Source organism: Podarcis raffonei, chromosome 10 (assembly GCF_027172205.1).
Source record: "Podarcis raffonei isolate rPodRaf1 chromosome 10, rPodRaf1.pri, whole genome shotgun sequence".
Lineage (NCBI taxonomy): Eukaryota > Metazoa > Chordata > Lepidosauria > Squamata > Lacertidae > Podarcis > Podarcis raffonei.
The window spans coordinates 48,652,768-48,796,454 of record NC_070611.1 but is presented as its reverse complement, the minus strand read 5'-3'; the positions used below and the strand labels follow the sequence as shown (position 1 = coordinate 48,796,454).

At 45.3% G+C, this 143,687-nt stretch overlaps 4 protein-coding genes and 1 non-coding gene across 5 annotated transcripts; 1 reads left to right on the top strand and 4 right to left on the bottom strand.

Annotated features, from left to right (window-relative positions):
• Positions 1 to 12,233: 12,233 nt before the first annotated feature.
• Positions 12,234 to 19,330, bottom strand: C1QTNF6 (C1q and TNF related 6). The gene is made up of 3 exons (XM_053405866.1): positions 19,092 to 19,330; positions 15,716 to 15,965; positions 12,234 to 14,338 (listed from the first exon to the last, which is right to left on the bottom strand). The coding sequence occupies exons 2-3, from the start codon at positions 15,957 to 15,959 to the stop codon at positions 13,791 to 13,793; spliced, it is 792 nt and encodes a 263-aa protein (XP_053261841.1). The 5' UTR covers positions 15,960 to 15,965; positions 19,092 to 19,330; the 3' UTR covers positions 12,234 to 13,790.
• Positions 19,331 to 42,313: 22,983 nt separating this feature from the next.
• SSTR3 (somatostatin receptor 3) lies at positions 42,314 to 51,530 on the bottom strand. The gene is made up of 3 exons (XM_053405597.1): positions 50,820 to 51,530; positions 50,650 to 50,714; positions 42,314 to 43,828 (listed from the first exon to the last, which is right to left on the bottom strand). The coding sequence occupies exon 3, from the start codon at positions 43,780 to 43,782 to the stop codon at positions 42,553 to 42,555; it is 1,230 nt and encodes a 409-aa protein (XP_053261572.1). The 5' UTR covers positions 43,783 to 43,828; positions 50,650 to 50,714; positions 50,820 to 51,530; the 3' UTR covers positions 42,314 to 42,552.
• A 394-nt stretch (positions 51,531 to 51,924) lies between these two features.
• TRNAI-GAU (transfer RNA isoleucine (anticodon GAU)) lies at positions 51,925 to 51,998 on the bottom strand. The gene has a single exon. It is a non-coding gene; the product is annotated as a tRNA-Ile (tRNA).
• An 8,334-nt stretch (positions 51,999 to 60,332) lies between these two features.
• Positions 60,333 to 78,875, bottom strand: RAC2 (Rac family small GTPase 2). Its single transcript, XM_053405600.1, has 7 exons — positions 78,676 to 78,875; positions 74,567 to 74,638; positions 73,133 to 73,250; positions 70,752 to 70,814; positions 67,824 to 67,983; positions 64,146 to 64,278; positions 60,333 to 61,424 (listed from the first exon to the last, which is right to left on the bottom strand). The coding sequence occupies exons 1-6, from the start codon at positions 78,708 to 78,710 to the stop codon at positions 64,148 to 64,150; spliced, it is 579 nt and encodes a 192-aa protein (XP_053261575.1). The 5' UTR covers positions 78,711 to 78,875; the 3' UTR covers positions 60,333 to 61,424; positions 64,146 to 64,147.
• Positions 78,876 to 83,966: 5,091 nt separating this feature from the next.
• CYTH4 (cytohesin 4) lies at positions 83,967 to 122,101 on the top strand. Its single transcript, XM_053405598.1, has 13 exons — positions 83,967 to 84,049; positions 96,839 to 96,921; positions 98,726 to 98,790; positions 101,152 to 101,218; positions 104,659 to 104,777; positions 105,211 to 105,291; positions 106,927 to 107,039; positions 108,299 to 108,447; positions 113,272 to 113,383; positions 114,781 to 114,857; positions 115,465 to 115,536; positions 120,457 to 120,611; positions 121,991 to 122,101. The coding sequence occupies exons 1-13, from the start codon at positions 84,031 to 84,033 to the stop codon at positions 122,061 to 122,063; spliced, it is 1,185 nt and encodes a 394-aa protein (XP_053261573.1). The 5' UTR covers positions 83,967 to 84,030; the 3' UTR covers positions 122,064 to 122,101.
• Positions 122,102 to 143,687: the final 21,586 nt, after the last annotated feature.

Sequence of the window (143,687 nt, the reverse complement as noted above, 5' to 3'; positions counted from 1 at the left end):
TGCCTATATAAGGGGTAGGCATGGCTGCTCTGGAGCTTAGAGCTGCTACCAGATTTCGCCTAAAGTGAAAATCGAGGCAAGCCAGGAGGTTCCCGCTTGAGCAAAATGTCCAAGAAATGTCATACACCTCCATTCCCTTCAAGGCACAATGCAGGCAACAAGTTGCTTGAGCAGAATATCTGAGAAATTTTGAGGGATGCTAGAGGTTTCATTAAGATGTGTGACATTTCTGAAAGGTTCTGGGGTTTTCTGTCATTTTCACACACATGAGCTTTTCTCACATGCTTCAAGGGCCAACAAGAAATAAGTTGGTCTGGACTGCAAAGATTTCATATCCTCTTTCCATTCTGCTAGGCTATTTTTTCCTCCCGGCTCACAGATGTACTATTGAATTATGTTAGCTGAGCCTGGGGTTGCTGGCCGTTCCAGATTGGGGGGGGGAGGGGGTGAGGCAGGCCTCCCATTGCTCTTTTCCAGACTGATAATTCATTAAAGAGTTTGCAAAGTTTCCCCTAACTAGCACTAAGGTTTGGAAGCAGGGAGGGGGGAGGGCAGTACCCAGAAGGCAAAACAAACGAACAAATGGAATAGCAGCCAGCTGGCAATCCTAAATCAGCCACATCACACAGCTGGCCTGGAAACATAACACCACATGTAAAGTGTGTGTGTGTCTTTGAGAATCAGGAGAACAGAGGAGGAAGGAATTCCTAACTGTGCCTGTTAAGAAGTTGCTGAACAGACAAGGCAGATTTTCTTCTGCCTCCCAGTTCTGATCCCCCAGTTCTCATTGTGCTGTGCCTGCTCTCCTTTCAAGATACAGACCTGAGCCGCCTTCTCCCTGGCCTCAGTCACTGCCTTTGAACCCACCCCTTTGCAGCTGGGATTTTGAAGTTCTGTTTTCAGTGACTCTTTGTTTTGTTTTGGTTTTTTGGCTTTGGAGTTCCTGCCCCTCCCTTCCAAGTTCCTCTCAGGGTTTTCTTTACATCTCCACTTCTCTTTCTTTCTTTCCTTTTAACACGTGGCAGTGGAGAGAGAGAGAGACATCCACAGTTTCTCTCCAGCTGTTCTGCTCCGGGGCTGAGTGTGGCATCCTGTCACCATTCTTCCAGCTGCAAAGACAACTGGCTTGCCTGGTGTTTTCCCCATTTGCCACTTTAAACCTGTGTGCAAACCGCAAATAACCATAAAAGCGACAACAGGAATCCAGTTGAAAGGGCAGCTCCTGGAACAGAACCCTTTCAAGTTTTAAACGGTGCCAGAGTTGCTCTAAAAAGGTTAGGCTGGGCCAGGCAGTCCCTTCTGAGGTGTATCCTCTGTTTACACCAGCTGCACAAGCTAGGAACAGATAACAGAGAATGAAGGATACAATTTAAAAATATATACTATCACTTCCAGGGCTTTTTTCCAGTGGGAAGGTGGGTGCCATTGTTTTAATGTTTGATGCTTTATTATTTTTTATATATTCTGCAAGCCGCCCAGAGTGGCTGGGGAAATGCAGCCAGATGGGTGGGGTATACATAATAAAATATTATTATTATTATTATTATTATTATTATTATTATTATTATTATTGAACAAGGGAGGTGTCAATGGTGAGTTCCAGCTCCTCTAAACCACCAAGCCTCTTGGGCTTGCAGATTGGAAGGTTGGCAGTTCAAATACCCATGATAAAGTGAGCTCCCATTTCTTTGTCCCAGCTCTCGCTAACCTAGCAGTTCGAAAGCATGCCAGTTCAAGTAGATAAATAGGTACCGCTGCAGTGGGAAGGGAAATGGCATTTCCGTGTACTCTGGATTCTGTCACAGTTTAGTCACACTGGCCACATGACCTGGAAAGCTGTCTGCGGACAAACGCCAGCTCCCTCGGCCTCAAGGTGAGATGAGCACCACAACCTCATAGTCGCCTTTGACTGGACTTAACCATCCAGGGGTCCTTTACCTTTACCAGCTCCTCTTTTTCTAGAAAAATAGCACTGATCACTTCAAAAGTAGGCAGGACTAGGATCCTACTTGCCACAATTGCCAACTATGGGGGAAACAGCAGGTAAAAAAGTAAAATGTGGGTAAAAAGACCAAGGAATATTTGCATGAGATGTGCAGATGGAAATGTGGTGAGGAAGTGCTGGTGAAGCCTCAGTAGGCTGCACATGATGATAAGATCCAAATGGTCAAGAGACCACAGTTATATCTTTATGCAAATAAGGTGTGATCAAGTGTTTCTCAAAGGTTTCAAAGAAGGAAAGGTTTCTACAAGTGGAATGCAGAACGATACACCATAAAAGGGCATGAGAAGCAAAACATAGCTGTCAAAATTCCTGGAGTGACAGCATAGTTCTCAAAATGTGGTGATGCAACATCTTAGATTCACTCCCCTAATAATCTTCTCATCTGTATCCTGATAATGTCTGAACAGGAATGATAAGATGTTTTGGATCACAACTCCTGAGAGTATCAAGTTTGGGAAGGTTGATGTACATAGTCTTTTTTTGTGTGTGCGTGTTTTTTCCCCTGCATCCTCTCTAGCTAGATACATTTTGCAGAGTTCAACGAAAGCAACAAAAACCTGTTTGACTGGAACTGAGAGTGGGATAGGGCTGCCATCTTGCACCCAGACAGTAGAAACCTCTGATTCACTGGGAGGGAAGGTAGCCCTGATGTCTCCTACCTGCACTTGTCACTCTGCTATCCCTGCAGTGGCAAGACAGTTTCCTAAGGGTGCCTCCTGGTAGACGCGGAAGGGAGAATTCATAGAGTTGTGAAGATTGACCCACTTCTAAATGCTATAGTCAACGAGCTCCTTCGAGGAAGGATGGGATAAAATGCAGCAAATAAATGGAAACAGCTGCATGTTTCCATCTCCGCCAAGCTAAGCAGTTGGCTCCTTACCTCTCTCGCCCTGACCTAGCCACTGTGATCCACGCGACGGTCACCTCCAGACTAGATTATTGTAACTCGCTCTACGTGGAGCTGCCCTTGAGACTGACCCAGAAACTCCAGCGGGTGCAGAATGCTGCAGCAAGACTCCTTATGGGGTCTTTGTTGCGAGATCACATTCACCCGGTGCTATACCAGCTGCACTGGCTCCCGGTGGAGTACAGGATCAGGTTTAAGGTGCTGGTTTTAACCTTTAAAGCCCTATACGGCCTAGGACCCTCATACCTACGGGACCGCCTCTCCTGGTATGTCCCGCAGAGAAACTTACGGTCTTCAAATAAAAACATCTTGAAGGTCCCAGGCCACAGAGAGGTTAGGCTGGCCTCAACTAGAGCCAGGGCTTTTTCGGCTGTGGCTCCGATCTGTGGAACACTCTGTCACAAGAGACTAGGGCCCTGCGGGACTTGACATCTTTCCGCAGGGCCTGCAAGACAGAGCTGTACCACCAGGCCTTTGGCCAGGGCACAGCCTGACCCCCTCCCTCGGCAATCTTCGCGGAGCTCTGGCCCAATGGTTGCCAGTGGCTTGATTTGAATTAATTTTATAATGAATGATTTTAGAGTGTTGTGTTGTGTTGTACTTTTGTACTGTTTTATTGTTGTTAGCCGCCCTGAGCCCGGCTTCGGCTGGGGAGGGCGGGATATAAATAAAATTTATTATTATTATTATTATTATTATTATTATTATTATTATTAATCTTTCAAGCCCAGCTTCCCTATCACCCTCATGCATGAAAAATATTCACCTGCTGAATTTCTCCCTATTCTGCAACTAGGGTAACTCAAGGGCACTTGTAGCTGCTTAAGTTCCCTCTTTTATACATCTGCTAAAGACTGAAAAAGGAGGAACACTGTCAGAGACCAGGCTGAGGAGTACTGCTCTGATGAGGAATGGTGGGAGCCTCCCCCCCCCTGCGCTCCTAACCAGGATCCTGAAGCTGCCCAGGAGCAGTGGAGATTCGGAACAGTGGTTTGCAGAGGGGCATAGTTCTGAAGACAAAAGCTGGGAAGAACTGAGGGGTGAGCAGCAAAGTGAAGAAGAGCTGGAAGAGAGAGAGCTAACAGACTCTTTCTCATTGGAGAGTGTCCAGCCTATCAGTCCGAGGTCACATAGAGCAGATAAGGTGGCTACACAAAAAGCAGGGTGGTTGCAAGATCAGGTTGCAAGACGGAAGTGACTAGGTGGGAAGTGGGTAGAATCCTTAATTGGGAACACCTTTATTCCGAGAATGGATCTTTGATTATTAAAGACTCTTTAAATGGTAAGGGACTCACTTCGCCTTGTCCTGCTTATCTACTGCCAAAGGGTGGAGAGGGGAGAAAGCTAAGTCACTGGAGCCTGACAGACACTATTCTAATTGGTTAGATGCTAAGTACCGTATTTTTTCGTGTATAAGACTAGGTTTTTTCCTAAAAAATAATGTCAAAAATTAAGGGGTGTCTTATACACAGATACATCTCCCCCCATTTTCTTAAATCTGAGTCCCCCAAAATTGGGGGCGTCTTATACATGGGGGTGTCTTAAAATGGAAAAATACGGTAAGTGTACTACAACATTGATTTGACATGTCAACAAAGGAGGAGGAACCAAAACAAGTTGACTTCACCTGCAGTGACCCCCTCAGCCACTCCAGTAGGTCCAGTAAGGGACCTTCTGCATTAGGTGAGGTGAAGCTATTTGCTTTGGGTGGAAGATCCTACCCTCACCCCTCCCCACTGTTGGGCTGCTTCATTCTGTCTAAAGGTAGAACTGCCTCCTGGGGAATTGGGGTGGGGTGGGGATTTAAAAGAATGTGTCTTGGTGTCCAGCTTGTGAACTGGCAATCCTGCAGCCAGGTGGGCATTGCCTGCTGTCTCTTCCGGTCCCTCACACATATTCTCTGTGGCCTTCCCTCCCCCCTTCTCCGCAACTTCCGACCTCTGCCGCTCTTTTCACGGTCAAACAATGTCGACCTCTTTTAAGAACCAAACCATGGAAGCAGAACAAATTATGCAAAGCAAATAGATGCAAATGTCCTTAATCTGTGCAATTTATTCTTAGCACAGAATGTGGATTACTTCGGTGTGGCGTAAGTCCCAGCCTTAGAATTAATAAGGAAGTGATTTACGTGTGATTTGCTGAAGCCAGAAGAAGGGATTCCATTCTCCAGGAGCACTACCAGAAAGCCCTGCTAGAAAGCAATATTGGAAACAGAGGGAAATCTCAATGCAAGAAATATGGGGCCCACAAAATATATGCAAACCAGGAATGCACAGGCCAGGCATGTTTAAATTAGCATACTTTCTTTGTATTCCCTTGTGGTTTTTCTGTAATTTGAATGGCATGATTTTGTACGTGAAAGCCATTGTTGCGAAATGGTTAGAGTGTCGGACTAGGACCTGGGAGATTTGAATCCCCACTCAGCCATGAAGCTCACTAGGTGACCTTGGGCCAGCCACTGCCTCTCAAAGCCTAATCTGCCTCGCAGGGTTGTTGTGATGATGAAATGGGAAGGAGGAGAATCATGGACACCTTGAGATCCTTCGGAAGATAAAGGTGGGGTATAGAATAAAGTAAGTTTCTGTTATGACAGCCTATAGGCAAATGTGGGGTGGGAGGAAGAAAAGGATATGAGTTCTTCTAATGGGGAATGGGGGTGCTTTCTAACCCCTATAGGGCATTTCAAGATGTCCTGGCAATCTCCTCTTGCTCCCTGTCCAGGACATGCCTTCTGCCATTTGGTTCTGTGTGCACTGATGATGGAAAGGCTGCCAACTTTTCTTCCAACAGAGTTCCTGTGACTTTAGCAGCTGCCTGGCAAGGTAAATGCAGGGCTTTTCTTGCCGAAGTGATGGGGAAAGCTTCACCGCTTAAATTGTTTGGTTTTGTAACTGTTAAAAGGTCCAGAAGTCTTGCTCAGACTTGCATATAAGTCTACAAAAATTGCTAGTCTGCAATAAGCAGATAAATGAATGAATGAATAAATAAATAAATGGTAGCCTAGTGAGAGTGCTGTGACCCTCCTCTGCCAGCCCACTCGTTCATCAACATGCAATTCCTTGTCGCTTATGGTGACCAGGTAGTGCTTCAATGTAAGTCTGGCCTTGTTGGAATATGAAAAGCTGGCAGAGCAAAGGGGAGAAGTTTTGAGGTTTTGGAAGGCACAGCAGCACTGCCCTCTGCAAAAGCATGCTGCTGGTCACATTAAACACTGCTTTCCTACGCAGCCCAGAGCCCCAGCTAACACCTGTCTTGGGCTCACCTGTGAGAAAACATCAGCTCTGCTCTAGTTCTTTGAGCAGTGCTGGATTGCTGGGTCCAGCATTCATTAAAATTTCTCACAATGCCCCAGAGCAGTGGTTTTCAACCAGTTTGCCCTGGCACCCTGGGGTGCCTTGAATGATGGTCAGGGGTGCTGTGGGCAACACTGACCTCTGTCCCTCCTTTCTACCCTCTGTTCCTCTGACGCCCTCTTGCATCTCTGCCTCCCAAAGGCTTGAACAGCCTTTGGTGCCTCTGGGGCTGGTCAGGGGGTGCTTCCCAGGTCCCTGAGGGGCAGTGTGAGGAGACACCTCTCTTTGGGGCAGGAGGGGGCAGCTCAGAGACCAGGGCAGAAGCTGAAGCTGCCCAGAGGACTCCCAAGGAGAGGGGGAGAAGAGAGGAGGCTGAGGGAACACTCCACAAAGGAGGGTGTTTGAAAAGGGATGAGGGGCTGCCGGCTCTGCAGGCAAGGGGTGACAGAACTGGGCTCCTGAGACCCACAGGGGTGTCACAGAAAGAATGTGGTCAAGGGAGCCGTGGACCCAAAGAGGTTGAAAACCTCTGCCCCAGAGTGATGCCTTAATGCAAGTGGTGGCTAGACCCAGTTGTTTGGTGCAGCTCAGAGCACTGCTGCCACTGTTGCCTGATAAGCACCCCCAGGATTCACTTTGCCCAGAACCTGCTCAAACCTGGAACTGGCTGACCTAGCCAACATATATAAGGCACCAAACACTTCTGTACCAAGAAGAAAGCACTTTCCTTCTAGAAAGTCTATTTCTGTTTGTATAGATTTTTATCAGATTTACAGCTTGTAAGAAAGAGGAAACCACACATTGGGGTCAGTATTCGGAAGGCCAAATGAAACACGATACCATCAGCCAGGTTTTGTTAAACAAAGTGTATGTGTGTTTTCAACATCAAAAAGGGGCTCAAAAATGAGGGGAGTGCAACTTTCCCCTCTCTTAACCTCCTTTACCCCAGGCATTTCTCCCCCAGTCAATTGCAGAGTTGGGTTAGGTGGGGAAAAGGCAATGCAGGTGACTGTTCACAGGGAGGTTAGGGCCGGCGAAAGAGGTTTCTTCTCAGTTCAAGTTAGGTCCACTAATTGAGATGAAGGACAAAATGATGCCCTCTCTTCTCCTTCCATGTATGAAAACAAACTGGGCTGTTGAAGCGTCCTTCAATATGAGCAGTAGGACAGGACTTCGTTCAACACTGGCAGTAGACACAGAGCATAAACGTGTAAGAGCCCCTGCTGGATCAGGCCAAAGGCCCATCTAGTCCAGCATCCTGTTCTCACAGAGGCCAACCAGCTCCCTTTGGGAAACCAACAAGCAGGACATGCGGTCAACAGCAGTACACTCTGCCCTTGTGATTTCCAGCAACTTGCGTTCAGAGGCAATCTGAGGCCAGCAGCAGAAGCAGAACCTAGCCACCATGGCTGGTAGCCAACGATGGTCTTAACTTTCATGACATTTAAAGCCATACAAGTTGGCAGCCACTACTGTCTCTCATGGAAGTGAATCCCATAGTTTAACAAGGCACAGTGCAAAGAAGAACTTTATTTTGTCTGTCCTGAATATTCCAACGCTCAGTTTTGTTGATGTTCCTGAGCTCCAGTGTTATGAGGGAGAAAAAAATTATCTCTGCCTGCTTTCTCCTCACATACAATTTTATACATCTCTACCATGTCCCCCTCTTGAGGGTTACTTAAGAATATAAGAAAAGCCCTGCTGAGTTAAATCAAAGACCCATTTAGTCCAACATCCTGTTCTCACAGTGATCAAGCCACATGCATGGGAAGCCACATGCATGGAAAATCCGCAAGCAGGACCTGAGTGCAGCAGCCCACTGCTTCCTTGTATCCCCAGAAACTGGTATTGAGAGGGGGAAATATTTATACACAGAGAAAATGGCATGTCAGAGAGGAGGTGAAGCTGGAAGTCTTAAGCCTGACAAGAGTTTTCCACATGAAGGGATTTTATTATTATTTTTGATAGGGAGTCCCTATATCTAAAAGTAGTACAGTCTAGAAACAGGTTTACAGTCTCCTCTGTTTACATGAGCTGGGTCTGAGGGAATATAGGATATTTCGGTTGTCCTTCCACTGTCTGTCACATTATTTTGGAGATATTTAAAAACACTCAGCACCCCTGAAAAGAAATTCAGAAAGACCTTTGTGTGTTATCCTTGATCCCTCGAGCAAAACCAATTCAATCTGACTTGTTTTATTTCTGCAGCTTGTCCAAGCCCTTCACCCACAGCCATGAATGAGATGCCTCAAACCTTCCCTTTCCCACACGCCCTTGAATCAAACCCCACAGCTCTTCCCATGTAATCATTTTCAAAGCTTGTAAAAGTCAATCTGGAGATGTTGTGCGTGTGTTTTTTCTCTACTTCCAGTTCCTGAAACAAAATGGACATACAAAAAAATTCCAGAAGGAAATACTGCTGTTCCTAGCCAATTAGAGAAAGGTTCCTGTTCTTCCACGAGACTCTTATTTCCAGCTTCATAAGTGCTAGTTATAGGGCCAAAGTGTCAATCAAGTGGCTTTGCACTCCTCTTTTCCAGTACTTCTCTAGTGACCCCTGCAGGTTGAGTTTTGTGAAGGTCATTACTTCCAATTTACATTCAGAGAAGGAGAGCGAGAGATGGAGCAGTATTAGTGACTCCTGACCTGATGTCACACAGCAGGGACCAGGGCAATAGTCTTAAGTTCAGAGGCAAACCATTCGCACTAAAACAAAGACTCAAATTCTGTGTTATGGAAACCCAAATTCTAGAGTTTAACCACACAAGGCACGCAGTTCTGCATGCATGCATTATATCTCTCTAAAGTGAGTTTGCCTCCCCTCTTTCTGCAAGGAAGAACATTCTGGTCTAACAGCCAGTTGTCCCAGGACTGGAGAACCAAAGGGAGGCATCCTCTGGCCTCTCCCACCAGGCAGGGCAGCAAGGGCCACTGGGAAACTGCACCTTCTGCTTCTGAGGCACAACATCAGGGCAAGGGGAAAACCAGCCTGGCCTCACCTATCACCCAGTTGTTGTTGTGTTGCTGTTGTGATATGATTGTTAGGTGTGCTCTGGATCCTGGAAGGATGCAGTTAACCACTAAAACCAGATATTTATCAGGTGACTAGCACCAGAGATACTGAAGTCTAGAAGCTAAATGTTTTGCCTTCTGCCTTATTACTGATAAGAATCAAAATGTGCTGTGGTGAAGGTGGCAGTTATAGAGTATTTAGCCGTGTGGCAATTGTTGTGGCTGTGTGACGTGAGATGTTATCCTTTCTAAGCCGAGACCATGTGGAGTTGGAAGCTATGCCAAACATCTGATTAGTTTCTGGGATTCAAGAAGAGCCCTGCTGGATCAGGCCCATGGTCCATCGAGTCCAGCATCCTGCTCTCAAAATGGCCAACCAGATGCCTGTGGGAAACCCGCAAGCAGGATTCGAACACAAGACCACTCTCTCCTCCTGCCGTTCCCAGCAACTGGCATTCAGAAGCATTGCTGCCTTCAAGTATGCAGACAACGCATAGCCATCATGGATTCATCTTTCAAAGCCACCTTGGTTGGTGGTCCATCACGTCTCCTGCAGGAGCAAGTTCCATATTTTAAGATTGTGCTGCATTAAGAAGTACTGTCTGAATCTTCCAACCTTCTGCTTCATTGGTTGTTCAAGAGTTCTAGGGCTAGGAGGGAGAAAAACTTGCCTTGTTCCACATTCTCCATGCCATAAATAATTTGATAAAACTTCTATCATGTCATCTCTTATCTGCCCTTTCTCCAAAGTAAACAGTCCCAGACATTCTGAAACATACAGCTGCCTATGCATGGTTACCCAGAAGATAATCCCAGTGAGCTCAGTGGGGCTACTCCTAAGTTAGCTTTCATGTTATGTACTGTGATCCTGCACTTCCTCCAAGGAGCAGCTTTCTAGCCGCACAACAACTGTAAGGCAAGTAAGACTGAAAGGCAATATATTGCCAAAAGTCAACTGTTGAGCTCATGTTCCTGTTGAGCAACAGAGCCTGAGGTTTCCCATGTTCATAAGAACACAGGAAGCAGAGTCAGAGCATTGCTCCATGTACTCAGGGCTGTCAGCTCACAAGGGTTTCAGGTAAGGGCCATTCCCTGCCCCACCTGGAGATGTCGAGGCTTGAACCCGGGACATCCTGTGTAGGAAGCAGATACTCTACTTCTGAGCTACAGCTTCCCCCCAGTTCCAGTCTTCCAGCCATACCTCTATACCGGGTCTCCCCTCTTTTTAGAAATACCTCTCTTTTGCAAAGAAACAAAATGTTCAATTCTTAAGCAGCTAAAATCTTGACAGATCCTGCAGAGCAGAAGTAGAAAGGACGTAACGTGGCTCTTGCACAACACAGTGTCATAGCTGCTTCACAGAGAAACAGGGTGGGAATGAAAGGAGAAAAACCATATCAAAGTGCAATAAAGAAGTTTTAATATTTAGGAAAATATATACACACACAAGAAATCTGGTTGGGGGATTTGGGTTCTCTATAAAGCACCATAAATTCCACAGTCCACTATGTCTGCAATATATCTCTCATTAAGCACCAATTAATCTCCAGGATCCTGGTTTAGCACCAAAGGAGCTTCTTTAAAAGTCAGAAGCCTCTTTTTTTGCACCAAAAAGCAAGCAGTAAACACCGACACACCACACACTTTGCCTTATTGACTTTAAACGCAGAACTTCTCGGTAGGAACATTTGAGAGCTCTGCTGACATTGGAATGGAGGCAGAGGCTCGAGGAATTCAGAGTTCAGGTCTGGAAGCGATTCAGTGCTAGAAATTCCTGCTGTTCCCTAGAGAGACACAGGGACGCCACGCGTTGCAAATATACAACAGCTGGTTTCTCCGTTTATGCCTTGCAGAGAGGAGGAATTTGGTTCCTTGTCCAATCAGTCCCGGACTTCCCCATCTGAAGAAAGCCCCCTTTCCTGACTCTTTCTCATAACCTTGCTCTGCAGGGCTCTCCATGGGGGTCAAAGCAAAAATGTTTGCCCCCACATAGTCCTTTGCCCCCAGAGAAACCTGTCAACTTGGAAGGAGAGCTCTGCTTTCCTATCTGCTGTCTCTGCACACTTGGCCACATGGCAGTGGGAGAGGCAGTGAGTATGCTTGGTGGGCTTGTGCAGATTCACAGCTTGTGCATAAAAACTATCAGCTAAACATTGTGCGCAGCCATGTGCCAACTACATAGCCCTTTAGAAACTTCAGAGTGCTTTACTCAAAGTACCTCTGCAATTAGGGCTGGGCAATATATCAATACATTGTTCAAAACTGGATTGAAACCGATATTGTGATATCGGTTTCATAATTTTTGACCTGGCTGTGAATCATGATGTATCACGAATCATGATGTGTTTGTGTGTGCTATGTGAAATTTACAATGTAGGAAAAACTGTGAAGCCAGCCAATGCCTCTAGATAGTTCCAACTTTATTTCAGACATCATGTTTAGCTGGTGATATATCATGATGTTGAAAACCAGATATTGCCCAGCCCTATCTGCAGTCCTGGCAAAATCCCTGTAAGGCTGATCAGCAACACTATCCCTATATAACAGGAGGAGCAGGATTCTGGATGAGTGAAAGTAGCTTGCCTGTGGGTGGAAAAGGGTTGTTGCTTTTGCTACCTTCTAAACTGGCTGCAGCTTGCTGGATATGCATAAGACAAGGAACCGTGGGGGGGCTACCACATACCGTGCCCACATGGTAGTACAAGGTGAATAGAGAAATCATCTGCTACTCCGTCTTCTGATGAAGAACATTAAAGCTGCCTTCTCTTGAGTCAGACTGTTAGTCCATCTAGTCCAGGACTGGCTAGTCCAGGACAGCAGCTTCCCAAGTATTCAGACAAGGTGTCTCCAGCTCTGCTACTTAAGATACTTCTACTACTGAGCTATGGTCTCTTTCCTATGATGGACAGCTACGCATTTCCTGCTCTATCCCAGACTACTTCCTGATGAATTGTCTGCAGGAATAGGAGCTAGTCATTGCTGTGCCACTGCCTGCCATATGACTTTCATTTTTTAAAAAGCAACCCAGGATTAATGTGCTATATATTATTAATAGTGAATTCATTATCTTTGTTTGGATCATGGTGTATAGCAAAGAGCAACCTCAATACTCAAAAAAGTGATAGCTGCAGAGAGCTGGGGGGTGGGACCGGGACCCAAGGTTTGCACAGGTATGCATTTTTTAAAGGAAAAAATCCTAAGGACTGGGCATGCTCAATGGGCACAGAATACTGACTAACTGATGGAAGGGGGGGTGGAAAAGCAGGAAATAAGGGCATGGAATGGAGTATCTTCAAGGTGGGTAGGACTGGCTAATTGGAATATTGAACAGAAGCACTCTACAGTGTAGTAGAGGCAACGGCGCTTTAAAGCATGCATGATTGTGCACATGCGCATCACTGCAAGCTGGAAATGGCTGGAAAAGGGGGTGGGGATATAATGGGGTGGAGTGGGCTCTACCAATGTCGGGGGGGGGGAGTCATGAAAGCAACCCCTACGCAAAATGATCATTGCCTGTACATCGGTGCAGGTCTCACTTATGAGAACTAGAAAAAATGTTCCCTCTAAAAGCCTTCTTTCCTTTGATGTTTGCCCCAGCCTGAGCTGACTTATTTTTCAACACCTAAGGCACCATGAAAGTTAAACCAGTCTAGGCCCATATTCCCCGTATGTGCAAATGTCCTTGCATGGCAATGGCAAACAGAAGTTTACAAAAAATGTAGTTGCACCATTCCTTTCTTTACACTTCCCTGTCTCTTTTGCACACCTATTTTAAACCATGACTGTTCAGCTGACAAGCTCTAAAATCACAGGCTACGATCCAGTTCACAGTAATGTAAGCCCCATTGATCTCATGCACAATTTGTGGGCTGGATTCTGACCTTTGTGTGCACAGCCTACTGAAGAGATCTAAATTTCAGCCTACAAAACCTGTTCAGAGTCAAGCATGGCATGCACACAATGGGTGGATTCAGAGTCGAGCTATGGCAATTGCTTCATCAGAGAAAGCATTTCTGCTTGCCAGGCAGAATTGCCTCCCCTCTCTGCATGAGCTACATTGGGGGTTCTCCTGACCCTCCCAACCAGATTTTGGAGAAGAGGGAGGAAGGTCCCATTGCACCAGGGGAACTCATTGTGCAAAAATAGTGGCTGCCGGGGTGTGTTTAGCTTGGAATTTATATGAAGATGTCACTCACTTGAGACTTCTCAATTCATCTGTGTCCTTCATGTACAACAGGAGCACTTAGGGCATTCCAGTAAGGAAGACCACTTTCCAAGTCCATGCACCAATATTCCCATGAGGGAAATGTCTGGGGTAGCAGGTGTGAAGATTTCAGATAACCTAGAAAGCCCAGCTCTAACCTCACGATCTTGTCTGAAAACAAGCAGGCTTATGAATTGGTCAGCAAAACATTCCCCTTCTTCCATCTTGATTCTCTAGTGAAATGGTCTTCTCGAATGGCCCTGCATTCTTTGGATGCTTCCAGTCCTTCTGTGTATGATTTGCAGCAGCTTACAGGCAGTGTTACAGTAATGCTTAGGAGGGCAGCGGAGGTGCTGGAGAGGCAAGCAGCTACTCAAGGCTGGGCTTGATCAGGTAGCCGCTGAAGGTGATGTAGATGTCCACGTTGTCACTGTAGATGGCGTTGTCGCGCTCTCGCTTGTAGAGGCGCACCCAGACCTCATCGTTCTCCCGCAGCTCCAGCATCAGGCTTTGGCTCTGCATGATGCTGCGGTCGCTGGGCTGGGCGTAGAGGATGACCTCCTCCTGGTCATTCCGCATGACATGCATGTAGGTCTCCTTGAAGTTCCAGGTGTGGACGTTCAGGCTGAAGAAGTACAGGCCAGCCACGTAGCAGTAGAACTTGCCCTTGAACATGTCAAAGTGGCTGTAGAGGTTCACGAAGACCGTGTCGAAGATCAAGGCCTGGTAGCCTTCACTGCTGTGGAGCGCCTTCTTGCGGCCGACCGAGAAAGCCGCGTACTGGTGCTTGCAAGGATCTCCGGGGGTACCCATCTGCCCCTTGCTGCCCTTCGGGCCCGGGGCTCCCCGTTCACCCGGGGGCCCCTCTTTGCCCCATTTCCCAGGAATCCCAGGTTCTCCTTGATCTCCTTTATCTCCTGTTGGGGGGGGGAGAGAGAAAGAGAAAGCAAAGGCTTAGGGCACCCATGGTTTGGTGGGTGGGCTTGGAACCCTCCCTTACAATGTGTTTCCATGCATTTTTCAGCATCTTTGGCAGTCATCGTGATAAAAGGATGACACAGCTGCCAGCGAAGGAGGTGGGCTGTGGGGAAAGATCTGTGATGGAAGGCGGGGCAAAAGCAGCAGCCATGTCCCACATGCAAGGACAGCTGGCGAAGGAGAGTCTTTGGAAGCCCTCAGAGATAGGAGGCTGCAGCCAAGTAAAACATATGCTACCACTAGGCAGACTTTCCTCAATTAGTTGCAGGCTGGCAACCTCTGTCTGCTTTGCATTTGGCCTGAAGAGGATAACTTTTGGTCTTGGGCCTGAACTGATTTCAGGCTTTTCTAACCAAATGGAGCCATTCCTTGGACTTTTATGGTTCTACTACAGACAGTTGAGCAACTTACCCAGCATTGAGGAATGTTACTTGTGGGCAACTTTAGTTACAAACAAGCTTGTACTGGGCTTAGACACACACACACACACACACACACACACACACACACACACACTTATACACAATCATATTGTACATATTCAGGGGAATGTGAATTGAGTGGTTAATATGTGTAACGACTGACCGTTGTGCACATTCATCGGGTCACATGGAGAATGTTCACATAGGGTCAGATTCATTTGAGTTGCTGCACTTAGGAAAGCCAGGGCAGTGAATCCCACTAGCTCCTCCCACCAACATTTCCTCCCTCCATACCCTCCCCAGTTCTGCTTTGGATGGTCAGGAGACCCTGAACACTGTGCACACCCTGAACACTGTGCAGGGGTGGAGGAGATTGTTTTATCTGGCAATCTGAAAAGCTTGGGCTGATGGAACATGGCCTTAGTGTGGCATTGAATTCTACCCATAATCCTTTCATGAAGAGGAAATTGTGCACTTTTCATGGTCAATATGCCTAATTGCCAACAGACGTTGGGAAATGTGCATATCTTGATTGAATTTTGTACATTCTCTGGCCAGCATGCATAATCCCCAACAAGCCTCATTGATTGACTGGGAAATGCGTACATTTTCCTCTTCTTGGAAGAATTATGTGCTCTCCATGAGGCCTGGTAAATGTGCACAATGGCCAGTTGCTTTGTACATTAAACCACTCAAATTACATTTCTATATATGTTATATACACACAAGCGTATATATAGTAACAACACTTCACATGGAAGTTTACAAAGTAACAAGCAAAATTCAATTACATCCGCCGGCCCATTGGGAAGCTTAAAATATGATTTTAGGCACTGAGGTGATGCTGAGAGGAAAGAATGAAGGGAAAGGAGGAGTAGCTGAATGTGCACTTACCCTTCAGAATGGTAATGTTGATATATGGACGCACCTCTGGAATAATATATGGCAAGGAGTGGGGACTGTTTCTGCCGGGAATGGCCTCAGAGGAGCCAGGTGCATCCAAGGAATCACAGCAACGTTTGCAAGTGCTCGAGGTGATGGTGACTTCTTGGGGACCAGACGCATCAGCGGGAGCCCCAAATACAAATAGTGGAAGTACAAGGAAGACCAAAGGTACTTGCATTTGGATGGTTTCCATAGTGACCTGGCAGAGAAGAGAAGGAAACACAAAGGGAACTGAAATCGAGAGGATGTGAAAGGGCAGGGTGTTTCTGGGCCTCGATTCTCTGTGGCTAAAAACACCTCAGAAGCAAGGAGAAGGTAGGGCAAGCAAGCAGAAAGAAAGAAGAGCGAGAGCGAATCCTCTTCAGAGAGGTGCTATATTAGTCCTTTCAGATCTCAAAAACATGGCTGACTGCCTCTAGTCATGAAGGAACATTCTTGATATTTTGGGGGGTTTGAGGAGCTGGGTTGGATAAACTCTTACAGCAGGGGGCTGGTCCACTGTACCTCAGACCTTGTGGGTGGCTGGACTATATTTTGAAAAAAGAAATGATGCAAGAGCACCATGAGCCCCCACGGCTGCTTACCTGTGTCTTGCGAGCGGCAGGGGCTGGCGGCGGCGGGACAATGAGTGGTGCACGAAAGGGCTCCGGAGAGGGCCTGCTTAAAATGATGGCTGCTCAAGTGCTGCTGCTGCTGGCACCAACAAAGCCCAGCTTCCTTCCTTCTCTAGGCAGGATGGGGAGAAGCCAGGAGGAGGGAGGAGGCGCAAGTGCCACTGCTGCCGCCGTTGCCCTGTGAGGGAGAGGGAGGGAGAGGGAAAGAACGTGCATGCTGGCGATCCACGCAGAGGTTCCCGGACTGTCCGTAGGCCAGATCCAAAAGGCAATTGGGCCTGATCCGGCCCACGGGCCTTAGTTTGCCTATCCATTTCTTACAGTGTAGGGGTGGTATTCAACAAAGTTTTTACTCAGAGTAGACTAATTTAAAAGTCTGTTAATTTCAGTCTACTCTAAGTAAAGACTTAGTTGAGTACCACCCCACCACTGTAAGAGTTTATACAACTCAACCTCTCAACCCCCCTTAAAATACCAAATGTGTTATTCTCTTATCATTAGAGGCTGCCAGTCATGTTTTTGAAACCTGAAAGCATTGATATAGCACCTCTGTGAAGACGATTCTCTCTCTTCTTTCTAGGTATTTCCTGTTTGCACAGATGGTAAATTACTTTACAGCAAGTGACACGGTTGTTCCTTCTGCACTCAGAGATGATGAATAGCTCCTGTGGGCCATAATCTTCTGCATACGTCCTCAATGGACCTTTTCTTTTGAGTGGACCTGCACAGGATCACTCCATTGGTTGCACAGAACATGTGGTAGAGGTGAAACATCTCCAGGAACGTCAAAGAAACAACTGAAAACCAGTAATTCCTTCACTGGCCAACGGAAACCTTGATAAGGGCAAGAGGCTATGTATGGGCCAAACAGGATGTGATGTGGAAGATCTGTGACTGGATTTCGCAGAGTCCTTTATCTTCAGTTAAAAGCACCCATGGGAGTGGGATTCGGATCGGGGTTGCAGCAATGGAGGAGAAGGAGATTAACTTTCCCTGTTGTGCAGTCTCTCTGATTTACAGCTGCCAGCAGGCATTGTTATTAACCACAGGGACCTGTGTTGTTCCTGTATCTCCCTTTCACTTTTTTGTTTGTTTGCATCTTTATTTAAGATGGGGAAATGGTGTGGATTGTGGGTGTGAAGGGTAGTCCCTCTTCGCCACCCTGCAATCCAGATTCCCCCTCCTCCAGTAGTTGCTTTTAACCAAACAAGAAGACATAAAGAGATCTTATCAACAGACCTTCCACATTACATTTAGTCTTGCTCCTATAATTTATCATGTTACCTTTAGAAAGGTACCATAAGCGGGAAAACAATAATACGTGCTAATGTACACCTTCCTTATATAATAACTTCCTTACGTTACCCCTTTTCACCACCATTCTTAAGCCCCCTGCCATGATTACAGACATCACAGTAATTACAAGGGGATATTTCCCTCCAGGATGACTTAACTGAGATAAGTGTTATTTATAGTGATCTTGAAAGATCCCTCCCATTCAGGGAGCATTTTGGATGAACACAGCTCATCCGGTCGGGAAGGCAGAGTTTAGATTGTTAACTGATCTTTCTTCCTTGCCAGAAAGTTTCCTGTTCTAAAAATGAACTCTCTGTAGTATTAGAAATGTTAAAAGTCTGGTGTGTATGTCTGTGTTTAAATCTTATGAACAGAGTAGCATAGGAAGCTGACTTATACCAAGTCAGATCCATCTGTCAATCTAGCTCAGTTCTGTCTACACGGACTGGCAGCAGCTATCCAGGGTTTCAGGCAGGGGGCATTCCCAGGCCTGCCTGGAGATGCTTGAGAGGACTGAACCTGGGACCTTCTGCATGCAACAAAGGTGCTCTCTCCCTGAGATGCTGTACCAATGAGCCCTTTCCCCTATCCATTTTTAGGCGGGGCAGTTTGTCTGCAGCGCCCACCCTATCCGAACATCTGAAAGGATGCTTTAATTTTAGTCTGCACATGTGTGCAATTGAGAACTCCAGATAATAGCCTGCCTCGGTTTTGTGATCTGCAAAATGGGAAGGAAAGCTGGAGCAAAACAAACAAACAAAAACCCAGAACAAAAACCAAACAACCTGATTCAAAGGGAAGTTTTGTTGCTTGACAGGGCATTTGCACATTATTTTTTTAAATTAAAAAAATACTATTTCTGCTAGGGATGGGGAAGGAGAGAAGAGCTCCTTTCCGCTCTAGCAAGCCGCGCCTGTGAAGACCTACCTCGCGTGCGTTTCGGAAAACTGTCTAAAAGGCAGCTGACTTCTGCCCTCTGGTGAAGCAGCACCCCTTGCATTTGAAAGAAAGAAAGAAAGAAAGAAAGAAAGAAAGAAAGAAAGAAAGAAAGAAAGAAGAAGAAGAAGAAGAAGAAGAAGAAGAAGAAGAACCCCTTGTTCTTTTGATTCTCCACCCCTTTGTAAGTTTGCAGAGCGGCTGTGGAAGCAGGAATATGCAAGCCTTGCAGAAGAGGCGGAGGGGCTGGCACGGCTGGAGCGCGAGGGGAAGGCAAAAGCTGCTGCTGCCGAGGCATGTGCGTTTGATTAGGGGAGCCCGGGCTGGAGTTTTGCAAGCTAAGCATACACGCGCGCGCGCGCACGAAGGTGACACGGAGGAGGGAACGGGGGGCTGCAAAGGGGCGGAAGGCCGAGGAGTTTTTCTCTGCCTGGATCCATCCCCCGGGACACCTAGCCCGTGACCACCAGCAGGCTCACCCTGGAAGAGTGGCGCGTCGTCGCCGCCGCCTTCTTTCAAAATCCCTGAAAGTTTCCGCTCCTCTGCCTTGCCGGTCAGTCCCCTCTGCACACTGGCTCCCCTCTGCTAGCCAAGCCAGCCCGGAGTCCCATGTCTTTAATAGCTTGTTGTTGGCAGAGGAAACTCAAACCGCCGGCACAGCCCGCCTGCGAGGCTCCCGTCCCGTCCCCTTTCTCCCCTCCGCGTTTGGGCTCTACGGCTCCAGCGGGTGTTAGGTTTCTGCCGCGTTAACTCTTTCCTCTGCAAAAAAAGAGCAGTTCCTGCCTCCTTCCTGGCTCCGTGCCTGCTCATCCCGGCCCCTTTGCTGGGCCCGGTGAGAGCCAGAGAAAGGGTGGAGGGAGGCATGTCTACTTGGGAGTAAGCGCAGGAGGACTTGGCCCCCAGCCCAGGGAAGGGAGTGAAGGGATTGCAGCCTGTCCTCTGTTGAACAACAGAAATGGATGCTGACCCTCGTGCCAGAACCGAGGTGAATTCAGTCTCTGTGAAATCTTAGCATCACCCGCCCAAAAGGAGATGCCTCACTCCAAAAGATTTGCACAACACTTTCTGCTTCTAATTGTTAGATATAGATGTGGCTTTAGAAACAGCTCATCAAAGTGGGGAAGGTGAACTAGGTGGATGGTGTGGCAGCTCATATTCCTGTCCAGATTCCACATTATTGTTGTGGATTTGGCAGTTAGCTTAGCTGGTGTGTTGTTGATAATGCCAGGGTCATGGGTTCAGTCCTCACATGGGCATTGCAGGGGGTTGGACTAAATGGCCCTTGGGGTCCCTTCTAATTCTACAATTTTATGGTTCTAGGGTTTGTTCTGGATGATATCTGTGGGTACCATCTAGGCCTGTGATCCAATGTATGTAAGGTTAGGATCCATAAGAGGAAGCCTGCTGAACCATTCAAACCAGCTCCTTTGTTAAAATCATGGCCTTAGCCACTCACCTAAGTACCCATCAGCATCTTATAGAGTAAGCTCTGTTACCATAGTGACAAATGAGTGGGCCTTTCCCCACCTCACTTGGCCCCACCTCACAGGCCTCTTCATCCTGACCAAAGTGGACCAGTGGTCTGACTCAATAAAAGACAGCTTCTAACCTGTGCAGAGGAGGGTGACCAAGATTATCATGGGGTCTGGAAACCAAGCCTTATGAGGAACCGTTGAAGGAGCTGGGTATGTTTAGCCTAGGAAAGAGGAGACTGAGAGGAGATATGATAGTCATCTTCAAATATCTAAATGTGGAGGATGGGGCCAGCTTGTTTTCTTCTGCTTCAGAAGATAGGATTCAATGGATTCAAGTTACCAGAAAGGAGATTCCAACTAAACCTCAGGAAGAACTTTCTGACAATATGAGCTATTTAACAGTGGAACGGTCTCCTTTTGGGAGTTGGTGGACTCTCCTTCCTTTGTGGTTTTAAAGCAGAGGTTGGGTGGCCATCTGTCAGGGATGCTTTAGTTGAGATTCCTGCATTGCAGGGGGTTGGACTAGATGGCCCTTGGAGGACCTTCCAACTTTATAATTTTATGATTCCTCCAGGAATTTCCCTCATGCCTTTTTAAAGCCATCTAGATTTATGGCCAACACAATATCTTGTAGCAGTGAATTCCATAGTTCAACTACGCACTATGTTTTGACTGCTCTTATCTTCTACCTTCAGGTAGGCAGCCATGTTGGTCTGATGCAGTAGAAATATATATATATATATATATCCAGTAGCACCTTAGAGACCAACTATATCCTGTTGGAGATCAAGATTGAGCACCTTTTAATGTTGGATGTGTACAGTTAAAGTAATCTGGGGTGCAAGCTGGTAATAGTTCTCACAGTTTTGCTATCATATTTGGTAGACTGGCTGGGCTAATTCATAATAAGTATCGGGAAAGGCTAGGCAATATGTTTGTCATTGCTCAAGTATTAATGGCTCAAAATGGAAGGAAACAAGAATTTCCACCAGTAGAGGACTGGAAATAAAATATATGGCACAGGCTAGAGTGATGTTGTATAAGATAATGTATTATATTTAAAAATGTGGGAAGCATGTGTGACAATAAAAGACTCTCTGGATTGTTGGCAGAAATTTATTCAGTGCTGAAATCAAACAACAAATTACAACAATGTTGGGAAAGAAGTCTTGGAAATGATTTAAGTTACTATGACAATAAGCCAATCTATTAGTAACAGCAGTAGTATTGAAATAGCCAACAGATAATGCAATTTAAATAAAAATGTGTGTATGTATATATCCAGCTGATATATTCAAAAAGATAATACTCTCTTTTTAAAGAATAAATGAGAATAATTTCTATCAACGCTGCAGTCCCACTGAAAACTGCGCAAACGGCATTCATTGGGGGAGGTCTGTAGTTCAGTGGTGCAGCATCTATGCATAGAGAAGGTCCCATGTTCAATCCCTGATACCTCCAGGTAAGGCTGGAAAGAAATTCTGGGGAGCCACTGCCAGTCCATACTGAGCTAGAGGCACCAATGGTCTGATTCAGTATAAGGCAGCTTCTGATCTCTTTTCCTGTGTTGTTCATGGCGCAGGCTCTGCTTTTGGCTGTCACCAACTTGTCTTCTTTGATAACAGAGAGACCAACACCTATGGATGCAAGTCTCCCTGGATGCTCCCTACAGTATGGTGCCAGTCATCTTCTTTGCACAACCTATTTAAGAGCTGCAGAGCATTCCCACCGACAGCCTTCCGGGTAGAGGCAGCCGCTGCTTCTGTGCAATACTTTAAAGGGCCCAAGTGCATGGTAACATTTAATGTATGCTCTCTTAAGTGCTAAATTGGACTTGATTTTCCTGGCTTTGCACCCTCCCATTCTGGCAACAAGCAAAGAGAATCGCATTCTGGCCAGTTGGAAATCCCAACCGGAGGCTTTCTTGGCTTCTCCTCCCAAAAACTGTGTGAGAGGGTTTGGTGGGTCCGTTCCTGGCTGAGGCATATAAGGGAATCAATTTTTGCTTGCTTCCCACCAAAGGCAGAACAGCAGCATCAGCAGGTTTACTGTATCTCTCGAGTTATTTGAGGAAAAGCTGGAGGATGCCTAACATGAGGCTCTGGAGCGGACAAATTGTTTCCATTTGTTTAGATTAGGGAGTTGGAGATGGCTGTAGCCAAATCTGGGTTGCTTCTCACAGCTTGGCAGGAAAGCAAAGAGCACAGAGGAGCAAACGGAAAGTCTGGAGAAGGAAATGTGGAGGGGAGGGGAGGGGAGAACGGAAGGTACTGGGATGTTGTTGCCTTTGAATTCTATCATAAAAAGCCATTTCTGAAAATGGAGTGGGCTTTATTTGCATCCCTGGAGCAAGTGTGGTCCTCCCCAGCCAATGGTGGCTGAGATATGAAGCTGTGAACAAACCATGATGTTCCAAGTAGTCATCCCAGCTCTGCTTCTGGTCTTCCTGTGTCCTTCGCTAGGTCATTCCATCTCTTGTGATGCTTTGATTGCTCCTTAAGGAATTCCCCAATGCGTCTGGAGGAGGAGGGCTGGCGGTATCATTCCTCTTATTGTGTTCCCCATTTCCTCTGCTTGTCCCTGGCTTTCTCTCTCTGTCTCTCCACCTCCCTCCCTCTCTCTCACACTTTGCCATTTCCAAGAGAATTCCTGCTAAATGCATACAGCCATATTCCGTCTTCTGCAATTAGGCTTTCAACGTTAGGGTAAAACTGACCCTTGAATCATCTTCTTGTCTAGGGGAGCTGCACCTCTTGGCAGTGCTGTTAAAACAATGTCTCCTGCATCCCCTCCCCAAAGCATTCTCCGTCAACTGATGAGGGAGAAATTGCACTCAGAAATAACCAAAGGGGCATCCCCATGGGTGGTCTGGGGTTTGTTGTTGTTGCTGCTGCCCTTTCCTTACTTTCAAAGTGACCAAGGGGTGTTTGTGAATGTCCCTCCTTTCACCCTACAAAGCATTTCCCCAGCGGTCTGTACTCTGCAGCCTCCCAAGGTGCCCATGTTTCAACCAAAGCCCAGGGGAAGACATTGTTAGGTAACTCCTACCATAGGGCTTTTTCAGATCAGGAAGCACAGGTAGCTGGGGAGCCTGCAGAGAGGCTGGAGAAATGTTTACTGGGAAAGTGAAATACACACAAAACCCTGGGCTGAAGTTTTAAAGAAATTATTTAGTGCCCTCAGAGGGATGCAGAAAAATGGAAGCTTCTTTCATACAGGGAAGAAAACCAAGGAGAAACTGGAGGATAGATTTTGGCAGAGCACTAGCTTTTGGTTTCAGAAGTGGGCACCCAGTTTGCTTATGACATTACTCATATGTGCTGAGCTTCTAAACTTGGGTGTGTGTGGGGAAAATCAATGGAATCTTGCTATATACATAAAAAGGGAATGCTGTTGTCATTCAGTCCCCTTTGGAGGATCAGAATCCTGGATTTGCAGGGGAGGGGAGCCAAAGAGAAGGCAGATTGCACAAGAGCCGAGGCTATGGTATGGAAGTGAGAAGGGAGGCACACAGAGTGAGGAGGCGGCATGGATATGCGGGTGAAAATGGGTGCAAAGTGGGACTGCAGAAGAGAGAGCGGCTTCAGAAATGAGGTTGGGAAGGTGAAAATTGAGCTTAGGAAGTGGAAGCTCCAGGGGTTTAATGTGGGGGGGATGGTAGGGGGCTGGCAAGCAGGGTTGCAGGCTTTGGTAGCCATGTAAAGGTATAAGCAAGCGGAATGATAAGATCACATTTCAAGAATCTAGTGCTTGCACCCGGGGAGGGGGTGTCACTTTGGTGCACAAATGCAGCGGTTTGACTTCACCCCTTGAGGTGCACTCTATTGTCTCTGGAGACAGATGGATGCAAACAACAACACTGAATGCATCTTTACATTGAATATGCATGGTTGTTTTTTTAATTGTACAAAAAAACAGCTGCTGTGGGTGATGACAACAATTACTGAGATCAAAAGCAGGTTTGGTGAGGAGGAATTTAACTTTTCTGCTGCTGCTGCACTTCTGAGGAAAACCCTTCCTCTGAAAGTGCTCTTTTCATTTGGAGGAAATTTCCCACTTAGATCCCCTCAGCGGATGCTATTTGTATCCTCAAAGGCTTTTGTGATAATTGTGAAGACGTGTCTCAGATCATGTCTAGATCTTAAATGTGAGCACCATATCTTAACAGGGTGTTATCACCACCGAGCTGAATGGCAGATCGCTAATCAAATTTTCCAACTCGTTTCTGAAAGTGCAAAAATAAATGAAATGGCACAGGCTAAACAAAGAAAATAGTAAGATCACCCTGACATAGTCTAACACTCGTGCATGCTTCTTGCAGGGACTTAGCTGATTGCTCTGAAGGTAGGGGAAATGTGGTAAGCTAGCCATGAAACTACCATATGTATGGGCTATGCATTAAATCCAGAGAACCAGAGGCCAGTTCTGATTCACAGTAATAAAAAAGGGGGGGCAGGAAGCTCAATGTATCCCTTTCCCCAGCATCTGGATGTACTCTCAATTAAAGAAGGAAAATACAATACGAGGGAGGATGCTTCCTCTCGGAATAGACAAAAATCCCAGGGAACTTTATGCATAATGAGAAGGGCACTGCAGAACATTTCATAATGGATGGAACAGTCATCCGCCGATAATCTGTGGAGGCCTGTTCAATCCATTATGAAGTTTTTGATAATTCAGTATTAGGCATGTCAAACAGGAATCAAAGAAAGCAAAGCAGAGAAAGGAAGATGAAAGTAAGCACAGAAAGTTGCTTTTAAAAAAGAAGTTGGATAACACTCCACTAAAACAAAACATAGATAGAGAGAAAACTTACCTCTGGCTAAGAGACCAATCTCAGAAACCACTGTCCAGTTCCTAGATTTCTTCTTCTTCTTCTTCTTCTTCTTCTTCTTCTTCTTCTTCTTCTTCATGATGATGATGATGATGATGATGATGTTCTATTTATTAAATTTCTATACTGCCCTTCATCCAAGGATTACCGGATGGTTTACAATATAAAAACACAAAAATACAAAGCATAGTAAAAAAAAAAGCAACAACACAGTATTATTATTATTATTTATTAATTTCTGACAGCATGTCTTTACCACAAAAGGCTTGACCATGGGCAGGGATGTTGAAGAATTCTAATGAAAATTGCCATGGGAACAGAAAATGCTAAAGTTTTTTTTATTTGTTCCATGAAATACGATTCGAATACGATTGGTATTTGCTGCTGCTGTTTATTTCAGTCTGCAAACAATATTTAATTGATTGTTTTCCCCTTCCACATTTACATTATGTTTCCTTTGCATTGAAATGAATAGGGGTAGAAAAAGACATATACATAATTTTATTTGTATGCCGCCTTTCCACAGTTCAAACCATGCTCAAGGCAGCTTACAAACACGAAAAAAGTACATAACTACAACATAACAAAAGTAGTCATTAACAAGAAATAAAACACTAAATAAATACACAACCAACTGGACAATTTCCGCATAAATCACAATCAGATCTAAAATAAAGATTCAAAAAACAACTGCAACAAATCTCCCTAAACAATACCAAAGTGCAAGAGTCTGTTCAGCAGCCTTAGCTTTTGTAGCTGGAGTCAGTGAAGGCTGTGTCCCCACACCCGCCCCCCAGCCAGGTGGGAAAAAGACCTGCAGGGCAGGGAGCAGGTCTTCCAGAACTCACAGATAATTAAGTAGGTCTTCCAGAACTCACAGATAATTAAGTAGGTCAGTTGTGTAATTCTACTTCATTAGACAGCGAGATGAATAACATTTTTGGTGGAAGAGGAACTGCAGCAGAACAGACGTAGTGCTGCATGCAACAAAGCCATGGGCAACAATTGCTTCTTTTTTTAAAAAAAAGTGTGTGTATAGGGACATATAAAAACCCTGTGACCACCTTCCAAATTTAAGTAAGGTAAGCAGGATCTCTTGAAAATTTCAGCAAATTTTCTCCCTGCCCATCATTTTTGAGAAGGGCTTAATTTCACCCCCACCCACCTAGCAAGTGGTTGGAAAATATTTTTTTCTAGAATTCACAAGTAGTAGAGAGAAAGTATGTAAAACCTGTTATGATAATCCAAAATAATTACTTTGCTGGCTTTAGATTTGGTTAAACATGCCCAAGGTTTCACTCTGCAGCTTAAGATAAGCTTTACAAGGGGTTGGTTTCCAGAGTAAAAGGTTTACAATTTATAACCACAGTAAATTTTTGTTAAACGGGCAAAATATTATTCTTTACAAGATAAGCTTTATGAGAGGTTGGATGCCAGAATTCCGATTTAAAGCATGCATATCTTCTCAAAGTTTGAGATGTCACTGACCCCAGCTTCAGTGCTGGCTCCTTCTTTGCAGAGCAAGAAGACTGGGGCAGAGAGATCAAGGGGGAAAGCGGGATGGGTGGAGTTGTAAGTAAATGCCAATTGTGAGACTAGAATGTGTTTACTTCTTGTGGGGCAGAAACATAAAAAAGGCATCTTAACAATTGCAGATTTCATGCTTTTTGTTGAATGAGTGCATTTTTAAACACTTTAAATCTTTTCTTAAACCAAACAGGGTTCTTAAAATCAAAGATAAGTGTATGCCGTTCTTTTCTCAGCCTGAACTCAGTACCAGCACCTGTCCATTAAACTTTAATTAGTTTAATGTTAAGTAAAAGTCCAGTGCGCTTCCAACGCCATAAATCTTATCTCAGCAGAGAATTTCGTGCAGCGGTTGAAGAAGGCAGGAGAGTCAGTACCTTTCAATGAAGAATCCTGGAGCAAGCACTTTGGAACTTAGGAAAAAAACTTTATTTACAAAAGAAAAACCCTGGCGATAAAGCACACATGCTTTTATCTCCGGCATAAAGAAAACTTTACTCTAAACTTAACTCATATCAGCAAACACGCCCATGGCCACAAACTGAGTCTGGGAGTCAGGTCAAGGGGAAAAACACACGGGTGAACTGACTATTTATACAAACTACCGTATTTTTCGCACTATAGGACGCACTTTTCCCCCTCCAAAAATGAAGGGGAAATGTGTGTGCGTCCTATGGTGCGAATGCAGGCTTTCACTGAAGCCTGGAGAGCGAGAGGGGTCGGTGCGCACCGACCCCTCTCGCTCTCCAGGCTTCAGGAGAGCCCCACCTCCAGCCCCACAAGCTCGGGGGACAGCGGGAGAGGCGCAGCGCGCCATCCCGCTGTCTCCCGACATGGTTTGGAGGCTGGCGGAGGGCTTCCTCCTCCCCCAGCCCCGCAAGCTCCCAGAGCGATGCGAAAGCTGCGTGCAGCTTCGGCATGGCTCTGGGTCCCGTTCTGGGGGAGGGGGAAGCTCGGGCTTCCCCCGCCCCAGCCCCGCGCCTGGGGGGGGGGGAATAAATTTTTTCCCCTTTATTCCCCCCCCCCAAATCTCAGTGCGTCCTATGGACCGGTGCGTCCTATCGTGCGAAAAATACGGTAACTCACATTCCTGTATGCTTAATGACTTCCAGCTGCTCAGTGATTAGAGCGACTTGTTACCTCTTAACCCTTTAGTACCTACAGCACCTCTCAGGTGGGTGCCACTGTGGGCCTGTGCTCCTCTTGGCCACTTCTTGCCTTTTAGTACTTCTGAGAAGCCCCAAATGAGCATTCCAAGTCAAAATGGAAGCTGGTCAGCGTGTGCAAGTGTACACTTTTTTAAGATCTATGACTCCACCTAGCTCCTAGCTGCTCCTAGGACGTCAGGGTTACTGTGAAATGTCCTATACAGGTTTATCAAGAGAACAAGTCCTGTTTGGCTTTGCTAGCTTCAGAGTTGCAAGCAAAGAACCAAGTACTTGCAGATAAAGTTACATAGTGCAAGGACTCATTCAGGTGTCCTACATGCCAGGAAATGAGATTCCTGCAGATCTGTTGTCTAAAGTTAACAGGGAACGTTGACACTAGCTGCTTCTATAACTCCACCTAGCTACTAGCTGCTCCTCGCCACCATTGGTAAAGCTATGGAGTGGGGTGCTGGATGGGTGTTTTGAGGTAGTGATGGTTGGATAAATTGAAACTGAATCCTGGAAATACACAGGTGTTCAGGGCCGTCTTTACCTGGGGGTGCAAGGGGTGCGGGGCACCCGGGTGCTGAATTCTGGGGGGAACCAGGTGCCCGCCACTGAAGCCGCCTAAGCTCTTAACTATCTACCTGTTATGAAATAATAAATAATTTTGATCAAGCTAGAAAAACAAAATACATATATACCTAGGTATTACCGAATGTATACCTATTGTTTCACTAAAGGACTTTCGACTTTGTGCGCTCATTTACCAAAGACGCGCTGTGCCAGTGGTGGCACTTGTCATTCACAACGGCGGCGTTTGTCAGACTCAACGATGGCGCTTGTCATTCTCAACGGTGCCGTGCATGCAAAAATAACTCTTACATCAAAACATTATGTTAAGAATTGTATTGAGCTGCTATTCTGCAGTGGAGTAAGCAGTGTGGGAATGTTCAGGGATGCAGGAGAGGATATATTGTTTGATTATAGCCTTTCCAACTTGTGTAAACAAGTTCACAATTTAGCAGAGTAACATCCCCCCTTTTAAACTTGCAGTGGATGTGTTTGCTCAGGCTTGCTAAAGCCTCTATAATAACTGTCCTGGTATTTCCCCCTTATTCCCTTACAAAAGATAAGACATGACACAGTCTTCTATAAAAGTATAAAAATAGTTTACTCACATTCTGTTCACAATCAGACCCCAGAAGCTTAGAAAAGTAACATACACCTAGAAACTATCCCATAAAGAGACAGTCCCTCTGTCCTCTCTTGGAGAGCATCTTTGGCTAAGCAGATGTTGCTTCTTCTATGCATGTAGTCAAAGAGAGAGAGATGGCTGCCCTGCCCTGTGCTTTTGTTGTTACCTGCACAGGTGAGGCCACACCCACCTCTAGTCACATGCAGAGGAAGTCTGTCCCAGCCCAGAAGGAAATAGGAAGTTTACCTGCTGGCTGGACAAACATTCTTCCCCGTGTTCACTCTAGGAATGTTTTACATGACTGCTCTTGTGTTTCACATCCCACAAGCGGCACCTTTGACACTACTGATGTTTCTCCTAAGTAGGTGCCTAAACAATACTTACTGTATAAGTTTAAGTGTGGTGGTGTTGTATACTTAAGTATAAGTGTATTGTAAATAAATGAGCAAATAAAAAAGTTTGTTTCTCTCCCCCTTCTTTCGTAAATAAGAGATAAGGTGTAAGTGTGGTGTGTGACATAAGCATAAAAAAGTTAATTTGGGGGCTAAACTAAATTTGGGGGTGCTGGGTGGATCTTTGCACCCCAGTGGCGCATATGCTAAAGACGGCCCTGCAGGTGTTATATGTTCCAAGGTATTGAGTCCAGGAGGTGGTGTTGCAGAGCTGTCAGGCATGGAATGCCCAGAGTGAGGACTTAACTCTTTATTTTCAAAACTACACATACAAGTTAGGAAAAGGCTGGTCTATCAGTTCTATATCTCTCAGCTACTCCTAGGTGTGCACCCGATGAGGCAGTTGCAGCAGCAGAGAGGCCTCACTCCAACCTCAGCTCATGTATCTGCCCTATCCAAGCTGTGTGCAAGCAGGTGAAGATTCCACCTCCCACTTCAGTCCTCTCCTGTTCCTGGGAGACAGTGGAGCAGGAAAGGTGGGGACAGGAGCAGGAAGTGTGGAAGCGCTTGACTCTCCACCAACCTGACCTATCTCCCCCCACCTCCTGCAACTCTTCCTCTCTCTCCAGCCCTGCAGTTTCTCCTGCCTCTGACTCTCATCTACTGGCTGTTACAGGCTCCCCCCAAATCTCTGCTCCCTTCTTCCAAGTCAGTCTCCAACCCCTCTTCTCCCAGTGCCCACTCATCAGAATCCAGCCACACTCCTCAGTGTCCAGCCAGTCCCTGGCCGGTGGGAAGACAGCTTATTCTGGGTAGAATTACACTTCAGTGGAAGGAGTAGGTTCATAGCTTGGAGGTATTCCTGGAACCAAAATTGTCACTTGAGGCCCAGGTGGTGTTGGTGGTTTGAGTGCCTATTCCCAGCCCTAGCTAGCTTACTAGCTATGGTCCCTTTGGGACAGAGATGACTTGGGCACAATGCAACATGCTCTGCTAGCTTCCAGATTTGATTATTGCGATGCGCTGTATGTGGGGTTGCCCTGGAAGACACACCAGAAACTTCAACTGGTTCAAAATGCAGCAGTCGGATTACTGGCTGGGCTTGCCTTTACCATTTCCTGAGTGGTTTAACAGTCAATCCCCTTTCCCAAGGAACTCTGGGAATTGTTCTGTGAGGGGAGTAGGGGCCTCTTAACGACTCTCAGCACACTTAACAAACGATAGGTCCCAGGATTCTTTGGGAGAGGTTGTGACCTTTTAAAGTGGTATAATAGTGCTTTAAATCTATAGTGTGGATGTGGCCCTTGACTGGCATTGCTCTGAAGTGTATGTTTGGGGCACAATATGGAAGTCCTCCTTTCCTCCCCAACAAGCTTTGCCTACGAAGCCAAGTTGTTTATTTCTCAAAGTGACTGAGGTGGAAATAATTCTTCCTGATAGCAGGCACCTCCCACCCTAGTCAAGAAACATTATTTTAACCATTTTATACAACAGGCTGACTTAATTTTCGTCTCCGAGATGAGGCATTTCTTCTGTGGAGCAGCTACTTAAATGGGTGACCCTGACACGGTGCCATTGTGAATCTGCCTTAAAGGCTTTCACTGTGATGACTTGCTCACTTGCCAGACTGGAGCCTGGCTACTTTCCTCCACTCTGCTGCTCAGCTGTTTGGAAGTCTCAAGATGGATTGTCTGATGCAAAGTACAATTATTCCCAGTTTGTACACCAGGTTTTAAATTTCGGATTCCCATATTTTGACCCTGGGACAATGCACCTTTCTGGGTTGGGTGTCTGAGGTATTCCACTAGTGAAACCTAAGAGTAGGAGTTGTTTGACAGTGGAACAGAAGAGAGGTGGAGGACTCTTCTTCCTCACCACATTCTTTACAACTTCTGTCATAGCTTCCTGACTGGTGGAATGGGGCACATCCCATATATTAGATGTGCATCTCCATTTGAAAAATTATACCAGCGCCACTATCCTGACTTTCCCCAAAGGATTCTGGGAATTGTAGTTTGGCGAGGTCACTGAGAATTCTCAGCTAATAATCTGTAGCCCCTCACAGAACTACAGTTCCCTGAAGAGAGGGGATGACTGTTAAACCGGTTTTAAGTCTGTAAGTGTAGACATACCAAATGAACCAGGAGCTCTTTACTATCTAAAAACTTAATTATCTTTGCTGATAATTAAGCCTTCCCCCTCAAATATTATTTGATATGGGTTCTGGACTTGGAAGGGAGGGCTTTAGTCTGAATTGCTGAAGGGGAATGTTTGTTGGTGTTTGGATTATGGACCTCTGTGAGTGAATAGCTCCTCCTACAGGAGAGCTGGGGAATCGCATGGAGAGAGAGAGAGAGAGATGTGAGCTGTGCAGGGGATAGACGGACTATCAATTTCCTCATTCTATAGCCTTACACTGTTAGCTCAGGACATGAACTCCAAAGCAGTTCACCGACGCAATCCCCACACTTGGTACCAGCTTTTGACCTGGAAGGGGAACCCTCTTGACTTCTAGTTCTGCATTGTTGGCTTGAACATGCACACAGCCCAGTGATCAAGATCTGTGGCATGCTGGGATCCACTGGCGGGATGCAGGTGTGATCTACTACAGCAGCCATATTGAAGTGGGGAATTCACCTATGTTGGGGGGACTTCATTGGGACGTCCAGCAAAGCTGAATGTCGGAAGGGTCAGGACAGGCACTTCTTCACACAGTGCATTGGCAAACTATGAAATTTGCCCCCACAAGTGGCATACCCTCCAACATTCCTCAGACGGAAATAGGGACATTTCTCGTCCCACCACAGAGCATTTCCTATCAAAAGGAAGGACACAGCACACACACCCTCCACCGTCCTGAGAAAACCCCTTAATCCTGATTTTATTTTATTTTATTCTTTGGTAGATTTACAAAAAAGAACTCTCCAGAAAAGAAAAGCACACTCCAATAAATAAATTTTAGAAAGGGGCAAGATTAGACACGAACACACAAAGCATAAAAAAGACTTATTGAGCTCTGCTCTGCTCTCCCTTTCATCCTGTCCAGGGTGGCCCTGCCCTGTGCCTGCCCCTCAGATCCAGTGAATCATGTAGGGCTGGGCCTCAGTGGCGGCAGCCTCTCCCTCACCTCTCCCATTCTGTAGCAGCTGCTCTGAGCTGCCCAAGGGAGAAGGCTGGCCATGGCGTCCATGGATAGAAAATGGAGTGCTCCCTCACAGCCACTACTACCATTGCCACTACTCGGGACAAGTGATTGCTCATCCACCTCCCCACTCAGGTCCTGAATCCCACAGGGAACAGGTTGGTCATGAGTCTGATCCAGCGGGGCTCTTCTTACATTCATTCTTATGTTTGAAACTCCCCCTGTCCCACCCAACGAAAAATAGAACTCAAAGGTCTCATTTTATCTTGATGCCTTCCATTTCTTAGTCTGCTTCTTTCGGCTTCTGTCAATTGGGGTATGCCCTCCTTTTATTCTGTAGTATTATTATTGATTGACAAACGTAGACAGCATCTTAAAAAGAAAAGAAAAGAAAAGCAAAAAGCAGAGACATCACCTTGCCAACAAAGGTCCGTATAGTTAAAGCTATGGTTTTCCCAGTAGTGATGTATGGAAGTGAGAGCTGGACCATAAAGAAGGCTGATCGCCAAAGAATTGATGCTTTTGAATTATGGTGCTGGAGGAGACTCTTGAGAGTCCCATGGACTGCAAGAAGATCAAACCTATCCATTCTTAAGGAAATCAGCCCTGAGTGCTCACTGGAAGGACAGATCCTGAAGCTGAGGCTCCAATACTTTGGCCACCTCATGAGAAGAGAAGACTCCCTGGAAAAGACCCTGATGTTGGGAAAGATGGAGGGCACAAGGAGAAGGGGATGACAGAGGACGAGATGGTTGGACAGTGTTCTCAAAGCTACCAGCATGAGTTTGATCAAACTGCGGGAGGCAGTGGAAGACAGGAGTGCCTGGCATGCTCTGGTCCATGGGGTCACGAAGAGTCAGACACGACTAAACGACTAAACAACAACAATTATTATTGATTAAATTTGTTATATATCACCCTTCCTCTGTAGAGCTCAGGTCGGTTCACAACATAAAAATGCAAGATGAAAACACAAAAATATGTAATGAGAACAAAACAATTACCCCCCCCATTGGCGGTGTAGATTAGAAATGGAAATGAACTGATGGCAAGTAAACAAGATTTGAGTACATCAGGGACCTCCCTTTCTCCTTTGCTAAGTGTTCACACAATAATATGCACACACTCACGTATGGAGAATTGCAGTTGCAATTGACTGAGCCAAGATTATTTTTATTTACTTATTTATTTCCCACCCTTCGCCCTTACATCCAAGGGCAGGTTACAGCATTAATACACAACATTAAAAACAATTAAAAACAACTTGCAATCATAAAAATAAGGTGCGTCTTCAAAATATACACCTTAAGTGTCAAAAGCCCAGGTAAAGCGGTGTGTGTATTCAGCATCCTCTGGAAGCTGTATAATGAAGGTGCCTGACACACCTCTGTGGTGAGGGGGTTGCACAGCTTGGGGCTTGCCACAGAGAAGGCCCTCTCCAGGACACCCCTAGCCTCTGAGGGTGGAGGAACTACTAGGAGGGCCCCTTCTGTTGACCTCAGCCCCTGAGAGGGTCTGCAGGGAAGGAGATGGTGTTTCAGATATTTGGGGCCTGAGTCATTCAGGATTTTAAACTCCAACGTGAGCACATTGAATTGGCTCTGGAAATGAACTGGCAACCAGTAACCTGGCTGCTGCATTTTAGACCAGTTGAAGGCTATGAGTTGTCTTCAAGGGCAGGCCCACACAGAGTATGTTGCAACAATCCCATCTGGAAGTTAAGCAAAGCACGGACTACAGTGGCTAAGTCTATGACAAGTAAACAAACATGTGGAAATGAAACACGATCCAAGCTGGCTGATATGTGCACCTAAAACCATGTTGCAACCCTGTTACCTGTGTAGGAGAGATCTGTTGCTGGGATATGGACCCCGAGATAAGAATCTTTGAAATAACACCTGAATCTCCGATGGTGCAAACAATCTTGATATCTAGATAAGAGGCCCAATGCAAACTCGCTGAGGTTAATGGGGAGATGGAGAGCGATAACCCAAGTTATTTGATTTGGTTTGGCTTTGGGATCATGGATATAATGGTGTGGAAAACTATGTTCGCACTCCGTGAGCAAATGAATTGTTATCCCTGGGAACAGTTGCATCTGTGGTTGGGAACAGCAGTCACAGGACGTGCTGTGCAGGAGGACCTCAGTCTGCAAACACCTGTTCTTGGCTAAGCAGGACACCTGGACAAACAATTATCCCCCACACAAGGCATGCACTGCAGGCATACATTTGCCGGCCTGTGCATGTCATGGTAAGACACAGAACCTATTATTTTCCCAAGTTAATCCACTTGCATTCTGTCCCACAGGTATTTTCTGAATGAGTTTGTCAGTAGTGGCAGGTGGGGTGGTGTTGCTTAAGTGGCTTCCCAAAGTAGAGGTTGCTGCCAGTTATGGAGATGGAGAGGAATGCGCTGGGGTTGGCTCTGCTGCTGTGCTTGCACCACGCTGGCCTCCTCACCCCTCTCAGTTACTGACAGCAGCCTCTGTGTTGGAAAACCAGGTGAGCAATGCCACCCCGACCTGCTCCACCAGCTGCTACTGGCAGCTGCCAATGAAAACCCAACTCAATCAGATAATAATAATAATAATAATAATAATAATAATAATACAGTAGTATATGGTCCATTTTGTGGTAGGGTGAGAGTAGTCATGTGCAGGGCTGGCCCTACCATGAGACAGAGTCGGGCAGCTGTCTCAGGTGGAAGATGCTGAGAGGCAGGGAGGAGACACGGTTGTAGTGAATTTCCAGGTATTTAAGGCACAGGAACTGTTCAGTGAAAAAATGTTGGCAATTCTAGTAGATGTACCAAGTCAACATGATCACAGAAAAGAGACTGCCAATGATTCAGTGGGAAGAGATATGACTACACTGCCCGATGTGCCACACCAACTACACAGCGCATATCTGTGCCTGCCTGCCCTGGTTCTGGGTAACGTGCCTCTGTGCTGTGTGAGGGTAGGCAAGCTGTGTGTGGCACTAGCATAGTCTATGCTTGAGAAAGTACAGAGTGGCATGCTTTCGTGAGCAAATATTTGCATATTATCCACTCGTCCAAGCAGATGAACTGCTCCGTGCCCGCTCTGGCTCTGTGGAGCCCCTTGCTCATTTCAGAGGTGTGTACCGTGCATGTGTGCAGCTGGTTTTTCACCACATCGGAGCTGCAGCGAGAGTGCCGGCAGCCAGGCCTCCCCTCCTCCTCCTCCTGACGATAGCTCGCAGGGATGGCGAGTGTGCAAGCAGCCTGCGCAAGTGATTAAGATGCGTCGCCTTGTAATAGGCCCCGCGTTATGCCAAGTCAACCCCCTCCTTCGCTCCCCCCTCCTTCTCTCTCCAAATCTCTTTAAAGCCCAGCAAAGGTCTCTTTTCTTTTCCCTTTTCTCTCTCTCCCTCCGTCTCTCTCCAGACGCCACAGCCGTGGCTTAAGGGGCTATAGAGGCAGTTGTGAAGGGAAGGAGACGTGACTGATTAGTGCAGTGGGTACATCCAGCCGAGGGGGGGGTGTGTTGGTGGTACGTGGCGTTTGTGCTGCGTGGGTGAACCTTGTTTGCATGGGAGGGCTGTGTGTCATTGTCGTTTGCGTGGGCGGCCGTGCTGTGGTGGGCCAGCTGAAACTCGAGGTGTGTGGAGTCGCAAAGGAAAGGCCTCTCTTCCTCTACAGCAGGCACACAGACAGAGGCTGCTTTTGCCTTTAGAATTTGTGTGTGTGTGTGTGTGTGTGTACTTCTTCCTATGCAACCTGACTGTGATCAAACAGGAGCTGGGAAGAGGCACTGCAGGGGCTGGTGTGTCCGCCGCAAGCCTTACAGCTCTGGCCACCGTGTGACAGCAATGAAAAACACTTTGCCCCCTGTGGGGTCTGAAGAAACCTCTCGTCTCTCCGACTCTGCACCTGGAATTAGGGGAGAGAAATCCATTTCCACAGCGGATGAAACAGATGCACTAAGACATGCCCAGAATGCAACTCCAACGCTGCTCTGTGTGTGAGGCTCCTCTGCCGTCATCCCCATCGCAGCTCTCTCTTGCGCAGTGCGCAAGCCAGACACGACTCTCAAGGCTGTTCAAGCTGCAGGAGCAAAAGGCAGCTGGGCTTTGCTGCCTCCCAGGACCACAAGGAGCCTGAGTTCAGATTCCCACCCCAACCCTCATGCTTCCTCACCTCTTCCCAAACAGAACAGCCAGTGGGGTTTCATGCAATGGCTTTTTCCTACCCAGTGTCAGTCTCCTGTTACAATGTGGGATCCACTTGTCCAGCCCGATCTGGGGCTTTTTTTTACTGCTGAGTTCATAGGGGTTTATTGCCTGGTGAACATGCAAAGACATTGCAGCCTTAATTTTCTATGATCCATGTCAGGAGTGGGAAACTTTGCTCCTCCAGATGTTGCTGAACTACAAGTCCCATGAGCCGAATAAGTGAACACCGGCAATTTCCGCTCCTGTTTTCATCAGAATTTGACAACCTGGGTCTTGTAGAACCTTAAAGCCTAATAAATAGATCGTGGCACAAACTTTTGTAGATCAGAGTCCACAACTCGCTTCTGACCAGTGGCCAAGCATGATGAATGAATGTAGTGGCAAGATGAACGATGTAACAGATGAGCAATTGAAGAAAGACAATTCCACTCTCTAGTTGGCTGGGCATTCCCCGTGTCTATTGAGACCAATATCCACTATGTCAGGCCTGCTAAAACTGATTACAATTCAGTAGTTTCCATGCTGGAGTCTTCCTTTGAAATTATTATTTTGATAGAGTATGCTATCTATGATTATTTATTTATTGCATTTATATCTCACATTTTACTCCAAATAGCTCAAAATGGCATACGTGGTTCTCTTCCTCCTCCTCATTTAATCTCCAGAACAATCCTATGAGGAAGGTTTGGCTGAGATAAGACAGTGATTGGCCCAAGGTCACCTAATGAGCTTCATGGCTGAGTGGGGATTTGAACCCTGATCTCCCAGGTGCTAGTCTGACACTCTAGCTACTACACTAAACGTATTCATCACCTCTGTGCATTTTGTGCATGCACAGAAGCACTCTGCTTGCTTTGCACATGCGCAGAAGCGCTCTATTGTGCTCTGCGCTTGTGCAGAAGCGTTGCTCTAGTTGTGGACTTTTTGGGGTGTGAACAGCACCCCGGAACGGATCGTGTCCGCAACTAGAGGTACCACTACACTATGAAGTCCTTCCTTTCTCTCTCTGTTACCTCCCTTGAAGTTATTTTGCACTAGTCTTCAAGGACAAGATCCTCATTCATACATTCTGCAGAGTCTTAACCCTGTACAGTGGTACCTCGGGTTACAGACGCTTCAGGTTACAGATGCTTCAGGTTACAAACTCCACTAACCCAGAAATAGTACCTCAGGTTAAGAACTTTGCTTCAGGATGAGAACAGAAATCGTACAGCAGTGGCCCGGCGGCAGCGGGAGGCCCCATTAGCTAAAGTGGTGTTTCAGGTTAAGAACAGTTTCAGTTTCAGAACGGACCTCCAGAATGAATTAAGTTCTTAACCAGTGGTACCACTGTACAGCAAATATTTCTTTATTTGTATTATTTAACAAAATTTGTGTACCTCGATTGTAATAAACCCTCGCACTGGTTTACAAATAAAATATAAAATAAAATTCTGTTTTCTCTTAAAAGGATGTTAAAGCAACAAAGGGGAACCTGTGACACACACACAGCAACATTGTTGGACTACATCTCCCATAATCTATCCATGCTGGTTGCAGCTGATGGGAATTGGAGTCCATTACAAAGCTCCAGAACCACTCAAAAAGATTTGTGCCAACAAGATGGCATTTTAAAGCCCACAGTAATACTGTAGGCAATACTTGGATAGTATACTGACTGAATGTATGCATGTACACTCAGAAGTAAATCTCACTGAGTTCAGTGAAGAAGAAGAAGAAGAGTTTGGATTTGATATCCCGCCTTTCACTCCCCTTCAGGAGTCTCAAAGCGGCTAACAATCTCCTTTCCCTTCCTCCCCCACAACAAACACTCTGTGAGGTGAGTGGGGCTGAGAGACTTCACAGAAGTGTGACTGGCCCAAGGTCACCCAGCAGCTGCATGTGGAGGAGCGGAGACGCGAACCCGGTTCCCCAGATTAGGTGACTACCGCTCTTAACCACTACACCACACGTACACCATACGTTCAGTGGGACGTATTGCAATATAAATGAGCAAAAGCTCATTTTCTCAAACTCCCTCTATCAGCTGCCTGGTACTAGGCTGTCCGATGCCTCAATGACATCACAGCAGCAAAGCCAATTGTAGCTTTGAGGGTCAGTAACACTGACACAGACTTCAGTCATAGGTACATGCTAAAATCTATCCCTTTTATAGCTCTCTATAGACTTTGCTACAGGTTGTTAAGGAGTAATACCTCAGCTTTAAGTCGTTTAAGGTGTTGATAGCTTGAAATGTGCTCACCTCCTTTTAACACATCAGCTCTGACTCAAATATAAGAAAAACTGCACAAACGCTAACATAGTTTCTCACAGTTTCACCCGGGCTGTTCCAAAATGGGGCATTTTGGGGAAAAAGAAAACCCAGTGATTGATGCAATTTGAAGAGCAGGGTTTCTCTGTTCACCCCTGTCCACCCATGTATTTCCCCCTCAGCATATCAAAACCCTTTCCCTCCTGTTCTTTCCTTCTCTTTTGTCCCCCCTCCCTACCCGCCTCTTTCCGTTTCCGAAAGCTACCTCTGGAGGAGAGTGCCCAAGATCACACACAGGACTCCAGATTGAAGTTGGTCTGTGTATCTTAGCAACGGCCGTGTATCGGAAAGTTCAAGGCGTGGGGGTGAGGGAAAGTCATATACCAGCACTTGTGGAAGCGGAATAAACCTGAAGGAAACATACTTGGGCCCACTTGTTCTCCCATCCACCCACCCACTCTCATTTTTCATTGAACACGCTCCCAAACATGGCTGTTTTCAAATAAATGCACTTGTTGAAGCCGCTCAGCGAAGAGGAGAAGGGTTGACACCAGATATTGCCTAGCACCATCACGGAAACTAATTTCAAGGATTCCTACTCAAGCAAAGAAGAAGAAGAAAGCCCGGCCGCAAGAAATTTAAAGAGGCTGAAAGGAATGTTGATGACAAATGGTGAGGTCTTGGAAGCGTTGAAGTGTGCCTGTCTTCACAAAGCTCTCTTAATCTGTTCGGGGTTTTTCTTGACTGCCATTTAGCTTTCAAAGGCCGCTACTTGGGGAGGGAGAAGAGTGCAATGTGAGCATCAGAACACCAGGAGAGCTCTGCTGGATCAGGTCAAAGCCCCATCTAGCCCCATCTTCACAATGGTCACCTAGATGCCTCAAGGGGAAGCCAGCAAAGAGGACCCAGGTGTAAGAAGGACTTTCCCTGCTTGTGATTCCCAGGAACTGGTATGCAGAGGCAATGGAGAGATCCTCTGGCAATGGAACCTTATGCAGCGATCATGGCTATGTTGTGAATACAGTGGTACCTTGGGTTAAGTACTTAATTCGTTCCGGAGGTCCGTACTTAACCTGAAACTGTTCTTAACCTGAAGCACCACTTTAGCCAATGGGGCCTCCTGCTGCCGCCGTGCCGCCAGAGCACGATTTCTGTTCTCATCCTGAAGCAAAGTTCTTAACCTGAAGCACTATTTCTAGGTTAGTGGAGTCTGTAACCTGACGTGTATGTAACCTGAAGCGTATGTAACCCGAGGTACCACTGTATTCCCAAAACATTTCTCCTCTGCGCCCTTTCCCACCGAGAAACCACCACAGATCCTAAAGTTAGGGACAACACATTTAGGAGAATTCCAACAGTTTTGTAAACGTAAAAGGCAGCAATGAGAAATGGAGGCCAATACCTCTGGAGGGAAAAAGTTTATTGTATTTGCTTCCTGAGGAAGTGGTTACTTGTCAGAAAGGGTGGGTATAAGTGGCAGCATTTCATAAAAACAAACTCTTTTTTTCCTGCCACCTTCCCTGCTCACCCACAAGGGCACATCACAAACAAGACCCCTTCCACTGAACAGAAGGCTGTGCTTAATAACCTCTCCATATGTTACAGAGCAAAGCTGCAGCGAGAATAATCACAATTCTAGTCTTTTTTTTTAAAAAAAGAGAGCATTTCAGAGCATTCATTGCACTTCATATACATTCCTTACAGAGGCGCCATCCCATAGGGACATAGCTCTCCCCCCAATATTTTTGGGAAGGGGTCAGGGCCTCTCCCCATGTTCAAAAGCAGTGGAGGAGGTCAAGCATGGAGCCAAGCAGGGCACAGCTTTAGAGGCTGGCTCCTTCTCCTCCTCCTCTGGTAGACGGGAAGGAGGGTTGAAGCAGCTGCCTGCCAGAGGCGGAAGGAGGAGGAGCCATTGAAGCTGTGCTGCCACCACATTCAACATCAGCCCTGCCATTTTCCTTCAGAAGCTGGCATCTCTGGTTCCTTCAGTCAGTAATCCCCAGAACAACCTTGGAAGGTAGGTTAGGATACCCGTGTGGCAGAATGGGGTGCCGAGACTGTTCTCAGTGTTCCAGTCGGTGGTATGGGGACAATACTAGCAGAGAGGAAATGAGATTTAAATCAGGGACTTCCTGGTCCATAACTCAGGCTGCAATCCTATAAATACTCCCTTGGGAGTAAGCTCCATTGAATATAGTGGGGTGTACTTCTCAGTAAATAGGCATACAATCATACTGCACTTCTTAGCCACTATATTGCACTGACTCTCCAAAGACTTATATCTTGTCCTACATTTTTGTCCAACAGACCTTGTCTTTCAGGTATACTGCCTATTTTCTGGGACATTTCCTTAGTAATAACAGATTATTTTTTAAAAAAGAGATTCTGGAATGGCTTTTAAAGCATGTTGTTAGTAAAATGCCCCTGTTAGTAAAAGACCCCTGGATGGTTAAGTCCAGTCAAAGGTGATTATGGGGTTGCAGTGCTCATCTCGCTTTCAGGCCAAGGGAGCCAGTGTTTGTCCACAGACAGCTTCCCGGGTCATGTGACCAGCATGACTAAACCACTTCTGGCACAATGGAACACTGTGACGGAAACCAGAGCACACAGAAATGCCGTTTACCTTCCCACCGCAGCGGTACCTATTTATCTACTTGTACTGGTGTGCTTTCAAACTGCTAGGTTGGCAAGAGCTGGGACAGAGCAATGGGAGCTCACCCCATTGTGTGGATTCGAACCGCCAACCTTTCAATCAGCAGGCCCAAGAGGCTCAGTGGTTTAGACCACAGTGCCACCCGCTCCCATCATTTTGTTAGTGGGAGCACATGAGAAGGTGCCTTATACTGAGTCAGACCATGAGGTCCATCTCAGTCAGTACCTGCCCTGATTGCCAGCAGCTCCCCAGGGTTCCAGGCATGGGCCATTCCCAGCCTTGCCTGGAAGATGCTGCAAACTGAACCCGGGACCTTCTGTATGAAAATAAAATGCTAAGGCCCTTCCCCAGATATTCCTTTTTCTCCAATTTCCCTTGTGCATAAGTTTGTTTTCTTTCCTCTTTCCCATGTCCATTGAATCAGAACAGTAATAAACATTACCAAATGGGGTTGAGTCATAGCTATTCTCTAAGCCGGGATAGCCAATGTGGTGTCCTCCAGAGGTCACTGGACTACAACTCCCATCATTCCTGATCATTGTCCATGCCGGCTGGAGCTGATGGGAGTTGGGATCCAGCCACATCTGTAGAGCAGCAGGTTGGCTGCTCCTGCTCCAAGAAGTCCAATCAGAGTTGGGGTGAGATTGAGGTCCTATTTTAAGGAAATTGTTATGGTGGGCTGAGTTATTAATGCAGGGTATATTAGCACAGAACGGCTTCAGCAATGTACAATAATGCATGGATGGAGTTGGGATTACTTCTTGGCAGACTTCTTGGTCTGAGAATCATAAACATGAGAATCCCTGTTTTTAGCTGTAAGATGTTGGAGAGGACACAGACTCTCTTGACCTTCCTCAGCTGACCTGATGACTATTAGAGTTACTCTAATAACCAGTCATGTCAGCCAAGGAAATACACTTCTTCCAAACCAAATCCCAGAAGCCTTTGCTCTACCCGCCACTCTGGTTGTTAGGCCTTGCTTTACTGTTTGAAAGAGGATATTTATCTGCCCACATCCCTCTCAGGCTTTCTGTTTTTTAGGAATCCCTTGCATTATGAATGATCCTTCCGTTTGTTATTCCAAATGAGTCACTGCCTGGGTGTTTCAGAGAGAAGAAGAGTCACTACAAGTAGCTAATGTTCATAACACTTGGCTTGTCAGAGATCCCAGGCTCCTCTGGCAGTGGCTTCTGTTCACTGCTCCCCCCTGCCCCACTAATGGGGGCGCACTCTTGCATGCCATTGCCGTTTTGGGCAATCTTGCTGACCTCACTTGCTTCTGCCTCCATTTCGTCGTCTTCTTCTTCCTCTTCCTCCATCTTACCACCCGTGGTTGCTGCTGCTGCAATTTCTTGGTTCTGCACTCGGCGGGAGGGTCTGAGAAGAGCCCTGCGGAAACCCTGCTTGAAGCGGTACGAGAGGAAGCCATAGATTATGGGGTTGGCACAGCTGTTAGCATAGGGCAAGACCACAACAAGGAAGTAGATGCCAAAGAGAGATGGCTCCTCGGGCAAAGTCCAGATGACGTTGATGATGTTGAGCACATAGAAAGGCAGCCAGCAGAGGACAAAGACCGCGACGACGGCAACCACCATGCGCGTGACTCTCCGCTCGGAGCGCTTGCGCTTGGCCGTCAGTGCTCTCACCTTTCTGCCCGACGACCGAACCTTGACAACAATAAGCAGGTAACATAGGCAGATGACCAGCAGAGGCCCAAAGAAGCCAAGAGTGGCTGTGTAGACAATGAAACCTGCTTTCCAGACTGAAGCCGGCTCAGGCCACTGGATGTGGCATGTGCTCATGCCCGGGGGGACATCTGAAAACACGACCACAGGCAGCACCACCACGGAAGAGAGCACCCAAACAGTGGCGCTGACCGCCTTGGCCACACGTGCCGTCCGCCATTTTGATGATTTCACCGGGTGCACTACCGCCAGGTAGCGGTCTACACTCATCACGGTCAGGCAGAAAATACTAGTGAACTGGTTTATAGCATCCACGGCCATCACTAGCCGGCACATAAAGGAACCGAAAGGCCAATAGGATAAGGCATTTTGTGCAGCCAAGAAGGGCAAGCCGAACATGAAGAGCTCGTCGGCCAGTGCCAAGTTGAAGATATAGACGTTGGTCACCGATTCGCTCACGGAATGGCACAAAACCACATAGATGACCAGGGAGTTTCCGGCTAGTCCCACCACGCAGACGATGAGGTAAACCAGAGGGATGAGTACACCACTGACATCCAGGCCGAGCCTGGAAGCTTGGGATAGGTTCCCAGAAACAGGGGCTGCCCAGCTGGCTGTTGAATTCTCTTCCCAGGAAGCCAGTATGGTGGTGAAGTTGAAATTGTCCATGGCAGAAGAGTGAGGTGATTATCCCACTGGATCAGTCGGAAGGGGTCTGCATTTGGGAAGAACGGGGGGGGGGGGAAGAGAGAGAGCTTATAATGCATCTTATAGCAAACTAAAGGTAGCACCAGTTACCTAATGGTAACTCCATTCATTTTGCTGGGGCATGAAGAGGAGCACAGAAGTTAATGGAGATTCCAGATTTTACAGCTGAGTGGCTCGTGCTCCTCTTGTGTACAGAAAGGTGCACGAAGAAGTCCCCATTGATTTTGATGGTCAGCAGACTGTAAACTTCTTTCTTTCAGTTTTCTGCTTCTTACATAGACTTTTCCACTTCTTACATCCAGCTTTGGCTGGATCATGCCTAAAATGTCTTACGAGGGACTCAAATGCCTCCTATCTGAGTGCATGCCAAAGCTTTGTCTTTCAGTGTTTAGATCTATATTGCCTAAACCAATAAAAATAATATTTTAAAGAAAATTCTGCCTTCAAACATAAACCCTTTAAAAAAGATTTGTGCAAACAAACCAAAGCTATCACCCAAGGGGGGGGGGAAGCATTGAGGGTTTGTTTTCTGTGTTGTGTTTTTTCAATCTAGCAGCGTATAAATTTTATGAAATAAATGAATAAAACAAATAGTTTTGCTGGAGACTAGTGTTAAGCAGTTGCACTATGGCCTCAAGTGGCCTGCTGCCAAATATCAGTGCCCCAGTACTTGCTGCCATTTCTGTATTGCCTCAAAGGGTGACAAATGGCAGGAGGGAAGAGATTTGGCCCAGGGGCTGCTAGCTTGTGCCCCCAGTTCTCCAGTCATGGCATGGCTGACAACTAAAACTAGCAGGGAAATTTCCAAGGATGGGAAAGGAAATGGAAGCATGCAGTGACCATAAGGCTGCTCAGAAAAGTGAGAGCATCTCCATCTTCACTGTGTCACGAGGGAAAAGTTGGTTCTTAGAAATGATTGGGCCACTGGACAGTTATAGAAAATGGGAGAGATCTAAAATCTGATGAATTGGTCAGATTTAGTCACTGACACCCATATTGTATATAAAATGGTGCATTCTACAAATGGCTCAGACTCAAATGCATATTTAGCTTCAGTTAAGTTTAAAAATACTAATTATTATTATTATTAAATTAAATTAAATTTATACACCGCCCTTCACCCGGAGATCTCAGGGTAGTCCACAAGAAACGAATACAGGATAAAAGCACAAATAAATAGAACAAAAACATAATGAAAAAAATAACCCCCCTGTCCCAAAACACATTTAAAAGGCTGTAGAATATTAATCAGTCCAAGGTCTGGGTGAAGAGGAACATTTTCACCTGGCGAATAAAGACAAATAATGAAGGAGTGATATGAACTGCCCTGGGGAAAGAACTCCATACTTGACTTGTCAAAGATTCTTACTGAAAATGTGAACCCAAATCCAAAGCTGCAAATACCTTAAGGATGAGATCTTGAAGAACTGGCCTCTGAATGGAGGAAGCCCTTTCAGCTGGACATGCTTTTGCTGTTACTGTATTCTCACTGAACAATCTATTGCTAGGTCATTTAACCTGTACCTTTTAGCCTGTTACTATGACACCCTGGCACATGGCTGGATTAATCATTATGCTCACTATATCATACAATAAAGGCCCCTGTTAAGCTAATTTCTCTGTTGCACTGTAATCATCCAAGGAACATCTATAGGTAGACTATAGTTGTCCACTATGCAGTTGTCCTCAGGCCTCATTTAAAACTTTTGTCAACTTTAGAAAGCGGTGGTTGTTCCTATGCAGAGGAGCATCAACCATGTTTCTTGCTGAACCCTTGGAAAATCTTTGTCTCTGTGACAGGAAAAGGGGAAGGACAGCAGCTGATTGACCTATCAGGCTTTTGCATGAAAAATGATACTCATATGCTTACAGAAAATCCTGAAGATGCTTGTATTGCAATGTTAAATTTCTGCTGGGGTTTTCTCCCCAAAGAGTACTTGCTCTAAACTTAAGTCTTGGCTTCTGGGATTCAACAATGGGTAGAGACAACCTAATACATCTTGCTACTTCCAAAGTCAAGGTGTATATTACCCAAAGCTGGTCAATATATTTGGGTACCTAAGACAGAAAATTCCACAAGTGCCTCTACCATCCCTTTGCTGCAAAAGTACTACAATAATAAATCAACTAACCATTTGCTATGCTTTCATGTCACTCAAAACCAGCTGCTTTCCCATTCTGCCTAATGGTAGAGCCAGTCCTGGCAACAAGGAACCTTCCTCAAACATCCTGTTAATAAGCGCCAATCCCTCCTCTAAATGTGTTGACATATCATCCTTATGTCCTTGATGACATTTCTGCATCCAGTGCTCCAATGAAACAAACCACCAGGCCTTCTGCCTGAATTTCTACAATTATATTACTTGGATGGAAGTGCTGCAGGTCCAGGAGATGAATTGTTTTGAGAGAATAAATTGAATCAAGTAAAGCCGAGAATCCAGAAATATAATGCTTCCCTCTACCAGAGACCCTTTATGAGACCCTTCATTATTCAAACTTTGGGCATTCAAAACCCCTTATTATTATCTGAATTTGCCACAGGGCTCTCAAGTACTCCTGTGTCAGTTTCACCCTCCATTAAGAGCTCTGCCACCTTCCCCAGACGCCTGATTACACCTCCCAGGTCATTTGCATAAATGATTGTAATACACAGTGAAATCACTAATTTTCCAATGAAGTCCCGTCGTCAGTCTCTTGATACTATGTTAGACAAAGCCCAGAACTCATTGTTTAATGAGAGGGAGGACTAATGAGCCCTTTTCTGCTTCTAATTCCCCTTGTTATCCTTATGATTATTTTCTTTCTGCTGTTTTCACCCAACCAAAGACATATTCTTGCAGGCATGGGTAGTGCCAGAGGATGGGAAGCCAAAGCTGTTGCCATGAGACGGCCTGGGGTGGGCAGAGAGCTTCACTGCAGAGGTGAGAATTAGCTTGGGCAAAACGAGATGCCTTGTGGTCCTGGTTACCCCTTTACATCTTCACTAGGTTTCCTTTTGCCTTCATTTGATGCCAGATCTGTATATAAAGCTCCAGAATGGCATTCTGTCGTGAGTTATAATGGGAATGAAAATTGGGCAAATTTGGAATGGAAAGTGAGGGAGCTGCTTTAAACCAGGAATTGGGGAAAAGTTTTTTTCCAGGCCAAGAGCCACATTCCCTTCAGGGTGGGCTACATTTCAGTGGTGGGCAGGGCCAGGGGCAAAGTGGTCTTCGCAAGGGTGCCAATTTGAATAAAATATTTTGGGTGGAAAGATGAGGACCTTCAGTCACTATAACTGCGGCACGCCCTACTGGGAAGAGTGGCCTCTGAGACCATATAACATCAATCCTGAAAGACCTTCATTGGCTCCCAGTACATTTCCGAGCACAATTCAAAGTGTTGGTGCTGACTTTTAAAGCCCTAAACAGCCTTGGCCCAGTATACCTGAAGGAGCGTCTCCAACCCCATTGTTCAGCCCGGACACTGAGGTCCACCGCTGAGGGTCTTCTGGCAGTTCCATCATTGCGAGAAGTGAGGTTACAGGGAACCAGGCAGGGGGGCTTCTTGATAGTGGTGCCCGCCCTGTGGAACTCCCTCTGATCAGATGTTAAGGAAATAAACAACTATCTGACTTTTAGAAGACATCCAAAGGTAGCCCTGTTTAGGGAAGTTTTTAATGTTCAATGTTTTATTGTGTTTTTAATATTCTGTTGGGAGCTGCCCAGAGTGGCTGGAGAAACCCAACCAGATGGGTGAGGTATTATTATTATTATTATTATTATTATTATTATTATTATTATTATTACTATTATTATTATTACTATTATTTATTGGAATCACTAGGTCTGAGCTGTTTGGGTTTCTCAGAATAAAGAGTTAACTGTACTGACACTGTGTTTTTTATCGCTGACCCCTAGGCATGTCTCGCATGTCTCTGGCTCCTGACATCCACTATAGTACTTGCTACTTTAAGATGTAGTGATGGCTGCTGACATGGGCAGTTTTAAAGATTGAAAAGTCAAATTAGTGGGCAATAACCAGTGCTTTTTTGAGGGGGTGCAAAAAGGGTACACGGTACCGGCACCTCTCTTTTTTGTTGTTAAAAAGTGTGGCACTTACTGCAACAACTTCATGGTGATGAGTACCGGCACCTATTTTTTCTAGAGGAGGGGGGAGCACTGGTGATAATGCTATCAATGGCTACTAGCCAGGATGAATATATACCACCTCCAGCATTAGAGAGAGTCTGCATATGAATTTCAGTTGCTGGGGAACACGAGCAGGAAAATGCTACTGCGCTCAGGTCTGCTTGTGGTCTTTCCCAGGAAGTATGTGGCTGGCCACTGTGAGAACAGTGATTGGACAGGAGACTGTTCTGATCTAGCAGGGCTCTTCATACACTGAATTGAAGGAAGAAAATGACTTGCCCTTCTCTATACCAGCTGAACTGGAGGTAGCTACTGGTGAAACACGAGAAAGGAGACCTTTCTAGCTATGAGAGCAGTTCCACAATCGCAGAAGTGGGGATGACCCTGAAATGCAGATAATGAAACCAGATTTCGAGGAGTGGATCTTGGGCTGGATGATGCAGATCTAGGAGCACATACCTAAAGAGACTTTCAGGAGTTCCAGGAACAGCCCTGGAAGTCCAGCTGGGAATGGGGGTGCTGTGGGGAAAGCTAAAGCAAGGAAGTAGGTGAAGAATAATGTGGACGGAAAGCTCACCCTGATATTTCATGGTCTTTTAACCATTTTTTAAAAAAAGTAATACAAAAACAAAGAAACAAGGCTAAACGAATTCTCCAGCTAGAGGTGAACGAAAGGTTCACCAAATACATTCCTTTTGATAAATTTTTGATATTTACCCCCTCTTAACCCCAAAAGGCCACTTTGCAGAATTTTTCTGGAATATTTGCCACCGTTCAGAAATTTTAGTTTTAGTTTAGCCTTTTTGTGGCAGCTGCCATTCCTGCAATCTGGCACAGCACCCTGGAATGATGCTAGGTCTGGGGCACTGAGGAAGATGCAAAATGGTGGCCAGGTGGGGAGGGAAACAAAGCGGGGGGCAGGGGAGAACAAAACTGTTCTACTGCCCCATCCCTGGGAAACTGCTGGATAATTTATCTTCCCCATCCTCCCATATGGAGAAATTTTGTGAAATGGTCTGTCTTTCCCAGTTTCTCTTGCCACAAATTTGGTGCAGAATTTCTAGAGGCCAGTTGCTCAAAGCTTGAGTCCCAACTTTGGTGCAACACAGTGTGAATAACTTGTTTTAAGTGTTTCAGGTAAGTGTCCCTGACATGAGTGGAAGTGTGAAGCCAACCTTGGATGAGTGGTCCAGCAATATGGCACTTAAATAAACAAATAAACCCACAAATGCATCTGTGTTTAGGAATTGCAAGCTAACAACGTGGTGAGAAGATGAGGAAGATGAGGGCACTGATGGGTGATCCTCACACAGCCATTACTCTAGACAGCCCCCCCCCCCAACTGGAATAGATTGGACTAAACTGTTGGAGGGAGTTGAAGTTACCACCTCAGAAAAAATACTATTGTTTGGGTGCTAGGAAAAGGCAAGATCCTACAAACAGAAGCACAGCCTCAAGGAAAGACATTTGGATCCCAATTCAGGAATTAGTAATGACTGTGCATTTTATTGTGCAAAAAAGGTCAGCCAATGAAAATTCCAAAATGATGCCGATGAGATATGTGTGTTAACTCACTAGTCCAGACTCACCTTTATTCTGTAAGGTCTTCGGGACAGTAAATTACATATGTGCAGTGTCTAATCCAAAAGAACCCCAGTCTTGTTTTGGCAATAGTTGCTTCAGATATGCACATTCATAAATTCCCCACATGTTCAGTTATTGGGCTCCATTTTGTGCATCGGTTCAACATGTCAATCAGCCTTTCGGAAATGAAAGCTCTCTTTATCATTTTGTCAATCTAGCAACAAAGAGGATACGAAGACAGGCCAGGATCCTGTAAGTAAGAATGCCATCTCTCCTGAAAGGAGACCATGTTGACTTTTACTTATATGGAGAAATGGGTTTGTTCAAAATTGTCTTGCACCGAGGATGGGAGAGGAGATCACAAAGACCTGTACCTGCCTAGTAATCAGTTTGGGTTATTTTTAAAAGCCAGCATGGCAAAAACAACCTCCAAACAGAACCAAAGATTTCAAAAAGAGTCTCGTGTGCCTGCAGATGTAGAAACTTTACTTATGAGAACCCCATCTAAAATGACCCATAGTTCAAATCTGCATGCTATCATTACCACATCCAGAATTTCACGTGTGTGTGATTGTGTGTGTGTGTGTGTGTACTACTTGTTGCACATTTCCCTCTTAATGTTTACAGGAGTGTCAAGGAGCCCCAGTCCCAAGCAAACCCATGCCATGCCACTGAGTACAGCTTGTCTCATTCTGTTCCAAAAGATTTACAACCCAAGACTGCAATCTTCATCCCAATTACTCTGCAACAACTCCACAGAAGTTTGTTCTGGAGCAAACAGTTGCAGACTGCAAACGGCAACCAAAGTGTGAAATGGAAGACAACAAGTGGGTGCTCTGGAGAGACCCAGCAGGAGAACACAAGCCAGTGAATCTGAAGATAAGTAGCTCTGCCGTCCAGACTGTTAGACCCTGTCGCTTGTTTTCCCTTCCTACTTGGACTCAATAGACAAATATTTTTTAAAACCTGCATATCCCCTGGAGATCGGGGGGGGGGGAGGGGTGCAACACAGTAGGGAGCTTCAATGATACAGGTGTCCAAAGAAAACTTTTGCATGCAACAGAATTTGGGGGAATATAAGCAGAAGCAGGAGGCAAGTTTGCCCAATACTCACGTATCAAAAGAATGGATATCTGCCTTCACTCTCCAGGACGATGTTTAGCATTCTTGTTAATTCCTCTTGGGGAGGGGGAAAGACAAAAAATATTTCAATTCCCAAGTTGGTATAAATCCAGAATCCGTAATGCTTTTTAACATCTCCCCCCCCCACTTCCTCTGAGATACCTGATTATCTCCCCTTCCTTCTGCTTCTGCTGGAGAGGTGGCATCCCTGCTCAGGCCCCTGCGCTCCTACATCTGCTTCCCTGCCGCCGCTGCTGATACTTTTGCACCTGGTCTCTCCAGGGCTGCTGCAGGTAAGAAGGCAGGCAGTCTTGCAGCGTTTGCTGAGTGGAGCCCAGCCGGACGATCCCCCCGCCCCTCCAGCTCTCCTTCTGCTGAAGTGGGGGGGGGGCGCTTGTTGTCTCTCGCAGGGTTAGGTAGATCAAGCGGTGTGTCAATTACTCCCGGGAACGGTGCCACCAGCCAATCGGAAGAGGTTCCGAGGGGAGCGACAGGGGAGGAGGTGTGGGGCGAGGATGAGGGAGGAAGAGAGAGAATGAATGGTTGAGAGAGAGAGATTGAGAGAGAGAGAGAATGAGGAAGGAAGGAGGGGGAGTGACATAGTGATTATGATGGAGAGAAAGAGCATAAGGGGGGAGAGAGAGGGAGGGAGGGAGAAAATGAGAGGGGAGAAAAAAGGGGGAAATGAGGGGGTGTGAGAACGCAGTTGTGACAGATGGTGACAGAGGAGAGTAAGCGCAGGAATGAGAGAGGGGAAAGAGAGAAAGAGAGAGATGTGGGGAGAAAAGATCTCGCAGGCTCCTGGAGTGTAGTCGAAAGGGAGGCAGAGCTGAGCATTCATGGAAATGCAGGATTTCATACACATCCCATCATTCTCCCTCTCTCTGGCTTCTTTGAAGTTTTGCAGACTTTTTTTTGGCTGGTAGAGATGTTCACCTGCTCCGACATCACTACCTCCATAAACCATCTTCCCATGCTCATTAATTCAGAAGTGTGGCTTGGCTTTTAATAATTTGGTGTTATGTAACTTGTTTATGAATGGCTGAGCCCGGGGCCATTTCTACAAGGGGCACTTAAATTTAAACCCTTTGCATTTTTTGGCATCTGTGACTGGAATCATCACCTTAGAAACTGTTACTTGCTTGAACAGAAGTGTTTGTGGAATCATAGAATTGTCAGAAGGGACCCTGAGTCAGAAGGGACCCTGAGTCAGAAGGGACCCTGAGGATCATCTAGTCCAACTCCCTGCTGTGCAGGTATATGCAGCTGGCCCATATGGGGTTCGAACCCACGACCTTGGCATTATCAGCACCACACTTTAACCAGCTGAGCTAACTGCCCAGAGGAATCTGCCTTACACTGAGCCATTGAGCTCAGTAATGTCTAGACTGGCTAGCAGTGGCTGCCCAGGGCTTCAGGAAAAGTTCTCCCCCAGTCTTACCTCAAGATGCCAGGGACCTTCTGCATGCAAAACAGATGCTATGTTGATCTTCATGATCAGATTTTAAAAATCAAAAATATATGGCTAGAATTAATATACATTTGATTTTTAAGATGCTCCCCAGACCTTTTCGTTCCGTAAGGATATACTTTCATTGCCTTGCTTGATCAGACCAGGTTCCATCTTGTCCAGCATTCTGTAGCATAGACCAACCAGATGCCTCTGGAAATTCACGAGAAGAGCATGGAGGTGATGGCCATCCCAAATCTTAGTTTCTTCATCTCTTCAACTGTTGTTCAACATCAATGTTGTTTTGGTGTGGCTAACAGCAATTGTTAAATCTGTTCTGCAAACCTACCTAATCTGCTTTGAAAGCCAGTGGAACAGTCCTCAAAACATCTTCTGGCAGCGAATTCCACTGGTGAATTATGTGTTGTGTTAAAATCCTGCATCCACACCATTCACAGGTGACCCATTCCAGATGAAGAGCCATTGGTGGCTACCACCACCTCTCTCATAGTTTAACTTATTTCCTAGCGACATGAAGAAGCACTTTCTTTTGTCGGTCCTGAATCTTCCAACATTCGGCTTCAGAAACTTCTGCACAATTTTATATACCTTTCTCATGTTTTCACATTTTTTCTACCCCCTCTCCTGTCCTTTTCCTCTTCCACACTCTGAAGGTGTCCTCCTGATCCCTTCCCTGCCTCTTTCGCTCAAGTGAGCTTGCTGAGTGCAATTATGAGACACATTCCCCCATCACTTAGCCGCTAGGAGCCTATTAAGCTGCCTCTTCTCGCCCTTCTAAGTGGAATTTTGAGGGCCAAGTTCAGATGCCTGACTGGGGGTGCAGTTCCACATGAATAGTACGTTTTCTGCTTCTTTCTTCTTGTCTGGCCTCCATTGCCATCGCATCTCAATACTTTTGCAATAGCACTTTGTTAGTTGGGTAAAACTAACAATGTCTCATATTCTTAACAAGCTGGAGAGGATTATGCCATTCCTTTCCCCACTGAGAGATGGAAAATCACAAGAATGAAATGTAATGGGTTAAGAGCTGCTTTAGGTAACACACAGCGCTGTCTTTGATGACTGTCCCCAAACTGCCATTAGTTCAGAATGCAGCTGTAAATTTTGCCAATTTATATTGTTAGAGATTCCCAGCTTCTGGGTGCAGCACCAGCTGGGCTTGGCAGTGAGAGCTGGGTGCAAAGGATGAGAGATCACTGGAGATTTGGGGTGTTTGCAGACTGGGACTTAAAAACGGCAACCAGGTTGTTCAGAAGTTGCAAATGGGACGAGAGAGGGAGAGAAATTTGGGGAGATAGGGAGGTGAGACTTCCCTGTGAGCAAAGGTTGCGGCATTTGGAACTTTTTAGAGAAAAGGCAAGCATGGCATGGAGAAAGTGGGGAGAGGTCATGGAGATCCAATGAAACAGAATGTTGGAAGAGTCAGAACAGATAAAAGCACTTCTTCATGCAGCACCTAGTTAAACAATGGAACTTGCTCCCACAAATGGCAGTGGTGGTCACCACCTTGGATGGCTTTAAAAGAGGAATAGACAATTTGGGGAGGATAAGGCTATCCATGGCTACTAGCCATCATTCTGCCTCCACAGTTAGAGGCAATAATGCTTCTCAATGCCACTTGCTGGAGACTGCAGGAGGGGAGACTGCTGTTGTGTTCGGGTCCTGCATGAGGATTTCCCACTGGTGGGCCAGCTTGGCAACAGGATGCTAGACTAAATGAGCCATTAACCCTGATCTAGCAGGTGCTAATGCAGGGGCTCAACCTTTTGAGACCTGCAAACTCCTTCACAAACTGGAGAAACTTGCGCGAGCGAGCGCACATGCACACACGACAAGCAAGCACACACCACAACCTATTGTGCAATTGCTGTGTGGGATTGCTGTTTTGCATATTTTAATTCTGGATGTTTATATTTTAATGTTTCAATGAGATTGTCTCATTGTGTGTCTTAATTATGGATGCTCATAGTTTAATGTTCTGATGGGATGGTTTTGTTGTGCATATTAATTACGGATAGTTACATTTTAATGTTTGTGCAACCAGCGGTGGAGGAAGCCACTCGGGCACCTGGGGCGGTGCGCCCAGGGGTGGGGCAAGCTGCCCATAGGGGCAGGGTGCACCATGGGGCTTCCAGAGTCTGCCTGCCTCCTCTCACTTAGCCGCCCTACAGCTGGGGAGGGGGGAGGCAGCAGGTGGACCGTTTGGGCAGCGCGCCCAAGCCACCGTGTCTCTCCCAGGCCCCGCGGTGAGTGCCGCCCGGCATTTTGTCACCCCCCTCAGTGGTGACACCCAGGGCAGACTGCACCCACCGCACCCCCTTCCTCTGCCCCTGTGTGTAACAGGTCCTTTATATTTTGTAAACCGCTTAGAAACCTATTCTCGAATCAACTCCTTGATATAAATGAAATGAAATGCTTCTTCCCCCAGCCCCTCCTTTCAGCTGGGGGAGGGGCTGGGGAAAGGATCCTATGGCTGCCAGGGAAGGTCTCTGTGGGTGCAAGTCCACCTGTTGGCACAACACTGCTGATCCCTTTACTAACGTCATCAGCTTTGGGGCTCCTTTGGGATATTGCTTATTGACTTACCGGTAAGCATTTTGCTCACAGTTTTGACTTGCATCCACCAGTGAACTGCTGAATTATTAGGGATTGTAATTTTTATTTTGTGTCATGGTTATTGCACTATTGTGCTTTGAGGACAACTGTATCTGTGGAAAATGTAGCATATAAATAAACGATCTATAACTATCTGGTACAGCATACTGCTCTCATAGTGACCAGCCAGAGGCCTGTGGGAAACCCATAAGCAGAATCCATGAGCAATAATATTCTACCGCTGTTGCTCCCAAGCAGCTGGTATTTGGAGGCCTATTGCCTCCGATACTGGAGAGAATGGCTATCATGATTCATGACTAACAGCAGCCTTTGATAGCTTTATCCTCCATTAATTTGTCTAATCACATTTTAAAGCCATCCAGGTTGGTGGCCACTTCTTGCGAGAGGAAGTTTCATAGTTTAATTATGTGTGAAGAAGTAATTCTTCTTGTCTGTCCCATAACTCCTAATATTCAACTTCACTGGAGAACCCTGGGGCTTAAAAATTATGCACTTTCTCCATTCTATGCAAAAATGTATACGCTTTGATCGTATCATCATGTTGTGAACTGCCCTGACTAAGATCTACGGATGAAGAGTGTTATATTGAATGGATGGATGGATGGGATGGACCACCCCGGTCTTGCCTTTTCTCTAAACTAAAAAGCACCTTGTGTAACTTTTCATTGAAAGGAGTTGCTCCATCCCCTTGATTGTTTTGGTTTCCCCTTTGTGAAACTTTTTACCTTCTACAATAGCCTTTTATTTATTTATTTATTTATTTATTTATTTATTTATTTATTTGAGGACGACAACCAGTTTTCCCATTGTGGCCACCCTACAAATTTGTAAAAAGCAGGGGTGGGAAGTCTCCAGTCTACAGGCTGAATTTGGGCCACCAGGCCATTTCCCTTAAACCACACCCTCTTTCCCAATACCTGTCATCATGTGACATATGCTGTGGGGCAGGTACTGATGTGGCTGCAAAGGAACAATTTGGATTTTAAAGCCAGTTCCCAATCATTCATCTGCTGGAACAAAGCACACTCTGCCCTGCTCATCAGCTGATGGGCTGGTGGAGTGAACCTTGCTTCAATAACACCAAACAGTTTGCATCGAAACCACTGCTAAAATGGAGGACGAATTCTTAATATTAGCAATGTTTTCAATGCAATTTTTCAGCCAAGTCACAGTTCAAAACTGCAGGTCAGTTTCCAGGTTCTGGTGGCCTCTCCCGTTGAAAGATTTCCAACTTCTTCCTAATCATAAGCTCCTTCTGAGGAAAACTTCCTGGGCTATTAGCCTCTAATCTGCTTAACAAATGTAAATTGCCAAGTCACTGTAACAGGACTGTTGGTAGACAATATTCATTATCGTTATTGGAAGAGCTTGACTCAGTGCTACCACTTTGCTTCTGGACACAATTTAAAGTGCTGGGGCAGACCTAGAAAGCCTTATAACATTGGTGGCCAGGGGCCTGAAGGACCACTGACCCAATTATTAAGAACTTCATATGAAGCCCTGCTAAGGAAGCTCCTGTTTTCTGAAGTTAGGTGTGCAGGAAGCAGGGACAGGGCCTTTTGGGTTGTGGTGCCTCCTCTAGTGGCATGTCCCCTCACTGTCCATTCTCACACCCAGGTATATGTCACATTACTATGTTATAGTACACAGAGAAGTTTGTTGTTGGGGGAGAACATATAAACAATGATCATAGGAATTCATTTTTGTTTTGCTGCTTTTAAAATTTGGATTTGCTGCTGCTATTTTCACTTCAGTTTCTATTTTTGAGATGCATTTCTGTTGCTGCTAATTTACATTGTGAGCACCTAGGAAACCAAAGTTTCATGGTGTACCATTTTATTTTATTTTAGAAATAAAAAAATAGGTAATATGCGGTTCTTTTCAATATCAACAGTAACTGCTTTCTCCTGAGCCAGACTGCTGGTCCATCCATCTCAGTACTGTCTTGTGCTTTTTACAAAATTGCATTATATATATATATATATATATATATATATATATATATATATATATTAAGCCGCTTTGAAAATTTCGGTTAAGGTGGGGGCATAAATGCTCCAAATAAGCAAATGAAACATATTGGCTGGCAGCCATTCCCCAAGGCTTCAAGCAATGTGGTTTCCCCAACCCTACCTGGAAATAGCTGGACTTGAACTGGCGGGGCCATTTGCAGGCAAAGCATGTCTCCCACTCCTGCATTACAGGCATTCTCTTATGGCGTTGTTGAGTTCACAGCAACCACAGCACCATCTTATTGAATGCATTTTTTTTTTTGGCTACAGCTGATTCACAGCTAGTAATGCCAGAGAACTGGCTTTAAGCCCATTGCTCCTGTTAATCTCCAAAATAAAATGTGTGGTAGAGATCCCTTGCACAGAATTATCGAGAGCTAGAAGCTGCTTTTCATCTACAGCTCTTCTCTCCCAGTGTGTGTGTGGTTCTCCTCAGTCATTTCTGTTGCTCTGAACCTTGTTATCAATGGGTAAAAAAATCTCACGGGGTAGCAGATGGGCAACAAAGCAAGTGGGACTCCTGGAAAAAAATTAATCTCAAGCACCAAGTGCTTGGGGGGATCCGTTCTCAAATGCATTCTGTAACCAGGGATCACATACAGCCCCTCTCCTCTCCTGGTCCATTCCACCACAGTGCTCCCAGAGCCTTTGTAATGAGTCAGTAATACAGGTGCCAGCAGCTGCCAATTCTATTGCACCACAGGGACAGCTCTCATCAGTTTTATTTTAGCAACCCGTAGGCTATTAGTCTTGACGGGTGACTCATTCCGTCGCCTTCTCGCTCTTTCCAGCTTTCCAGCTCCATCCCCTGCTCCGCATATGCGAATTAGTGTGTGCGTATGTGATGGAACGTAAGTGGAGCCATGCACAGTTCCTTGTGGGGATCTTTGAGGACTCTGGGAAGACGAAGGAGCAACAGAGATCTCTCTCTCTCCCCCGGCCCAAGTCCAGAGTGTCTCCAATCTCCTTGCATATTATGCATGCTCAGTAATTGCCATCCTAGAAGGCACTGATTTTAATTGTGATGGGCTGGTGCAGCCTCTCCTCATTTATGCCCTTTGGCACCATTTCTCATGGAGGGGAGAAAAGCCAAGGCGCTGATGTAAAGCGGTCTGGCATATAAGTAAAAATAATCATCGTAATTACCATCCCGCGAAAGTTGTTACCAACCATCCTGCTTATACACATACACCTCTGGGTCGCGGGGTAACTTGAGTGGCAGGTCAGATAAGCAAGAGCAGCTGATGGGAGGTCTTTATGCAGCGCCAGCATACAGCCGCAGTATAGAGTTTCTGGTGCTTGATTGAAAGGAAAGCCGGATTGGCTTCTGCGATCTGGAATGTCCCACTTCAAACGGGACAGTTGGTAGGTCTGCAAAGTCTGACTCGGTATGAGATATTCTTCCTATGTTCTTCATCTGGCTGTGCCCTGTGTCTTTAATTTACATGCCGCTCCAGATAATAATAATAATAATAATAATAATAATAATAATAATAATATATATATTATACTCCGCCCATCAGGCTGGGTTTCCCCAGCCACTCTGGGCTGCTAATAGTGCTGTTATTTCAAAAAGTGGATCTCACAAGCCCAATGCCTGCCTGTATTATTTTATTTTTGCACCCCTATAACAAGTTCAGTATAGATCCTGAGAGCAAGGAGTCATTTCAGTACTTATTTCCTGGGAACCTATAAAGAAGTAGTTCCCCAACCCCTTCCCACCCAAACAACCTGAATACAGGAGAGTTGCACGAGTTATTTTAGATCCAGGGCCAAAGATATGCTTCTGAGAAGAACATTCCACCCACCAACATGTCTCAAAACGCTATCACACACTAAGATAAAAACATGGACCTAGAAAGGCCCTTGGCAGAAGTTTACCGAAGCCTTAGATTCTTCTTTTGCAACATGAAGCTATGGCAACACAGTTTAGGTCGGGAACTTGACATATTACGTCTGGGCTCAGACAAGCTAGAATCTCAGCAGGCCTGGGGGTCTGACTAATGCTGATTGCCAAACCCCGTAGGAGATGGTTTACAGGACCCAGAAAATAATGTTACATATGGCACCATTAGGAAGATTTCCTGTGTGTGAGACTCTGCCTCCAGCAAGTGCCTTGGAGCATATACAGGCAAGCCTGTGACAGGGAGCAGCAAGGAAATTTGCCCATTTGTTAGAACAATCTTGTTGCGTGGGGCTGATGGGAATTATAGTCCAAAATGTCTGGAGGGCATCTTAGGCCACATGCACACCATACATTTAAAGCACTATGATACCACTTTAAACAATTATGCCTTCCCCCAAAGAATTCTGGGAACTTTCGTTTGTTAAGGGTGCTGAGAAGTGTTAGGAGACCCCTCACAGAGGTACGTTACACAGAGTGGCTGAACAATCATTCCCTCTTCATGCAGAACCCTGTGAATTACAGCTCTGTGAGGGGGAATAAGGGTCTCCTAACAACTCCCAGCACCCTTAACTAGCTCCCATAATTCTTTGGGTGACGCTATATCACTATTTGAAGTGGTATCATAGTGCTCTAAATATATGGTGTGAATGTGGCCTTAGATTACAGAAATAAACCTGACTGAGGCTTCCTCACATCCCTCCTTCTGGCCTGCTAAATGTCCAAGTGGCTCTTGCAGGCTGCTTTCTTGCCATTGCCTCCTGTCTGGGGTCATACCACTTGTGACTCCACAGCTCAGCCGACCCGATCATGAGTTTGCATGGCTGGACTAGAGGTGACAGAACGCTGGAATCCCAGAAGTCATTTCAAAAGGTTCCTGAATGAGGAGAGAAGGATTGGAGGACTGCAACCAATCATGCAAGTGGGGGCAGAGGGGGAAAGGAACTAACCAATGGGAAGAGGGAGGAAGCCCACAACAACCCACCCTTCCCAGATCCTGGTATGTCAGGATCATGAAGGCGAGGGAAAGAAGGTAGCATCTCTGGGAGGAAATCTTGAGTTGCTCACCTACATCATAGCTGTCAACTTTCAGATTTGAAAATAAGAGATCAGCAGCCTTGAAAATAAGGGATCAGCAGCCTCACCTGTCACAGGGACAGTCTACGGGATATCTAACAAACTGGGATAGCAGCGGGAAACAGCGGGAAATGGCACTGGAATAAGGGAATTTCCCACAAAAAAAGGGAAGGTTGACAGCTATGACCTACATACAGAGACGACCCAGCAACATGGGACAGACCATCCAATGATGAAGTGAGTCTTTCTTCCCCGTATCAAGGAACTTGGGCACCTAACTGGCTTAAGCCAAGGACTGGAGCTATGCCTTTTGAGGCAAAAGTGGTCATGGCCCTGACTTATCTATGACACATCACATCTCCTTTAGCTTGGACTCCATAATTGGTCAAAAATCCCTCAGAACATCCCCAAGGTTCCAGGATGAGGATTTGATGTAGGTCAGAGTTGTCATGATGCTTTGCAAAAGGAGATGCAATGCGTGAGTTACAGCTTCTTAGCTAAGTAGCAGACATGTCGTCATCAGAGAGGCCCAGCCCTGAATACCCGTCTCTTTATCATAGTTCTTTAGAACCAGCACAAGACAAGGGTGGCAGAAGAAGAGTGGTGGAGATATTTATTGAGCCTTTATTGAGCCTTGTTTGCGATGCTGTGATCAGGGACAGAGAGGTTATATGGGGAAATTTCAGAGAACAAGGGCACTTGCACACAAGAGCCCTTTAGCACAACTGAAGCACTGCTTTTATACAATTGGCTAGAAGTGGAACAGAGTTACCACACAAGAAACTTTACAAAGCGCAGTATTCTCCAGCAATACAAGGGTCGAGATCATCCATTAATTACTCAGAAGAAAGGTCCATTCAGCAAAGGTCCTTTCCAAAGCTATTCAAAAGCCTTCTGTTTTACTATTTCATGTTGGTATAAGTTGAAAATGCTGAATGGTATTTCTAAATTGCCCCAGGGTCAGTTTCTCTTCCCACAGGGAATTGTGGTAGGGGGGAGGAAAGATGTTAAGTACTTATTTTCTCTTATTCCCCCCTCTTTTCTTTGGTTAATGGTGAAATAGCACTTTTATGATGCTATCTCACCATTAATATAAGTAAATAAAGGTATAGTGAGATGAAAGCAGTAATTAGAAGCTCCTCTCCCATCCACAGGGAGAGAAACTGTCATTGGAGCAATTTAGAAAGGCTATTAACAGTGCAAAGTACACTCTGTTAACCAAAGATCCTTTAGCCAAGATCAACAGGAAGCAATAAAACAGAATAAACCTTCAAAGAGGAACTGGAAAGTACAGAAGCATTGAAACCCCTTAATAGCGCTTTTCCTGTCCACACTGAAGAGACTGGTGCTATAATTGCACTAAACCTTTTTTAAAACAATAGCCATAGATCAGGTTGGGGGGGTGGGGGTGGAAACCACAGGCCAATGAATCAGAAAAACAGAATAACACAGCAGACTAAATATGGTGTAATGGGGAGGCTTCCTAACAAGTGAGGAATTCCAGGAGGCAATTCCAGACTAAATAACTAGTGTGGAAGCATCCACCACCACCCCTAAAAAATCTCAAAACTCTTCACTGGCATCACTTCAGGAGATACAGGAGAGGAATCCAGTCTTCAGTCTCTTTCCAATCAGCAAAGCCCAGAGAAAAGAGCAAATTCATTGGGTGAGGGAGCCGGGTCTGGAATCTGGAAGGCAAATAAAAAGAGTCAGTCTGCGCCGTCCGCAAGTGAGACTTCCATGTGGCACTGCAGTGGGGACTTCCAAGCATCCTTCATAAGGTCAGGTTTCCTTTGGGGAAAGTGTGTGGGAGACTTGTGGTTCTATTCATGGTCTTTGCTCGATGGACAGCTGTCCACAGCTCTAACAAACAAAAAAATGAGGAAAGAAAGAGCAATGGTGGGCTGGTTCACTGGGACTTCTCTTGGACTCCTGGCAACACTTTCTTCTTTCAGCTCCTCTGCCCTTTGTTGTTGAGGGTAACTAAAGCCACTCATTAAAGACTGGTCTTGGGGGAAGGAGAGCAAGAGTACAGATAATACCATCAGCCTGGCTGCTGCTGACTAAAGCAGAGTCAGGAGAGCAGTTTCTAATTGTGTTAGATGCCCAAGCAGCAGTAGGAACTCCTGTTTGGATAGCATCAGGAAACATCTATTTTCAGCGAGCTCCCCTCTCATATTCAGTTGAGTGTCCATCCAAATTTTCTTGACTTTCTTACCAAATGTGTAAGGGGGGAAATCACTCATTCCTCCCTTATGCATTCAGTGAATCTGTGAGGGGAAAGTGGGGCTGCCCCTGAATTTTTATTAAAGCAGAGCCCCTTCACATGACTGGTAAATGGGTGGACCTACAGGCTGAATAAATGAAATTTTAAAGTACATTTAAAGCAAACAACTTCTCCAAGGAATCCTGATAGTGGTAGTTTACAATCACCTCTCAGAGCTACAATTCCCATCACCCTTAACAAAACTACAGTTCCCAGGATTCTCTGGGGGAAGTTAGAGTGCATATGTTAAGATTTACAAACCTTATTTCTAGCCTATATACACACATATAGCATCAAAAACTCATCTCATGCTTAGAAAATCTGCAGTCACTCATTCATCTGATCTATTTTGATTCCATTGCCGAATATAAGACATCTGAGTTCTTTAAAAAGTCTGTAGTTCCCCTTTCCATAACAGTTTGCAACCAGCAATTTAATCCATGACCATACTGTTCCAGATCTTCCATTGATCAGCTGTTGGGACACAGGATGTTCTCCAAGCTTTTGCTAGCAAAGTCAGCTAGCATATGTGTAACTAATTATAGTTATATACTGTAGTCTCTCCCTAATTGGTTTTTAACATGTCCCCCAAATATTGTTACAGGGTTTAATTGAAACTCTAAGCTTGTGATATCTCTTAGGCTTTGAATTGTTGTTTGCCAGTATTCATTAACCAGGCTGCAGTCCCACCAGATGTGAGCGGAAGTTCCTTTCTTCTCCTACACTTTGAATGCATGTGTGACACAGCTAGGAATATATTTGGTATATTATCTGGGGTATAATTCTGCCTAGGTGTTGCTTTGTTAATTTCTTCTTTGAATTTCCATCTATCCAGTACTTTCCCTCTAGAAAAATAGCTGCCGGTACTCACCATGAAGTTGTTACAGTAAATGCCACATTTTTAACAACAAAAAAGAGATGTGTCGGTACTGCGTTCCCTTGAGTACCACCGGCGGGGGCGGGGGGGGGTGGAGCACTGAATCTATTACCTATCTTACAAGGGCCTGTACACATAATTCCTCTGTACCTCCGAGATAGTCATCGTGAACTCTCCCAATTCTGTTTTGCAATACAGATTTTGCGATCGCTTGGGACTACTAAAATTTTATACCTTTTAGACAGCAAACATTTTTTCTTTTCCAGAAACTAATTTTCTCAAATAACATGGGATCCCTTTCTATATCAACTGTTCTTGTAATATTTTCAGTATAGCTCCTTATTGGCAGATACTGCAAAAATCGGCAGATGGAGATTGACTTGCTTTTCTGCTAATTGACTTTATGAGACCATAACCCCCTGAAATATAGTGTCTTTGAATCTGGTTATGTCCTCTCTAATCCAGGCAAAATAGTCTTGTTTTTCTTTCATTTTCTGAAAGCCTATACTTCAGGGGAAATTTCCAGGGCCAAAAACATTATCCATACTTTCCCCATATTTTAACAATTGGTCTCTTGATTTCACTTGCTGCACCTTTCCTTGTTTCTGTTTATTACATCTGAACCAATATAACAGGGAGCTGGTTCCTATTTGCTCTCCCATCCATGGTGAGGTATCTCTGAATTCCCAATCTGTATAAGGGAATTAACAGCAAGTCACAGAATGATTCTGTTTTATGGTTTTCCTTCCCAGCCACAGTCTCATTATCTGGCATCTTCACGTCTCTTTCCCACAATCTCTGTTAAGATAAAAATGTCAGGAATTGGTGGAGGGGGTGGCAGCTTAGGTAGGACTGGACGCAGTGGTAAGCCTCTAAGAGTGAATCAGATGTTGAGCCAGAATCAGTTCCACCTCCCAGGATGAAGGGATGTTGGCGCTGGTATGAACAGACTCTTCAAGCTCAACACACTCAGAGAACTGCCTGCTTGCTTGCCCAGTCTCAGGACTCTGTCCATTTGCCACACTAAGTGTTGTGACCTGTCCCATCCTTCCAAAAAGTGTCGTTCATTGAATCAATGTCTTAGCTTCCACCTAGCCACATATCTGGTCCTCTGGTACACCTGCTGTACCTTGTAACCATGCCTTATTTATGTACCATTCTTATTTAAGCTTCAAAGTCCTTGGCAGAAACCAAACTGGACGTTTGAGCTCTTTGTCTGGCAGTGAGGGCCAAGTCAGAGGAAGGCCTTTGCCAGTACTTACTTACCCTTAAAGGATGCTACATCCCCTCTTCTTTGTCTTTGTGGGTTGTGGACAGAGAACTGCCCGAATTGCCTCATCAAACACTGTTTTCAGGCCACGCTGAGTCAGTGCTGAGCACTCGAGGTACTTCACTGCATCTGTGAATACAAAAAAGCATTCTGAGGAAGGGGTGCATTTTAAACTCAAATAAATCACAGCATCATCATGACTACAGGGACAAAATGGGAACTTGCTTCTGCTGCCCTGATGCTAAATCAGGCCCTCCCTTAAAGAGGGCACGTATTGCAGTGAGACCTGGACAAGCGACACCTTGTGTTGTGGGTGGGTACGTTTGGACAGCCACAACAACTGATTGGTAGGTCCCTCGAAGCTGGGTGCAATCTGGCCAATGTGACACAGTCTAAACGGTTCGAGGGACCTATTTATGCCCATGCACGTAACCCAGAGCTTCCTCTTTCAGCGCGTGCATTCGGAACACCCGCCCACCTCTCCCTACTTTTAGGGCTTTGCACTTGACCTTGCTATGCCATTGTGTGTCGTCTGTCATTGAGACAGGAGCACGGCAGGAATTTTCCCCACTTGGCTGATTTTCTGTTGCCATTTGGGTTTTGGCTGCTGCGTAGCAAATTGTCAGAACTTGTAAGGTTGTGTATAGGATCTGGTTCAGGTGATAGGGATGGGAGAATGCTCTTGCCATCCCTATGTGAAGGGTATTCCGTTAAAGGAATCCAGGGACTCAATGGTTTAGTCAACCCCCGAGAGGGGTTGTGCCCGTGCCTGAGTCCAGGGTGACATTTGGGTGGCGGCGTTAGCCCATTCCCGGCTTTCCGCATATGCAGGTGTTCATCCTTGGCTGACCTATGCTGGAACCCTGGGTCAGCGCTACCTGCATGGCAGGGAGCTAGTCGAACCAGAGCATATGCAACCAGTCACTTTCTGTAATCAATAAAGTTGTGGCCTAAATTCTGCCAAAAACCAAAACCAAAATTTGAGTCATGTGTGAATTTATTTAGGGGAGAGGTTTCTGGGTCTGAACACGCAAACACATTGATTTGGTGATAAATACTATAGGTGACAGAAAATAGTAATAGATGAGTGTGTCTCATTGTTAACCAGAAGATTGGTGGTTTGAGCCCACTCAGGGAAGGCTGTGGACAGGTTTCCTGCATTGCAGGGTGGTTGGACCTCAGGATTCCTTCCAACTCTACAATTGTTGTTGCTGTTTAGTTGTTTAGTCATGTCCGACTCTTCGTGACCCCATGGACCAGAGCACGCCAGGCACTTCTGTCTTCCACTGCCTCCCACAGTTTGGTCGAACTCATGTTTGTAGCTTCGAGAACACTGTCCAACCATCTCATCCTCTGTTGTCCCCTTCTCCTTGTGCCCTCCATCTTTCCCAACATCAGGGTCTTTTCCAGGGAGACTTCTCTTCTCATGAGGTGGCCAAAGTATTGGAGCCTCAGCTTCAGGATCTGTCCTTCCAGTGAGCACACAGGGCTGATTTCCTTAAGAATGGATAGGTTTGATCTTCTTGCAGTCCATGGGATTCTCAAGAGTCTCCTCCAGCACCATAATTCAAAAGCATCAATTCTTCAGCAATCAGCCTTCTTTATGGTCCAGCTCTCACTTCCATACATCACTACTGGGAAAACCATAGCTTTAACTTTGATTCTCATAAGTGAAACATAATAAATGAGCATCTGCAGCTGTGAATGTGCCTGGCATGGTTGCTCCCTGGTGATAATATGTTTTTAAAAATAAGAAAAAAGGAAGTTGCAGTGACCATGTAGGCTCTAGTGGGCCCCAAGATGTCTGTCTCAGCTTAACACCAGACCTCTTTGATGCTGCCATCTTCTTGTTCTTTGGCTGGTCATGGGGTGTGTAATGAGCTGATGGGCCCTGGACTTTGACCACCAAGTGCTGCTCCATCTGCAGAACTGCTGTAACATACAGCAAATAGATTTCACCATTTGTTTAAACAGTCTGGTGCTTTATTCGTTTGCTTTCATTTTCTGCATTTGTCTATATGCTTCCTTTATTTATTCACTGTTTTAAACTTGTTGTCTCTTGGCTGCCCTAGGAACCTAATTCATCATATTAATTTGCCAAGTCCTGAACAAATTAGGCTCTTGCTCAACCTACGTATCCCCAAATGCCCAACCACTTAGGTCTTGGAGCTGCGATGGAAAGGAAAGATGAATTCACCTACGCAGGAAAGAACGGGGTTGCTTGTACAATGAGAGAAAGGGGCCTTGAGAATGAGCGAGTGCAGCATGTTACCCTTTGCTGGTTAGCGCCAGACCACACGGCAGGAAAAGGAAGTTGTGGCTGAACAGTGTTTCAACTGACAGAACTTTTGAAGACCAGTTCCGGACAGAAAAGGCCAGGGAGTGGAGAGGAGGAGGAGGAAGTCTGAAAAGACCAGCATCTCCAATGCTCACAGTTAAGGCAAAAGCAGTCGGATGAACTACTGATAGTGAGGTCATCCTGCGCAGGATGTTGCCAAGAAAATAAGCAGGCATCAGGCGGGACTCCTCCAAGATTGGCATCGCCTTGGCATCGGAGGCAAAAAGGCTGCAGCCTTCCTCCACAAGCAATCTCCTCTGCAAGTGGGCTCCATTGTAACCTCTGCTAGCAAAAGCAGTGTGCATCATTCTAAGATGGCGCAAGCAGGCAGTGTCCTAGAGGAGTAGCATAGGCAGCAATTCACCCAATGCAGTTTGTGCAATGGTAGAAAAATGGCTCTGCTGCAATATAGATATGAGAACTAGAGAGCAGCATTGATGCATAAGGAGGAGCATGCACAGAATCAGGCAAGGAGCCCCACCACACACACACACACTTTTGACATGGCACATTCGTTAAAAGTGCATACCAAAAATGTGTTCACAAAGAGAAATTCACACTGAAATGCTGAGGAATATTTGTGAAAATGAATACAGGTGTCCTCCCACTTATGTGTGATTGACTTGCACACAACTGCACACATGCGCAGTGACAGGAAATAATGAAATAATTCAATTCCAACCAGGAAATGGTGGGAGGGAGAGAGACCCACCCCAGAACCCAAAGAGGACGTGGGTGAGGGCAGAGGAAGCCCCAAAGACACCAGAGGCATAGCAGGGCTTTGTTTATGCTGCTCAGCCTCCCCGCCCAACGGCTGACATGTGGGGTAGTGCAGCAGCAGCCACCACTTTCCCACATGTCCTCCAGCCTCCTGGCAGTCCTAGAGCTTCGATTCTAGTTGTGGGAATTTTTGGATACAGTGCTTTTGTTATGGATTGGAGAGAGAGAAGCAGGGAGGGCATTTAAAGGGTGTTAAGGGGGTGCTCACCACTTTTGGAAATTTCATTTAGGTGCACAGGCACCCAGAACGTATGCCCCATGCAAATGGGGTATCAGCTGTCAATTTCAGATTGTTGCAGAAATGTGGAAAACTGAATTTAAGACTGGGGAAATGAGAAAAGGAGAAACCTGAAATGGACAGATCCTTCCAGAATTGGAAGTGGCGAGTCTTGTTGCACTCATGTCCCGACTGCGAGCTTCCAGTAGGCATCTGGTTGGCCGCTGTGACTAGATGGGTCACCCCCCTGACCCAACATGTTCTTATGCTGTTTTCCACAATTTTAACAGCCCCAGTTTGAATTGGGGCATCTCCTCCCACCACCTCACCCTCACATACCAATTTCCTTGGCCAGCGCAAGGCCTTGTGGGTACGTAATGGGTGCCAACTTCTTCTCTTTGAGCTTCTCTATGGTGTCCTTGTCATCTCGGAGATCCAGCTTTGTGCCCACAAGGATCATGGGAGTGCTAGGGCAGTGATGCCGTACTTCAGGGAACCACTAGAAGAAAGTTCAAGATTTGAAGTGGGAAGAGTGAGGCGAGAAACGAAAGAAAGAAAGAAAGAAAGAAAGAAAGAAAGAAAGAAAGAAAGAAAGAAAGAAACTGGGCTACATTTTGTATCATTGTAGTCTATCTAGCAAACACTTTACAGACGATAAGAATTGTCTTGCTGGATCAAAACAAATCTAATATTACCACCTTTGCCAAGGTGGAGCCTTCCAGATGTTTGGGAGTTGCAGTACAAAACATCTGGATGGCACTAGCTTGGCAAGGGCTGATTCACACCATCCCTATTCATAATAGGGGAATCTTTTAAGAAAAATTTAATTTTAAAGCAGCCTGGGGCTCTGATTTCGATATGTGTGCTGGAGATGAGGAGTTTGCTCTTTTCTCCTGTATCTTTTCCTGATCTATATTTCACCCCTATGCTGGTAATAGTGGGGAAATAAATACAGGCATCTATATTTACACACACACACACCAGATCCAGCAAATAGTATCTTTGGGATGTGGGTGGGGAGTAAATTTAAACTGGAAAAGTGGCACAGGAGGAAACAGTTAAGCATCGCCTCCCCAATGCTGCTGCTCTGATGAAACCCAGACCTCTCCACAACTGTTTCTGAAGCACAACCAGTCAATAACCAGGAGGTATCATCATGGAACTCTTGTATCACATATTTTTTTGCCTAGGGCCAGCTCCAGGTTTGCGTCGTGCCCCCACCTTCCATTCATCATGCTGCTGCCCTCTACCCATGTGTCACAGGCAGCCCCTGTTCCACTTTTGTATCCTCCCACTCCTCCATCCTGTTAAAGTCCATTTTCTGCAGGCAGGTGTGTGGGAGGAAGCCACCCACAGACAGGAAGAGAAACAGTGGGGAGGTGTGGACAGAGGAGAAAGCGGAAGCGACAGCACAGGTGGGGAGGAGGAAGTGGAAGCAACACTGGTCCCTTGGCAGATTTCTGGCAGCATCACTTGGTGCCTCTGGGACTCATTTTGTTCTTAACTATTATGATGGTACAATCTGATCTTCATAGTGGATCTTAACACTCATTATGGTACAAAGGAAAGGAGGTGGTCTTTCAAAACCTAGGCCTTGGCATTTCAATGGACCCCAGGACTAAGCCCTAGCAAATTTGTAAATTGCAAGGGATCATAGCTGTCAGGGCTGGAGTCAGAGGCAGATCAGCAATAAAGGAAGCAGAGCTCTGTTGCAGCGGCAGAGCATATGCCTGCGCTGCCCAGGGAGGATGTGCTCCCGAGGGGGGCGGGGCATGGAGGGTGCCCTCCCAGATGCAGGATTGCCACTTGGGTGCATGGAGCGGTGCACATACCCTGCAGCTGGGGGCAAAGTGAGCTGCCCCTGGGGTGGAGCGAGCTGCTGATGGTGGACATTTGGCACGCCATGCGCCCATGACTACAAAGCCTCCCCTGAGCTGTCAAAATGAAGGGGGAAGGGGGGAATGCTGCCGGCAAAGCGGTGCAGCTCCCCCTTTCCCCCACTGGCTCGGGGTAAGCTTGGGAGTCACAGGCAGGTGGCGCGCCAAATGTCACCCCCTCAGTGAAGACATCTGGGGCAGCTCGCCCCCCCCTTCCTCCGCCCCTGCTCTGTTGTCAATGAAGTTCACTCTTTATTCAAGGAACATGCAACTCAGCCTAGTGGTCTCAGCAACACTCTCCAGTAGGTCTAGTTCCTATGGAACAGTTGCCAGGTCCCTGCCTCCCACCCTTTCTAAGGCTCCTCCGCTCCCAGATGTTTCCCAAGCAGTCTCAGACTGCATCTGTGCACCCCTGATCTCTGTTCTGCTCTTCTTGTTACTCTCCGAGTTCTTGGAGACCAGGGGAGAGGGGAGCTGGTCACAGCAGGAGAGGGAGACTTCCTCTGCTTCAGCCTCAGAGTTTGAACTGCTCCCTGTCACAGGCTCTTCCTGCTCAGGAAGCCCGGTTGCCCAGGGGCAAAGGAAGGTGTCGTGACACCCGGGGCTGGCATTGCTACATAGGGTGCATGTGCGGCATTGCTACATACGACGCATGTGCCGTACATAGTGACACTGCACATGCACTGTATAGTGGTTTGCTGCCGCCGCCGCTGCTCCAACGCTGTACGGACGGTGCCGGGATCCCTCCGTTGCCACTACAGCTGTGAATGGAGGATCCTCCGTTTGCAGCTGCAGCCACGAGCAGAGGATCCTGGAACCACCCGTATGGCATTGGAGCAGCAGCGGCAAATTGCTATACAGCACATGTGCGATGGCGCTATGTACAGATGCTGCACATGTGATGTACTTAGTGGTTTGCCGCCGGTGCCGGGATCCTCTGCTTGTGGCTACGTCTGCGAGCAGAGGATCCTCCACATGTGGCTGCAGCAGCACGATGGCTGCTCGTGCTGCCGTGAGCCCCCGCGGGGTGACTTCTTGACACCCCTGCAGACATGGAACCTGCGGTACTCCAGCCTCCCGCCCCCCATTGTGACACCACTGCTGTAGCCCCTTCAGCATCCATCACCTCCACCCCATCTTCTCCCTCTGACCTCTCCTCGGTGTCCCACCAGCAATCCCCTGGTTCTCAGTCTTCCTCCTCTGGGGTTTCCCTTGGGGGTTCCCTGGCCAGTCCCTCCCACTACTCCTTTTCATCCAGCCAGTTCCTGCCTAAAACATCCAGGGTCACCACGTTTTCCACACGCCAGCTGGCCCCGAGACCAAGTATGATCAATTTCTCAAGTGCCCTGTGCCTCCTTCCTCCGCTGCACAAACACCAGGATGATCTCACCTTAGCACGGACATTCTCATAAGATGCAGGGCTGACTAGAGAGAAGCAGATGAGGAAGACGTCCTGTGGGCATAAAATAAAAAAGGATACTTTAAAAGTCACACTGTGGGTTGGTGCTGTCTCATGTAGCAAAACACAAAACACACAAAATATTTATACAGTGCTTTGCCCGAGTACTCAAAGCATTTCACGTACTTCATCACAGCAATCCTTAACAACCATCCTGTAAGGTGGGAGACTATCATTATTTCCACATTAGCCAGTTATAAAGTGACAGGGTGAAAACAACAGCAACCCTGCAAACAGTGCATTAAACCATGCAGATCAAACTAAATAAATGTAATCAGGGAAACCAATCCAAAATGAATATTAGAACCAAAGATGAATGGCAGCTTAAACTGATGGAATATGCACAGCTTGCAGACTTAACTTATAGAATAAGAGAACAAGAAGAATGCACATTTAAAGAAGACTGGAAAATGTTTACTGGCTATATTGGTGAAAATTGTGTTTATTTAAAAACACTGGTAGCATTAAGATAAATTCAACAGTGTAAATAAGTTTTGATGGATGTAACAATGGATTGCTGAATGGATTGTTCATGTAAAATATGCAGGGATGTATGGTATCCAAAACGAACCATGGAAGGAGAAGCAGGAAGTCATTGATTTAAGGTTGTTTAAATGAATATTTTGAAATGTAATTTAGAAAAATGTAATAAAAATTATTTAAAAAACAAAATGAATATTAGCACACTCCAGTGTTTTTTCATTAGACTGTAAAGATTAGAGCACGATCCCATTTAGCATTTTTTTGGGTTCCATTGATTTTAATAAGCGAGTTCATTATCTGTTTCATTGAAATAAATAAACAGCACAAATAATATGCTAAACATTAGAGAAGGAAGATTGCACTGACGTACTAAACTGATGGAGCGACAGAACAAACCCCAAACTTACTAGTGCTATTTCACCAATTAGTGAAAGAGAACCTAGCCTAGAAACTGAAGAAGAGTGTAGGGCAAGACATGTTCCTAGGATAACCTTTATTAGTTACATTTGATTCTTGTCACCATCCCACATACAGGCAGGTGGGCATCTTTTCTACATTACAGAGGTCCGCCCTTTGTTTGAAGGTCTATCTGTTCCAAGTCCTGATGCTGCTGGACTCCAACTCCCATCAGCCCCAGCAAGCCTGACCAATGGCCAGGGATAATGGGAGCTGTAGTTCAGCAGCATCCAGATGGCAAAATGTTTCCCACACCTGACACAGAGTATTAACTTCTTTGCTCCATTTCAGGCTTTACCTGACAGTTTATCTTAGTCTATGACAGGAAGCAGTGATTTTGGACTATTGCAATTTTTCACGCAGAGAAGTCACAGCTGCTTTAAATACTCGGTTTTGTTTTTCTATTTAAGTTAGAAAAGCCTTTGTATCTGTGTGAGCAGCGAAAAGGCAGTACCAAAAAGGTAAACGTAAGCCAAAGCCTACACCAACGGCCTTGGTCCTGTATACCCGAAGGAGCGTGTCCACCCCCATCATTCAGCCTGGACACTGAGATCCAGCACCGAGGGCCTTCTGGCAGTTCCCTCATTGCAAGAAGTGAGGTTACAGGGAACCAGACATAGGGCCTTCTCGGTAGTGGCACACGCCCTGTGGAACCCCCTTCCCTTCAGACGTGAAGGAAATAAGCAGCTATCTTTAAAAGACATCTGAAGGCAGCCCTGTTTAGGGAAGTTTTTAAAATTTAATGCTGTATTGTTTTTAACACTCGATTGGAAGCAGCCCAGAGTGGCTGGGGAAACTCAGCCAGATGGGCAGGGTATAAATAATAAATAATAATTATTATTATTATTATTATTATTATTATTATTATTATTACTGAAAAATATGACTTGATTTTGCAGAATAAACATAATAAAAAGTTCTATTATCTGTTGGTTCTGAAGGATAATACAGTCAAATGTGATTTGTTCTTTAGAGGCAGAAGCAGTGTTGAGTGGTCCACTTCAGGCCAATGGGAAGACCCTCACACAGCTCAATCATCAATAAGGTGGTATACCAAGCATAGAGTCTGAGGTGGTTGACACTGGAAAACTTGCTCTTTTGGGTGCTTGTGTCCTGGGCCACTTATGGCTCTGGTATCTCACTGGCAGCCAGTGCAGTGCTTTCGGGACCAGGGATCCATTGTCCCATTGAGCTGCCCCACTTAGCAGCCTATCAGCTGCCTTCAACACTAGGTGCAGCCTCCAAATTGTCTCAAAGGGCAGCTCCACACACGGTACATTGCTGTAGTCCAGCCATAGGGAGGTCACTAGAGCATGGATAACTGAGTCCAAAACTGCAGAGAAAATGCATATGAGAAAACAAGAGGAACTCACTGTCTGAGGATAGGAGAGAGGTCTCAAGCGGTCATAGTCCTCCTGGCCAGCCGTATCCCACAACCCCAGGTTTACAGGTTTGCTATCAACCATTACATTGGCAGAGTAGTTGTCAAATCTGTAACAAAAGTAGGTGTCAGTTCCTTAAAGCTTATTGCCATATTTCAAAAAGTGGAAATCTGGACACAAAAGTTGTTCAGTTGGTGTTGCTTTTGGCAAAGTCAAGCTTTTGCCAGTTTCTACCCGGACACTGCTTCCAACTACAGTAACATGAGCTGTTTCGAAGGGGAGGATCTTTGCCCATTTTAAGTCAAATCTGGGAAGTTCACAGGAGGAACACATCTCAGCCTAGCCTTTCTTCACCAGAGGGAGTGGGTTTATGGGGTGGCTTTGGCGAGGGGGGAGGGGAATTGCTTAAAATTGGGCATGGGAGAATGTGTGCAAACTGTCATGATATAGCTTAGACATTAGGTGGCACAGAAATTTATTGTATCTGGGTGGAGTCGAGCGTTTCCTGTTACTGTTCTTTTTCGTTTAAGGGAGAGAGGCAATATAGTTCATGTTCTGGCTTACTGACAAATGCAACCTCATAGGTTTTACATGACAGATCCTAAATAAGGTTAATTTAAGGAAGTTAATGGCAGGAAAGTTTCACACCTCCACCTCTCTTTTAATGCACATTGGGAGAAAATATAACTACAGCCCTCTATAACCCTCTTAACTTTCTATGGTTGCTACTTAGGGGACACGTGACATGTCATTCCAGCACATAACCTTTGCAGTGATATCACAGCATGCCTATACATCACAACAGTGACCTGGTTTTTGTTTTTCGAAATTAATAATTGGTTAATTTTTACATGATCACGATCTGGATCAAGTTGAGTTCTTGTGCTTTTATAAGGGATAAAGCACTACAGCTTCTGCCTTGGAAATCAGTTGAATGGATTCCATTTCAACCTGCAAAGAGAGCCTTTTACATCCCAGCAGGCAACAATAGCACCTAGGGTGACTCAAAAGTATCTCTCAACTACTCTGCCTGTTCTGACTCAAGTGGTAAAATTCCAGGCTGCACCACTTCAGATTGGAGGGGTGTTCATGTGTCAAAGCTTTAATCATCTTCCATATAAGTAACTCCCTGCATGCATACTAAGCCTAAACTAAACCTTTTTCAGTCAGAGGGCAACATGCCAGTGATGGGCGGGGCCAGAGACAAAAGTGGGTGGAGCAATACATGACAATATATCATCTACTATCCACAACATTCCCACAGATACTGCATTTACATGAGCTGTGGGGACTTGCTACCTTCTTATTTTCTCTCTACAGGCCAAAGACGTAGTGGAGAAACAAAAATAAGTGTTATCTTAATTCTTCGAAAGCTCAAGGTCCACAGCCTACAGACCCTTTGCCTCTGAGCTGCCTCATACTCACACGGTAGGGATGTATTCTCCTGGGAAGGCATTTGTGGTATAGCTGATCAGGAGGCAGGTTTTACCCACAGCTCTGTAGAAAAGGGGAAAGAAGCACATGGCACATATTATTCCAGTTTCTGCAGTAATATGCCTGCTAATGAAGCAGAGCAGGAAGTACAGACAGTAGGGAAAGGGGGAGCCTCCCTCCGAGGGCCCCTTCTAATCCCAAGGTAATGAAAAGCTGGAAGGAACGCAAGAAAAGGTGTCTCTTTCATTCATCTATTCATTCATTAAATTCACCTTCCCATTTAACAACAGCAGCAACAACAACTCAGAGCAGCTGGTATGTTTTCAAACCAGTTGAAATACACAGCAATAGTAAAATAAAAATAATTTAAATGATTTTTAAAACTCTCAATAATTTAAAAGCTGGGATAGTTGGATAGGTTTTTTTTGGGGGGGACGTTATAAATGGGAAAGGGGTTGGTGGAGTGGGGTTTCAATTTGCTATAAATCTCGAGCAGTGAAAAGGATTAGTGGGTGTGCCTGGGGATATTCTGTGATATTGTGGGTGCCACCACTGAAAATACCCTGCTCTACATATTTACAGATTGTGCCTCTCTAAAAGAAGGTATATAGAGCAGGACATCACTTGGGATGGTGACATGGTTCATACAAGATTTTAACAGAGCGATCCTATACGTGTCTACTCTGAAACAAGTGTCACTGAGTTCAACGGGTCCTTCTCACAGGTAAGTGGCTATAGGATGGTAACCTAAACTAGGACCTGAACCCAATGATGCTCAGGTGAGCTCTCAACAATGGCCAAAATGGGAAGCCATTTTTTGCAGAGTAGAATACAATAGGGCTCCATGCTTGGCCTCCTGCTGCCCATACAACATTGGGTGGGGAGGAGGAGGTATAGCGGGGACACAGGATTTGGGAGGGGGCGGCCCCCTCCTTGAAAATTTTGGGGGGCCTGAAGACCCCTCAGCCCCCACTACCTGGTGCAGCTGCCAGATCCTTTTAGTTAGAGATTGAATATGTAATCTAGTTCATACACGTAGTTGCCATACTGAATTGCTCAAGAGAACGGTGCTTTCTGTTTTCTAAAATTTGCATGCATATGTGAGAAAGAGAGCTCACAGACTTCCTCTTTGGGGTATTTTTAAGAGGAAGGGACTAGTAAAGGGCAGGGAGTGGGAAAGTCTCTTTGTCTACTGCTGGCCCAGGTGACACCCTTATCCAAAACTCCTGACATTGCAATATGTGCCACCCTCTTGATGTTGCATTCAAAACTTCTCTTCAAGCTTCTCTCCTCCTCCCTAACTGTCCATAGTGCTACTTAGCAGCTACATGCACAGATCCTATCTAAGATGCAAGAAACTAAAGCTGCAGTCCAAGGAAGTAGTGGGATGGGGGAGAAATGGGATTCAGTTTGCTTTTAAAGGGAAACTGTCAGGGAACTGCCATCGGTTCAGGAGGGAGAGAGGAAAAGTCGGGTGAATTACAGAGAGCCCCCAAAGATCGTGGAAAGCAGCTCCTCCTCGGCGGGGGAGAGTAACCACGCCTCCAGTGGAGAGGAGCTGCAGGGTTCAGAGGAGGCGAGGCGTTGCCAGGACACCTTGCCTGGGCAAAGCGGGGAGGGGAGAGGTCCACCATTACCCACACCCTCCTTGCGCAGTAAGGTTTTGCGTCGAGAGGGGAGGCACAGACTGGGAGTCAAGAAATTACTTTGCTAGGAAAAGCTTAAGCCCCACCCACTCATGGATTCTGCCAGTGAATGAGTCAGCCACAGGAGAGTGGCGCTCCGGACAGATAAAGTTTATTTTGCATCAAAAGCAAGGCTTCACAGCCGAGCAGGGAGGTACTTGCCTGCTTGCTCTCGAGCAACCCCTTGGAAACCTAACAGAAACCTTTCAAATTGGTACTTTCCAAAACAATGTGTGAACCTAGGCATCTTTCAAAATTCACACTTCTCTGAATTTTGCATTGTAGTTCTCCAGCCAATTAATGTGCACCAAAATAAATATTCTGGGGCAAAGTGTGTATAAAAATGTGTTCATTAGAAAATAACATGTAAAAATGTGTTGCATTAGGAGAAACTGACCCCCCCAACATGTGTGCATTAGCAGAAATTGCCTTCAAAAATGTGTGCATTAGGAGAAATTTGTGCATTTTTCTTGTGCATTTTTTTTAATGATGTGGAAATGTGGAGAAGTGAATTTAAGATTGCAAAAATGGGAAACCAGAACCTGACAGATTTGTACATTCCTAAACTGAGTCGGGCTTTCATCTAAGAAAACATGCGTAGGATCGGGCTGCAAATCTCAGACATAGAGAAGTTGAAAGCTTGTATCAAGCTAGCTTCTGTTTGTGGAAAATAATATGTTTTTGAGTCACCCAGAGCACATCAACAGAAAGGAGGTGAAGATGCTGCCCAACAAAGAAGTCTTTGCATTGCAAGCACTTTCCTGAGCTGAACCTTTCACAAGCTGGTGCAGTAAAAGATGCTCCCATTTTGTACTGCTCATTTCTCACCCCACCATCCATCATGGTGGCTTCTGACTCTGCCTCTCTCCAATCAGCAACTAGTTTTACTGGGGGAGTTCTTAGAAAAAGGAAGAGGTGTGTGTCAGGCCAAAGGCCTAACTCCACCTGCACACATCTACTGTTGCATGGTGGGAAGCCCACAATCCATCTGGCTCCCCATGTTTTCACCTCTCACTTGGAAACTGTTGGGCCAGGTGGTATTCTCCCAGAGGTCCAAATTTAGCCCTTGCCCCTCCAGCTGCTGGCCCAATTGCCGATTTTTAGTGACACCAGGAAGTGATTATTCTGGTTACACCTTTAAGGGTCACATAGGTGCCTTATACACAATAGAAACTCTTAGTGCCTTAGGCTGCCACAGTGCAAAGGCTTCCACTTTCCCATGTAAACTTTTGCCTGTGGATGGTCACATGCATATTCTCTCTTGAGAACCTTTAGAGGTGTCCAGATGCTGCATTCAACCTGCATGTACAACCTGTGTACATAAATAATTGAGCTGTACGCTCATACAGTGATCCACATGTAACATTCAGTAAGTGCCCATTCTATGTACCCGATAACCTAAGCTGCACAAATCAAGAGCTGTACGCTTTCACACAAGCACTCGTTGTACGTGTGTTGAGGCAGATCGGTGTAATGTGTGAACAAGCCCAATGGAACATAGACGGTTGGTCCATCTAGCTCAACCTTGTCTACACTGACTGGCTGTGACGCTCCAGGGTTTCAGGAAGGGGACATTCCCAACCATACCTGGAGCTGCAAAGCAGATATTCTACCACTGAGCTGTGGCTCTTCTTCCAAGGGTGTTTCAGATTAATCAATCTCCTCAGCACAGCAGGGAAAGATCCCAGGGAAGGATTCAGAAAGCAATGTGTGTGTGGTGCATGTAGGTATAATGCAGAGAAAGCATGGCCTAAATGCAGGGTTGCCAATACAAGGGCCACATCTTCACTTGCAATTCATTTCAGAGATGACTCTGCTGTCCCACCCTTCAAACCCACCAACCCACAGAATGCAACTGTTTCTGGAAATGTTGTCAGAAAGACCAGGGAAGTACTCCAATCATTCCCACAGAAAGTAGCCTTGTACCATTTGGAAGTGGACAATAACCTTCTGCAATCTGTCCTCAACCCCACAAGCAACGCCATAAAATGCAACACAGAAATAACACACACTGTATCCAAGTCAGAATTTATCAAAAAGCACCTTCTTCTTATGCAACATATTGAAATGGGGGTGGGAAACCTGTGGCCCTCTAAGATGTTGCTGGACTCCCATCATCCCTGACCATTGGCCATTCTAGCTGGGACTGATGGACCATTGCTCACACTAGCTGGAGCCCCACGATATCTGACAGGGCCACAAGTCACCCACTCCTGGCCTGAGGCGTGCTCTTCCCCCACCCTTGATTGCTCTTGAAGCAAGTCACAGTTCCTTCCTGTGCTTGCGTGGCCTCTCTGAAAGACACAGAGAAAGAAGCTGTCAGCTCTGGGGCCTCGGAGCAAGGAAGGATCTACTCCAAGGAAGAGGCACGCCTTCCCTCACTCTCCCCTGTCCCCTCAAGCAAATGGTACATACCCATCTCCAACCACCACACACTTGATGGCTTGCATGGCTGTGGCCTAGCGGACTTAGGGAGTTCCGTTGAGTCCCCCGGTCAGATCTAACGGCTTGCAAGCGATGATGGCGGAAAGCCTCCGGCAGTTATGTCAAAACGGAAGCCGAATTGAACAGCAGATTGTGGGTTAGGAAGGAAAGGGAAGAGAGGCTGTTTCTCAACCCGCCCACTGGTCCCTTCCCCCCACCAGGCAGCCAGGGAGGGGCATGTGCAAGCTTGCCATTTCAAGAGATATTTTCTATCTTTGCTTGCCCCATATGGCTAGCCATTTCCTCTAATCACACTCTGTGACTCCAGGCTTTGGACTTGTAGGGGAAGCTACTTGTGCAGCTTCCAAACATCCAGAAGAGCAGATGGAGGGATGGGGGAAGCACAGAAAGGGAGCCTCTTCTCTTTCGTAGCATTCCTAGTTTAGGGGAAGATATCTGGGTGAGGAATGGATTGGGCTCATGCTGTAGCTCTCTCCAACCCCCTGGTGAAGAAAGAGAGAAGCTGCTTTCTTCCAATGGGGAATGAAGGGTTTCCATGTTTAATTAGACACTGACAAAGTTGCAGGTTGCCTCTGATATTTTGCCGGAGGGATTCAAGAGCATACCGGAAATTTAGGTTTGTGCAATTAAAGTGGATTAAAGCGCTCTGTCATCCAAGTGCAATCGACAAAATCAACTTTCTGCTGTTAGACCAAAGGCTCAATAAAGACCAAACACTGTCTAAGCTTTGTGTAAGCAAGCAAGTCTGAATGGATGCTCATTAAAGAGATCACCTGGAGGATGAAATCAACACCTCCCAAAAGAAAAGGGGCCTCTTATCATTGAACCATAAATCTTTCAATCACTCAGTTTATGTCTATTCTTTGACGCACAGGAAACCACAGGAGGGGGGGTCTTGTGCTTGTGTCCTGCTGGAGGGTTTCCCACAAGCATCTCAGTGGCCACTGTGAGAACAGGATGCTGGACCAGATGGGCCACTGGCCTGATCCAGCAGCCTCTTATGTTCTTATAAGTAATGTGGTCCAAGAAGAGAGTATGTGCCCACTCACTGGAAACCCGCCCCTTTAAAAGCAAATTGGTGTGTTTTAATGAAGGGTGAATTGTCCATGTGATCATTGCAGCTATCACTTGACAAATTACAGCTTTCATTAGTCGCCACTCTGCTCCACTAACAAGCACACAATTAATTACTGCCATTGCCTGTACCAAGTCATTACGAAACAATGGGGAGCAGTGCGGCACCTTAGTGATCTGTCATGTGTCAGCTACTGAACCATAGTGAGGTAATTTAGCTCCTGTGGAGGGGCAACTGGATCATATCCTTAGATGCTATGAGGCTGGCATGGTTTCCCACAGTATTCTCAGGCTTTCAGAAGAAGGGATTGTGACAACAGTGATTACACAACTCAAAAGATAATTGCTAAATTACCATCAATATGTCTTCCCATTCCATCTCCATCTCTTCTTTCTGCAGGACTTTCTTCCAGAGCACTTTCAAGATCTCTCCTCTGCAAATTTCCCCCCACTCTGCTGCAATTTGGTCATTTCAGACTTGGGACATAGTGGTCTCATTACAAGCTACTGCGTATCAAGGATGGACAAAATTTGCTAATTAATACATCCTTGTGGAAATTTCAGTTTCTCTCAGTTTCTCATTTTTCCTTTTATAAAAAAAATCATTTTTATTTGATTTTACAAATACAAAATTATAAGAAACCAAATGCATATCCATATATAATGATTACTCTGAATCTCCCGACTTCCATCCACCCCCTCCATGGGTTTTGTTCTCAACATTTATAACTGCATATTATTCCATAATCTATATTGTATATCAGTTCATATTATCCATGGTATTTGTTACATTACAAGTGCGATTAAAATCCTGCTAATATACTTGGAAGTGCAGACCTACACAAATGAGTTTCTATATTACATTGCCAATCAGACTTTACAGTCCACCATATTGTCTTTGATGATCGTTCTCGGTTTTGGGGCTGCAACCGTGAATTTTGCAACTTTGTCTGTCACGAACCTATTGGTGCAGACAGCAAATACGTGATCTTCACTTGATCATCCACATCAAATGGCAGATTTTTTTTATAAAAAGCCATTGCCTGATGACCAGCACAAAGCCTTCAGCTTTCTTCTTACCTTCTTCTCTGTCCAGCCAGGGGCGCTGTTGCCCAGGGTTCTCCGTCCTGTACATAAGAAGCAAGTGGAGAAAGGGTGGTGCTGTTTTCTATTTCTCAGCCTTGCTGTTTGAGGAAGAAGATGCTAAAAGGAAGTGGAAGAGGAATTATTGACATGCTGACGCCGCTTGGCTGTGCCTTGTGACCCAGAGGAAACAAATGTGGTAGGAAAGACAGGACTTCAGTGCTCATGGCCTGTCTTCAGTCTCCACTCATGATCAGAGAGGCTTCCCAAAGGATGAAAATATGCCTCAACACATAATTTCATTCCCATAGACCAGTGTCCAAACTTTTTTCAAAGAGGGCCAGATTTGATGAAGTGAAGGGCAGTGAGGGCCGACCAAAGGGCAGACCAAAGTTGTTAACCTTTTTTTATTTTAGGATTGAAGTTGTTGAGCTTTTTTATGCTTTTGCCCCAAAGTTGTTGGAGTGAGATTAAGGGGAAAGGCATAAACTACACAAATCCTACAAAGAATCCGATTGCATTATGGCTCCAAACTGGGGCCGCTATGGATAATATTGAGGCAACAGACCACAATTTCTATTGCAATTGCATGGTAGTCGCCTATACAGAAGTCAGAACAGTGTCAGGTTAGGATCTTTGTGCTTTGCACACACTCTCAATTCCCCAGAGGCCCCCCCCTTTGACTTCCTGCTTTGTTGAAGAAGCAGAAGTGAGTTATGCATATTGTCTTTAATGGGCAAGACTGGGAAACAGAGACTGTATGCACATTGGGGCATTAAGGCATCTTTGGGTCTCTTTTTCCATATGCACTTTGGTTCACTTTCCCTCATGCATGAGCACTTCTAATTTTATGCCTCCCAAATCTATCTCGAAGTTTTCTGTCTAAACCATGGGCAGCACTTTATGGGATGTATTTGTAAAGTGTGCTGTTGTCCTCTCTCCATTACTACTTCCCCACCTTCAGTAGTTCTGGAAACGTGAGGTGCACTGTGGTGTGCTTATTTATGTTTGCACATTATTATTATTATTATTATTATTATTATTATTATTATTAACCTGCCCTTCACCATAAGCCCCTAGAGAGCATGTGTGGCATGGTGATTAGAATGTCAGAATAGGACCTGGAAACCAGGGTTCAAATCCCTACTTGGCCATGAAGCTCATTGGGTGACCTTGGGCCTCTCACTGCCTCTCAGCCTTACCTACTTCATAGGGTTGTTGTGAGGATAAAATCAGGCAGACAGGACTACAGTGGTACCTCAGGTTACAGACGCTTCAGGTTACAGACTCCGCTAACCCAGAAATAGTACCTCGGGTTAAGAACTTTGCTTCAGGATGAGAACAGAAATCATGCGGAGGCGCAGCGGCAGCAGGAGGCCCCATTAGCTAAAGTGATACCTCAGGTTAAGAACAGTTTCAAGTTAAGAACGGACCTCCAGAACGAATTAAGTTCTTAACCTGATGTACCACTGCATGTACTTCATCTTGAGCTCCTTGGAGGAAAGGTGGGGTACAAATGAAACAAACAAACAAACACACACACACAGTAAAATACAATTTTAAAAAGAGTTTAGAACAACTTACACAGGTGCACTTAAACATGTTTTGTCCATGGAATTGTGCAACAAGTAACTTCAGACAAAGCAAACATTTCAAGCCTGTTTCATGGTGGGCAGAATGGCCATTTAAAATAAATAAATAAATAAATAAATAAATAAATAAATACAGTTGTGTTTTTCCATCTTCTGGTTTTACATGATTTTCAAAAATAAGCATATAGCATTTTCAAAAATAAATAAACAAACAAACAAACGTGAGCATGTTGCATCTGGCCAAGCACTGTGCCAGAGTGCCAGGGTACAGAACGACAATGGGTATCTGTATTACCCAGACCAGAACTTGAGGTAGAGTAGAAAATATACAGTATGTTTCACACATATACACATATGGCCAAGGAAGGATGAGGAGATCAATTTTGGGATGAGGGGAGAAATTAGTGTGTTCCTTTCCCTTTCCCTTTTTATTTCACACCTCCTGCAGCTGCTGATTCTTCCTGAAAGGCCTTTTAATATCTATATCCATATCGCTGTTTTGTGCAAGAGCAGTTCTATACAAAACAGCTTTAAAATAAAAATAGAATAAAATTACCATGTATGTGCCTTCAGCAACTACTGGTGGAAACAGGGACACTGTCAACTGCATCCTTTTCTTTCCACTGATGAAAACAAGATAGTTCGGGTGTGCTCAGGCAAGGAGCAAACGGAAGTATGAAGTGCGGCAGTAGACAGCACCCAGCGAAACATCACCACACACATGAACCCCTGTCTCTCACCCACACAGTGCGCTTTATTGCATCCACAACTGGGTACCTTGCAATTTTATATTGGGTTTTCTTCCCTTATCAGATTAACCATAGATGGGGGAAATCCATCTTAATTGTGGAGAAAGTGTGGGCTGCCACTTGAACGAGGAAGATTCTGTTCAGCTTCAAACCCACATTAAACCTTCGTGTGAACAAACCCAGAGATCCAGGATGCAAAGAACTTAAAAACCCCCCTCCTTTTTATTTACTCAGCTGATTTGCTGTGCAGAGCCTGAGGACTAAAAAACAGATGGGGATACATTTGCAGCACCAAATCATCCTTTTAATAAGCAAATCCTTTTTGCACTTCCAAGTTCCCTTTTCCTTCCCAGAGCATGCAGGGTAAAATAGCCAACACAGAACTGCTCAGTCCTAGACTGCATGACAGCTCAGGCCACAAAATCCCATTTTCCTCAGTGGGGCTGTCATTTTTGTCTGTAAACACCTTGAGAGCTGTTGCATTGCTGCACATCTGCAGCTCAAGACCCTTTTCAGCAAGAACAGAACGGCTGCTCGTGGCAGCAATACTGTGGCTTTTCTTTCAGGAAACAACCAAAGAGCATTTGCACTCGTTTCTGAACCAGGACCACATGGCTTCCTCTGTCAATCTGAACCCACAAGGAGGAGGAACCAGAGAGAAAGAAAGGGGGCGGAGTCACAGATGAGTGCAGTCCTCCTGGGCTGCTCCCTACATTTTAGTTACTGTTCCTCTGAAGTCACTTTAATTCCGAAGAAGCACAAAGGGAAGAGAAACCCACACAGCTGTACCAGAGTTGGGAGGATTGTCTTCTCAGCCCGGCTTCAGAATGGATGCACATCCCACCAGTAAGTCAACTCTTTAGAAAATGGGGCCATGTCTTTATTCTGCCTCCAAGTCATACATGCTGTGGGGATCCAGAAGGGTCTGCCTCATAGGATCACCGCCAGCCTAAACCAGTTATTGAAAATAAATGAGACAACAGGGGTCTCTTGGGCAAGATGTTGAGGTTTTCCAGTCTGGTCTGAAGGATTTATTTCTTTTACTTCCACCCTCCCAAAGCCACCTGTGACTGAAAGAGGTCTGGTTTATGTGTCCTTTCTGCATTTGATGCTTTATGGCTATGTGTGAATGGAGGGATACCAGGGCCGGCTGCACCATTAGGGAGAAGGAGGTGGCTGCTTCAGGCAGTGGATGCTGGGAGGCTGGGAGTGGCAGCATGAGCGTTGGACGACAGAGCTACCTGTGCCACACAGCCTGTCTGGTGTGCCCCTAAACTAGCCTGTGGAGGTGCAGTGGAGGTTGCTGCCCTGTGGCCAGTGTTGATTCAAGATTCAAGTGCCACCAGTTTCCTTGGTTTCTGGATGTGGAAGAGGAAGGGTGTCCACCTTCTCTTATATCTCAGCATTCCAGTGTTGTTGGTCCACACAGATGTTGTTGGGAGACAGCCAGATTTCACCCTGTACTTTTTTTTAATGCCATCCAGAGGAAAGCTTTCATATTCTTTGAAGTGTGCTTACAAGTACACCTATTCTGGCTCAGATTGTGGATGAGTTTCCCCAGTTTGCTGATCTTTCTGCATAACTTTCAGACTGGGTTAAGCAGACTCAGCATCTTGGGGATGAAGGGAAAGGATGCGTGCCAAATGACCTAGAGAAGTACGTTTAGTTAAGGGGAAAGATTGGAAGAAGGGGCGATCCAAACTGGGCAAGCAGAGGTGCCCGCAGTATTTTTCCTGGGGCGGTGGAAGAAAAATACTGAAAGGGGCGATCAGGTTAGTTTTTTCAGGGAAGGGTGTGTGGCTAATATTGCCTGTACATTTTGCCTCAAATCTCAGATTCTACAATCGGTAAAAACGTATTTTCATTAAAAAAACCCCACACACAACTAAAGTTGGGAATCTGGGTTTCATGATTTATCTGGGGTGGGGTGGGGACTGTTCCACTGCTCCCCAATTGTGGATCCCTATATGTGAAAATGCTGTTCGTGTCAATGGTCTTTACATGGGAGTTTTGAGACCTCCATTGCATTCTCCATTTGTATCCTCCATTACATCTGAGAAACAATAGGAAAATTTGGACCTGTCAAGTGTATAGGGCAGAAAGGGTTTACTGAAGGCAGGAAATGAAGAGTGGTATTCAAGTAAGGGTTACTCAGAGTAGACCCATTGAAATAAATAAACATGGTTATGTTGGGTCTATTAATTTTAGTGTGTCTAATCTGAGTAAAACATAGTTGGATACCATCTGAAGTAGGGGTTGTATTCAACTAAGAAGCCTCTGCCCATTTCAGTTTTCTCAGGTTCTCATTTTCCCAGACTTAAATTCAGTTCTCCATTTTTGCAGCAATTTGCAAAAAAAGGAAAAAGAATCCTCACAAAAATTCACCAGCAAGATTTCTCTTAAACACATTTTATATGCAAGCATTTTCCTCTAATATAATGCATTTTGTACGTTGTTTTCACTAATTTATTCATTGTCATCCACACGTTCCCCCAAAATGTGGATTTTTGCAAACCTTGTTTGGTTGGAGAACTGCCTTGCAAACTTCAGATAAGTGCGCATTCTGAAGGATAGCTGCGTTATGGTTCACGTGTTGTTTCAGAAAGTGCAGATTTGATAGATTAGGTTTTAAATGAACATTGAATCAAATTTCCCCTCAATCCCTACTCACTATAGACCTGTTGGATTTTATCTATTTATTTATTAAAATTTATACTCCTTGACTGAAAGAAAAACTCCTCAAAATAGTTTACAAAAAGTTAGTCCAACTCAGGAGTAGACCTATTGAAAATAATAGACCTAAGTTTCTCATGTTCATTAATTTCAATGGATCTGTTCTGAGTAGAATTGGATCCAACCGAATGTGTTGGACATCCTCTCTTCTTTGCTATTAAATATTCTATTTGAAAACTTCCTGCAATTGTGGCATGTAAGCTGAGGTGACACTCTGCTTCTCTCCCAGCTGTGGCAGCCCCACCAGTTACCAGAGCCCAGAGAGGCAGAATGGGGCAGTGGTGAGGGTGAAGGAAGCCACTGGGCTGGTGGCATCCCACCTCAGTCGCCATGTCTTAACTCTCTCTAGGGGGCTCAGAGCCTCTCCATGGTGAACCCAGCTCTTTCGGCATACGTCAGCTGTACCTTATCATTGTTTCAAAAACATGTAGGTGTGCTTTTAGCTCCTTTTTTATCCAGATGATAAATTCTCAGAGCATGTCCTTATTTAGATTTTGTGACATTAGTCTGTTTTTATTGACTGTTGATTTATTTTAAGTGTTTTTTTCTTGAAGACTATTAAGTTTTACAGGCGCGGCTTAGGCAATGAGGAATTTATCACTTAAGGTGGAACACAAACAAAAACCTCTTGTGGGGCGTAGGCAAGGGAAATAAACCCATGTGGGTCTTCACACTGTGGCAGCTCTTAGGCACTGAGGTGGCTGGTGCCCATTGGGCCTAGTAGGGCAGAAGGAAGGAGCCCATAATCTCGACGGCCATTTTGGGTGCTGCTCTTGCTCCCACCCAAAAGAGCTTTTTCAGGGGCATATGAGATCTCATCCCCAAATAAACGCTTTTTCAGGGCAACAGTGAGATGCAGGTCAAGTGACTCCCGTGGGACTGTGTCCCAGAATACACGTGTCCTAGTTTTTCACTGGGAAAAGTTGGGAGGTTTGGGAGCGAGAGTAGGTGGAGCCAAAGCCGATGACAGGCAGAGCCAACTAATTCTCATTTTGTGCGCTATCCTTCCCCCTACTAAGGCAACACTGAGGCCTAAGGAGGAGAATGCTGACGGGAAGTACCATCCCTTGGACTAGCAGTTGGCATGAGGGCAGATCAAGGTTGGTGGGGCAGTGCCCCATTTGCCCTAATGGACTAGCCTCCACCTATCAGAGTTTGGGAAAGGTGCTCTCTCAATATATAAAATTTATTTCTACAGTTCATTACCTATCATTCTGTCAGGGATACATAAACATTTAGCTAGGCTTCTGTTTTGGATTCCCACCTCTTGGGTGTGGACCAGGCGGGCAGTTGACATCTGCCTTTGTTATCACATATCACAAATAAATTGTATCCTAACGGGCTGGAATGTTGGAAGTGGAGAAAGTTCACCTAGACGGGACAAGGGTCCATGACAAGATCCTCAGGGCCTTCTGAAAAATGAGCAAGGAACATGTGCCTACTTTCCCCTCTTCCCAACCATCCCAAAGCATCTATAGCTAACCACAGCTAGATGGATGGGGGAGGGGGAGATTTGTCTCCTTGTGGAAGTAGGCCAACTGTAATCCTTCCCTTCCCAAGACCCCATGTTCTCTTTGACTATACATAGGGTAGTCATGGTAACTGTACATAGGGTAGTCAAGGCCCACTTCCCTCCAAATCTAAGAAGACCCTTGGAAGCTCCATGTTAGAAGAGGAAATCAGGAACTGGCCGATTACTGGTTCCCAACTAAAAGAGTGGGAAGCCAAGTCTTGTTTTTCAAGGAAGATTAATCTTTGGGAGACTCCTCCGACTTCTTCTCTCTCTCTCCTCCCCCTCTGGATTTTGTTATAATAAATTTGATTTTTTAAAATTGTTACTTTATCCACTATCTGACCAAGGTCTAGGTCCATAAGTTGCCTTCCTAAGTATCATCAATAAATGAAAAGGGATACATTAAACTTAGCTAGACTAGAGTAATGTACCTGTGCCTTTCCACATGGTTCAACTATCAATCTCTCTTTCAAAGGGAACTCTGGGAATTGCAGCTCTGTGAGGGGGAAAGAGGTCTCCTGGCAGCTCTCAGCATCCTTAGCAAGCAACAACCCCCAGGATTCTTTGGGGGGGAAAGCTGAAATTGGTATGATGCCACTTTACAAGTATAGAGCTGGTGGGCCCCTAGTCCATCTACACAACTACTAAAGGTGCAAGAAACCTGCCTACTTTCACATCCCCCCCACCTTATTGGGACACCCTGATTGGGGTAAGGTTAAAGCATATTGCATTGTTCCAGTGGTTGTGGTGATGGTTCATTATTTATGTGCCGCTTACTATCAAAACAGGCTTCTAATGAGTTTTTTAAAACAGGAAAAAACCCCGATCATGCAACATGGTTAGAACACATTATAATTAATAATGCACCATAATTAAAACGCACAATAAAAGAATCCCATTAAGATGTAAACAACCGTAATTAAAATATTCAATAAAACAATCCCATTAAAATACGGTAATTAAATCAGGTGACTCAGAGCAGGAAATCAAGAGGATGTTTGTGTAAACAGTTGGTGTCCAGAACCATTTAGAAACCTGCCAGCTACAGAAGTGCAGAGAGAGTGGAAAAGGAGGGGTTAGCAGTGCAGTCCTAGGCATGTCTACCCAGAGGTAAATTCCAGTGAATACAATGGGATTTACTGCAAGGTACATAAGTGTATTTAGGATTGCAGCTTTATTCATCCTCGTTCATAACACTGAACTCAGAGTTTCTCAGTGAGATTGGTTGCAAGTTGATTCAGGATAGATTAAAAAACAAAGGTAGTTCTTCATGCAACACCTAACTAATTTATGCAATTCATTGCCAGGAATTGTGGTGACTACTAGCTTCCAAGGTTTTAAAAGGGAGTTAGGTGACTTCATGAAGAATATGTATCTGAACAGCTGCTAACCATGGTGGTCAAATGGAAAATGTGTGTTTATTTTCAACTGGGCAGGAAGACTGAGGTCTCAGGAGGGTGGGGAATTTTTATTAACTCATTTTAAATGGTCAAGTCACTCTTTCTCCACAAGGGTGGTGGACCAGTTGAGATAGTCTACCCCCAGGGCAGAAGTTGTGCCAAAAGTGGATGCAGATTTGCATAGAATGTGCCTGTGCTAATATGTATATTTAGAATTTAGAACAAGCGCCGTGATTTAAATAGAAATACAATACATCCCACCATAGTGAGGAGGACTGTGATTGAATGACCTATGTGTCAGCCAGTTGTCCGGGTGCTAACTGTTGATGTGCAAATTCATGGCCCCTGTTCTTCATTCATAGGGTTCTTTGTCTCTAAACTGGACTTGGAAACCAGGTAGACCTTCAGATAGAAGTCTGCCCTCTACATGGTAGGACACATGGCTAAACTATCCTCCCCTTCAGGTTGATGCACCTTGATGGTTTCATGAGTACCATTCTCGAGTTAAAAGTTAGCATGACTGTTGATACCCTGGTTGCTCTGTGGAATATATGGAGATGACCAGGTATTCCCCATATTTGTTCCTAAGCTTCATCTCCTATTAAATAAAAAACAGGTTGACTCCTTGGTGTATCATAGAATCATGGAGTTGGAAGGGACCGCAAGGATTGTCTAGTCCAACCCCCTGCAATGCAGGAATCTTTTGCCCAAGATGGGGCTTGAAACCCTCACCCTGAGATGATGGGTCTCAGGCTCTACCAACTGAGCTACTGCAGAGCAATGGTACAAATATTGTGGGACTCCACCTCTGCTAAGTCCAAGCAAGCATGGTTTTTGGTCACTGTTGGGAGCAGGATGTTAAATCAGATGGACTTGGGGGTTGATCCACAAGGATTCTCCTTTTGTTCTTGTATATGCCACACACCAGTGAGCCCCCACCATGATGCTACCGAGAGGTCCTTGGCTAGTGCCAACCTGGACCCCTACCCAGCACTGCTGCTGCTGCTTGAAGTGTCTCAATCCACCTCCCCAGGGTTGATGGAAGGCATGGTTTGACCACAACTGGAGATCTATGGGGTTTCTACCCTGCTGTTTAGGATTGCAGCCTCTGCATAGCAACCGTGAGCTGCTGTATTTGGAATCAATTTCCTTCGGAAGTTCACCAGTTCAAAGAATCCTGGAACGCCTTCTTCCGCTGGAACAAGCCTCAGGCCTCCCAGGAGCAGCTTGGTTATCTTGATCTTTTAATTGCTATCTCTTGGGCTCTCATTTGAGAACTTTATTTAATTTCAGCCCCATGACTTTGAATGTTTCCAGAGCTTCCTACAGCCTCTGGTTCTGGTCTCCTCAGATCAAAATGCCATCTGTGAAAAGCTTGGTGCTCTGGATATCTTCAGAAACATGCCACTTACCCTCACTGAGCAGACGGCTCTGCAGAACGCCTCTCAAAGAGGAATTTGCAGAAAGAATATCTCTGAAGTAGGAAGTTGAAAGTACCCATCCGAGCACGTTCTGTGTCCAAGGGCACTTTTGACAAAACACAAGGGAGATTTCAAAAGGTGGAAAAATACTCAGCCACAGCCAGCTTCTTAAATGTTTCTTCTCACATTGGCTGTGGAAAATCCCACCAACTTGGGCACGTCAAGGTACTGATGCAATGTTCCATCTTCTATTTATCCAATTTTGACCATCTACACTGCTGCCTCCTTTTCCTGCTATCAGGTGCTTTTGTAGTCTGCCGGATCATTCTTGTCTGAAACCCTGGAGGGATGCCAGTTGGTGCAGACAAAATTAAGCTAGGTGGACTTGATATAAGGCAGCTTCCTATGCTCTTTACTTTTCTATTTCACAGCTAGAATCCAGAGGCTGGTACAATTTGGCTTTGCCAGTTCCATGGATAGTTTCCCTTGTGCCCTAGAACAGGAGTGAGGAATCTGTGGTCAGGGACGATGGCAGTTCCAAGTTAAGTGCTTATAACAGTAATAGGAAACCTGTGGTCCTCTATGTGTTTTTGGACTCCAGCTCCCATCAACCCCAGCCAACATTGCCAGTTGTAAAGGATGATGGGAGTTGTAGTTTGACAACAACTGGAAGGCCGTAGTTCCTCACCTCTGTCCTACAATAATGTTTGGGACAGCAATCCTATACCCACTCACCACTGGACCTGAACCCCACTGAACTCAGTAGGACTTCTGAAGTCTTTTTGCAATTAACAAGACCTCGGCATCCATTTAATCACTGAAGTCCTTTTGCTTTCATTTGGACTTATGCACATTTAACCTGGATTGTAGGCTAGGAATGAATCCTCTGTTCTGTCTAGCAAGTGTGGGGGCTCTGTGCCATTGAAATCAGTGGGACTTTGCATCCCATGCTCTCTTTTTAGGAAGTAAGCCCCACTGAATATGTGGGACTAAAAGCTGAGCAAACAAATATAGGATCAGGCTGTACAAAATATTTAGTGCACATGAGTTCTGGCACCTCTTTTCCTAGAAAAATAACACTGCATAAGCCCCTCATATTATCCTTACAACAGCCCCGTGATGTCCTTTCATCTAAAAGATGGTGACTAGCCCAAGGTCATGCAGTGAATTTCACACATAACTGGGGATTTAAACTCTCCCAAGTTCTAGTTTAATGCACTAACCCTAACCGGGTACCCTTCACAGTGCATGGCCCATGGTCAGGGATGATGGAAGCTGGATTCCTTCTGGAAGGTACCAGGTTGGAGAAAGCTTGTTGGCTCTCATTATTCACCTTGCTCATCTGAGGATGAGCATCTAACTTTGCAGAAGTGTTGCTTGCCTCCAGGTGATGGGTTAACCACACAGAGCTGCTGTATCCTTCAAGGTCTCTATGAAGAACTTCTGATAGCTACATGCCTCCTTCCTGTCCATCCCAGCAGTGCAAAGGTGATGTGATGGCCTCACCCCCGGAGCACAACTGAAACTCAGCTTATGCTTATCACACTACAATGTGACCAATGGTGTTAGTTAAAGTGGAAACTCTGCACATAGTTGTGTGACTGGTCCCCGAATGCAGTCGAATGGTAATAACCAGGAATGTATGAGGGTGGGACCTTACTTGAGTGGGTCAAACCCACATACTAAGGAACATGCATGACTAGGCTCAATGTTCCTACCTCTGCACCTCAAAATCTAGGTCATTGGTTCTCCTTTTCTGACCATATATTTAGCAATGGTATTGCAAGTGCACTGTAGCATAGATAAAGAGTTTCCAGGACAAAATGGGTGGGACTTCCCTTTTTTGTCCAGACATGAGAAAATAAGATAAAAATAAAAGAATGGTTTACCACAGACTATTGGCTATGTTTGGAAAGAAAACACAGGACTCGGCTATACAGTTGCAAATGAAACATTTTAAGTGTGTTTTAAGTGCAATATACAATGTGACACTAAATGGCGGTGGCCATTGAATTTATGGAAGATTCAATGTATTTTTTATTTTATTTTTTTAAAGCATTTTCAGAACGGTTTTTATATGTGTGTAGATTCCACCACAATGTGTGAAAAGCATAAGGAGCCAAAGTCAGTCCATAAGGGGGGGGACACTCCAAAATGCAAGGCTGGGTATAAACCTTTGTTAGGACCAACCAATAATAATAATAATAATAATAATAATAATAATAATAATTTATTATTTATGCCCCGCCCATCTGGCTGGGCCTCCCCAGCCACTCTGGGCGGCTTCCAAAAGAATATTAAAATACTGTGATACATCAAACATTAAAAGCTTCCCTAAACAGGGCTGCCTTCAGAAGTCTTCTAAAAGTCTGGTAGTTGTTGTTCTCTTTGACATCTGGTGGGAGGGCGTTCCACAGGGTGGGCGCCACTACCGAGAAGGCCCTCTGCCTGGTTCCCTGTAACTTGGCTTCTCGCAGTGAGGGAACCGCCAGAAGGCCCTCGGTGCTGGACCTCAGTGTCCGGGTAGAACGGTGGGGGTGGAGACGCTCCTTCAGGTATACTGGACCGAGGCCATTTAGGGCTTTAAAGGTCAGCACCAACACTTTGAATTGTGCTCGGAAACGTACTGGGAGCCAATGTAGGTGTTTCAAGACCGGTGTTATATGGTCTCGGCGGCCGCTCCCAGTCACCAGTCTGGCTGCTGCATTCTGGATTAGTTGTAGTTTCTGGGTCACCTTCAAAGGTAGCCCCATGTAGAGCGCATTGCAGTAGTCCAAGCGGGAGATAACCAGAGCATGCACCACTCTGGCGAGGCAGTCCGCAGGCAGATAGGGTCTCAGCCTGCGTACCAGATGGAGCTGGTACACAGCTGCCCTGGACATGGATTTAACCTGTGCCTCCATGGACAGCTGTGAGTCCAAAATGACTCCCAGGCTGCACACCTGGTCCTTCAGGGGCACAGTTACCCCATTCAGGACCAGGGAATCCTCCACACCTGCCCGCCTCCTGTCCCCCAGAAACAGTACTTCTGTCTTGTCAGGATTCAATCTCAATCTGTTAGCCGCCATCCATCCTCCAACCGCCTCCAGACACTCACACAGGACCACCACCGCCTTCACTGGTTCTGATTTGAAAGAGAGGTAGAGCTGGGTATCATCCGCATACTGATGAACACCCAGCCCAAACCCCCTGATGATCTCTCCCAGCGGCTGCATGTAGATGTTGAAAAGCATGGGGGAGAGGACAGAACCCTGAGGCACCCCACAAGTGAGAGCCCAGGGGTCTGAACACTCACCCCCCCCACCACTTTCTGAACACGGCCCAGGAGGAAGGAGCGGAACCACTGTATGACAGTGCCCCCAGCTCCCAGCCCCTCAAGACGGTCCAGAAGGATGTTATGGTCAATGGTATCAAACGCCGCTGAGAGATCCAGCAGAACTAGGAAACAGCTCTCACCTTTGTCCCTAGCTCGCCGGAGATCATCAACCAGTGCGACCAAGGCAGTTTCAGTCCCGCGGTGAGGCCTGAATCCCGACTGGAAGGGATCCAAATGGTCCGCTTCTTCCAGGCATGCCTGGAGTTGTTCAGCAACCACTCGCTCAATCACCTTGCCCAAGAATGGAAGATTTGAGACTGGGCGATAGTTGGCCATCGTGGCCGCATCTAAAGATGGTATTTTAAGAAGCGGTTTAATAACCGCCTCTTTCAGCGGGTCTGGGAAGGCTCCCTCATGGAGGGAAGCATTCACCACCCCACGAAGCCCATCGCCCAGCCCTTCCCGGCTAGCTTTTATAAGCCAGGATGGTCAAGGATCAAGGAGACAGGTGGTTGGTTTCACTTGTCCAAGCAGCCTGTCCACATCCTCGGAGGTAACAGATTGGAATTGATCCCACGCAATTTGACTAGACGTGTCACGAAACTGAGGTGAGCTTTCAGACACTCCAGAATTCTTCAGCAGGCAGGGTTTGCAAGCTGAATATGTCCCTGCCGGTATTACAGATATCAGATTACACCTCTAGGATTGTGGAATAAAGAATCAATGACTGTTCCCCATTTCCGAGAACAGCCCTGCATCTTAAACAAAATACCAGTTCCTGTTAGGTACAACATGTGAAGTAGGTTCTCAATGTCATTGAAGCTGGTATAGCTTGAAAAATAAAACGAACAGAGGACTCCAATGTGGTTTAAAATGTATCATGATATTGGATGCCTCCAGACTTACATTATTTTGCACATTTCTTCAGATACACTGAAACAGAAGTCACCAGACCCTTATATTAGTGGGAGGGTGGGGTGAGGTTTTTCTCAGAAGGGTGGTGGAAGATGAGTGATTCACTCAATGGGCATTGTAAACCTGCTGATGACTGTTAACGACTGCAATTAGTCTTACAGGAAAAAGCAAGGGATAGTATGCAGATGACCAAAAATAGCTTTAGTATATGTAATGAGACAAGAATCCAATATCTCTTCTGTTTCAGTGTATCTGAAGAAGTGTGCATGCACATGAAAGCTTATACCCAGAACAAACTTAGTTGGTCTCTAAGGCGCTACTAAAAGGGACGCGGGTGGCGCTGTGGGTAAAACCTCAGCACCTAGGACTTGCCGATCGCAAGGTCGGCGGTTCGAATCCCCGCGGCGGGGTGTGCTCTCGTCGTTCGGTCCCAGTGCCTGCCAACCTAGCAGTTCGAAAGCACTTCCGGGTGCAAGTAGATAAATAGGGACCGCTTACCAGCGGGAAGGTAAACGGCATTCCGTGTGCTGCTCTGGCTTGCCAGATGCAGCTTGTCACGCTGGCCACGTGACCCGGAAGTGTCTGCGGACAGCGCTGGCTCCCGGCCTATAGAGTGAGATGAGCGCACAACCCTAGAGTCTGGCAAGACTGGCCCGTACGGGCAGGGGTACCTTTACCTTTACCTTTTTAAGGTGCTACTGGACAATTTATTTATTCATTTCAGCTCAATAAGTTGCCTGGAGGAGTCCTTTAATAATACTTCCCCCCCCCATCATCATCTATCATCATCATCATCATCATCATCATTATTATTATTATTATTATTGAAGTTAGCATTTGCTGCAGTTTAACAGTTACCCCAAATCTGTCATTTGAAAAGAGGGGTACCTCAGTCTGTGCAGCTATTCCTGATTCCCACAAGGAAAATAAATATTGTGATTTCTCAAAACTGTTGAATTCAAAGTCCAGACTGAATACCCAGTTCCATTTTTACAAACGCTGCAGCCTTCAGAGAAAGAGAATCTTGATGCTGCTGACATTTATTTTCAGCTACGGCAACAGCTTCCCATTTATTGTCAGAATCTTGCTGAGTGCTCTGAGTAATCTTTATTTAACTATGGAGCTGCTAGCCCCCAAACCGCTACTTCTTCTTCTTTTTGGTCTGTAGTGAATCATTCTGTGGTTTTCTCATCTCTGACATCACCCACCCAGTTTCCCAAGAATAAAAGAGGAACAACGTACAGCCTAGAGTAACATCTATGTGTAGCCACTGGTTGATAAATAGCAAGGCCTCCTCTGCCCCTTTTAAAACCACCAGAAACCTTAGCTGCCACCACCGCTCCTTAAAAATGGGAGTCAGGGTATGCAAGCCCAGTCAAGGGGCATTTCCACCAAAGATCTAATGTAAATGTTAGGATCTGGAATGCTTTTGCACTGGGTGTGAATTTGTAATTGTTTGTTAATTATATTTCAACAAAATATTTATCTGATTTGGATTCTTCCCACTCCAGGATGCTTTGGAAGGAAATTATGGACTTGGTAATATTTTGGGAGAGATACTTCTGGGAGTTTGGAGAGATGGACATGAGGAGAATTTTAGGGCAACAACCCCTATGTGTGTTTTCAGTCTTTTTGGCTTGTATTTACCTCATAAAAGCATGACATGGGCCCTGCTGGATCAAACCAAAGACCCAACTAGTCCAGCATGCTGTTTTCTCAGTTACCAACCAAGATACCTGTGGGAGGTCTACAAGCCGGACACGAGCACCATACATTCTTCCCGCTTGTGTTCCCCAGCAACCACCTCTGATACTGGTAGGGATGTTTCCATCATGGTTTGTAGATACCGATTGTCTGATACTCCATGGATTGGTCTAATCCCCTTTTAAAGCTATCCAAGTTCATGACCATCACACTATCTTGTTTAGCGAACTCCATAGTTTAAGAACGCAGGGCACTTTCAAGTCCCCAAACCGCTTTTAAGACTTTAAGGAACAGTTTGTGGGAACAGCTCCTGAAGGACCAGCTCTGAGAAAATGTAGGTGGTCTAGATATCCATATCAGACGAGGAGTGGTGAGACCTGGGTTCAAATCCCCACTAAGCCATGAAGCTCACTCAACGGTCTTGGGTCGATTGCTGATCCTACCCCAAAGAGAAGTTATGAAGACAAAATGGGTTTGTGTGTTTCCAAGGAGAACCTTGTATGCTGAGTTGTTCAGAAGACGAGCAGCTTGAAAATGTGCAGGTCAAAAAACGGCCATGTTCTCTTCTGGATCATATCCTTGTCATTCAGAGCGATCTTGGGTGGGAGTAAAAAAAGATTATTTTTCTTTCAGGCACATCGGATTTAAATGAAACTGAGGAAGCTGAGCTACAGACCATCAAAAAGCACAAGGAAGAGCTGCTGGCAGACATCCAGGTGGGCACCACCCCAAGGGCAGTAAGGCCAAGTCTTTCTCAACCTGGTGTTAGACTACAACTCCCATCAGCCCCAGCCTGCATGGTGAATGGAATGGGATGATATGAACTGTAGTCCAACATCGTCTTCAGGCTGGCAGTGGCTGCAGCATTGCCAGAATTATGACTATCGCTGGGAAGGGTCCAAACACAACAAGCTGCCTTATTCTAAGACAGACCACCATTGGTCTGTGTAGCTCATTATTGTTGATGCTGCTTGGTAGTGACCCTCTAGCATTTTAGACATGAGTCTTTTCCAACTGTACCTGAAGATGGTGGAAATTGAATCTAGGACCTTTTACATGTAAAGCATGGGCTCTGCCACTGAGCTATGGCCAGGGCAGGCCCACCCATGAGGCCAGGTGAAGCAACCACCTCAGGCGGCAGGATCCACAGGGGCAGCAGATCCCAATGTAGATCTTTCTGTTAGGTTTCTGTTTATGCCACTGTGCAGTTTTTGGAGTCACAAGACTCTGTTGACATTCCAGACTGTTGGAAATCTCACGGGAGACAGGAGACGGATGTTGGTGTTACTGGTTTCCTGTTTTTTTGTTCCAGTTGCTCACTGACTCTCACAGAGAGCAGATGCATATTCTTTTCTGTCCTGCATAGTTAGAAATAAACGTAGCGATGTAGCACATATTTCCAGCTCCTTCTGCTGTTTGTATACTCTGCGTAATGAGGGAACATGCCTGAAGCCTCATTAAAGGGTTAGGTCATTAATCACCTTCGGAGGAGAGCCATTACAGCTCGGCCGTACGCAATGGAACCTCCAACACTTTCTTCCCCCTTTGTTCCTTCACTCACCCCTTCTTCTCTGGCCAGAGTGGGTTGGTGGTTTGCTTCAGGTGCCAAAATGTCTTGGGCTGGCCCTGGCTAAGGCCCTTCCCCCAAGGCCAAGGCCACACCTTTCCTCCCAAAACACACATTCATCATAATCGTGGATGCAGCCCCAGGGAAAGAGTCCCAGCCTTGTTGCTAGAAGACTTGTGACCAACCATCTCTATTCAGTCTCTGGCTCGCAATGTATCTTAAAATTTTTTATTGATTTGCTACCAAATCAATTATATTTTTGATTTGCTTTATATTTTTTATTGACTTGCTACCAAAAAAAAAAGTGCAAACATAACAAAAAGAAAGAAAATGAAGAATAAAAAATATATAAGCCTGGAAGGACAAAACCCCATAGATACAATGCTACTCCAAAGGGACAAAAAAATAGTTTAACCGTCAGTCATCTCCTTAAAGGGAGCTCTGGGAATTGTAGCTCTGTGAAGGGAATAGGGGGTCTCTGAACAACTCTCGGCACCCACAACAAACTCTAGCTCCCAGAATTCTTTGGCTGAAGCTACAAGTGCTTAAAAAGTATGGTGTGTATGCGGTCTCAATCTCCTTCTGCAGATGTTATTCATCTGTAAAATGGGAATAACCGGAGCAACCTCCCCCTAATGACTGCCTCAAGGATAAAGATTGTACAGCAGTTACCAGGGCTGAATCCACAGCGAACAATTTCTGGGGAAACTACTAAATGTTTTGGCCACTTGGTAGACAGCTGACTTTAAAAACAAACCAGCGGTATGGGTTCCCTTCAGATGGGAGTGAAGTGACTGGAACAAACCCCAGGTCTATTTTAGTAACCAAGTGTAACTGGTCTTTACTTCCTTTTCTCACGTCAGACTTCTGCAGTGAATAACTATTCTGGGTGCTGTTCTTTCTTCTCTCACCCCTCCCCTCCCCTCATTCTCTCTCTCTTCTCTCATTTACAGAGGCTAAAAGATGAGATTGCAGAGGTGTTTGAAGAGATAGATCGTTTCCAGCAAACACAAACAAGGTGAGGAGCCAGGGATGCCCCACAAGGAGGAGGGATGGGAAACTTCTGGCTCTCTAGAGATGTAGGACTCCAGCTCCCATAAGCCTTAGATAGCATGATCAATGATCAGGGTTGATGGGAGTGGTGGTCACGACCACGTTAAGTATTTATAGCTTTATGGGAGACCCTATATTTCCTGGTTAGCTGATAACTAACCCATGTTGTCTGGATACCAAGTGTATGATGCTCTCTCTTTGTGTTCTTCTGAAAGAAAACCTAATCTGCTGTACAAATTTCTCTATATTTGAAAAATAATAATAATGATGGGCTCATGTGTTACAGATGATAAAGAAAGGAACCGAGTTAAACATTACTTACCATAACCATGGCGTATTCATTTCACCAACATTCCCAGCGATGATCTGTGAACCATGTTTATTTTCCAGTATCTCCCAATAAACAGATTTTCTTTAATTTCCAAAACAAGATACCTAACCCAAGTCAGGGTTGAGCCCCCTACTTTTGACTCCCACTGCATTTTGGGCTATGAGCCTGAACTGCTTTGAGCTGTGTATCACTCTGAAAAAGCATTTGATATAATCTTTACTCCATTACATCATAAACAGAAAATATCAACCATAGTATCTTTCGCAGCTGATCAGCTAGGTTTCCTCTGAATCTGTTATCAGCACCATATGTCTCTGTGAGTCTAAGAATGTGCTATAAGTGTAGTTGTGGCACTGCCAGAAAAAATGCTAACTAAAAACAAAGCAAAAAGGGGGCTGCGTTTAAGAAAATAAACAAAAAGCATGAGACTAAAGAATAAATCTATCCCATGTGAATAAATCTATCCCATGTTTTAAACATATACTGTTATGAAAGTTGGCATAGAAGAATGTGTACAGTATATACAAAAATATAGATGATTTACACGGAAAATGTCTAACCAGGTTCAGGAACACCCAAGATGCCACAATAAGAATTCTAAAAAAGGAGTGCAAAGGCATTAAAATGAATCTATATATCCCTAATATTCATAGCAAATTCTTGGAAAGCCTGATGTGAGATAACTATGTTGTCTTGCATGGGGCAAACAATAAAAGTGATATACATGCCAGTCTTTAGAACAATGTTCTTCAACACTGGGTCCCCAGATGATGTTGTAGTACAACTTCCATCATCTCTGGTCCAAGTGGCTGAGGGTTATGGGAACTGTAGTCCAACAACATCTGGGAACCCAGGGTTGAAGAACACTTTAGAGCAGAACATGGTTAGCAGACCCTTGCAATGTTAGGTACTGCTCCTTTACATCCAAGTCAATGAGGCTGAAATGCCATGACTCCAAGTCTCAGTAAAGTGCCAGGGTTTGAGTGGACGGACTCTTGAATGGCCCATCTTAAGGGAAATACCGGTACATTTTAAAAGACATCTGAAGGCACCCCTGTTCAGGGATGTTTTTAGTGTGTGATGTTGTATTACTATTACTATTTTTTGCTGGGAGCTGTCAAGACTGGCTGGGGCAACCCAGGTGGAATCTACACACATATAAAACAAGTTCTGAAAATGCTTTTTAAAAAAGCGCTTAAAAAATAATAATAATACATTGAATTTTCCATAAGGAAATTTCACCATCTAGTGTCACATTGTATATTGCACTTAAAACACACTTAAAACATTTGCAGCTTACAGAGGAGTCCCCAGTAACATGGGTGGCACATAAATAATAATAATAGTTCTTCTTCTTCTTCTTCTTCTTGTTGTTGTTGTTGTTGTTAGGTGAATGGGGAAGCTGTCCATTCAAAGTGATGGCCCATTCAAATGTGCATTTTAATATGTTGGCCCTGCTGAAAAGCTACACATTGTAACCTTGGTGGGGGTAGCCAATGCTGTGATGTGTATTAATTATTGTTCAGAATGGGCCAAAGTACATGTCACATGCGAAAACATGTAACAGTAACCTGATGGTCTCCCCCACCCCACACCTTTGGATGAAAAGCTGTTGTAGGAAGAAAGAACTGGGAGCAGAGAAACAGTGGAGGGTGCCTAACTCTTTCCCTATGGGTGGTTCCCCTAATTCAAGTTGTTGCTTCCCAAAGCATACACACAAATGCCCACCAAGCTACCATAAGCCATGATCCGACATCATGTTTAATTTGACCCTGCGGTCTGGCTTAGGCTGGAGGAAGGTGAGCCATAAATGGGTTCAGTGCCAAAACAAATTGGCAAAATGGTGGAGCATCTCCCGACCGAGCCAGAATTGAGGAGATTTGGATTATTTTGCTGGGAAGCCAGCAAGCACCCAGGAGGAAAAGTCTAGAAGTCATAGGCTGCTCTTCTTCAATCTGTTCCACATTTAATCAGATCTCATCTTGGTTTTTGCAGCAAGCTGGTCCAGAGGGATAAAGAAATGTGCGTTGGACGGAAGAAATTTAACATGGACCCTACTAAGGTCAGGTCAGGTCTATGTGTATTTGTACTGTATAAGTGGAGATTGACTATTACATGTAAAATTCAAGATCTGGAGTTTTCGTTAAAAAAGAAGCAAGTTTCTAGTCCCTAAGGTTGTAAAGCTTTTGTTTTTAAAGAACAGAGTAGGCACAGGCCTGCAGAAGACTCATCAGTGCAGCTCCTAAATCCTATTCAGATGTCCTCTCACGTGACTTTACAATCACCTGGAAGGAAGGTGGGGCTGTCGCATCCTCAATTCCTACTGCCTATAAGCTTTTTGTGGGGAGGGAGTCACATTTGTTGAGAGGAGATTGCTGTATGCACCTACGATGCTGCTGTGATCTGGATAGACAGTATCCAGGTCCATGTGTGGAGACACAACAGTGCTCTTAGTTCAGTGGAGGCAGCCCCACCCTTCACCGCCATGTGATTCTTAATCAAATAAGCAAATGTCCAAGTGCTCGGAGAACCTTTTGGATATATATTCAGTTAAGCCTAACTTCTCCAAAGACGACCAGCAGTTAAGCTAAAAGATATATGACATTTCAGAAATTGGTAATGAAGGCAACGCAGACAGTTTTCAATAGCAGAAGACACCAACAGGGAAGGCATCTCACAATCATGGCTCTTAGATGTTGTGGCTGCTTGGAGTCTGTCACAATCTTGACAGCAGAAAAGGTGGAGTCCAAGAACAAAGGAAGTCCCTTTCACTGAGTCAGACCATTGCTCCGGCTAACTCCATGTCGTCTACACATTGTGGCCTGCCTTTCTGTCTGGTGGTGCTGTTGCTTAATGCCAGCTCAGTCCACAATAAAACAACTCTCATCCACAATTTGATGGTGGGTGAGGTGGGTGATCCAGTGTAAATCTCAGACACCTGGACTGGTGACCTTGCCCAGCTTTTCCCACCTTGGTATTCAGTGCAGCACCAGACAAGGTTGGTTGGAGTGTGGCAATGATCCATTGAAACCCCATAATTCTCCCCAGGAGGCAGAGACAGAACAGACTGTCACTATATTCAAGCGGGATTTGATCACACACCAGGTTGGGTAGCTAAACTCAATTTGGAGCTCTTGTGTGATAAACCCACTTTCAAAATAATCAAAATGTCATTTGCAATAAGGAAAGTGACAGGGAAATGCACAGGGAGAAATGGCATTTGTTTGATTCAACGTGGTCTCTGACCTCCCCACAAAACAATCAGAATGAATGCTCAATAGAGATGCAGAATGAAGAGGAACAATTAGGAAGGACTGAAAAATCAGCAACAAGAGGCAGAACAGAACTATTGTAAGAATTCTTCTTCACCAGGAATATATGACCCCCATCCTCAATTCTTCTCTCTGGAATTGAATGAAAATGTTCTAAGGACGCCCAGAGCACTATCACCTCCCTTATAGTCCAACCCCAACCAATGTTGCAACTGCCAAAAAAGGGAGAGGCAGTGTAGCATAGTGGTTAGAGAGCAAGACCAGGAAGACCAGGGCTCAAATCCTCACTTGGCCATTAAGCTCCCTGGTGATCTTGGGCCTTTCACTACCTCACAGAGTTGTTGTGAGGATTAATGAGCATGTATACCACCTTGAGCTCTTTTGAGAAAAAGGTGGCCTAGAAATGCAACCTGAATAAATAAATAAATGTCACCTTGAAAAGAAGATGGGAACCGTAATAAGAGACCTGGACTGTCTCCCTCCTCTGGGTGGTTCATGCAGCATCTACTTTAGAAGAAAACCTAAAAACAACAATAAAAGTATTTGCAGCCCTCTTAACCGGGAGATCTTTCAGCTCTTGGTCTTGTGCCATCTTTCCACAACAAGCCCTCCTTTAGCCCAGCAAGAGAGAGACCTGCAAGGAAAGTCGATGCGGCCCAAGCCCAGAACTCACCCTGGCTGGACTGAAGAGAATTGAAGTTGTGTCTGCTCTTATCTCTCTTTCTTTGGCCTAATTACATCTGTGCAGTCTATCAGCCCGAACCCAGTCTTCACTCCACTTCCTGCCAAACCGTTCCTTTCAAAATACTCCCAACTTAATTACTCCCCTCTTACTGTCAGTGCTGCAGTCAGGAGCAGAAGCTCCACAATTAAGCAGTAGCTAAGCCTCAGCAGAGCAGCAGATACACTGGTGGGGAAAGGCATCTCTGCGGTGTAGTGGATGGGAAATGTCAGGAAGTGCAGCCCTAGTCCTGCTAGAGCTCCACAGTAAACAATGGGACTTCCTTGCTCCTCAAAATGAATGACGCAATAATGAGGCTTTCAAGTTTGACTGTTGTTTGTGACCTGTTAGCTTTGAGGAAGTTAGGGAACCATGCCAGCATACTAATATATGCCTGCCAGCTGATTGTAATAAACTGGGTTTTGTGCTCTGTGTGTCTGTAATGGATTAACACAAAACCTTCAGTTTTTGGACTCTATAGTGGTACCTCGGGTTAAGAACTTAATTCGTTCTGGAGGTCTGTTCTTAACCTGAAACTGTTCTTAACCTGAGGTACCACTTTAGCTAATGGGGCCTCCCACTGCTGCTGTGCCACCGCGGCTCGATTTCTGTTCTCATCCTGAAGCAAAGTTCTTAACCCGAGGTGCTATTTCTGGGTTAGTGGAGTCTGTACCCTGAAGCATCTGTAACCCAAGGTACCACTGTACGTTTGGGCATGGATAAGGGAGCTGTCCTGATGAGCTTCTGCACTTCAAAGTTAACCATTCCAATTGTGGGCATATTCTATGCTACCATGGTAGGGTTAACTGCTTCTGATAACTGTGGCACTAAAATACAGTTGAAATTATTCTGGAGGCACATAAGGAATGTTGATTAGGGTTGAGGCTCTTTTCTTTTGCCCTGTTGGCATCGCTGATCACATAGGTTTTGCAGGTTTTGAAGCACTGCAACTACAAACCAGCAGAACCTGTTTACAGTATTTGACTAGAGAATGATGTCCAGAACAAATTACCAGCCTTCCTTCTTCATATAAGAGTCACTATAAAAATATAAATATAAAGCGCAACACCTATACAGTGGTACCTAGGGTTAAGAGCTTAATTTGTTTCGGAGGTCCGTTCTTAACCTGAAACTGTTCTTAACCTGAAGCACTCACCGCACCACCGCTGCGCGATTTCTTTTCTCATCCTGAAGCAAAGTTCTTAACCCGAGGTACTATTTCTGGGTTAGCGGACTGTAACCTGAAGCGTATGTAACCTGAGGTACCACTGTATTTAATTCCAGTAAAGTATCCAGTGTAAGGCGTATAAACACAGTGACAAATCAGAAACAGCTGAATGAATTTAACAAAATGAAAGTGCAAGAAGGATGTTGCATGAGCATAGAGAATTTTAGAGAGCTGGTGCCAGGCAGGTAAGGTATACATTTTTGCATATAAGCAGTATATAAATGTGTATTATTACTATTATTGACTCCTTCATGATAATCAAGTCTGCTTTTCACAAACAGGGCATCCAGTATCTGATTGAACACAAAATTCTGTCATCAAATGTGGAAGAAATTGCCAAATTCCTTTACAAAGGAGAAGGCCTCAACAAGACAGCCATTGGAGATTACTTGGGAGAAAGGTGAATACTCTTTCTCTCTCTCTCTCCTTTCCCCATGTAACCACCTGAAATCATTTCCCCCACTGCAATAAATAAATATTAGTGTTGGGAAACAATTTCAAGTAAAGAAATATTTCATTATTTTCATAATATTTCATTATTTAAAAATGTTCTTTTCTTATATTTATATCCACCTCTCTTCCATTCTGAAATACAAGCAAATTGTTAATGAGAAAATGTCTTAACACCCCACAAATCAGGATGAATGTCCATTGTGGTATAACCACTCTGCAAACAAATCAGAACAAATACTCAGTAAAGACTGGGCATAGTCTAACCTCCTCATAGGCTTTGTGAAAGCAAATCAGAATGCATGATGAATAAACAAGTTAGGGGTGAATAACCTCCCTCTTTGCTTTCTCCCCATTTCATGCTGTTATTTTTCCTCCACCAGGGATCCACTGAACCTCCAGATTCTGCAGGCCTTTGTAGAATGCCACCAGTTTGCCAATCTCAACCTTGTACAAGCATTAAGGTATGCTCTAAACAAAGCATTAAACACCTACAGATGGAGAAATTCAATTCCATTTGTATTTAAAGGTGAACTTACCTAATTTACCATTTCTGAAACAACGTGCATACTGAAACACAACCTTCCTTCAAAATTTGCACTTCTCTGACTTTTGCAGTGCTGTTTTCCAGCTTAGTATGATGTACAAAATTGCATATACTCGAGTAAAGTGCACATGCAGTTGCATATATGAGTGAAAATAATGTACAAAAATGCATTTTATGGGGGGAAATTTCATACAAAAATGTGTCTATTCAGAACAATTTGCCCTAAGAGGCTGATGAATTTTCATGAGGAAATTTTTAAACAAAGAAGTAACAGCCTGCAAACTGATGTTTAGACGTGGAGAACTAAACTTAAGATTGGAAAAATGATTGACTGAGAGAAGCTGAAATGGACATTTTCACTCATTCCTGCCTGCAGTATCCTATGCTGATATGTGTCTGCTTCTTGACACTTCATAATGTACACCCTTTTGGATAAAAGAAATCCAGGTGCTGCTGAGCCAGAATAGTTGAACTTGGAAAGTCCAGGTTTTCAATTCATACAGCCACCCTTTAACTCATGGAGAGCTGAAACAAAGAAAAAGATGATGAACCAGAGGCTCATGGTTTGGCAGGGAATTCCATCTCCTCCCCATGTGATTGTTATTACGAGTTCACACAGAACGCCCCAATAGGGCTTTGTTGAAGCTACAGTTATACATTCTAGTTCCTGTTGCTCTTTGAACCAACTGGTAGTGACTTCATCTCACATCACATGAGCTAAAACTGGTACTGGAAAATCTACTGTTTCCCCAGATCCCTAATACCTGATTATCTAGCTGACTGAGAATCTACTCTTGGTGACTATTTGTTGGAGGAGATAGCTTCCCTTTTGCACGTTGACATTTTCTCCAAATGCTTATTTGTCTTGCTTGTGGAGAAGACATCTTGGAGCAGAGTTGCTTTGAGGTAATTCCTGAGAAGGGAGCAATGAGGAGGAGGAACTGATACAATATTGACTTAGAGCTGCTGAACACATGATGAATTTCCTGCTCCAAAATCAGCCAATCAGCTTATTGTATACCCTTTGCTCTCACCTAAAAACCAAAGCAAGAACTTTTCAAGAAAATAGTCATTAAGAATGAATTACATTTTGAGTCATTCATTACGTGGAATTTGAATAAGATGATACACAGAAAGAGACATAGAACAAGTTGCATAGATCCTGCTCCAGCACAAAAGATGATTCCACATTTATGTAATTCATGCTGTGTGGCAAGTGGTGGTCAAATGAACTTTCCTTGGATGTGAAGAACCCATGAATCACCCATGTACAGCATCACATGAGATAATCTGTCATTAAAATTCCATAAAGATACTCCATGTTGGCATCTAGTAAACTGGCCCTCAAGAGTTTAAACTTTTCATAGGAAGATATGTAGTCTAATCAAATAGGATCAAATAGAATAAATATTAATACTTTCTTCAATTCAGTAACATCCAGTCATGTGTTAAGAGAATTCAAGATTTCCAGGAATGATACCATTTTCAGTGGAAGACTCTCCCATCCTTATGCCAATTAGCAGACTCTGATGGTTTGGTTTCTCATTCCCAGACAGTTCCTGTGGAGCTTTCGGTTGCCTGGGGAGGCACAGAAGATTGACCGTATGATGGAGGCCTTTGCCAACCGGTATTGTCAGTGCAACCCAGGAGTTTTCCAGTCAACAGGTAGCTGAGAGGAAGGCTGTGAGATGGAAGTTGCCAATGTGGTGCCCTCCAGATGATGGGCTCCAAATCCCATCATGCCTCTCCATTGGCCATGCTGGCTGAGGCTGATGGGAATTATAGTCCATAACATCAGAAGGGTGCCTCATTGGCTATGCCTGATGCCTGGAAACATTTATTCAGGATTTTGTCAAAATGAATCAAAGGGTAGCCCTAGTAACCACTGGGCTGCTCTGGTTGAGCTCTTCTTCCCTACCTTTTTTGGGGGGGGGGGCTCTCCCCTGAAATTTTGTTTGTCTTAACCCCTCTGCCGAACCACACACTGACCCCATGCTACCACAAGCTAGCACCCTAGTTCCCCCACTGCTGGCTATCTTTCCCCTTCCTACAGCTACTCCCATGCTCCAACTGTGGGTATTTCTATTAAGGCTGGGCTGAAATCCCCCTGGAGTTTCCTTAAAAAATACCCTTCCGACCATGAAAATAAGGTGCAATTTTCTGGTGCTTTCTTGGGGAAGAGTGGGAGAAAGTTCTATAGAGATTTGGGGAGGGGGCTACTTGGTTTTGCCAGGTAATGAGGCTAGTCAGAAGGCGTGGAGAGAGCCTCACGTCACTTCTCAGTAGAACCACAGTCCCTTTGCAGTGATGCAACACAACACAATGTCTCTGAAGACATTCCAGGAAGTGGGCCAGGCAGGAAGCTGTGAAGAGCTGCTGTGAAAAGCATGGGGCTTTAAAAGAAAAAGAAAAATCAAGGAAAAAATTAAAAATCCTTGGTTGCCTTGTAAAGCTAAATAAGGCCAGTTTGGATTCCTTCCTGGAGGATTTGAAAAAAAATTCTTACCCCTCCAGTTTTTTGCAAGACTCAAATTTCCATAAATGTGTTCTTTTTCTTACTACTATGTGTACATAAAAATGTAAGAGCTGGTCTGTAGTCCATCTAGTCCATCATTCTGCTCTCACAGAGGCCAACCATTTGCCTATGGGAAATCACCGATAGCCTTATCCTCCATGAATCTGATCAACCCTCTTTTAAAGCCATCCAAATTGGTAGCTATCACTGCTTCCTATTTAAGGATAATCATAGATAACCACAACTGAATATGAACGCTGAGCTTAGGAAGCAAGTCTGTCGTATTCAACTGCATCTACCCAAACTAAAGATTATCTTTGAAGCTTGCCACAATGCTTATTCTTCTAGCTTCCTAGAAATCATAGGCTTTAGGCACACCACTCACTCGCTTGTTTCCTTTCTTTGGCAGACACCTGCTATATCCTCTCTTTCTCCGTCATAATGCTGAACACCAGCCTGCACAACCCCAACGTCAAAGACAAACCTCCCTTTGAGAGGTTTGTGTCCATGAACAGAGGCATCAATGATGGAGGGGACCTTCAGGAACCACTTCTGCGGGTAAGAGAGCTCTGTGCTTCCCTCTGCTTTTTCTGCTAGTTGGAAGTGGAAAGGGAGATCTTCAAGAATGGTTGAAGAGCCCACATATTCACCTATGCCATCTAGTTCTGGCCATATTACCCAGAAATCCTTAGGAACAATGACTTCAGAGGTTTCGCTTCTCTCTTCTCAGAAGTTGGGTTCTCTCACTAGTGGTATTGTAAGTGAGGCCAGGCAGTAGATATTTGGCACTGACCTAACGACACCAGCAGTCAATTTAGCCTCTGTCCATTCTGGAAAGGGCCTGAGAGATGCAAATATTTCTTTGGGATTGAAAGGTGCATTGCAGTGGGAAGCAAAGGAGGAAGAGTAGACAGTAAATGAACAAACTGAACTGTGGGAAATCCAAATAAGAAAGGCGGAATAAAAATCTTGTTATGATTCTGGGTGAAAAATGATAGCAGAGAAAAAAATATGTATACCTAGAGTTGCCATCTATTCCACACACACGGTTTTTTCCTGCAGTATTTCTGCATTGTAGGATTGTAGAAATCCTACAGGTATGGCTTCCCCAGCATGGCTATGAAGTGAAGGGGAACTTCACCTGTTGGATATCTGAATGGTATCTAACCTGAAAGAAATGAAGCAGAAAAGGGAGACGCTCTGAACCAATAAGCCAATTGATCCAAAGGTGGTCCACTAATGTATGGAAAGAAAGCACCAGGGGAGCTGAGCTCACTTTTTAAAAATGTACACAATTTACAGAGGAAGTCAAACATAATATGTACCTGTAGTAGTCCAAAATCCATACATTTGCTTAGGCATGTACAAATGATGCCCTCCCTCATGAGAGGAGAAAGGGATTGTGCCAGAGGACATGCCCCAAATGCCAACACATGCAGTTTGAAAACTCATCAGAGACTCCAAAATAATTGTGTGTCTATCATACTCCTCCTCCTGTGCCAGACTCCACTCTACAGCAGGCGGTTCTCAAAGCACCTCGTAATAATGAGCTCTCCAGCAGACAATTAATAGACCTGTACAGAAAGGGAGCAATACTAATTCGTAGTCGATAGCCCATCAATTTCCCAGGTGTGGCAATTTCTTCCAAAGCTTCAGAGGATGTCATGAATCATTCTTCCCTCTCCACTAGAAATATTAGCTTCCTCTACTTAGTGAAGCCCTTAATGAGCTCAGGTTTTCTGCAGTACTGACACTGACTCAGCCCATTCTCCCGGGGAAATGTTGATGGGAGTTATTTATCTGATTGCCTGTGATTATTTTCACAGGCACATAATATGTGTTAACTATTACCTATACCCTTTGCCTTAGTAGAATGCTATGTCGAATGACTATATATAGCCATTGATCTAATAACAAATTTGGGTGACCCAGTGCCTGCCAGTTTAAAACAGGAATGGACCACCCCCAAAATGAGGTGGTGATGGTGCAAAACTGTGGGATTCCCTAGATTTGAAGATGTATCAAAATTTAAGAGAAAAGGGAAATATCAAAAATAGCATGACAAGGACCTGTGACTTTCCAATGCGTACAGAATGCCAATACATCAACCGAGGAGGAAGGGGAAGGAAACTGGAGCAGGGGAGAAGGAAGGGTTGGGCTGCTCAAGTTTCTAATAACATATAGCAAGTGTATGATGGAGGGAGAATCAGGGTTTGTGGGAGAGTTGTGTGCCAAGAGGTTACACTCTCCTCCCTGCACTACAAAGCAAGGCTGCAGGAAAAAGGAGAACACATTTCTCTTTTCCCACTCTCCAAAATGCTACCCACTCTCCCACCCACTATATACCTATAAAATATTCAGGATCAGGGCTAGCTATGATGTTTATGGCTGCTGAGAGTAGGTGGGTTATGAGCTCTTTATGGTGTGAGTGGGCATTATTATCTTGGAAGATGTTTAGTAGGGCCAGCTCTGGGGTGACTTCTAATACTTGTTTAGTTATTTTGCACATCTTGTATGATTGCTGTCCAGAAGAGTTGGATTTTGGGGCATTCCCGCCACATGTGGAGGGATGTGCCTGTGGAGGTGCATCCTCTCCAGCATTTTGGTGAGGTTCCTGGGCGTATTAGTGCTAGTTTCTGTGGTGTTAGGTACCAACTGTAAGTGAGTTTCATTGTGAGTTCTTTCCTTTTCGCTGTTATGGATTTAAAGGGAGGTTTAGAGCACATTCTAGTCCATTGGGTGGAGTTAATCTTATGTACATTGACCACTAATAATGAAACATATGTTGTAGATTCCCACCCCCCACATTTATTATGCTATCTTTGTGATGTACAAATGACATGAGAAAACTTGGTATACTTGTTTGTATAATATTATCCTTATTTATAAAACCCTTTAAAAAAAAGAGAGAGAGAGTCAGGGCTAGCTGCCAGCCCCAAATCTAAGCTCTATAGTGATGGAAAGCACAACAGGTAAAGGGTTTTATTTTGGGGGTGGGGAGGACAGGAAAATATGTTGCTCCCTCCTAAAATGTCTCTCCCCATTAGGAGGCTTGAAACGCACTATACGAGCTAGGAAGGGGCAAGGTGAATATAAAATGGAAGAATGGTATAAAGAGGTGTGGGATATAGCTATTAATGATAAATTAACATGTGCTATTAAGGTAAGATGAGGAATATGTGGGAGAAATGATTTTGAGGAAGGTGTTTAATTTGTACTGTTAAAATGGAAAGGGGTCAAATCATCGCAAGAGCTGTTCAATCTTTGGGAGGTTGGATAGTTACAGTGGAATGGTATTGGGGGTGGGGTGCACATTTTTATTCTTATTTGTTTATTATTATTACTTATGGCGGTTCCCTCATTGCGAGAAGTGAGGTTACAGGGAACCAGACAGAGGGCCTTCTTGGTAGTGGCGCCCGCCCTGTGGAATGCCCTCCCTTCAGATGTGAAGGAAATAAGTTGCTATCTTATCTTTAAAAGACATCTGAAGGCAGCCCTGTTTAGGGAAGTTTTTAATATTTAACGCTGTATTGTTTTTAACACTTGATTGGAAGCCGCCCAGAGTGGCTGGGGAAACTCAGCCAGATGGGCGGGGTAAAAATAATAAATTATTATTATTATAAAATTAAAAAGAAAATTATAAAAATGATAGAAAAAGAAAAGCACTGTAAGCCCTGGGTCCTAAACTTTTCTAAGAGTCAGGATATACCACATCATTTTGTTGCAGGATGTGTGTGTGTGTGTTTGCGTGCACCCACATACCCCTGCCTGCACCCAGCTCTCTAAAACTTTCTTACATTTCAGTGAGATTAGTGTCCTTTTTTTATCTATGTTTGACTTTTGAAGACTTGGGAGGTTTACCAGAAAATGCTGCTCTTACACACTTACACACACACACACACACACACACACACACACAATGTCCTTACCATTGGAAACATTGGAGGTGTATGATTACAGGGCAAGAGAGACCATATTCTAAGCAGGATTCACTTTTGTCAAAGTGTGGCTCAGACAGTCAGGGGAGGCTTCACACAGTGTCCTTTATTAACTAATGCTACACAGCCCTGGACAATTTCTTCAGGAATTTTGCAATTTCTTCCAATTTCAACATAGCCTACCTATCAAAAATTATTCTGAAACACCACTCAGGGGGCAGCTCTGATTTTATATAGCAACCACTGAAGTGCCCTTCATATGAAAAGATTGGATTTCCTGCTGCTGGCAGTTTGGAGGAAGTTGCAGTGACATTACATAATGCGTGACAGCATGTTCCAGTAGTCCCAATGTCACTATTTTACTGGACAAGAAATGAGAAAATCCCCCTGTGAATGAGTCAGATGTGCAAAACTGGGACTTTATGTTCCTCCAATTCTGAAAATAAAGAAAGAAACCATATAAAGGAAACCCACTTGCTGAGTATAGAATAGCTTATGGAAATGAAAGGGATGTTTTTGATTCTATTTGGAGACCAAGAATCAAGTTCATTATGCTTAAAAGGGAGAGAAGAGTGATGAGAGGAGGAAATGGGTTTGAGGTAGGAAGCATTTGGTACTGTGGAAACTGCTGAAATCTGGGTTGCTTCTACACTGGTCCTTTTCTCTGAAAGTGTCATCATTTGCTCTCTCACTTTTTGCATGTTTAACAAATCATTCCGTGCCAGTCATTAATTATAGGTTGGCCTACAGTCTATATTTCAGACCTGATTTGTGACAGTTTTTAAATTGGAAATGCATTTGCAGTGCCATCCTGTCCCATGTGCTCTTTGGGGCTCCTGTGCCTTTAATTAAAAGCATCCTGCTGGCAGTTTCACCTCTTGATTCCTATTGAGCACAGGATTCCTGGTGAATAGCCTCTTAATTGCCCCTTGGTCTCTCTTAATCGCACCTTATCAGTTAGTGTCCCTGCATTGCTTGTGTGCATATGAACGCTTTCATTCCTTATTTCATTCATCGCCTATTAACTTTTGTGTGGAAAAATTGGTACTATTCCCGTTATATAAAAGCAAAAAGGAAAACACTTTGGCCAGTATTTTACTAAGTCAGATGGAGACTTCATTGGTTTCAGAGGGTCTACTCTGAGTATGACCCACACAGGATATCTCCCTGTGAGAAGAAATAAGTGATTAAACACACAGGTGGGCAGGAGGAAAGGGACAGGGTTGAGGGAGGAACCATAGCTCAGCTAAAAGGCTCCTCAGTGCTCAGTTTGAAGGATCAGGTGGTGGGAACGATCTCTGCCCGCGATGCTGGACAACTGCTGCGCTGAATCACTATTACTAATACCACACAGTCCTAGAATGCACCAGCCTCCTGTGTCCCTGTGGTGAGACGTGTGGCATTCCCCTTCAGGATTTTCCTCTTTCTCCTTTTCCTGAGGCAGAGTTTGTTTGACAGCATCAAGAACGAACCATTCTCTATCCCAGAGGACGATGGGAACGACCTCACCCATACTTTCTTCAACCCCAGCCAGGAAGGCTGGCTCCTTAAACTAGGTAACATGTTTGTATTTTGCTGAAAATCTCGCTGCCGCCCCTCTACCCCAGGTTAGCCTTCCCCACCCCCCCTCAATCTCTCGGAAGGAAAACCAGCAAAGCCTTTCCTCATGAGCTCAGGACTGCAGGAAGCTGCCAGCCAGGCATCCTTGCGTTGTGGTGGGGTGACAGTGACCCCTGGCGTTCAGTTCTGCTCTGTATTCCCTAGAGATTCCCTTCTTTCAATGCGCAGGCTGTCTTGAGCCTGGATGAAATAAATGATCTCCTATGCCCTTATCCGGCTTGGTTCTTGGCCTGCATTCTTGGGGCAGGAAGGAGACGGTACCTGTGTTGCTGGGGAAATGGCATTTTCAGAAGATGCTCAGAGCACAGATGTGGGTGCAGGGATCCATTCCAGCGACACAAAGGCTGCATACATGCCATGCATCAAAAACAAATTTCCTCTCCCCGCCCCCATAAAGAATCCTGGGAATTGTAGTTTACTGAAAATTGTTGCTCTCAGAGGGGTAAATTAATATCCTGGGGTTTACATGGAGGGAAGGGAAGAGGTATGCTTTAAATGTGTCTTGTGTGCACAGCCAAAGATGCTGAATATTGTTTTATGGTTCTTTCCTGGCTGTTCTCAAGATCAAGGGGAGGGATAGTCAACCTAGTGCTGCAGATGTTATAGCCTGCAACTCCCATCAGCCCCAGTCAGTAGAGCCAATTGCCAGGGGTGACGGGAGTTGTTGTCCAGCAACTTCTGGAGGACACCATGTTTTCTACCCCTTATCTAGGATGTGCAGGGTGGTATAGTATTTCTTTACAGTTTCACCATGGTCTCAAAACCTTGCAAGATTGGACTGAGGGATAGTAACTTGCCTGAGGCTACCCATTAGGCATCATTGCCAAGCAGGGCTATGAACCTACACCTAACAGTAACTTTCTAGACATGGCAGCCCACAACCACATCCAGAATAACATTAGCAATGCGCGTTGTGACCATGAACAGTCAATGTTTTACCACCCTGAGGAAACATGGTCATTGCTTTTCTGCCATGTGGCTGCAATCTGCCATATTGTTCTGATGTGTTCTCAGAGAACACTAAGACTGCCTGCACACCATCCATTTACAGGAAATTTAAAGTACATCTTGCCCGCCCCTCCAAAAAGAATCCTGAGGACCGCAGTTTGTTAAAGTTGCTTGGAATTCTAGCTCTGTGAAGAATATACTACAGTTTCCGGGATTCTTTGAAGAGAATGTGCTTTAAATGTTTGGTTTATGTGCAACCTAAGCCTTCTAAGATAATTCTAAACTAACTCAAGCTATAGCAAACATAGCTTAAAGATTAATCCAGTCTTAAGCATGCATTGTGTGTGTTTGTGGACTGACATATTTTTAATTCCTTTTGCACTAGGAGGCAGAGTGAAGACTTGGAAGCGCCGTTGGTTCATTCTGACGGATAACTGCCTGTACTATTTTGAATACACCACGGTAAGAGTTGTGTCCCTTCCATTTAAAAAACCCACAAACCTTATCTGAAAGATGTATCCTCAGAGAATGTGAGGGACATTCTAGTGTGGTGCAGGGGTTAGAGTACTGGTCCGGGACCTGGGAGATCAGGGTTCAAATAACTACACAGCTATGAATGAACCTGGACCAGTCACTCTCTCTCAGTCCAACCTGCCTCACAGGGTTGCTGTGAGGAGATAAAAGATAGAGGGGGAACCAGGTATGACAACCTGAGCTTCTTGTATGAATAGGGGGATAGAAATATGGTGATAAAAACATACATAGAAGAGGGTGCTGTTTTATTTATTACAATTATATACCACCTTGGTCTTCAAGGTAGTATACCTGGTTCTCCCAATTTAATCCTCACAACAACCTTGTGAGGCAGGTTAGGCTGATGGTGAGTGACTGGCCCAAGGTCACCCAGTGGGCTTCATGGCTGAGTAGGGATTCAAACCCTGGTCTCCTAGGTCATAATGCCAACCTTGTTCTCCAGCCCAGGGTCAGCGGGCAGCTGCTAGCACTAACTTCCTAGGTACTGCCTGCACATTGGGAAGGTAACTCGTCTCTGATTTGAATTTTTTTCCAGGACAAGGAGCCGCTGGGGATTATTCCACTGGAAAATCTATCTGTTCGAAAAGTAGATGACCCAAAGAAACGAGTAAGTCACTGCTACTAACTGTGATCAGTGGTTATCATCCTTTCCTTAGACACAACAAATGGTTTTTCTTCCCCAGTTCAGTAGCTTTGCTGTAGCATGAAACTCCAGGCCAACACGGCCTCTACTTCTGGTTCTTTGGTTGTAAACTAGATGGTCCAAGCAGAGTCCACAATAAAATGTCATGTGGATAGCTCTTTTTTTTAAAAAAACAACACCTTTATTATACTTCAGATAACAAAAAGTAAACATAAAACATAAAACCGTCCAATACATTACATTACATACATTACATATAATACGTACCTTACATACCTTCACATCCTACATGTACACCACGGATATTAGATTTCCAGCTCTTCCCCTACATGTGCACCACGGATATTAGATTTCCAGCTCTTCCCTTTGTGTTTCAGGTGGATAGCTCTTGTTTAGGACTCAAGTGGTCCCCCCTCCCAGATTTTCCATTTGCTTTTCTACTTCAACCATCAGTCAACCTGCCATGCTAACTGAGCATTGCTCAGTCCTCAGTGAGTTGATTCTTTCCCCCACTGAGGAGTCTTTCCCCTATATTTACTTTGTAGTTCTACAGACTTTGGGATTCCTCCGGGTTTGCTGATCTCTCTGTCTTGTGCGTGGATGATACCATATTGGACACATAATGATACTTCATTAGCAAGACCCAGTGAAAATATGTTACTACTAATTGGTGTCTGTAAAGCCAGCAAAACACAGGTTCCACCAAGCTTCACTGCATGACCAACCAGGCTCCATCTGACTCTCCTGTGATGCACTAGATTCCTCCAGCCTCTGCTTTGGCTTCACCTTCAGCCACACCCAAGTTCCAATACTTTTGAAGTTCAAAAACAACAGCCTTGTTGTTGATAGTTCTTGGAATTCCCAATGACAAGGAAGTGGATAGAGTTAGATTTGGTAGTCTAGCTTCCCTCTTCTTCTCCTCCTCCACCTCCACCTTTGCTTACATCAAAAGATCCATCGTAAATTTCCAAGGAACACCAAAATCCAAGTCACCCAATATGTATGTTATGCAGCAAGCCTGTACCAACTTAGCCAAGAGTAAGACTCATTAAATACAGTGGGATTTACTTCTGAGTCAGCATGTATTGTAAATAATTTTCATCTCTAAAGCTTTGTGGGGTTCTCTTTTTTTTAAGTAATGAATTAAGGACCATGTGCTTTTCAATCACACATGTGCGTTGGCATTCAGAACACCATAAAGTGGGAGACAACTTACAGCTTGCTGAGTAACTGGTGTAATTCTCTTCCCTCCCAACCCACTCCATAAAGGTCTAGGGCAGCCTTCCCCAACCTGGTGACCTCTATACATTTTGGACTACAGCTCCCATCAGCCCCAGCCAGCATGACCAATCATCAGTGACTATAGAAGTTGCAGTCCAAAAGACCTGGAGGGCACCAGTGTCATAGCTCCGCTCCTAGTTCCATTGCCAAGCAACAGGGTGCAGAGCTGGGTGGAATCAGATAGGAGGTGAGACTGATACACTTGCCTCAAAGTCAAATCCACATGCGAAGTCCTGTCCATTCTGAGGGTCAGGCGAACAGCAATCCAAATTGTCAGATAATCCAGAGGTCACAGAATGCAAGCGGTCATGAAGAGAAGGGTCCAAATGGAAGCAGCAAGGTAGGGCTGGAAACCACAGACATTGTTTCCAGCATCTGACTGCTGCCCAAAGTCCTGTTTAAGAAGGCTGAAGCTGGCTGGTTCTCCTCTGTGTCCTTGAAAGCTGACCAGCTGCAGGAGGAGCCACTCCACCTCCTCTCCCTTCAGGCTGCTGTTCAGTAGGGGAAGTTGAGTCCTGGCCCATCACAACCAGATTAGGTTTTTTCGAATAAAGAAAGCGAACATTTCAGAGAAGTGGACTGGGATATCCTTAAGAACTTGACCAGCAAAAAACCCTCCCTATAGCATCTGCCCCTCTTGCTTCTACACACCATTTGTTTCCTCCACAAATTACCGGGGAAAACCAGGTGCATTTTGTAGAATGCTTAACATGTATGAAAATGCACCAAGAGGGAAGGTGAGCTTCTCTTGGGGTTCTCAAAAGCTCATTTTGGAGCATCATGGTACATTGAAAGAGGCACCTGAAACCCTCCAATTACTTTTGCATGTCAGTACCTTCCAAGATGGATAGCAGCAGGAGCAATACACCTGTCTTTAAAAAGAACATTGAGTAGCAGCGCTTTGTTACTGGTGTCTCGGCTAATCAAGATCTTGAGGGAGCCCACCCCTTAGCTGTGTCTGTCAAGGAGATCTCATCTGAAAGTTACACTGAGGAGGGGGAAACGGGTGCCAGATCAAAACAGATGATTTCTGCCGATAGCTTCTCCCTGAGATTGGAGTGCATCCATTCAGCAGATTACTTGATAGCTTAACTAGGAGTGCACTTGAGAGATGGGAGGTGGGAGTTAGAATTCTTCTAACAGGATCTTACAAAAGCTACATGGTGCCACATCAGGAAAAAAACACCATAGAAGGCGAAAGCAGTCAGGCAGTTCTACAAAGCTGCTGCCAAATCACTCAACTTTCTGCATCTCTTTGGGGCACAGAGCAGCCCGGGTTGGTGGCCCTTGCCCAAGGAAAAATGCACAGGATTGGGCTGCCCAGGAGCAACTGCTATAAGGGTCCATCTAAGTGCGCCACAAAGGGTGGTGGAGCAGCTGCTTTTCATGCAGAAGGTCCCAGATTCATTTCTGTGCATCTCAAAGTAGAGCTCGGGATTCCCGTCTGAAAACCTGGACTGCCACCCTCAACCAGTGTGGGCAATGCTGAGTAGATGGGTCGGTGGTCTGGCTTGCTATAAGCTTCCTATGTTGCTGTGTTCTAATGCAATGGTTCCCAAGCTTTTTCCTGCCCTGGACCACTTGAAAATTGCCGAGGGTCTTGGCTTAATAATTCTCCCACATGTTGCTTAGAAATTGTAATATGATAGATGCTGAAGTATTTTTAAGGGAATTTTAATGAAACACAACAAGAGCTCAAAGAAGCAATAAACATAGAATTAAAAAACAGTATTAATATTTTAATACTTCTTTCCCTTTCTCGAGACCTCCCCTTGTCTCACCACCAGCCGTGACTTTATTCCCCTGAGGAAGGCAGAGCTTTGTCCCCATCCTATCAACTTCCAGTCTGCCCCACTCACCTTCCAGGAGAGCCATTGAATTCTAAGAATGACGGAGCAGCCACCGCACTCACAATTCTTCACACAAACACATGCTGCTCTTCACACACATGTAGCTGTGCCTCTTTGCAGAGTTACTTCCCTAGGCTACCTGAAGGAAGCTCATGGACCACTGATGGTCTACAGACCACACTTTGGGAACCGCTTCTCTAATGTGTAACAACATACATCTACATCCCCACTTTTTCTTTTATGAAGTCAGAAAGAGGATTTGTTGTACTCAAGTTATTCGTAGCTCTTTTGTTACAAAATGTTTGACAAATGAAATTCTTTGAAGGAAAGATTACGGATGCAAGGGGCTATTGGTATCAAGGCACACGGAAAGACAAAATTTATACCTTCATTTCCCAAGATGCAATGGGGTGTTTTTCATGCCCCACCTACCTGTAACTATTCTTTTTTTAAAAAAAGAGACAAAGCTGCACATTACACATAAAGCCAGGGATAGGGACCTTGGTAGCTCTCCAGATATTGCCCTGCAGTTCCTCTCATCCCTGATGAGAGGTGGGCTCCATTTCTTGCCTGTGCTTGTTTCATACTCATGGTTTTTGTCACACTGGCTTGGATCACTCCAAATCAAAGTTTGCATTTTCTCTCAAAAATACATTATGTATACAAAATTTTTTTTTACATACCACTATTTGCTGAAAAAATAATAGTACAATAATAGTTTACAATAATAGTATATACAACTATACAGTGAAAACCATACGAAAAGGTTAAAATCAGAAAACAGCGAACTCCTGTGGAAAGACATATTCTTAATAGCCTGCAGACTTTCAAAAGTTGAGACAGAAAGCCCTGGTGGAATCTCTCTTGGCAGAGTATTCCACAGTACTGGGCCAATGGCACTAAAGGCTATTTTTTGTTGTTGTCAAATGAGCTGCACCGACTTGGAGAAAGACTAGCAATGCTCCTGCAGATGATCTCAGTGATCGAGATGGAATATAAGGGTTCAGGCAGTTCCTAAAGTACTATGGACCTAAGTTGTTCTTGGCTTTGTAAATTAATACACAGACCTATGGTAGTAGATGCACAGCCAGTGAAGGTGCTTTATTAATGGCATCATACATTTTCAACAAGATGCCCCATCAGCAGCCCAGATGCCTCATTCTGCACCAGCTAGGGCATCCTAACCAGACCCAATGGCAGCCTCACATACAGTATGCATTTGAATATGCATGTGAATATATGCATTTCTGTATGTATTTTCTCTCCAACGTGCCTTGAAAAAATAAATTTTGATATGGAGATGTGCAAGATCAGATGAATGGCTATGTTTCGATCCACAAATTTGCCCAGGAGACACGGATCGGGTCAGCTCACGCCAGAATTGGCAAAGTTCAAATCCCCCAAGTCAATAAAACGAGTAAATAAAATGGCATTCTCTGTTGCAAAGTCTTCCCTCTCTAGATAAATTTCAGTCTAAGTACACAGTTGAGGAATGCAATGCGAAGTGTTTCCCCAAGGTCAAGCAGTCAGTTCTTCTCAGAAAAAGGAAATAAATCCCAAGTCCTTCACAGCGCAGTGTCATTGCCACGAGATCACATAGAATTTCAGCATTATTGTATATGTGAAAATCTGAAGGGGGATGCCTTTGCAGCTTTGACCTAAAGCACAGGAGAAACAGAGGCTTGCCGCATGTTGGATCTTGTAGCTTTGTTGATTTCCAGTCTCTTGATTCCCTTCCATTTCCTGTCCTTAGAATTGCTTTGAGCTCTTTAATACAAACAGCAAGGGGCAGAAAATCAAAGCCTGCAAGATGGACGGAGACGGGAAGGTGGTTGAAGGCAAACACCAGTCTTACAAGATCTCTGCACCCTCGGCGGAGGAGCGTGACCTATGGATTGACGCAATACGGTGAGAAGGAAGGCTGTCAGGGTGATGTGGCAGCATGGTGGTGCTATGAGAACAGTGGGCACAGGAGGGGAAATTGGAGGGGAGAAATACTCAGGGATAAGGCACACCATAGTTCCCCACCAGTGTGACAATCGAGAGCCCAGTGCGGTCCTGACGAGTGGTGCACCCACGAACCCTCACAAATCTGTGCACCTACATGGCCTCATTTGATTTATAATCGCTCATTAGCTCTAAGTAATTCATGGCAGAATGTGTGGACTGTCTCCACTGCAAAGCACAGTGTTTTGAACTGATGCAAATGGTCCGTCTGTGCCATTTGATCTATGATGCTGATTCATCTTTCGGTGCTGCAGTCACCAAGCGAGGAACACACATGGGTGATCCACCTCATGGCATTCACAGTTTGGTTCAGGATCTTTTAAAAACAAAATAACGAGACTGCCAATTTTTAGTTATAAAAGGTGGCAAGACCAGACAGGTGTAGAGGACATAGACACATACTGAATTAACCTGGTATCATACCTTTTGGGGTTTTAAAGGCCAATGCAGCATAGGTACATTGGTTAAAAACCATGTAGCCCACTTTCAGTACTGATATCTTTGCTAGCCCTGGGAAGGAGTGAGGCTTTTGCTCCATCATCCTGCCACAACATCCTGCCTTTCCTTATTTGTCCCTTAAGGTTTTGTGCTGATCCCCATGTGACTTTGATTCTCCTATGAACAGCATCCTACTTCCTACAGTGGCTAACCAGATGCCTCTAGGAAGCCCCTAAGCAGGGCCTGAAGGCAACTGCCCTTCCACCTTGTGCATTCCCAGGAACTGGTATTCAGTGGCATATCACCCCGACTCTGAACATGGAAGACAGGGCCTGGGCCATAGCTCATAGGCAGAGCATCAGCTTCACACATAGAAGGTCCCAGGTTCAATCCCCAGCATCTCCAGGCAGAGCTGGGAATGTTCCCTGCCTGAAGCCCTGAAGAACTGCTGCCAGTCTGTGTAGACAATACTGAGTTAGATGGACCAGTGGTCTGACTCAATATGAGACATCTTCTTACCTTCTTATGAATTTCTCGTGGCCTCATTTGACTATTTCCCCATAGCAGATGCCTAGGAACCTTGTCATCTTTATTGTCCTGCCAATAGCATTGTTCTTAACTGAAAGGTTTTTATGATGTATTCACAATTTTTAACTGTGTATTTGCAATATCTTATAAGCTGCTTAGACGATCCCCACCCCCTTTCTAAAAAATATTAAGTGCTACATATTACTTTCTAAATAAATTAATAATGTCCTCCTGGTTCCTGTGAAGGTGATCAACACTTTGCTGGTGGCCGAGCCTTGAATATCTCCCATTTCCACCACCCCTTTTTATTCCAGAACCAGCATCACACAAGACCCCTTCTATGATCTGGTCTCTGCTCGTAAGAAAAAGATCGCCAGCAAGAAATGAGCTCCCCAGCCGCCATCTTGCTAATGTTTCAACCTCAAGGGAAAAAAAATGGCTTCCATGAAGTCCTTCCTGCAAAGGAACTCAAAAACACCTCCAGTTTCCTGTCCAAGGAAGGAAAATGACTGACAGGCTGATGGAGGGTCTCATTTTCTCACTCCTGGAGTAAAAATCTAACATGACTTGAGACTGCAGCTCATTTGCCTGAACAGATAGCAGGTTCTTGCATTTGCATCGCATGGAGCAGGGATTGGATGCTTATATTCATCGCTCAGTGATCTGGGTCAAGGAGAAGCATGGAAAGGAGCAACCCAGCACAGCTACCACTTATATATCAGGAAAGTCTTGGATTCCTGTCTCACTTGTCATTCCATGGCCTTCCGGGTAATTGAGTTTTGCAGTATGTAATGAAAACACTCATTTGGGGCAATAAGATGAAGGATAAAATTCATCTGGTGAGAGGAAATATAATGGGGGCTGTGTGTTTGTCCAGAGTAAGTCCATCTATGTTTTCGGTCTACTGAGCTTGCCGTATGGTTCTTTTGAACTTTGTCTTTTCAGGACAGAACCGCCCAGGCAGAATCTGGCTCTAAAAAGTCAAGTAGGGAGTTGGTGGTTCCTGTGTTCTAGCTGCCTGCCCCAGCATAGTGGTGGGTTATATGTGTGTTGTCTTTTTATATTGGCCTTTGGGGAGAGCCACTGGGCTGATGGATTGAGACATTGGCGCTTTGGTCTGGGAGGCATGCATTCAAGTTCTGACTCACCCATAACAGGAGGAACAGACAAATTGCTCTCATTCACCCTCAGATTCTCATCTGTAAAATGGGTATAAGGGCACCTGCTGCCCTGGATTCTTAAGAATTGGTACTGTGTAGAGCACTTTGTGAACTGAAAGTGCTATGTAAATTATAAATAGAAGTAATAATAATAATAGTAGTAACAATGAATTGCCACAGAGTGGCAATAAATAAATAAAATTCAAGCAAATGTAAAAATACATATGCCAGATGTACTTACACATGCACACATACACCGAGTAAGGGTGCAGTTTTCTACACACACACACAGGGTTAAACAGATGGAGAAATGACAACTTTTCTTTATAAATAAAAATGTGAAAAAACATTGCAGCCTCTTCTGCTCCGTTTTTGTTTTGTGTTATCAACGCCAAACAGAAGCAGTAGGAGTGCTGTGTATTTGTAGTCTTCTTTCCTTTTTTCCCTTTGATACATGCAGCCTTCTAGCTGGGGAATTCGAAGAAACCAAAACATTGGCGCAGTTTTGAAGCCGATGGTTCAAATCAGTGCAGTTTTGAAGAGGCTCAGTCCGCCGTCTTTGATTCAAAATGGCATCCAATTGGCTGCAATCTCATAAGAAAAGTTGCACAGTGAACAAGCAACTTGCCCAGATACACAGTAATGAATCCCAGCTACATAAGTCATGTCTACTCGGAAAGGAGCTGTAGCTCAGTGGTAGGACACATGCTTTGCATGCAGAAGGTCCTGAGTTCAATTTCTGGCATCTCCCGGAAAGAGTGGAAAAGCCCTGTATCTGAAAACCCAGAGAGCTGTTACAGCACCTTTCTATGTCACCACCTACCTGGTTCTGAAATACTTTGATGCCACTGAAAGATGCAGGCAATGTCCTCCAGTGCATTTAGTTTAGCTCTCCATTTCAAACCCCACCTCTGCTACTGGAAGACATAGAGCAAGTTGCAAATAACAGGTGTGGGGAAAGGTTGGTTATGACTGAGACTTCAGCAGGGGCAAATGGTTAAAGCACACCACCAAACCATGGTCTTAATTTTTCTTGGGGTCAGCTAGTTTTGTTTTTTTAAGCCAAACAAGAACTTTGTCTATCCACACTTCCCTTTGTCCTGCAAGTTCTTCTGTTTGTCCCATGATTTCTAGGGTCTGATAGCTTTTCCTTCTGTCTCTCCACTTTCTCCGGGAAAATTTGCTGCTGAATCAGAACAAGCATCAACCCACAGGTAACCTGACTGGTGTTTGTTCCAATTCAGAAGTGAATTGCAGATTTTCCCTGGGGAAAGCAGCAAGACAAGAGGAAAAACACCTTGGACCTGTGCCTAGGAATCACAGGACAGACAAAAGTGAGGATGAGCCCTGTGTCTAGTTGGACTCTTAGCCCTCTGCAAAACTGGAATGTTACTTCCCAGATCTCAGAAGGCTATTGCAAAGCTGTGCAGTGGAAGGAGTGTTAGACTTGAGCCGATGGTTGCAATCCTAAGAGCTTGGAACATGCTTTCTTTTTCCAAAACAAAAGTACAAATGAATGATCGGAGCACTCAGCTCTGAATCCAGCTCCGCCTGGTGCACTTCCACAGCACCACGTGATAGAGGACTCGGAGCCAAGTGTCCTGATAAGTCCTCCTTTCGTTTTGAAAAGAGAGCAAGTTCCTAGCTCTTAGGATTGCAACCATCGGCTCACAAGAGGTTCAGAAGGTCATGCCAAAGAGTTGTTGGAATAAGCTGCCCTGGCCTGCCTCGTTCTTCTCTGCAGAATGGAATGCCAAGATAAGAAATTGTGCAAAGCTATTCCATTTCCATATTTTATAATTGGTGGAGAAATTGGGGTGGGGGGTGGGGGTTGTGACACGGCATTTAATTCCCCTAAGTGCAGAATTTTAATGTGGGTTTCTTGCAGAAATGGGGAGCAGCATACAGTCCTGGTGAGGATAAGGTCCATGATGCAGCAGTAGCCAGGGGGAAAAGCCACTGCGACAACTGCAGAGTGCAAGGCACAGAGGCTACCCTGACCTCTCTCCCTCGCCTCTCCCTCCCTCTCCTTGGCTCTTTCCTCTGTTGGCATCCAGTGTCCTTTTCCATTCACTGGCCTTCCTTGTTTACCTTTCTTGTCCTTTCCATCTGCAATCTCCGCTCTCATTTCTCACCTCTCCTCCTGAAGGGGGCTCTGTCCACAAGGAAATCCGCAGCGCGAAGGCTGCGCGCCAGTTCATCTACTTTCCCCTCCTCTTTTTCTTTTGCCAATGCAACAGGGCAGTTGAATTAATTCCAATAGGCAGAGCGAGAGAGAGACTGTATCTTAGAGTCAAGGCACGTGCAGACCTGGGAGAAGAACACAGAGGTTTTCCTCTAATGACGGCATTGCGCAGGTCTTTCTTTCCTCTAATGACGCCAATGCGCCGAGGATCTTATTGATTGATTTTGCTGGCTTCTGCGTGCCATGGGTCTCTCCCCCCCCACTCCAACCCATCGAGAGAATGAAGCCCTCCACCCCAATAGAAATCCCAGTGGGTTTCAGATGCGGCATTAGCAGGAGGGAGGGAGGAGAGCATTTTACTCCGCTGGAAATGAACCTGCAGAATATATATTGAAGGTTGAATTTGCCAATCGCTTCGGTTGGCTCTGAATCAGAAGCGCTTTGGAGAGTTTGGGCGGCCCTATTTGCTCAAGGTATTTGCTAGAGACGGCAAAAAGATAATCTATTCTTAGGGCCCAGAGAGTTGTAGGGGGCTTGTTTCATTTCTTCGCTCTTGCCCAGAGGAGGCCACCTCCAGAGTTCATTCCAGCTAATATGAAATCCAGTTCCTGTTGTTTTTTTGTTGTCCTCCCTGAGCAAGGCTTAATTTTGAAAATGAGACAGACAAATGGCAACAAGCCCAGAGCATCCCTATGCGTTTAATGACAGCACATCAAGCAGCATATCAGTCAGTTTAGTCCTTCTCCACCGTAAGAACACAGATGTGCCAAATTGCCCCCGATATGGGGAAGGGGCATTGTGCATGTATGACATCATACATGCACCACCCTCTGAACGCGGCCCGTCACTCCAACTCCCAGCCGCCTTACCTTCATGAAAGAGATGTGCTAGGATGAAGATGCTTTGTGCTGGTATTTGCCTGGGGGAGAGCGCCTTCCAAGGGACATGCCAGGGTGCATCCTTTTGAGGATCACCACTGGATTCGGAATGGGTGGACCATTTTTGAAAATATTGGGCAGCCCGGCCCCTCTAGGTGGCGCCCCTTTAAGAGCATAAGAAAAGCCCTGCTTTGGTGTTGTTTAGTCATTTAGTCGTGTCCAACCCTTTGTGACCCCATGGACCAGAGTATGCCAGGCACTCCTGTCTTCCACTGCCTCCCAGAGTTTGAAAAGCCTTGCTAGATCAAGCCAAAGTCCTGCTAAAAAGTAAAGGTAAAGGGACCCCTGACCATTAGGTCCAGTTGTGGCCGACTCTGGGGTTGTGGCGCTCATCTCGCTTTATTGGCCGAGGAAGCCGGCGTACAGCTTCCAGGTCATGTGGCCAGCATGACTAAGCCACTTCTGGCGAACCAGAGCAGCGCACGGAAATGCTGTTTACCTTCCCGCCGGAGCGGTACCTATTTATCTACTTGCACTTTGACGTGCTTTCAAACTGCTAGGCTGGCAGGAGCAGGGACTGAGCAATGGGAGCTCACCCTGTCGTGGGCATTTGAACCACCGACCTTCTGATCAGCAAGTCCTAGGCTCTGTGGTTTAACCCACAGCGCCACCCGCGTCCTGCTAGATCAAGCCAAAGTCCTGTCTAGTCTAGCATCCTGTTCTCAGAATGGCCAAAAGCTGGACCTGAGCACAACAGCACTCTCTCCATTTGTGATTCCAAGCCACCGGCATCCAGGAGAATACTGCCTCCAACAGTGGGTGGAGAATATATCCATCATGGTTAGTAGCTGGATAGTAGTCCTATCATCCACAAATAGTGGTCCTATCATCCACAGATTTTTCTAATCCCCTTTTAAAGCCGTCCAAGCTGGTGACAATAACATCTTGAGGGAATAAACTCCATAGTTACTTATGCACTGTGTGAAAAAGTACATTCTTTTTTCTGCCCTGAATGGTGGTCCCAAGTTCCACCATAACAAGAGAGGCCTTTCCATTTTCTCCACACCAGGCATAATTCCAGGGCTTTTTTCCAACTCAGTTCTGGCATCTCTCAGGTGGGCACCATTGCCATTCTAAGAGAACGAGGGAGACGTTCATTGGAGACGTTCTAGAAAAATAGCACTGCATAATTCTATATGCCTCTATTATGCCCCACCCCCAAACTCACCCTGTTTCAAAACTGAAAAACTCCAAATGTAGGGACCTTTTCTCACAGGGGAGTTGCTCCAGCCCCTTCATCATGTTGTTTGCCCTTTTCGGAACCTTTTATAGCTCTATAACATCCCTCTTGAGGTGAGGCGACCATTCTGTATGGAATTATTTCACAAATACATTGTATCAGGGAATTTGCTTTCAAAAATGTGCATATGAGGCAAAACGCCATACAGGGGAAAATGGGTGTATATGGAGACATTTGCACTAGAATGCTGATGGTTTTCATGAGGATTCCAACACACACACACACACACAATGTGGAAATGTAGAAAACTGAATATTGGAATAATAAGAAATGGAGAGAAAAGGAAAAGGTGAGATTTTTCCATCCCTGATTCCAGGGCATCCAGAGTAGGTCCTATGAAACCAAGAGGGACCTGTTCCCTCCCTCCCACACACACACTGCAGTTAACATTTCCCCCATCAGACACCACTATTGGTTCCCTGTGTTGAGACTTGTAGCAGCCCATTCATGCCCACTGCCTCACCGCCTGTGTACACCTTCCCGTCTGCACATATACAAATATACAATCCCCTGTCGGATAGTAAATTTGATGGATTGCCGGCCAGCTAGCGTGTTTCCGTCCCTGCTTGGGAACGCAAGCATGCTTGGAGACAGAAAACGAAGGCTGTCATTTGGGGCTCTCTCTCCGCCACCCACCCCCTGAATCAAGGACTTCTGAGTGCAGCTGGTAATTTATTTTCATAATAAAGGTCGATATATCTTCATAAAAAGCCAGGAGGCAATGGGCATAAAGCAGAGGGATATGTCAGGCTCCCGCTTTGTCCCGCCTGCACCTTCCCCCTCCCACCTCTGTTTATCAGCTCCTCTTTTGAAAGATAATACATTTTAAAGGGCTTCAAGAAATCATTTGCCAGCGGAGGAGATTGAAACTGGGAGGCCAGCCAAGGATTTTGTTCAGCTGAGTTTAGAGAGACGTGCAGGACAGGATGCAGAAAACATACTATGAAGAAACGGGGCTGTTGTGGGGTTTGGTGGGCAGCAGGGAAGGGGAAGTAGAGAGAAAGTCAGCAGCCATGGGCTCCAGATGTAATTCTGCATCCCAAACGCAGAATTGTGGATCCTGATCCCAAATGCAATTTCAAGCCAGGTTTTGTGCTAATCCAAACTAGCTGTCGCCTGCTAACTATGGGTTAACCCTTATTCCACGTGTTGCAACCACAAACTAGCATGTGACCCACCAGCTGAAAACCAAAGTGATCTACTTGGCTCTTGTTTATCATACTGCTAAGGACCAGAATGGCAGAAGGGGGCCAGAGTTGGGTGGGCATGGTGAGAGGCAGGAGGACACACACACATACTGAGGTCCTAATTATTGAAAGTCTCATTTCAGGTCCTCTTTTGTTGCTGAGCCTACATGCACGGTTTCAGAAATAATTCACAACCATGAGGGCTAGAAACTTGCTTTCAAAAAACAAATGCCAAGGAAATTAAATTCCACATCATCACTTGTTGGGCTCTGAAGAATGCATGCAAATGAAATGTATGTAGATCAGTGGTGGAGCATCTGTTTTGCATGCAGGAATCATGGAGTTGTGGAGTTGGAAGGGACATCAAGGGACCCCTGACCTCTCCAGGGAGGTCTGGGAAAGATCCTCTGTCTGAAATCCTGAAGGGTTGCTGCCAGTCAGTGTGGGCAGTGCTGAGCTAGATAGACTCTAAGTCAGTGTAGAGCAGCTTTCTACATTCCCATGAGACAACAGCACAGAGCCCTGATTTTAGAAAAAAATCCTGCTCTCTATAACTTCAGGAGAAGAAAATGTAACCCCCACATTGCCCTTGCTCTTTTCCCCACCTGTGCTTGCCACTTGAACTATAATGAAAAGTAAATCCAGGCAAACCGAGGCAGATCATTTTAATGTTTCGCATTCATTCAGATTAGATACCTAAATGCTTGCTGAAGGCAAAAAAAAATATTAAAGATGTTTACTGCTGCAGTGCTTCGCATTAAGGCTGTGCAATAGGTTTACATTTTATTCTTTCTCCATTCTAATTTTGGCATCTCTTCTTGTGGTGCAGGGGCCAACTAGCAATTAATTAACAAACCTTGTGATACTTGAGCTCCTAGAGAAATTGCTCATGTCCTGCCTGTAAAATCTCGGTGCTGATGCACCTAGTTTGGCCAAGGTAACTTCGTTTCCCTTGCAGGGGAGTTAAGCTGCCTTTCATGAGATCTTAGCAAGTTTTCCACAACTGCAGATGGCCTTGTGCAGACATCTGCAAAATGTTCAAATAAAGATAGGCACGGGATGCAATGGCCCCACCTCAATTTCTGTGAACTCCAAAGTCCCAGGCACTTTTGTCCATACTAGGACTGTCCACCAGATTTGGGCAAGCTGCAAACCAAATTAATCATATTCAGAGGGACTTGGGTGTTGGGTGTTTGGTACAGATATCCACAGGCTGGACTGGATAACCCAGAGCTTTCCATAGCTATCAAGGAGCAGAGCATCAAACAGGAAGGAGAGGCGGGCATTAGGTGTGGAAACACCATGAAAAGGCTGAGACCTAGCCTGACCACATCTTCCCAGGAGATGGTGGCCTGGCTTTCCTTCAGACTACAGATCCCTGAAACATCCATGCTCCTGATCTGTCTTCCTGCCAGAAATCTCAGAAAAATATATTCAGAGACGTTTCAACTCAACTCCAGTTCAGGCCGTTGATATAAAATTGAATCTTTGTGTTCTGGGAGCGGGGGAGGCCAGAGCCCCCCACTTCCTGCTCTGTCCCTCTCCCCTCTGGTGCTCAGAGGCATACTGGCTCCCCTGAGTGGGTTGAGAGGAGCCCACATCAGACCCACCCTCTCAGGGCAGGGATAGAGTTGGGAGTGGGAGTGGCTTTTCTGTTCTCGATGTTTTGGGGAAAGGGACGCCTGGACAGGGTATCCCTGCAGGGCTGGCCAGTTTGTGGAAGCCCAGAGAAGGGAGGGTAGATAGACTAGGCAGTCAGTTCTCCTAGTTGCTGCCTGTGGGTGGTGCCTGGTACAGCATCAGCAATCAGCTGAGATTCCTGCAATGCAAGGGGTTGGCTAAATGACCCTAAGGGTTCCTTCAAACGGTACAATTCGATAATTCTATGATTTGCAGAGACAGCCCATGGATGCCTGACAAAACAGGAGGGTTGTTCCCATGCTCCCTCTGAGCATAGGTGCATACACATGTGCAAGTGTTCATTTGTGCAGTTCAGCTATTCTGTACTCAGGCTGTGCACTCACAGAATGCTGCATGCGAATTACGATATGAGTTTACAAAGGTTGTACACATCCCTGTGGTCACACATCCTACCCAGCCTTTCCAGGAGATGTCCATGGTGGACTTAGACTTACTTGGAAAGTCCATAACCACCCCCCTCGCCCCTCTTCTCCTCTCCACAGTTGAACATGGGAATCAGCCTTCCTCAGCCAGGCCTCCATTTAGCAAATGCTTCTGGACAGATTGATAAAAAATCCATCCTTTGCGGGCTGTGTCACCATTGCTGTGGCCCCAGCTTTGTGCTCCCACTTGGCCCGAGTCTAATGAGCACAACTGCAGCCCCGCTCTAAGCAACTGTGACAGTGATGTGCCGCAGTCTAATCTTGCACGTGTCATTTCCAATATATCCTCTCCCATTTGATAATGATGAATGGGGCCTGTCCCAAGTAGGAGTAAAGGGAAGAGACTGTGCATGGGGACAGACACCCCCACCCCACCCCCCCACAAATCTGTGCATCTCTACTACTGAAACTCCTTGAACTCATGTGGTGGAGGCAGGGGACCAGGGAAGGTCTGTTCACTCCTCAGGTGGGCAGTTTTGTAGGCAGGCCCTGGGCCTCCTCTGTGAACTGGCCTATTGCAGGCTGGATCTTCCCCGTGCCACCAAATTGGCCAACAGTGGCAAGAATCAAAGAACGTTCCCCTGGGCATGGTGCCAACTGGCCAATAGTGGTGCTTGGCCCCACTCCCAAATTCCTGGCCTGCGGGGCCTTTCAGCCTCTCTCTCACCACATGTTGTCTAGTTATTTGCATGGGAACAGGGTGGTTACGGGGCCTTGATATGCAATGACCCAGGAGAGGGACCAGTGATTTGTGGGGTGTCACACCACCCACAAGGCAGAAAGCAGGGATGAAGGAGGAGCCAGGGCAGTCCGAGGCAGAGGAAGGAGGGATGGGTCAGGCGAGGGATGGGTCAGTAGATTCTCTCCCTTCCTCTGCCCCACTCTCTCCTAGAACCAGGGAGGAGTTGAAAAGGGCAGAGCAGTGACAACTTCCCTGCAGGAGAAGTCTCAAGATGGAGGGTATATAAGCTGGAAGAGGATAGGAGCCAACTGCTCCATAGGGCCAAGACCCATGAACAGCTGCCTAGAGGCTAGAAGCAATTGTGCACGATGGAAGCTGCTGTAAGTGTTTCTCTTGCCAGTGAAGAGTTAACTATTAGATATGTGTCTTCCTTACCTGGGAAGGGCCATGACACTCCTCTTCATGCCACAAGTGTCTGCTGATGTTTCAAGGACAGTGAAAAAGAGGAGCTTGCTCTCCGGGGACATTAACCAAACCTCAAGGTGAGGGGACAGAAGTTAGACAGCAGGGTACAGTGGTCAGCCGAGGCCGCAGGTGATGTGGTAGGGCTGTGCTTCTCACCTGACCTTCATCCCACCAATTCAATGCAGCATCTGAGCATAGAGAGGGTGTGAAAATATTGACAGGCAGAGCCCTATGAGTACATTGCAAATCATCTGAGATATATCCCATTTTGACCAAGCTGCAATCTGCCCCAGAGCAGAGCATGCACAGAAGCTGTCCTGCAAGCACATACTGTACTTGGAAAGCAAATGTTTTGCCTGCATGTGGAGTCTAAAATTAGAATCTGGACTTTCTTGTCAGGAACAGAAACATGCATCTTTCCACTTGCTTCCGACTGTGGCGAGTGAGCATAGTGGAGGGAAGGTCCTCCTGCTCATTCTGCCCAGGGGGAGTGTGGACTTGTGCTCCAAAGTCCTGCCCCGATGGCGCCACTGTCCGTGGCCAGACACAGCTTGGGCTGCTTCCCCGGCAAAGAAAACCTGATGACTGACATTTCCCTGCTGCTCATGCCACTCACACAGGATGCTTGAGCCGGGCAAAGGAGGGCTGATTTTGGTGCCAATTATGTCTAATCAGCGATATGAATATTTATTGCTGTTACCAAGCGTTGTCAGATGCAGCCCTGCTCTTGACGGCCTGGAGTCAGCGTTCAAACCTCCCTCCGCGTCTCGCCGGACTTTTTCGGTCAGCAACTGGCTCCCTAAACATGCCCATCCGCCTGCCCGTTTGCTCGCCACCACCGAATAATTGGTGGAAGATTCGTCCGGGGAGAATTGGCATTCTTGAAAGAACAGATTACAAGGGTGAATGAGGAAGTTTCCTTGTGCCTTTCCCCAGGGTCATTTGGGGAATGAGAAAACGAATTGGGTTTTGAGGTAGCAAAAGAAATGTGGCCTTTATCTAACAAGACATTTTGATGCCTGAAGCAGAACCAGGCGTGCCAACTCCTTGGGTCCAAGGCAGTCTCCCCCCGCCCCCCAAAAAGGATTTTTTTGAGAGGGGTGAGCCCCATCCCTGTGGTCCTGTGTCCTTTTAACTGGAGATGCCAGGGCTTCAACTAAGAATCTTCACCCTAGAAAATGGGTGCTTCCTGCTGCATCGTGTTCTTATAGGGCTTGTGCAAAAACCTGGCAGTCAGTGCCAGCTGCAACCTTGTCGCTTGTCAGTGCTGGTCATGTGGTTAAGGTGCTAAGGGTTCCATCTTCTTGTCACAGCAGCAGAGCTCAAGGGAGGTACTTAAAGGTGGGGGGAGAAATCACCCACCCACTTCCCTCTCCCACCCAAAAGCGCGCTGCTAAATCTGAGTCAAAACACCTTGGCACCTGCAGCTTACCTGTAGTCTTTATCGAAGCTGGAAGCTTTCCCAACAGATGGCTATTACTTAAATAGGAGAGAAACATAGCTTTCCCCAAGTGGAAGGAATGGGAAGCAAAGATTATAGTGATTTGTCTGGTGTCGGCAGGGCTCCTTTCCCTCCGAAGCCTGGCGGAGCAGGAGAGGGGGACCACCCCCAGGTATATTCTTTGAGCGCTTGGTTCTGCAGCATTTGGAACACTGAACTCAATGGGGAATGCAAGGACTCCGCATTAATCATCTGCCTCCAATGGATCATGTCGTCAAACACACACACAGGGGAGAGAGAGAGAAAGAGAGAGAGAGAGAGACCTTGCAAGCCTAGCACAGCCACCATGGCTTGGAACTGCTTTGATCCTACTAATATATTCTATATTTCTCGATTGTTCTAAAGCAATAAGCCATTGCCATGACCCCCTGTTAAATATCCTACAAAGTTCTTTTGGAGAAGGTGCATGCCCAGCACATTTCCCGATTCACTCCCTTCCCCGCATCTGGTCTAATAAACAGGCGAATCCAGTCTGTCTTGTCAGCTGTGAAGTCTGTTGTTGGAAGAGTGAGAAATCTGATCTGTTCTGCATATTTCATGGGCTTGTTTGCTTTGCTCTAGCCCTGCAGCATTACCTTGCTGCCAGCCCCAAGCAGCCTTGCTCAGAGCCATCCTTTTTATGTAGTCAGCGGGAGCTGATAGGATCAACCCCTTTTCCAGAAGGCATTCATAGGAACCTGCACAGAATGGTGTAGGTAATATCTGTTTGCCTGCCCACATTTTTTCCATCAGAGGTAGCCAAGTCATCGTTTGGGACATCAATGCTATGAGGCATGACCAGGGGTTGGTCAAAAGGCCTCTCGACTTTGCCACCCTGTTTCCTCAGGTTGTGAACAGGGCTGCCTCCTTTCTGTGATGGGGTGGGAGGCAAAGACTTAGCAGTGCCAGTGGGAGCTCATGTAGGGTGGCCCTACAAATGTTATCCTTGGTAGTCAGAATAGCACAATAGATGGGGGAGCCCTAGAGCTGAGTCCCATCTCTGCCACTGATGGCCTTCTGCGCGTGCTTGCCCTTGTCCTCTTTCTTAGTCCTCATTCTGTAAACCGAGAACAGGCTGTTTGCAAAGATAAAGGAATATCAAGAAGGGAAGCAGGGAAATTTTGTCACCTTTGCTGAGAAGCTAGTTTCCTTCACCTTTTCTTCAACTGTCACCTCAAAGCAGGCTGCCAGAACTGGTTTTATCTTAGCTGGTCATTATAAGACCTAAAATGGTTAGAACTGGTACCTGGGCTTGTTTTTCTTCCTTTCCCCTCTCCATCTCTTTTCCCTTTTGTGTCATGTCTTTTAGATTGTAAGCCTGAGGGCAAAGGCAGTCTTACTCCTTGTCTTTGTAAGCCACTTTTTTTTTTGGGGGGGGGTAAAAATGCTCCAAATAAATAAAGCATGTTGCAAATTCCAAACACTTATACAAATGATAACCCAGCCTTGTATTTAAGCACTAGCCTGATTTCCATAGGCAAGAAGCTGCTGCTTGCAGTTGACCACATGGGATGCCTTGCAGTCCCTGCACCACACCCAGCATAGAAATGTAGCAGGCTGCTGCAAAAGGATGGAGTTCTCTGCCCTGCAACTGACAGATGGCAAATAAATAATAATTTTTTAAAAATGCTTTGCAGGCTAGTAACTTATGTGGACTTTTCTACAAGGTTGAAGTGATAATATTTCCCTCTCCTATATATCATAGAACTGTAGTGTTAGAAGGGTCCTCAAGACTCATCTGGTCCAACCCGCTACGATGCAGGAATCACAAAACTTTTTTTATCTCTGACAGCTGGCCATCCAGACTCTGTTGAAAAATCTCCAGTGAAGGAGAGTCTACCACCTTCTGAGGAACAGCTCTTATCATAGGAAGTTATCCCTAATGTTTAGTTGGAATCTCCCTTCTTGCAATTTGAGTGCGTTGGTTTGGGTAATGTGCGCATGCATGTGAATGTCAAAATCTGGTCAGAGTTAGATGATGATTGTCAGAACTTGCTGACTTAATTTGGGCTGCAGCTTGCCAAAGCACAGCTCTGTTGCTGTGGAATATGATCTTTTTATGAGCTCCATCTCACAGTTTCAAGTCAAATTAAGACAGATCCACAACCACTGGCTTTCAGCCACCAGCCAACAATGGGAAAGTTGAGTCTTTTCTTCATGAAACCTTAGCCACTGTCTCTCACCGTTCTCGCTCTCCCACAGCTCTGCCAGCGGTGCCCCAAACAGCCCATCATAATCTGACATCTGCAGTAGAAGCCTAACTATCTGATTAGGACAGGAATTGCTTGCATGACAACAAGGCAACTAAATTTAGGATTGGTAGGCGAGACCCTACAATTTTAAAAGATCAAGGGGGGGATGGCCACCTACGTGATGGGTGGGTGAACTAGCAGCAGGGTTTATGTGCATGCAAACAACTGAGAATGATGGAGAGAACTTGAAGAGGCATGTATCCAAAGATGGATGTGAGATGCTGCTGTGGAAGAAGGAGGAAGATAGCTTACTTCCATGTCTCCTATGTGAAGCCCCAATTACCATAGAGTCATATGTGCTTTTTAGGTGTCAAAAGGGGGAAGAGCCAACACAACTACAGTGGGTTCTGGGGGGGACATCCAATCCCACTCCTTTTTTTTTAAATAATATTTATTAAAGTTTCAAAAAAGTTACAAAACTGTGGGGGGGAAAGATAAAAAGGGGGAAAAAAAGAAACAGAGGATACAAAATACAGAAAAATAAGAACAATTAAAAACATTTCCATCTTTCCATGTCTTGTCTTTCATTTACTTATTTCCCTGACCTCCTCACACCTCCCTTTTTTGTATTCTAGTTCAATTAAATATTTCAGCAAATCCTTTCCAGCTTGGTTTTTATCCTAATAGTTTATCTTAATGTACTATAATTTTACACTCTCGTCTTTCAGCAGTTAAAAAATCAATTTTTACCTAATCTTTTATATCATTTCTGCTAAAACCACATTACTTCATTCCACAAAGTTTATTATTAGATTTGTGAGGTCCATGCCTTTACACAAAATACCATAAAACATTATTAAAAGATAAACAATAAAATTATAAAAATAAGCTAAAATTCATGCCATGCTGTCCCAGCAAGGAAACTACCCAAAAAACCTCGCCATTCAGGAAAGAAGATACAGCAACAGGTTAGGAGAGCAATGGGAGGGACCTCACCATTTCCTCCAGGAACCATACCCTAGTTTTCATAGCCTTCACCACAAAGACCGCTACCACGTGAGAAATCCGTGGATCAGCGTCCACCAGTAAAAACTTTACTTGGTCCTCAGAGTTGGCTATTGATTTGGGAATAGTTTGTAACATCGCATCCCTGAAGGCTGAGTAGATGGGACAATACAACATGTAATATGTGAGATCCTCTTTGGTTCTCATATGACAAGGACATATACACTGCTCTACTGGGATTTTTGCATATCTGCCTGACAAATAGGCCGTAGGAATGGTTTGAAAACGTGCCATGGTGAAAGCTCTCCGGAGGGTGGGATTGGTGATATTCGCCAAATAATTGGCGCAGGTTTTGACTGTTTTCAGTCGGGGAAACCAGTGGGAGGACCCTGGGTTCTGTATTTTTGTGATATCTAACAGAGCGTCTCTCTCCAGGATCCATTCCCGAACTTTGTCCGGGCTCCACAGTTTGAGAATATTAAACTCTGGTAGGGTGTATCTAACCAGGATCTCAGATAGATTTTGACGCCAAGTGGTGTTCTTTTGAAGAGATACAAAGGCTTGTTTGGCCAATAAGGTGTTTGAAGTGTTTGCAAGGTTGATGTAAAATCGTAGGAATCTTAAGTGGGCCCTGGCAGACACAGAGGGTAATCCAACTTCCACCCTCAAGAAAGCTGCTGGTGTTCCTTGAGGAAGGCCTAGAATCCTCTTGAGGTAATAATTTTGCAAAATTTCAAGCCGTTCCAACAGCCTCTGGTTCCACCCCCAGAGTTCTATCCCATATAACATCTGGGGAATAGCTTTCCCAACAAAAGCTCTTAATGCCGGGATCACCAATTGTCCTCCCCGGGTATGGAAGAAACTAAGCAGGACACCAATTGTTCTTCGTGTTAGTATGGTTACAGCCTTAAAGTGGGCTAGCCAACTAGATGTAGCCTGAAATGTAACACCCAGCTATTTAAAAAAGGGGCACTGTTCAATCACATGTTCGTCTAAAGACCATCTAAAGGTGTGGCGAGCTCTAGTAAACACCACAATTTTTGTTTTGTCATAGTTTATCTTTAGTGAGTTATGGGAGCAGTAGGCTGCGATCCCCTCCATTCCAACATCCTTCTAACATTCCTGGATTTTACAGTGTTTCTGTAGATAAACTTTAAATTTTTTCCAATCTTCTTCCACCAACTCTTCACCTTGGTCTCGGATTCTGCCAGTCATCTCACTCCTGGGGTTGTGTGATTCTCCTGTCTACCCTGTATCACTTGAAATTGAGAAGGCTTCCAGGAAATCCAGACCTACAGCATCCCCAACCAGCGCCAATCAGGACTGATGGGGCAGGAAGCAAGGAGGTGAATGGTAGTTGGAGACAAAGTCGACGAGAGGTGGGGCCAACAAATTCTAGTATTGTCCCCATCCTCCTCTTTTCTGAGTGCTACAAAGGTGATACCAAGACCAAGGAAGTCTCGCCCATATTCCACATGCTAATTCTTTTTCAAGTATCATGTGACAGTCACACAATCAAAATAAGTAGGTACACAGAAAGCTCTGCCTTATGCACAGTCAGACCACTGGCCATCTTCCTTAGCAGTGCTCTAGGCAAACTGCCAAGGGGCAAGTTTTTCCACCTGTCCTGCCCCAACATGCTGCCTGGGACCTTTCTAAGAAGGCGCTGCCCCCTAAGGATCTGCTCCAGTTCTCTCTGGGATCGCCCCCCCCCCCAGGAATGCACTTTTCCTTTTGCCTGGAACATGAATGTGTGTTACTTTTAGTTTTTCTTGAAATATTAAAATTTCATTGTCTTACATTTTTGTGATTTTTGTATTTGCATGTATTTTGTATTTGTGTGTATCCTTGTGAGCTGCCTTGAGGGCCTTTTGGGGGGAATCATAGAAATAAATGTTAATATAGCCTAACAATATTGTTTCTCACACTAACTGGCAGCAGATCTCCACGATTTCAAACAGGATTCTTTCCTAGCCCTCCCTGGATGCTGGAGATTGAAACTGGCACCTTCTGTAGAAAAAGCCTGTGTTTTATCCTTGAGCTTCTCCCTTCTCCAAAAACCAGCAGCCATCATGATAAATCTCATTGATCCCTCTTCCCGTTTCTCCCACATTTTTGCTTCCCATCTTGTAGGAAAAAAGCAACTACCTACCTATAGCCATATTTCCTGAATTTCTAAACAACCTCTCTGTTTAAGCATTGCTTATATCTAGGGCTTTCTTTGTTAGGGAGAAAGTTAATAGTTAAGAAGCAAACAAGCCCTTCAGATATGATTAGGTTCTATCCCTCAGGTGGCCTCAGGCCTCATATGCAAGCTGCAACTAAATCTTCCTGCTCATCTATGCTTCATTTTTCTCCGTGCGTCAAACCAGGAGGAAAATACGGTGTTGTGAGGTTGCATTTATGAATTCCAATCACTTTCGCATTCTCGGATATAAGGCACTATGTAAAATTTTGCTGAAGCTAGCAGGCACTGGGGTGGGGAGGGGGGTGTTCGTACAAAAGACCTATTGATTTCAATAGGATGGAATCTGTGTTGTGTGTGCCCAGGAAGCTAAGTTACTTGCTCAAGGTCAGGCAAGGAATCTGGAAGGCACAGAAACCAGGGGCAATCTTGACATGCGCTAAACACATCCATGTATTTAATACATCCTGAACTGATCTGATTTTTATCTGAGTCCTCTGTCAAGATCAGGGTGCATGAGGGGGTTTAAACTTCCACCCACCATTCAAAAATATATTATTCAGAATGTATTCCAAGGCTGCACAAAGAGCAGCTTATGGAGTCATTCATACCCCTACAGATAACCATAATTTCATTTACTCATACCTTTCAACTGCCTCAGAAAAACCAGGACATTCCATATCCCCCTGAGATCTAGCCCCAGAAAAGCATTTTTCTGGGTCCACAATCTCACACGGGTCATGTGAGTTGTGCAGGATTTCAGAAGATGGATTGTATCCAATTCTAGACCTACTGAGAGCAGAACCCACTGAAAATAACAGCCATGTCTAACTTTAGCCTATTAATTTCAGTGGGTCTTCTCTGAGTCACAATTAGCTGGATACAACACACAGTACCCTTACCAAACTACAATGCCCCAAATTTCCTCAGAGAAGACATTGTTTTATTGTTAGATTTATATCCCTGTCAATTATCATTTTTCTGCCAATTATTTTTATTGATTTTGCATAATTTTTAACAAATTGTCACCAAATTAATACAAATTTCTGCTATGGCTTTTATACATTGTTATAACCTGTCCTCAAAATAGTTGAGTAGAGTAAATCCGCTTTTATCAATCTATAATAGTCATTCATCAATTTTGAAACATTTTCTTCTGATACCTCTTGAGTAACACTTTGCCTGAGAAAAACAGATCTTGCTTCCTCCCAGACAACATCCACACATATCCCACACCAGTCACAGAATACAATTAAAACTTCTAAAAACTGCTTTGAGGCTTCTTTTTTTGGCATTAAAAAAAAAGGCCATGTACAAATCTTGTAAAATAAATAAAATAATGAATGAAAGTTTAAACTCTTTAAAAAACAGTTAAAAACTTCTAAATAAAACATGACACTGCTAAACTGAGATAGAAATGGGTTTATAGAGTAGATCTCGGCCTCAAAATCTGCTTAAGAGGGCCTCAGCCTCTCAGCCCATTTGTATAACCCTAGATGATTATAATGATGATGATGATTTATATACATTTATTTATATACAGTCGTTCCTTGGAAGTCGAACGCCTTGCAAGTCGAATGTTTTGGACTACTGCAATGTGCTCTAAGTGGGGCTACCTTTGAAGGTGACCTGGAAACTACAACTAATCCAGAATGCGGCAGCTAGACTGGTGACTGGGAGCAGCCACTGAGACCACATAGCACTGGTCTTGAAAGACCTACATTGGCTTCCAGTACGTTTCCAAGCACAATTCAAAGTGTTGGTGCTGACCTTTAAAGCCCTAAACGGCCTCCGTCCAGTATATCTGAAGGAGCATCTCCACCCCCATCGTTCTACCCGGACACTGAGGTCCAGAGCCGAGGGCCTTCTGGTGGTTCCCTCATTGTGAGAAGCCAAGTTACAGGGAACCAGGCAGAGGGCCTTCTCAGTAGTAGCGCCCACCCTGTGGAACTCCCTCCCAACAGATGTCAAAGAGAACAACAACTACCAGACTTTTAGAAGACATCTGAAGGCAGCCCTGTTTAGGGAAGCTTTTAATGTATGATGCACTACAGTATTTTAATATTTTGTTGGAAGCTGCCCAGAGTGGCTGGGGAACCCCAGCCAGATGGGCGGGGTATAAATAAATTATTATTATTATTATTATTATTATTATTATTATTATTATTAGGCTCCCGAACGCCGCAACCCCAGAAGTGAGTGTTCCAATTTGCAAACATTCTTTGGAACTCAAATGTCTGACGCGGGTTCCACAGCTTCCAATTGGCTACAGGAGCTTCCTGCAGCCAACTGGAAGCCGTGCCTTGGTTTCTGAACATTCTGGAAGTCAAACGGACTTCAGGAAATGATTCCGTTCGACTTCCGGGGTACAACTGTACTGCCCTTCCACCAAAGATCACAGGGTGGTTTACAGGGGAGAAATTACAAAATGCACAGCATAACATAACATAGCAAAACAAAAACAATAACCTCCTCTCTCCCAACCTCCCAGGGAGGTCAGACACTCCAGCTTCATGCTCTGGGAAGAATTTGGTTGTGTTTCTCTGCTGGACTGCTCATCCATCACTTTCCCTCGGCATTTCTAGCAGAGCTGTGTATCCAAGGGCTCCAGCTGCAGCCATCAAGGCCTGCCTGTGTTGAAGATGGGCTCATACATCTTTCCTGCAGGCAAAAGGGCCTCACTGTTCTCTTCCTGCACCACTCGGAGGCTGCCTGATGGCTAGCCCCCCCCCAAACCCCCTCACTCACTTTTGCAGCCAGACCACAGAATTGCTTAGAGATTGAAAACCTGTTGGGGTGAATTACAGAGGCAGCTGGCAGGGGCAGCTGGAGCAACGAAGGGTTCAGTATATTTAAACTCACCGTAGTAAAACCATAATGGGATTTTGCACGCCGCTGCGACCAGAATACCCAAACTGGCTCAGCATCTCTTGCCTGGCCAGGCTTGTGCCTCTGCGACAGCTACAGCTGCTCCACAACCAGAATAGAAGCAGCCTGGGAGGTGAGGAATCTGATTATGTGAGACCTTCTCAAAAAAAAAAAAAAAAAAGGCCTCTCCCAGCAGGGACATCTGCTTCATTTAGAGGAGGAAGATGATGTTCTGGGATTCATGTGCACAGGGAGACAGAAAAGGGCAGCGGGGAGGAAAATGAAGGAAAATGAGATAGGGAATGAGAAACCAGCTGTTTCTCAGGTGATCCATCCCAGGACATCTTAGCAACAGCTGTTGTCTGCACCTTACCCTGGGACCTGTCCCCGATTATACTTGGTACACAGACTTTCCTTCTGGGATCCTTTGCAAATAAATGAGCGCTCCTTTCCAAAAGGCTGCTGCTTGTCATATACAACATAGCTGTGTAAGATTCCCTGAGTTTACCCAGAATTTCTTAGTCTTCAAGGAGCTGAAGGCTAGGTGTCAAGGTGAGAGTCGGGCACAGGTCAGCAATAACTCACAAGGTGCCACTGAAGCGAACTCTCTGTTCAGAGAAACAAAACAGCTCAGGCCTAGTGAGCACAGCAACTCTTCCCAGTAAGTCTTCCCCCAATGAGGCAGTTGTGAGGACTGAAAGTCCCCACCTTCCCACAGCTCCCTAAGTCTCCTTCTCCCCCAAGTCCTTCCCAAGCAACCTGAGACTTCTCCAACTTGCCTGTCTTTGCTTCTTCCTCCTTTTCCCCCTTCATGTTTGGGGAGACCAGGGGGGAGGAGAACTGGTCACAGCAGGAGGAGGAGACACCCTGGATTTTTCAGCAGCCTGCCTCATCTCTGCTTCCTGGACCCTTCCTCTTCAGCTTCCACTTCTACCTCTGATTCTGGACTGTTCTCTGTCCAGCCCCTTCCTGATCACTAACCCTGTTGCCTTTTCAGATTCTGACACCTCCTCCTCCCAGTGTGCTCCTTCTTCTCCCTCTGACCACTCACCATTGTCCCACCACCAGTCCCCTGGCTCTGAAATGTCTTCCCTTGAGGTTTCCCCAGTTGGTGCCTCCCACCTCTCCTCTGCACCCAGTCAGTCCAGGACACTAGGCCAGGACACGTACTCTGTTACAAGGATGGGGAACCTGTGCTCACACCTCCAGACCTCCAGCTGCCACCTGTGCCAACCAGCAAGGCTAATGGTCAAGGGTGATGGGAGTTGAAGCCCAATGACATCTGTAGGATCACAGCTTCCCCATTGCTCACTTATGAGTCCTTATTTGTCAGAGATAGTCACTGTTTTTTGTACCTACTGCCCCGCATGAATCCCTGTGCCTATTTTGCTTTTTAAGAAGATTTTTTTGAATGTCTCGAATTAATGGTGTTGTTATTACTATTAATAGCAACCCAGTCATATGGGCGGCATATAGAGATAGATAGATGATAGATGATAGATAGATAGATAGATAGATAGATAGATAGATAGATAGATAGATAGATGATAGATAGATGATAGATGATAGACAGACAGATAGATAGATAGATAGATGATAGATAGATGATAGATAGATATAGATAGATAGATAGATAGATAGATAGATAGATGATAGATAGATAGATGATAGATGATAGATGATAGATGATAGATAGATAGATAGATAGATAGATAGATGATATATAGATGATACATAGATAGATGATAGATGATAGATAGATAGATAGATAGATAGATAGATAGATAGATAGATGATATATAGATGATACATAGATAGATGATAGATGATAGATGATAGATGATAGATAGATAGATAGATGATAGATAGATGATAGATAGGTTCATTTTGTATTTAGACATGTTAAGAGTACACCAGGTTTGCTCCATATTAAGAAGATTTTATTTACAGGCTGAATGAGAGAACAAGGAACAAAGGGCAAAGAAAAAGAGTGCAGGCTGTCATCTTACATCCTTTCAGTCACTGGGAACCCCCAGCAGCAGCAGATGAACTTCTAGGCCAAACCACAGCACACATTGCAGTCTTTGTCTTTGAAGAGGTTCCCTAGGAATATGCCCCTTCCAGGAACACCACAGAATGGGAGCAGGCAAGATCCTGTGTTGTCTGGCACATAGCATCTTCCTCAATTTATGCTGAGGTTCACTGAGCAAAGTTTGCCCACCTCTTATATACCATAAGGCATTATATATATTAGAGGTTACCACACACACACTTCTGCTGCGCTTTCTGCTTGTGTGGTGG

Coding starts and splice junctions, on each gene's coding strand:
- C1QTNF6 (XM_053405866.1), bottom strand. CDS start 15,959: ATGGAAACCATCCAAATGCAAGTACCTTTGGTCTTCCTTGTACTTCCA. Junction 14,339..15,715: donor CAACATTACCATTCTGAAGG/GTAAGTGCACAT, acceptor CCCCCCCAACAG/GAGATAAAGGAGATCAAGGA.
- SSTR3 (XM_053405597.1), bottom strand. CDS start 43,782: ATGGACAATTTCAACTTCACCACCATACTGGCTTCCTGGGAAGAGAAT.
- RAC2 (XM_053405600.1), bottom strand. CDS start 78,710: ATGCAAGCCATCAAGTGTGTGGTGGTTGGAGATGG. Junction 73,251..74,566: donor GGAGAATACATCCCTACCGT/GTGAGTATGAGG, acceptor CTTTTGTTACAG/ATTTGACAACTACTCTGCCA. Junction 64,279..67,823: donor TGCGCTGGCCAAGGAAATTG/GTATGTGAGGGT, acceptor TTGTATTCACAG/ATGCAGTGAAGTACCTCGAG.
- CYTH4 (XM_053405598.1), top strand. Junction 107,040..108,298: donor AGGAGTTTTCCAGTCAACAG/GTAGCTGAGAGG, acceptor TTTCTTTGGCAG/ACACCTGCTATATCCTCTCT. Junction 113,384..114,780: donor AGGCTGGCTCCTTAAACTAG/GTAACATGTTTG, acceptor CTTTTGCACTAG/GAGGCAGAGTGAAGACTTGG.